General features: G+C 44.4%; 5 protein-coding genes across 8 annotated transcripts in view; 2 read left to right on the top strand and 3 right to left on the bottom strand.

Annotated features, from left to right (window-relative positions):
- Positions 1–6301, bottom strand: part of ATP5F1C (ATP synthase F1 subunit gamma) — a 7321-nt gene extending 1020 nt beyond the window's left edge. For 2 of the 3 annotated variants that reach the window (XM_059472121.1, XM_059472122.1), the window contains exons 1-8: positions 6220–6301; positions 4926–4960; positions 3905–4036; positions 3361–3565; positions 2811–2954; positions 2374–2438; positions 1621–1776; positions 524–620 (exon numbers count right to left, since the gene is read on the bottom strand). In XM_059472121.1, coding sequence (XP_059328104.1) covers positions 524–620; positions 1621–1776; positions 2374–2438; positions 2811–2954; positions 3361–3565; positions 3905–4036; positions 4926–4960; positions 6220–6263 — 878 coding nt within the window. In that variant the 5' untranslated portion in view covers positions 6264–6301. Of the gene's footprint in view, positions 1–519; positions 621–1620; positions 1777–2373; positions 2439–2810; positions 2955–3360; positions 3566–3904; positions 4037–4925; positions 4961–6219 lie in introns of those variants that run through there. The other variant, XM_059472123.1, reaches the window with a different exon arrangement.
- Positions 6302–6389: 88 nt separating this feature from the next.
- On the top strand, positions 6390–16685 carry KIN (Kin17 DNA and RNA binding protein). 2 transcript variants are annotated; one of them, XM_059472302.1, is made up of 13 exons: positions 6390–6549; positions 7100–7194; positions 8013–8056; positions 8203–8325; positions 9359–9540; positions 10439–10487; positions 10848–10905; positions 12841–12961; positions 13440–13490; positions 13865–13933; positions 14433–14532; positions 14789–14889; positions 15749–16685. In XM_059472302.1, exons 1-13 carry the CDS (start codon positions 6436–6438, stop codon positions 15809–15811), a joined length of 1170 nt encoding a protein of 389 aa, XP_059328285.1. In that variant the 5' UTR covers positions 6390–6435; the 3' UTR covers positions 15812–16685. The 2 variants fall into 2 exon arrangements, with proteins under 2 accessions (XP_059328285.1, XP_059328284.1); XM_059472301.1 differs by having other exon boundaries at positions 12838–12961.
- Positions 16686–18216: 1531 nt separating this feature from the next.
- On the bottom strand, positions 18217–45175 carry ITIH2 (inter-alpha-trypsin inhibitor heavy chain 2). Its single transcript, XM_059472408.1, has 21 exons — positions 44936–45175; positions 43280–43354; positions 37734–37769; positions 36834–37006; positions 35213–35317; positions 34733–34895; positions 34131–34238; positions 33181–33309; positions 32408–32524; positions 31052–31220; positions 29317–29442; positions 28168–28349; positions 26674–26859; positions 25582–25721; positions 25196–25368; positions 24017–24151; positions 22225–22338; positions 20993–21191; positions 20395–20567; positions 19425–19536; positions 18217–18556 (listed from the first exon to the last, which is right to left on the bottom strand). Exons 1-21 carry the CDS (start codon positions 45017–45019, stop codon positions 18409–18411), a joined length of 2847 nt encoding a protein of 948 aa, XP_059328391.1. The 5' UTR covers positions 45020–45175; the 3' UTR covers positions 18217–18408.
- Positions 45176–51565: 6390 nt separating this feature from the next.
- On the top strand, positions 51566–101064 carry ITIH5 (inter-alpha-trypsin inhibitor heavy chain 5). The gene is made up of 14 exons (XM_059472725.1): positions 51566–51757; positions 55143–55187; positions 60334–60497; positions 61830–61937; positions 62721–62971; positions 70364–70533; positions 71142–71258; positions 87743–87914; positions 90414–90723; positions 93447–94000; positions 94368–94418; positions 95461–95577; positions 96887–97264; positions 98277–101064. Exons 1-14 carry the CDS (start codon positions 51638–51640, stop codon positions 98573–98575), a joined length of 2856 nt encoding a protein of 951 aa, XP_059328708.1. The 5' UTR covers positions 51566–51637; the 3' UTR covers positions 98576–101064.
- A 2067-nt stretch (positions 101065–103131) lies between these two features.
- LOC132073428 (store-operated calcium entry regulator STIMATE-like) lies at positions 103132–140650 on the bottom strand. Its single transcript, XM_059472498.1, has 8 exons — positions 140470–140650; positions 124814–124862; positions 124496–124591; positions 122607–122728; positions 112276–112388; positions 111113–111196; positions 110009–110125; positions 103132–103780 (listed from the first exon to the last, which is right to left on the bottom strand). The coding sequence occupies exons 1-8, from the start codon at positions 140576–140578 to the stop codon at positions 103667–103669; spliced, it is 804 nt and encodes a 267-aa protein (XP_059328481.1). The 5' UTR covers positions 140579–140650; the 3' UTR covers positions 103132–103666.
- Positions 140651–142426: the final 1776 nt, after the last annotated feature.

Below are 142426 nucleotides of genomic sequence, written 5' to 3'. Positions count from 1 at the left end.
CAGCACACACACCTGCACAAAACCTCATCCTCAGGCAGACAAGCAAAATGCTCAACTTCAAGTAAAATACATATTCCATATGAAAATATAAAATATTGTGGAAATTCCCTCTTTGCAAACCCAGCCCCAAACTCTCAGCTTCTGAACACCTGATTTATCCAAAAGCATTTCAGTCACACCATTTGCTCTCCCTCACTCAACACTACTGGGCTATTTGACCAGGCAAAGTAGGAAATGTCCAGGTAAAAGGGAGGAGAGGGTAAATCCACCAAAGGCCAGGAGGAAAACCCTCACCTCTCCAGCAAGGATGCATGGTGAGGCTGAAGATCTGTTTCACCAGCTTTTAAACTGCATTTGATCAGAAAAAACTGCCAAACTTCTCTCTGGTTAGTAGAACTGCACAAGCTGAAAAGCTTGGGAGCCATGCCAGGTTTTAGGGAATCTCAAAATCTGCCTGTTCCCCTGGCACACAAGCAGCACATGACTGCAAGAGCTCTGAGGGCACCTTCCCACCAATACTCACAGAGCAGCAGCACCAGAGATGATCTCAATGAGCTCCTTGGTGATGACGGCCTGACGGGTGCGGTTGAAGGTCAAGGTCAGCTTGTCAATCATCTCAGCTGCAGCAAGGCAAGGTTGGAGTTTAAACACAAAATCAGTGTAGAAATGTCTATAAATGCACACACAGAGAGGCTGGATGGGCACAATATCCAAGAGGCTTGTAAACTACTGCAATACCAAGTAGCAATACAAGGCTTAGTGCCTCTTGGCATTTGCAAGTGTCAAATAGTGCCAAATACCAGAGTGCTCCTGACATTTTTTCCCTACAGGTAATATCACCAGTAAACAATCTGAGAATTCAGCTTGTCACTTAAACATCTGCAGAACAGCTGGCAGACTTGTAAATACCAGGCATGACATAGCTTATTGTAACACAAGACAAGCAGGCATCATTTGTTTTGAAATTAGATTTCACTGTCAATTAACTGCATTGTTCTTTCCTTCAAGTTGTGGCAAATGGAGACAGATTTTTCTCAATATTTCTTCTCAATTATTTCTAAACACAGCAGTATCACCTCTTTCTCTCAAGTTAGTCATCAGAGCCATGCCTACCACTGCAGGCAGCCCAACTGCACATCACATCAGCTTCACACAATCACCAGTATCCCTCCAAAGCATATCTACATATTCTCTACTTGCTCCATGACAGATGATTTTTTAACTATTGTTTGTTTTCCCACCTTTAAATTGCACTGCACTAATTGTATTTGCCGAACGAGTAAGTACAGATTTATAAAAATTCAGGAAATCCTCAGAGCAGCCACATGAAAGGAGCATAGAGAATATTTAGCCATTACAAGACTAGTTTAGTATTTCATATGCCTTTTAAAATAATCTGTTATTGCATTTCCAGTCCTAGGCCCGTTTCTTGGCAGCAATCCCTCTGTCTAGGGACTAAATACAGTTTGAAACAAAATCTGTTTAACTGGCTCGAAAAAATAACTCAAAATGGAATTAAGATAGCAAACAGCTGATATTTGAAGTGAAGTATCACACAAAGGGAGGTCAGCACTTTCCTGCTGAACAACTGAAGTCCTGGAGAAGCAGGGAGGAGCTTACAGGCATTCTTGCTGGCGTTGTCCATGGCAGTCATCCTGGCGCTCTGCTCGCTGGTGGTGGATTCCTTCAGGGAGTAGTACAGAATGTTTGCTAGCGTGAACTCCTGGTAGTTCCTCAGCACATCAGCATCAATGTCATCATAGATACTCAGGCTTTCTGCAAAACATGCAGCAGCAGGCTTACACACAGCCAGGATTTACTACTTCCAGCAAAATGCAATGACATGGAGAAGTTTCCTTGGCTGGGCTGTTTCAGTACTTAAGGCAGAACAGAGGGATTTTCTGAACATATTATGTGTACCTTCAGAATCTCTATGCTAGTTATAATTCTTTTAGCGATTTCAATTCAATATTAGAAAGTCAGACCAAAGCAAAATACATTATTGCCATATTATGTTTAACCTTCCCACACAATGCTGCATTTGGGGGTATTTTTAGTGAGCAGTGAAAAGTCACTCACTACTCAGACTATTCAGTGCTGAAAATTTTGGAACTGACAGAATTTACATATGCACAAATCTTGCTTGAGACAGAATCTCAAACCAGAATTAGTATCACCTTTCCTTTTAAACTCCTTGCCCCGCAGCACCTTTGTGAGCCAGCCTTGGACTGATTTAGACCAAGACAAAACCATCTGTTAAACTATGATACAAGCACCATAATAAGATGCTTTAATATCATATTCCCATTTTAAGAGTGCTTTTCTTGTGATTTATCACTGCATGTAACTGGTGGTTTCTAGCTCCCTACTTACCAGAGCCAGCCACAGTTTCAAAGGAGAAGATTGGTTTTTCATCAGTCTTGTAAGAGATGACAGACCTGCATAAAAAGAGCAAAACAGGCTCTTCAGTTCAACTGAACTGACTCTAAACTGAATGGTTCAAATCAAATTAGAATAGACAAATTCTGGCTTTCCAATGCCACAAAGTTTTGTGATAACCCTGATGAAAAGATCTTGGATACCATGTGGATATAATAATGTGTTGACTGTAAATATAACAGCTATACACAAGTTAAAAGGGAGTTCCAACCACAGAAAAAAAACAGCCCAGTTCTTGACAAACAACAAAATCAAGAAGTAAAGTGAATATGCCAAATGACAGTCAGTTTTCATACAACTTCATTGGGCCAATATACTCTCTGAGGCATTCTGCCAGCTATTTTCCCAGTGAAGTTTCAGTTCCACCTTACCTGAAGCGATTGTAGATGACAGAGCCTTCATCAAACTCATACCCAGAGTTTAACAGCTCCAAAGCAATGGCTGAAGCGTCCCCAAAGCTCGGAGGTCTCCGTCCCACCTCTTTGAATGTCAGCAGGAAATAGTTGCCATGTGTCCTGCAGCAACAACAAACCTGTGTTAGAGCCAAGTGGATGCTCTAAAGTACAAGAGCAGCAAGACTTACTAGAAGTAACTGTAACTTAGGAGTGTTTAGAATGAAACAATTTACTGAAGTAGAGTCAGAAAGAAACTTTGCCTTTAGTTAAATTACCACAGCTTCACAATACACACATGTAACAGCACCAGTTGCCAGCTTTCAGACTTTTATTTCAAGAATATAACAGTGCTGTGTAACAGTTTCCCAAATTGTGTATCAAAACCACCTTCTGAGTATTTGCAGATTTTTTTTGCAGGAATTTGAATTTAACACAGTTCCCTTAAATGCAATTTCCTGCCAGTCTTGAAATTTCTACCACAGAAAACAAAACTCCAAACTGCACTTTTGGGCCCCATCCTTTTTACCTTTGAAGCAGGCCTCTGATCTTGTCACCTACTCCAACCACCATAACCTCTTTCCCTGCATTTGAGAGGCTGGTAATCTCATTCTTCAGGGTTTTAGCAATGGATGTGTGGATAGCACCACACAGGCCTCGGTCAGAGGACACACCAATGAGGAGATGCTTCTTCTTGTCCTCAGGTGCCTTTATTTCTGCTTTCTCATAAAGAGCTGAAAAAAAAAAAAAAATTACATTTTTCAAGGGTGGCAAAAAAAAAGAAAGTAAGTAATAAAAAATGCTCTGAATTATTCTAACTAAAACCAATACCAAAGAGGCTCCAGATCTCAGCTAGATTAATTTTATTTCCTTTGCAATTGTTCCAAGCTTGCACATGGTCAGACCAGATGTGAGCAAGAAACATTTCAAAGCCAGTCACAGCTCTGATCACATCAGTGAAGTTCACTGTGCAAACAGACTACTGGAAGGTTAAAAAGCCTTGGCATTTTATCACCAGTATGAAAACCTCCTCCTCTGCTCCCCCATCATGAAGTGCAAGATGTTTCTCTCACACAGAGCTCCTGTTCCATAGACCCTGGCAGGCTTCAGCTCCCTCTCAGCTCTTGCATATTTGGCTGCAGACACCATCTTCATGGACTTGGTGATCTTCTGGATGTTCTTGATGGACTTCAAACGCCTGGTGACTGCAGGGTTAAGGGTTCAAGGTCAGAGACTGTACTGGGCATAACAACTCAAACCCCAACAACAATCTGCCAGCAAGAGCCATCCAGAAAGATTTTGCCACGTTCCTCAAAGAAGAGGAAATAAATAAACAAACAGCACACAAATAAACCTCATAAGAGACGTTGATGTAAGAACATAGCTGACACAAGTTCATCTTTACAATACAGACATTATTTTTTTCAGACATGACATTCATTTAATGTTTATCCCACCATGAAGTCTATTTGCCATTCTCTTTACTTCCAAATCTACCTGTTTCACAAATATATTATTTGAGGTATAATGTCTTCTTTCACAGATGACAAGCAGAGAAAATAAAAAGTCCCCACAGTATGAAGACAGAACAAACTTCCTTCTCTATTTAGACTGTGGTAAAATGACATTTATAAAAACACTAATGGAAAAAGAAACCAAAACAGGTATCCCATTGACAAGCACAATTCCAAGGCAATATCCCTGTTTAAGAACTATGAGGGATGACTTAAGGAAGCATTCTCACACTAAAACCATTCAGTCAATCCCTTTTCCCCCCAAATGCTTCATAAAAGCACAAGGAAAGAAACAAAAGAGAAATTAAGGTAACTCTTAGAGGTAAGCAGAAATCTGGTTTAGCACATATGATAAAAATATTTTTTAAAATCTATTTGAGTAAAACTATAAAAAGACATCTAAATTACTGCTAAAACCTCTTCTGAAGGACACTTGTTTAATGTAATTAGCACTGCAGGCCTGTATATCATTATGTATCACAATCATTTTACCCAACAGAGGATAAAGAGAATTATATTTTAACATGTGGTTTTCCTGCAACATTTTCCCCTCTCAAGAGCAGACAAAACCTTTACTTACTGTCTTTTAGCGTTGCCATATTCCTGACTTGGCCCCTGCAAAGGAATGCAGGAGAAATTAGGATAATTCACTAGGTCTCCACAAACCAACACCTCCCAAGGGCAAGTCCCTTTCAGAGTGATGGAAATTCAAAGATTTGCTGCAGCCACTCTGACCTGTGGCTTGCATGCACACCTTCATCCTTCCCTATCTGTATAATTTCACAGAATCAATGAGGTTGGAAAAGGCCTCTGAGATCATCAAGTCCAACCTATGACCAAACACCCCCTTATCAACTAAACCACCGAGTGCCACATCCAGTCTTCCTCCAGACACCTCCAGGGACGGTGACTCCTCAACCTCCCTGGGCAGCCCATTCCAATGCCTAATTACACTTTCTGTGAAGAAATTGCTCCTAATGTACAACCTAGACCTGTGTTAATCATGTCCTGCCGCTGGCTGCCTGGCAGAAAAGGCCAACTCCCACCTGACTGCACTTTGCTGTCAGGGAGTTATAGAGTGATAAGGTCACCACAAGCCTTCTTTTCTCCAGGCTGAGCTCCCCCAGCTGCTCTCCAGAGGACCTGAGCCCCTTCCCCAGTCCCACTGCCCTTCTCCAGCCCCTTCTCCAGTGCCACTGCCCTTCTCCGGACCCTTCCCCAGTGCCACTGCCCTTCTCCGGACCCTTCCCCAGTGCCACTGCCCTTCTCCGGACCCTTCCCCAGTGCCACTGCCCTTCTCCGGACCCTTCTCCAGCCCCTTCTCCAACCCCACTGCCCTTCTCCGGACTCGCTCCAGCACCTCAATGTCCTCCCTGAACTGAGGGGCCAGAACTGGCCCAGGACACAGAACGCTTTAACGCGTTACCCACCGCCTTGGTTAATGACACGGGGCAAACGAGGGCATTAGAAGGGCAAATTAGAAATAAAAAAATAATTTTAAACAAAGCTTCGTGCAGTGCAATTCGTTTCTAAATTCTATTAAAATGAAGCATAGGAAGCCGCACCATTTCCTGGCCAGAGCAGGGTCTCCTGCCAAATCTGTCCTTCAACCCTTGCCTGTCCCATTCACCCACCCCCACCAAGGACGGACCCTCCATCCCTGCGGGTCCCCGCTGCCCTCATCTCCCGGTCCCGGCTCCGCCACCACTCCTCAGAGCCCGCAGCCCCTCAGGGCCGCCTGCGGCCGCGACCCCGCCGCCCCCAGGCGCCGCACGGCCGAGGGAAGCCATCCCCCCCTCACCCCGCAGGGCCACCCCGGCCATCGGGACGCGCTCCCCCGTGCCCACAGCGCCCGTCCCAGCCCGTGGCGGTACCATTGCGGCTGGACCAGCACGACCGCGGCGCCCCGGGCGAACATGGCGGCGCCTCCACCACAGCCCCGCTGAAGGTCAGCGCGCCCGCACCGCGCCTGCGCCGCCCCGCCGGGATCCGCTTCCAGGGCGCCGCCGCCATTTCCGGAGGGGGCGGGATCGGGACCGGGAGCGGCGCCGGGTCGGGAGCAGGATCAGGATCGGGACGGGACCGGCATCATGGGCAAGTCGGATTTCCTCAGCCCCAAGGCCATCGCCAACCGCATCAAGTCCAAGGGGCTGCAGAAGCTGCGCTGGTACTGCCAGATGTGCCAGAAGCAGTGCCGCGATGAGGTAAATGGGGGCGCGCTGGGGTCCCCGGTCCTGCGGGCGGCTCCGATCTCCGTCTGAGGACGTCCAGTCCCGGTTCTCCCAGGGTCAGGGCCCCTTGGTTCAGGTCAGCTCGTGTGACAGCTCCTATCTCATGGGATCACAGGATGGTTTGGGTTGGGAGGACCTTAAAGATCATCTGCTTCCAACCTCTGCCATGGGCGGGGACACCTTCCACTGTCCCAGGTTGCTCCAAGCCTGTCCAGCCTGGCCTTGGACACTGCCAGGGATCCAGGGACAGCCACAGCTTCTCTGGGCAACCTGAGAAGCCTCAGGGCCTCCCCACCCTCACAGGGAATTATTTCTTCCCAATATCTTATCTGACTCTGCTCTCTATCAGTTTAAAGTCATTGTCCCTTGTCCCACCAATTTCTTTCCCAGTATTGAAGGGAACAAAGTGGGAGCTGCGATCACACCTGTAGGAGTTTACTTGTAGGATTTTAGTACTCTCTTCATTCTATGAGTGTTGCAAATTGAGACAAAGACAAGCCAAGTATTTATTTCTGCTTTACAGAATGGCTTCAAGTGTCACTGCATGTCTGAGTCCCACCAGAGGCAGTTGCTGCTGGCTTCTGAAAATCCTCAGCAATTCATGGATTATTTCTCTGAGTAAGTTTTCTGTGTATTCTTACCCAGATCTTTATCCCCATTTCAGGTCTGCACAGCCACACCCCTAAGGCCCAATAACATCCTATTGAAGACGGTTGTGATACATGTTAGTGTCACCTTTTCTTGTAATTGAAAATTTAGGCATTGCCACCTTTAAACTTTAGGTAGGAGATTTCAAGAAGCCATGATTTTAGTAAAAATTGACAGTTTTGTCTCGTGTTTTAATCCTGTTTAAAGTTGCTGCGTTACCAATACATCACCTTTCTGTCCCCACTGAGTGACTGCCACACACACATGAGCTAAAAGAGCCATAACAGAGAGAGAACAAGTCAGGGGAGGGACTGACATCCCCCAGCTTCTCCCAGGCCTTTGTCCAGCTGACCTGCATGACAGCTGGGATGACTGGAGCTGTCCTCAGCACGAGTTTGAAGTGAGGCTTTATGCTGCAGCCCTGGAATTAGCAGGGAGATGAGTGATCCATCTGCCCCATCCACTCCTCTGCCCTTTGTCCTGCCCTGTGCTCTGTGTCAGTCAGCCTGGGAAGACACCTGGTAACCAAATGCCAGCAATTAGTGGGAAGTGTTGAGATTCCTCTGCTCCATTTTATCCCTCTGAGAGGCTGTTACTCTCTTGGATATTTAAGGTGTGTGCATGTATCATGTTGTGTTTCATCCTGTATTTAATCCTGGTCTACTGAAACAGGGAAATGTGTCAATAATCAGATTTATACTCCAGATGTTTATTTGTTAATGACAACAGAAAATTGCTTCTTAGTTGTTAAAGTTTTACTAAAAATACCTTTTTTTTTATTTCCTAAGGGAATTCCGAAATGATTTCCTAGAATTGCTCAGGAGGAGATTTGGTAAATATTTTCCTGTTTGTTTGTTTGTTTGTTTTAGTGTCTTGTTGGTTCAGTGCAAGCCACATAATAATAATAATAATAATAATAATAATAATAATAATAATAATAATAATAATAATAATAATAATAATACTTCTTTGCTTTAGGAACAAAGAGAGTGCACAATAATATTGTGTACAATGAATACATCAGCCATCGAGAGCACATCCACATGAATGCCACACAGTGGGAGACACTGACTGATTTTACAAAATGGCTGGGGAGAGAAGGTGAGTGCACCTGCTCAGGGTTGGGAAATCTTAAAATTATTTGGTAATTAAATTCCTGATAATTGATCAGTAAATATTTGTGCTAATTCTTTTTCTTTCTTCCCCTCCCCTCCTGTATATAACATGAAAAGATTTCCAGACATATTTCTGTGCTAACCATTAGGAGTTTGCTTGTGGAAAATGTTAGAAGTCTGGGATAAGTACATCAGTTGTGAGCCTTTCCTTGTTCCATCTGCTGGTCTGGATTTACTGGATACATTGCTAAATTCTAAATCAGCTTCTAACAGTTGCCATTTAAAAATTACAGATTCTTTCCACATCTGACAAGAGGCAAGCAGTTATTTTCATTCCTGGCCTAGTGGAAGGGTTAAAGCTGGAGATCTGCAGTTCTGTGTTTGGTGGGAGGAAGAGAGATTAAATGGCACTGTGGTGTGACAGAAAGTTTACTTTGGCTCTGTTCTGCAGGATACATCCAGCAGTTACAGAGTGTTTGGAAAGTCACTCTAGCCAGGCTCAGTAACAATAGCACAGTGCTGCAGTATTTCCTTTAGTATGACACTGTGAGTGTGTATCATTTATACATGTTAGATTTCTGTCTTCTTCCTTGTTAAAACAGTGGGAAGGAAACATTTTCTTCAATAAGGAAAGGGTTGTAAAACACTTCATGCACTTTGTGATGTACACTGGAATGTGTCCAAACATATCTGAGGGCAGAAACACATGGTACAGATAATTCAAAGTCAGTTTTAGTAGCCCAGTAAGGACTGTGTTGTCTCTGGTGAAGTATCCACATTGCTACAGCGAACAAATTACACAGTTTTATTTGTCCTTACTTTCTACATCTCATATCACTTTTCTGCTGACAAATCTTATGGCTACTGCTTAGCTCTAATTGCAGTTCTGCTGTTCCTAAGGCCTGCCTTTTGCAGCTTTCCCAAAACCCTCTGATTTTAAGGATTCCCACAAACTTGGACTGAAAATGATCTTGATATTGTTAACACTAATCTGACTTTGTTTTGCCTTGACTTTTTAGGTCTTTGCAAGGTTGATGAGACCCCTAAGGGCTGGTACATTCAGTACATCGACAGGGACCCAGAGACCATTCGCAGGCAGCAAGAGCAAGAGAGGAAAAAGAAACAGGACCTTGATGATGAGGAAAAAACTGCCAAATTCATTGAGCAGCAAGTTAGAAGAGGTTTGGAGGGGAAAGAACTGGTGAGAAAAATTGCACTGTGTGTGAACCTTCAGCTCAAAGCTCCTTGTGGTTAAGTCAGTGGGGAATTTGATGCTGCTGGAATCCTTGACTGGTATTTCCTTTGCTTCCTAACTTGGAGTTACATTGTACCTAGCTTGCAGTAGTAATAAGGAAGTAATAATTACTGCTCTTCCAGTGATTAGTGATTTAAAAATCACTCTTGAATTTAGGAAGGGGCAGCAAACAATCCATTAAGCTGCATCATGTCTTCATTTATGGAATTTCACAACTAATAGGGCTGCAGATAACAAGTACCTGGTGCATGGAGAAGGCTGAGATAAATAACCAGGGGGCTCTGGCATAATCAAGTTCACAAAGTGAAAAGTTCTGTTTTGGTGGTGCTGGTGTGGTTATTTGGGATCTGTTTACTGGGCATCATGCCATGACCCCATACATGTTGCCTGGGGCTAAAATCTCCCATTTGATCCTGGGTATTGATGGGTACATTTAAATCCTGTTGTAAACAATTACCTGCTTCTTAATTTAAAACTAATTGAAATTTAAATGGCCTGAGCCTTTGGTGCTTAAAAATTGGAAAGATACCAGAATTTCCTTCTTTGAGTTAGCAGTCTGTCCAGAAACCAGTCACATCATGCTGGTTCAGGTAGAGAAAACTGCTGCAGCAAGGCCACTTGCCTTTTATGCTGGAATTGAGCAAGTTTAGGCAGCATCTCTGTTAACTGGAGAGTTTTGCACAGGAGCCTGTAATGAGATGATGTTTTCAAGTTTGATCTTTTATAAATCAAACCAGCTTGAATATTATAGTTACTGTCTGTAATACTGAGCTAATCAATGATTATGATATCTTGACTCAGTTTTCTGTTTGATTCTTTAAATGTGCTTTGTGTTTTTTGGCAGGAAATGCCAGTCTATACTGAACTGAACAGAGAAAACGAAGAAGAAAAAGGTAACTAGATTTTGATGGATGTAATTTTCTGGAATCTACTGGAGCTGATTCTGTGAAATCAGTAAAAATGAGAAAATTTTGTGAGATTTTGGAACTGATTCAAATGAAATGAGCATTGAAGCCTGCTTGGTTCTTCATAAAATGCTTTGAGATCAGTCATAAAAAGCACTAGAAAATGGAAATACAGAGTATTCTGTATTACAAAATTTAATTTACTTTAAAAGCTAAACCAAAATATAGATTAGTAAATATTTTCAAATTTGTGCTTCTTTTCTATTTGCGGATTTTAAAAATTGTTAACATCCTTCAATGCAGTTATTCGTAAAGATAGAAATAGAGTAACGTCTCTTTATTTTTTAGTTACATTTAATTTAAACAAAGGAGCAAGTTCTTCAGTCGCAGCATCTTCTAAAACAAGGTGAGAAAAGAATTTAAGGCCAATCCTTAAAGAACTTCTATGACAGTGATATTTGTGTGAACAGGAAGGTTTGTCTTGTCCTGAAATATTTGGAGTCTAATCTGTCATCCTCTGTTGGTATTCACAAGGGTGACTGAGTGACTTCATGGTTGGTTTTGTATTTGAAATGATGAGTGGGTGTATCTTAAATGGAGCTGTGAGGAGCCTTGTTGAATTCAGATGCCCATAAAATAATAGTTAGTTACAGCTTCCTCCATGGAGGGTGGGAAAGGGATCCAGCCAAAGCATTTGCAGTGATGCCATCCAGCCCCAGCTGCCTTCTATGAATGGATATTCCTGACTGGTTAATTTTGGTTCCTAAAAGGTTTCATTGCCTTGTCTAATTGGAGACAATACTTTCTTTGGTCATCGTTTAAGCAGCTAAATCTGCCTGAAATAAATCTTCCCAGAGCTCTGGAATTTAATTGTCACTGTGTAACCACAAGCAATGCAGGACAAAAGGGATCAATAATGCAAATAATACTGACTTACAGCAGCCTGGGGAACTGTTTGATGAGTAGTACATCTTCTCATGTAAGGCAATATTGTAATTAAATGTATTCCAGGTAAAAGAAAGCTTTTCCCTCATCTCACTCAGCTCTTAGATAAGGTATCTGATGGGATATATGCCAGGCAGAAAATGAGACAGTAAAGCAGCTCTTTGCAATAATAGAGACAGATTGCAGGCTTTAAGGAAAACTTGTAAATTATCCCTAAGCATTGAGTTGTGCTTAAGATGGTTCTGAAACTTAATCCAGACTCTCACTTGAATAGTTTCAGTGAGGAATACTGCAGGTCCTTGCTAAAATTTGGCCAAATGTGAAATCCTATATCAAGTAGTCTAATTTCTTCACAGCATATACAAAATACTTATCTGTAAACTTTGAAATGGTAGTAAGTTCACAGCTAGATATGTTTATCTTCTTAAATATGGACACTGCAGTTATGTTTTAATTGTATATTGCCCCTTTATGAGATTTTTTTAAGTACTTGCTATTTGATTTGTGATTTAATGTGCAATTTTGATTATTCAGATTTTCTCTGAAATATAGTTTTTCTCTTAAAGTTACTTGTACTGCAATTCCTGTCTCTTCATTCCTGTGGGGTATCTTCCCTGTGGGTGTATATCCAACATCCTCACCACAGGCAGAGCATGCAATTTGTCCTAAGGCCATATTATTTATTGCATCACTGTTCACCTCAGAGCAGCTGCCTTCATCTTTTGAGTTGACACAATATCTAAATTTTTTTACTGTGTTCAAATGCCTGTTATAAAAATGGCTGAACTGAAGCTGCCCATGGGCAGTTCTCACTTTACCTAGATGTTCCCTGATCCCTGAGATGTAACTTTTTCTGCTGATTGCTCTTTATTTTGCACAGTTAGGCTGTTTGCCCGTTTTGAATATGGTTATGAAGGTGACATTTGGTTGCTGAGTGTGGAGCTCTTTTCTACAGATTCCAGGGTGTTTTCTCCCATTGCCAGATAAGCTCAATATCTCTGTCTGGAAGGAGTTCTAGATATCTGCCCGGTCTGAGAGTTCCTCTGTCCAGATGGCTTCTCTAAAGTTTGTGCTTTCAAATTTGAAAACCTTACTTGCAGACCAGCTTTTGTCTTCTTTGCTGAACTCAAGACCTTGATCAACTTTTTGTTTGTGCAGTGGTGACCTGGTCATGGGGCTGTGTCCATTCTGCTGCACTGCCAGCAGTGACCCTCAGTGGACATGGGGTTTGCACCCCAAGGAGATCAGTTCTAGAGGAGGAGCTGTGTAGGGTCTGCAAGGGGACTGGGACAACTGAAATCAAGCAGAGCAGCACAACCAGCTCTTCAAATGCATCTTGGGAGAGGGGAAAAAATGTTAGGTCTGCTGTGAAAACACCATCTTACTTTTCCAGCAGTGTCCTTGGACAGAATGCACTGAAGATGGTGGAGGGGGCAGTTAAAAGAAAAGAAGTAGCTCATAGCTCTGGTCAGTCCAAAGAGAAAAAGAAGAAATCTGCACTGGATGAGATCATGGAGGTAATAATCATGCAGGATCTGTTTCTGTGGCCCTGTGACAATGTCCACTTCACCTTTGAAGTGACCTCAGACCTTCAGTTCACATGGAATTCCAACTTTCACATCTTACCAGGCAAAATAATTTCATTTCCCCATAAAACTGGTTTCATTTCTTCATAAAACTGGCTGCTCAACTCTGCCTATTCCCCAGATGACTAAGGTGTTGGGAAGTAAAGGAATACAGATTTTGCAAGAGAAGAAAATACCTAGAAACACTTGCAAAAAACAAAATACAAATCACCATCATTTTGTCATGAGTTCCTGGATTCATCCAATGGATTTATGAGGCAAGACTATACTGACTTACCCTAATTTAGGGTTTGGGGATTGTTTTTGTTCCCCACATGACATGGGGCTGGAGAATTGGTTCAGAGCTGATCAAAGGCATGGGACAGCAGTGGAAGGAAGAAGTAAATGGTGATTATTTGTTGTTCTTTAGCTTGAAGAGGAGAAGAAAAGAACATCTCGAAGAGACTACTGGTTACAGCCTGTAAGTGACTTTAAAATTGTTATACCAAATCCAGCCAATTCTGCATTTCTAAAGCCATTTTTTATTAGTGTAAAGATCCAAAAGCAGATTACAAACTAAATTCACACTTATTTGCCCTTTCCTGCTCTTGACCCATTGAGGGCTGTCACATTAGATTGTGAATTCAAGTATAACTGTATGTGTCAAAGAAACCCAAGAAAGTCTTGAGGGATGCTACTTTGAGCCAGTAATTTGACAATATACACAAATTCCTGAAAGCCACATCTTCACTATTGTTGCTTCCTGCACTCTGCTGTACTGTTAATTTAGATTGTAGAATTGTTTGCATGTTTTGGCACTTTATTTTATTTTTTCTCTCCTTTCAAATCTCCCAGGAAATTATTGTAAAAATTGTAACAAAAAAGCTTGGAGAGAAATACCACAAGAAGAAGGCAATTGTTAAGGTAAGGTGGGCTATGGGGAACACTGGTTTGGATTTTCTGGAATTAGATAATTTAGGGAGATTTGTTTCTTTGTGCTGATTGTTCAGCCTTAAGACAACACTGTTGAGGACTGAAATGTCACCTCACCTGTATTGGGACTTATTCTGGACAGGCTGTGAGCCTCTGAATTGGTTTAAGGGCATCTATTCAGTGATCTTTTCTTAAGCACAGTTTTGTCCTGTGTAGTTTGTCCCTATTAACACGTCCATAATAATAATCCCTGTATCCATGGGATGTGACAACAGCAGTGCAGTTGAATTTTAACCCAAGACTAGTCAGTTCTGCACTGATATTTCAAGCTGCAGGATCTCATTTGCACATAAAATCTCCAGGCTGAAGCCCTTGCATTTTCCTGGTTTTGAAAATGCAGAATTGCAGAGTCACAATGCCAAAGTTTTTTAACTTTGAAATGTAAATTTAGAGAAAAATGTTTGGTATTTCTGTTTGCCTTTCAAAACAGGAAGTGATTGACAAATACACAGCAGTTGTGAAGGTGATTGACTCTGGGGACAAGCTGAAGCTTGATCAGACACATCTAGAAACTGTAATACCAGCACCAGGTACAGCTGTTTCCTTCTGTTTTCAGTTTCTGCCACTGCAAAACTTATATTTAATTTCTTTTATACTATAATTCATCCACTTGAAGGTACCATAACCTCTCCTGAGAAGACAGGCTGAGAGAGTTGGGGTTTTTCAGCCTGTGAAGACCTTAAAGCACCTTCAAATACTTACAGGGGGTTTATAAGAAAGATGGGGAAAAACTTTCCAGCAGAAGTTTGGAACCCTGTTTTGTAATTTTTCCTATTTCTATTTCAGGCAAGAAAGTGATGGTATTAAATGGTGGCTACAGGGGAAATGAAGGCATTTTGGAGTCTATCAATGAGAAGAGGTTTTCAGTGACAATAACAATTGACTCAGTAAGTACCAGACATTGCAAGCTCTTGTTTACAGAGAGTTTTCCATCTGTACATGGAGAGCTTTCAGAAAGAACCATGTTATCCTTAATCTTGCCTTACAGGTGGGATTTGTGGTGTGCAGAGTTCTGTGGACAGCCCCCACCTATCAACAGCCACATATTCCCACCTGTCACAGGCTTATTCTTTGCTGTTTGCTAAGAATCTTCAAAAAGATGCTAGGGTGCTGAACTTAGCAAGTTTTGAACTTGCAAGAGATTTGGAAAATATTTTGTGTGTTTATTTTGAACATGGCTGTCGTGGTACTGTTTTGTGGGAAGGTAAAAAATGCAAAATATGCAAGGATGTGAATTTACTCCTGCCTTTTCCAGATTGATATGGGGCTTTATGTGCTCATTTTTTGTCTGGTTTATGGTTAACAGTTATGGTTAACAGTCAGTCCATGCCACCATGTCTGTGTGGCTCTTTCTTTATTCTGCTCTGCAAAACCAATCTTTAAACTGATTGATAAAGCACAGATGACACTGGCTCACTGTCAATCTTCTTAAACACAGCTTGCAATTCAAAGAAGGGCTGCACAAACTCAGCCCAGGTTGGATTCTGGAGGATTTGGGAAGAGACTGTGCAGATGCCCTGATGAGAGGGAGGAACTTTGGCACTAAAAGCAAACTGAAAGTGAAAGAGTTTCTGGCATGGTGTTGAGGCCTGGTCACATTCTGTGGTCAGGCTGAAAATTATTAATCAAAGAACATTGTATCATGAACAAATCCTCTTTACTTCTCCTACTATAATCTCCCTGTTGAGAATTCAAGAAACAATTTTATGTTATGATGTTTGGTTTTTTTTTTTTGTCATTCTCCAGGGACCTTTAAAAGGGCGCAGAGTTGAAGATATCCAGTATGAAGATGTTTCCAAACTTGCCTGAGGTGCTAAATCATACATCCGAGAAGATTTTGGTTCTCAAAGCCTTCTTTGTGACATCTTTCAGGCAGACACAAGACTCTACCATGTCAGGGTTTTAATTGTGTGTGTATGTATTTATAATGTATATAGACATTCAAAAACAGCAAACTTGATTTATTTAAAGATAGCAATTGATTTTTTGTTACATAAAATGTTTATGGAAATACTATCAGTGGAAATTTTCATCTAATTTTATATCAAAGTTATAATATTTCCTTCAATTTCCTTTTGTAAAATGTAGCAGAGAGCTGCAAACTGGAGTATGTGGGCAGGTCCTAAAGAGAGAATTACCTACAGGGAGGCAGAGTGTGTTGGAGCCAGAGGAGTTAACACACTTTGCAATTTAGAGTCAAAATGGACTTCAGAGTGCATGAAGAAGCCATGGGATTGAGGGGATAGCAGGAAGATTCCAGTGCTGCAAGGGGTTATTTCCTGGATGCTGTAAGAATGCTCTGGTTTATTATGTGCAGTCACCAGTTTGTTTTTGGTCAGCACAGCAGTGACAGTAGAATGCAAGTCATTACTCCTCCAGCAGGTTTGTCAGGGCTCCTGAAAATACTGATATGGAATTTATCTTCATAGGGACTCCATATGGAGCTGCTCATGGATGTTACTTGTGGAGTGTTTTGGGATGCCAGGTGAAGCTTGGCCAGATATGAATTGGGGGTTGCTTCTTTGGTTTTCCAAAGCCTTTTCCTTTCTTCCATTGTTGCTCTGCTACATGAGTAATGTTACTTGTGCTAAATGATGTAGCATTACTTATTTTATTTTTTTAAAAGTGTCCCATTTTGTACAATGTTTAATTTCTAAGGCACTTCAGGAATAAACAGAAACCTTTCTTAGGCCAGTGTGTTTCTTACCAACCTTTCCAATGCTGTTGATTTAAGTCCACCAAAGAGCACAGTGAAGTGCTGGGTTGGTGCACCACATTATTTGGGTAAAAAAAACCATGTGGGTGGTCCTGGGGAAACTAAACTCAACTGAAGGTTGTGTGTCTCTGGAATCTATTTCCTTTCATTGCCTCAAATGGTTGATTTGTGGTTTCCAGGGGAAACCTGCACAGAACTGGGGGTCTGCAGAGGTTTAATGAAACAGCTGCTGTCTGAGGTAGCCTGGAACAGCCTCACACAGGACATCAGCTGTCTTCTCAAGCATAAAGAGTGCAGAGACTTATGAGAACTGGAGGCACAGAACACTTGTCTGTAAATTCAGGCTCTTTGTGCAGCCTGGGCTGTGTTAACAGCACTGCCCTCTCCCAGAGAACAGGCAGTGAGAGAGAGGAGGTTTGTGGGGGGTAACGAGGGCAAGTGACAGAACAGAGCAGCTTCTGTATCACTGAAAATAATCACACATGACATTCTGCAACCTGATGAATTAGAGTAAATATGTAGACAAATGGTATGGAGAAGACCAGAGAATGGTATCTCACTGAAGTGGCTGTTGCAGGATGTTGTGGAGGTCAGAAATGATGGGTGAGTTGAAAGAAGCAATAAATAATTTGTAGGAAGTTGCTGACACTTCAAGAGGAACTTTGAAAAGACATTTCAAAACCTCACTGATCCTGACACAGCTGCAAGAAAGATCCTGTACCAGCTTTTAGTGCCCAAGTGAAGGAAACCAAAGTTGGGAAGGGCAAGGAGACTACTTGAGTTCCTTTCCTAAATTAGGGCTGATTGAAAAGGATAAGGCCAATGTGTTTTAGTAAGGTGTTCCAAAAGCAGAGTTTTAAATCCAGCTTCTGGTACACACACAGGTATACTTGTTTCACTACTGATCTCATTCATTGCTGAATGCTCCTGAAAAGTAAGAGATCTTTTGGGAGCTAAGCTCTCTGGATGAGAAACTTTTAATGCTGATTATTTCTATATAGTGTCAATATTTCCCACTTTCAAAGATTTGTATATCTGTGTGAAGCCCCATTCTGATGTTGAATTTTTACAAAAGGGCTGGAGGCTGTCTGAGACTCATCTACCTAATTCCTGGCTAATATAGCAGCAACAATTATTGCAAGGACCCTCCTTATCACTGGTTAATCCATCTTTAAATACTGGAAACTACTCATAACACCCATTCCAGACCCATGTTCCTTCCCTGTTAAATTTCCTTTACTTATTGCACATCCTTCTTTTTGCCCAGTCCAACATTGTATGAACTTGTATTTTCTCCAGCAGTCTGGAAACAAAGGTGTAAGTATTAAATACATATTAAATGTTATATTAATACAAAATAAATCTGGTCATTTGTGTTACCCACACTGCAGGAGCCACAACACTGTTACACCTCTACTATGAAATGGAGATTAGAAAACAGTAGAAATTTTTAATGGAGTTGACAGCCCATTAAATCAGACACAGCAAGAGGAAGACACCTCCTCCAACCCTTTATTACAGATTGAATTTCTCAGCAGAAAAGGGAGTTTACATGTCTTTGAAACCTCAATAAAACAAAACAAACAGTGGTGGGGTCACCTCCAGTCACCCTGGTGTGACAGCTGCTGCTTGGAGGAGTTGTTTGGGCATGAAGGAGCAGATGGGAACGTTTTGTACTAAACTGGAGCATTCAGGGTTTCTTCATGAAGCTGTAGAGGTGGGGGACCAGGTAATCCCTGTAGTGGCCATCTATGAAGCCTTTGCCACTGTTGTGCACAAACCAGCACAGCACGTCCGTCCCCAGCACACGGTCTGTCCTGTAGTCCTTCTGCACACCCCTGCAGGGACAGGACACCCAAAGGAGGGTCAAACATGGCAAAGAGACACGGAGAGATCCTGCTCTGTCAGAACCCAGGACATCCCTCTGGCTGTCCTGGATGGCTCGAGACCCTGGCAAGGGGGCTCAGAGACCTTGGCACAGAGCCCAAGGCACCTTTTCCATGGTCTTGACCCATGGAAAAAATTACCAACCTTATATGAGGATCGGCAAGCCACAAAAGTTTAAGTAGAATGATAGTGAATTTATCACCAGGTGAAAATGTAGAATTTTGGGGTTTTTAAAATGGGGGTCCAGGAGGCAAGATGGAGGAATCTGGGCATGTCCAGTCTTTCTCCTTCTTCTTCTTGGCCTACATCTTCTGCTGTGATGTTGGCACTTTTGGATTGGTTTAGAGTAGAGACAGACTCTCTACATAGGTGATAGGTATTGGGAAATTATTGTAAATAACATACACATAGTTTTTAGTATAAAAAGATAACACCACCCCGAGGGTGGCCAGAGTGCCTCTGTCTGTCCTGCTGAGCAGACCTCGGCAGGCCAGAGAAGGAATATTACAGATAAGAAATAATAAAAACCTTGAGAATGAGAATAGAAGAATCCTGACTCTTTCTTTGACTGCTGGGCTGGGTAAAAGAGACTTTCTAACACATCTTGGGGTCTCTCTGACCAGCAGAAATTCTGTGACTGCTCAATATTGCTACTGTGGGGAGAGGTGTCTTCCACCAGCAGGAAGTGGAAATAACCACAAAATGCAATTAATTTTACAGTTCTGTGAGCTCATGGGCCTATTCTGGAGGGTTCCAGGCTGGGCAGCTCCAAGGACAGAACTGATTTAGAAAGAGAGCAATAAAGCACATGAATCCTACCTGGTAACAGTGAGCTTGTTGCCCTTCACTTCCATGATGGCTTGTGGTTTCTCTGGAGCTTGCCCAGGTGTTTGGTGGTGGATTGACACTTCTGGTTCAGACACAAACTGACCTGGTCAGGGAGAGTTTAAAGCTGTTTGTGTGCCCCGACCTTTGAAGCTCCATGTCAGCTGCTGCCAGGCACTTTTGGAACATCAAACCAGCTCCAGTAGGCAAACCAATCCTGCATGGACCATGGGGTACCGTCTCTAGATAATCAGGAAAACAACCTCTGCTCCTCAAAAGGAGTTCTGCATGGGTCCAGGACTCAGAAGGTACATTTGTCTTGTAAACTGAGGCTTTGTTTTATACCACTCCCAGAAAAGGCTGTCATTTAGGGAAGAGCTGATTACAGATGTTTGCACAGAAATCTCCTCAGAAAGTTTTGAGGAGTTTGTTTCGGTCTTTTTATTTTCAACATGCAGCAGTTTAGCCAGGCAGGGAAGGTCCTGTCTCAGAGACACCAAATCTAGTCAGGTTTGTTTTGAAAACACCCTCTCCAGCTGGAATAAGGAATAATCTCCTGGTCCCTGATGTTCCACTATGTCCTTGGGCCTTCCAGGACACTACAGGAATTGCCCTACTCTCTTTTTGAATGATCTCCACAGCTTTTCCATCAGGACACAGTCACCAACAAATTGACAGCATGAAGGTGTGCCAGGAGATGTTTAGGCTGGATATTGGGAAAAGGTTCTTCACTCAGGGGGTGGAAGAGGCTCCCCAGGAAGTGATCACTGCACTAAATGAGAGTTAAGGAGCATTTGGAAAATGCTGTCAGGTAGAGGATGGGATTCTTGGGAGCTGGACTCCTTGTGGGTCCCTTCCAACTCAGGATATTTTATGCCTGTGACTCTGTAAAATTCCCTCCAAGATGTAGCAAAACCCCTTCCTAGTGCTCCACCATTCCCACTGCCTGACTCCCAGCCCTTACCTATTAGCCCGTGGGCTGCAGGAGAGAACTGGTTTTCTGGGGGAATGTAGATCCCCAGGAAATCAACATTCACGGGGTGTTTCTTCCACACACGGTGCAGCAAAACCATGAAGGACATCTCCTTCCCCACAGTGATGGTAACGTTGCTTTCTCTCTTCACAGATATGACGAGTCTGGAAGAGAGGGACCAAAAGGTCAGGGTCAGTTCATCTGCCCACACAACAGCTCCCAACCCTTGAGATTCACCCATGCAGAACAATCCCACAGGGATGGCAGGTATGTCAGAGGATCCATTAAAAGCCCTGAGCCTTGGGAGTGGTACCCAGAGTTCTGGCAGGACAGTGCCTAATAAACAAACACTTCACCCCCATGTTGGGGCAACCTAATTTCCCCTACAAATTTAAGCTCTTTCTGCAGTGAATACAGATTTTGGATGTGGTGCTGTTGCCTAAACAGTGCTCTAGGGTGTCCAGCATGGCTGAGAGCTGTTAACCTGCAGGGAAAACTCTCCTGGATGACGTGAGTCAAGGCATGGCAGGAACCCTGAGCATATCTCAAACAGAATTAGGTGGGAGCAGGTGAAAAATGCTCGACTCACTGTTTGCGGATGACGTGCCCCGTGTCAGCCCAGCTCAGTGTGATGGCATATGAGCCATCCTTCAGCGTGATCTTTTCCGTGCTTATCTCCACTTTCAGGCCTTTCTTTTGGAAATAAAACCCAATCTTGCCAAAGTATGTGTTGAGTTTCTTATTCTCTGCTTTCTTGGCCCCGACGAGCTGCCCATTGACCACAACTCCTGTGAAGAGCAGAGAAGGAAACGTTGCATCAGTCTTGGAGCACTGCCTGGAGATTTGGAGTTCTGATCTCAACAGGGAGCACCATGAGATCAACAGAAACAGGAATCCCTCTGACCCCGTTTTTCTCATTTTTCCAGCCAAGAGAAGAGATAATTTATTAAATTGCCTCCTGATGCTACTGTTCACCCCTTAGCACAATAATTTGGTGGGAATTGCTGTTAGATCTTGCTGGGATGGGAGCAAAACCCCTTCAGGTGTAGTGTAAGGGGTGCATAGGACAAGAGGAAGTGGCCTCAGGTTGTGCCATAGGAGGTTTAGATTGGATGTTAGGGAAAGTTTCTTCACTAAAAGGCTGGTCATTGGAACAGGCTGCCCAGGGAAATGGTGGTCACCATCCCTGAAAATGTTCAAAAATCCTGTGGATGTGATGCTTGGGGGACACATTTTCCTGGTGGGGTTGGCAGTGCTGGGTTAAAACTTGGACTTGATCATCTTTATGGTCTTTGCCAACTCCAATTGTCCTGTTATTCCATGATCTTGGCTCCTTTCCCTGTGTTTGGCCACCCTCACAGTGAAAGGGTTTTCCCCAGTAGCTCACTTCTACTCTGAGTTTCACCTTGTTTCTGCAGCCTCTTGTCCCTTAGCTGTGCACCTTGGAGATGTGCAAGGTTTCACTTCACCTGCTGATCACATGGTTAAGAGCACCAACCATGGATCCACCACTTCTTTTCTTAAGCTTGACCAAACCCAGCTGCCTCAGCCTCTCTGTCCTCTGCTCCAGCCCCAAATTCATCTTGATGGCCACCACTGAATTCAACCCAGTTTTTCAACATCTCTCTTGTACTGGCAAGATCCAAACTGGACACGATAGTCCAGATGTGGAGGGAAACAACCATTTTCCTCAGCTTGCTGCTCACACTCCTGCCAGCACACAGTCCCCCCTGTGGGCAATTCCCCTGGTGCTTCCAAACACCTTTCAGAACCAAAAGAAAAAGGTTGTGCCATAAAATAAGCCATGTTTTACTCCCTTACCAGTGCCAGGGTCAGAAACCAAGTTTAGGATCTTCCCAGGCTCCGAGTTGATGTTGAAGCAGATGTTCTTTTGGCTCTTGGGCAGGTGTATGGTGAAATGTGGGTCATTGTCCACTGAAACACACAAACAAACAATTGTGAGAAGCAGGTCAGCACCTGCACTGGAGGGGAGAGACACAAAAGCTTTTCAAAAGGATTTTGAAGCACTTTTTGGGGTTCCTCATAGTAAATTGAGGTCTCTTTCCACCCTAAGTTCTCAGATGCTCCTCACAACAGGCTCTCAGACATTTCCCCCTCATACAATTCCCTGGTTTAAGGGAAGGAAGCGACATTCCTGGTTTGAGGGCTGCCACATGCAGTGATGCCAGGTTAAAACACATCCTGCCTACTAATCCCACTGAGGAATACAATCCAGGACAGCTTCTCACAGTATATTTAACAACCTGTAAAAAATCACTTGTTTTTAAAATTTTAAAAGTTTAATAGTAATAAAATGGTTATAAAAATAGTAATACAATTAGAGTAATAATAATTTGGACAATTTGGATTAGGATAATATGAGACAATAGAGACAGAAAGTTACAGATGTCCGGGTACCTTTTCCGGCAAAATAAGCCCAAAAAAGGACCCACGTTAACAGAGGATTAACCCTTAAGAGCAATAACCTGTTGCATATTCACACACTTCATACATGATGCATAAATTCCATTCAAACACAGGATTCTGTCTGGTCAGTGTCAGCTTCTTCCTCTGAATCCCAACAGAGCCTTTGAGGCAGTAAGAAGTTCATTTCTCCTGATAATGGGGCAATAATTTTTTTTTTCTCTGAAAGATTCAGGTGTCCTGTGGCTGCTGTCTCACTGCGAGTCCTTTCTTTAAAAAAAGTATCCTACATAGCACAGTTTCTATTTTAACATTTTTTATAACCTAAAACTATATTTAACAGACTACTTAAGAGATGTAATACAGCATTACTTTCTAACACAACACATAGAATATTCATTTGAATATTTGCGAAAAGCCAACCATAAAATACATGCATTTTTCACACAACCTGATAGGATTGGGCCCCTCAGAAATTCATATACCCCAGCTCCTGCTGGGTTGGTGGTGTCTGGCATTTCCCTGTGCTGAGAAGGAGTTTGAGAGCTCTTTGTGAAATCACTACATAAATACACACATCTCACAGAGAGTTATTGTAGCAACACTGTGTTTATGGGCAGTGGTTCTCACAGCTGGCTTGCTCAAATAAACTGCCACTAAACTGGGGCAAAGGCCCAAGAGTTAACAGGAGCCATCAGTCACCAGTGCACTCAGAGATTTTTATCTGCCACAGAACATTTATCTGCCATTTACAACAGCAGTAACTCCACAATAGCTTTCATCTGTCATTTACAATGGAGGCAACTTTGCTACTGCAGAGAAGCTGAAGTTAAGCTCAGCAAACAGCCCCAGCCTCTGGGAAGCACACATGAGGAGCTTATGAGGTCACTTTAGATCCTATTAGCATCCAAAATAGTTTCATCCTTGTAGCTTACAGCATATTTTTACAGGTTCATCTATTCTAAACCAAAATTACTCCATGATTTATAAAGAAAAAGCTTGGGTTGGAAGAACCTTAAAGAGTATCTTGTTCCAAGCCCCTTGCCAGGGACAGGGACACCTTCCATTAGACCAGGCTGCTCAAATCCCATCCAGCCCAGCCTGAAACACTTCAGGGATGGTGGTGAGTGATTAGGGGATGAGTGTTGATGTGTCTGGTGCTCCTGGTAGAGAAATGCTGTGGTTTTACCTCTGTTGATTGTCAGAGAGGACGTAGGTGAGCCCCTTTGCTCAGGCATGAAGCTGACTGGCACAGCTGTGACATTGGCCCAGGGTGGGATCCCTTTGTTGTTATTGGGTGCATTTGGAGTTAATCCCAGGGTTCCTGTTAGAAAACAGTCACAATTAGGGTTCTGTTACTGCTGACATGTTTAACAGTGTAAGTTTTAGAACATCTGCAGTAGATCAAAGGTTGATGTTGTTATACCAATATAAAGCAGGTGCAACACCATTTACAATGAATTTGTGTAATGTCGTAAAGTTGGATTTGCTCCAGAGTCTTCACCAATGAAATATGACTTAAGAGGGTAGATAGCTCACCATAAGTTAGCAGTGACAAAATGGAGTCTGGCTTTTTATCTCTCATTCATGAGAGCAGCTCCCACTTTAGCAAAGCCTCCAATGTAAGGCTTGAAGTGTTTCGCCAATAAAAAAAGCTGACTTTTAAAAACTTGGCACATGGTAAAATCTGACTTGGGTCCTGAATTTGAGGTGCCTGAAAAAAGACAGGACTCTTTCTGCATGCTCTGGGATGACCCATGTGAATAAAGATTTCAGAGAAGTGCAATAATTTAATATCTGTGACCATGTTCTTCCTTCCATGATGGAGACAAAGTAACATGATGGGCAAAGTAACTAGTCCTGTCTCTCTCCCATTCAGTTCATAAAGCAACATGATCTTAAACAATCCATGAAACTTGGTTTGTTTGATGTGCTGGGCTGACACTCACATCTGCTGACCCTGCTGTGAAGAGGAGTAAGAGGAAAGAGGAGTTATCATATTATTGCAAAGCTCCCATACCTTCTCAGTGATTTCTGATGGGCACCTCCTCACAGCACAGCCAACAAACTCCAAGTCACTCCTCACCCAGCTAACCCAGTCTTTTATAGCACTTATCCTTATTGGACACCGTTGTGGCCTGTTAAGGGCAGGACTGTTCCCAGTCTTTGGTGATTCTACAGCTGCAACTCCTCAGGAGTGACATTACCTTCTGCACTGTCTTTATTTGCTTACATTCTATCCCCCCACAGAGCTGGGGGATTGCACAGGTTACATCTCTGCTAGCATCTTTTCCTTGTGTCCCTAATTCAGACCAGAGGCTGTTTCACACAACATGAGAGACAGTCATGGTCAGAGTGAGACACTGACCTGGGCAGCAGCCCTTCCTGGGGTCTTTGGGCTGGTCTGCCAGCATTATCTCATCCTTCTCAGCATTCTCTATCAGCATGGCCGTGAAGGGGGTGACGATGTGATGGTCCAGAGACATCTGCAGGATGGATTTGGTGATGTTCCTCTTCAAAGCTGCAGTGGGGGCTGAGTTTCTGGGAGGAAACAGAAGCAGAACTCCTGGTCAGCAGGTCTACAGGGCAGCTGCCATGGCAGTGGCATGGAAGGGTCACAGAGCCAAGAGGAAAGGCTGAGGGGATTAATCCTGAGCTGTTCCATGGCTCTCACTCAGGCTCCATAAGGTGAATCTCCACCATTTCATTCCCTCAGCCCCACATCCAGGCCTGTTTGAGCACATTGCTCCTCACCTCTCTGCCATCATCTGGTTGACAGTCAGATAGGCCCACAGCTTCCTGGTGAAGTCAGGATCTGCATATTTGTCCTTCTTCATGAATCCATCCAGCTCTTCAACATCTCTCAGGGTTTCCAAGACGAGCTCTGCGTTTGCCTGTGCAAAGAGAGAAAAAGATAAAGGATGGGAGCCAGGAGAATGGGGTGCCTGGAATTCCCCTCTTGGTTGGGGTTAAGGACCCACTCTGGCCCTGCCTGTGGTCAGTTCCAGATCAGAAAGTCCCAGCACTGTTGGCCTGACTGCAATGGAGAGGGAAGGTGTAGCAGGAGATCCTTCTGCTAAAGGCACTTCTGTGGTAGTGGATTAAAGTAGTTCAAGGAGCCCAAGAGGTGCTACCTCATGCCAGAAGAGATTCTTGACAGAGCTCTGTAATCCTCTCCTCAGGCTTTTTCACATCCAGTTCCACTGAAGAACACCAACCACACTCTACTTTCTCACACAGGCCCTTGGACTGCACTGTGCTTTGGCAGGAAAAATACTGAATATGTTTGAGTTTTTTCCAACAGCTGACAAATGATAACTCCTAAGCTCTGTAAGAGTGCAGATAATTCTGTTCCTCCTCAGAAAGAAGGGTCTCAATGTAATATTCCCATCCCACCCCACTCCACCTGGAAAAGCAGACCTGAAAACATAGGGAAAGGCTCATCACACATAATATACACACATCAAAGGGCAGTGCTAGGACTTGATATGCTGTAGATCCACCACCTTGAACTCCCTGATGGTGGAAAGTTCAGTCATGAAAGGAGTTATTTTAGGGGATCACTCCTGCATCTCCACAAAGCATGAAGGAAAATCCATACTTTTGTCTGGATTTAATCTTTTTGGTACATTTATCAGCAACAAGTTCCTCTGGCAAGCTGCAGGCTGCAGGAAGTGGCTGTGCTCGAAGCTATTGTGAAACACTGTCGGAAAAACCTCCCCATCCAGACGCCAAGAGGACAAAACCCTCGACTGGGCATTAACCTTCAGCAGAGACACTGCCCACAGGAGGGAATGGAGCAGCCCAAACGCCCTGGGCAGGTGTCCCAGGGACACCTTCACTCACTGCAGTCGCGGTGACGATGCTCTCCAGGTGCTGCAGGTTCTCTGTGTCCACCTTCCCGGCCACCACGATCTCTGAGCCACCAAAGTAGTTGTGGAAGCTGCTCTGGGTGACGTCTGACACTGACTCCTGGGGGTAGTTGAACTGAATCTTCCTCAGGAGCGGGGTGGAGACCTGGTTGTAGAAATTCTGAGGGGGAAGGAGGCAGAGAAGTGAGTTTGAAGTGATTCTCTTGCAAGGCCACTCTTACTGAAAGGACAGCAGGTGACAAAACCTGGAGCCCTAATGAGCAAGAGGGAATTTCTGTCACCATCATATTTTCTGAAAAATCCTCTTTGCCCAGGATTCTCCTCCTGGGAAGCTGTGAAGCCTCAGAGAAAAAGGAAAACAATATTATCTCATTTGCTTCTCCTGGTTGGAGATTGTTTATCCAACATGTGAATTGTTTTTACTTAATGACCAATCATGATCAGGCTATGTCAGGACTCTGGAAGAGAAAGTCATGAGTTTTGACTCTCATTCTTTGTGGACTTCTGTCTTCTGCCTGTATCCTTTCTCTATTCTTTAGTATAGTTTTAGTATAGCATAATATAATATAATATAATATAATATAATATAATATAATATAATATAATATAATATAATATAATATAATATAATATAATATAATATAATATAATATAATATAATATAATATAATATGTAATATAATATAATGTAATATAATTACATAAAATAATAAATTAGCCTTCTAAGAACATGGAGTCAGATTCATCATTTCCTCCTTCATCCTGGGGACCCAGCAAATACCACAAATTTCCTCATCTCATTGAATGCAGACTTCTTCATACTTGGCACACTTTTAAGGGGGTACAGCAAGAATATCTGGTCCAAGTCTTGTGAAAGTCAAAGGATGGTCAGAAGTCCATGGGTTAAGTTGTTCTCAGACCTAAAAGTCTTGAGCACAGATGTGTGTGGGCCTGAATCCCTCCTCAAGATGGTCAGCTTTGGGCTATTGCATAAAACACACAGCTACTCTTCCACCTAATTTTTGTATAGATGGTGAAATCAGGGAACAGTAACAGTATAAGGGTGTCAGAGTTTGATCAGCAGCAATTCCTGTTCACTGATTTGGAGCCAGAGGTAGAGTTGACTTTTTCTTGCACTGGCTAAGTCTGGATTATCATTGAGCATTTATATGTAGGGTTTTTGTTAGGGATGAAATGGCCTAAAGTAATATCCAGGCCTTAATTTTAATTCAGAAAGTATTTTTTTTATAGTCAAGGCTGTTTTATAGAATATTAATCCCACACAGGGAAGTAAAGTATGTGTTATAGATATTACTAAAACTGTATCTAGGACCACTTGAGCTGAAATATGATTGATACCTTGCAGGACTCTCCAGAAAAAATGATGGGTTTTGAGAACTTCTTGCTAGTGGAGCTACAGCTGTGAACAGAACAGGAGAGTTTCAGAGGCAATGAGGCAGAAACTCACCTTCATTTGGAGAGAAGTCTCCTGATTTCCAAAAATCCTGTGGGCCATGCCGCGGTTGTCGGTTGCGATCCTCTGCAGGAAATCGTAATCCACATCAAACCCAATCCCGAGGCAGAAGAGAGAGAACTCATCCTTGATGCTCTGCTTCACATTCTTCTGGATGGTTGTCAGCTTCAGCTCACCTTGGAGACACAGAAAGGGTGACATTCACCTGAGCAACAGCAAAGTCTCCATCAAGGTGAGCGCGTTCCTGCTCTCCCTGTGTCTCTGGTTCTCTCTGGATATCAGGGAAATCCAAGCTCAGTGCCAGATTTCCATTGCCTACAGCAACATTTGAGCTTCTCCTGGATAGAGATTAACAAAGTGTTTGCACTGAAGACAATCCTTTTTGACACTTTTTAAAAATATGATGGTTTTTTCATTGTACATCCAGGGCTCTTAGTCTCTTTCAGTCCTAGAGGGATTTGAAATTTTAGAACATCTGGAGTTCTCCCAAAATTAGTGATTCAAGATCTCTCCAAATTGAGCCATCGCCATGAAGACTTTATTGTGTTTCTCATACTTAAGATGTTTAAAACATTTAGACTTATTTTAAATGGCAGGATTTTTGGACCTGACATCTTCAAGTCAGCAATTGCTTTGACCTGTACCAAATCCAATTCAAATTAATTTGCTTTCTTCTCTCTTTTCCTGCTTTTGATGTTATGCTTGTGACTGCATAGATCTGTGTGGGCTAAGCTCATAGGAAGTGGAAATTGTTGTACAATGACAGGATCATAGAATGGCTTGTGTTGAAAAGAACTTCAAAGCTCATCCAGTTCCAACCCCCCTGCTATAGGCAGGGACACTTTCCACTAGTCCAGGTTGCTCAAAACCCCAATTTCTCTGAGGTTGTTTTGATCACCTATCCTACAGGACTTGTGCACTTCTGTAAATTGCAAAAAAATCAACCTGCCTAACAAGCTGCTCATCTTTTGAAACCTTCTGTGCAAAGCCCCATGGCACTTCTAGCACTTGGCAAATGGGCAGCAGAAGGCATTGGAAGAAAGATGAATGGAATTTTTTAAACTTACTGCCAAATTGTCTACTTGTTGCTTTTCTCAGGCTTACCCCACCAGCCTTTCTTCTCACCCAAAGCAGGATCCTTACCTACTGTTGGGTCTCCATCAGATACCAGTACAATCATGGAAACTGAGTTTGGGTCCAGCATGCCTAAACTTTTGGCTTCGTTCAGGATGAAAGTGGCTCGGAGAAGAGCTTCATTGATATTTGTGCCTGTCAAAGACACAATGAAGAAAACAAGTTTTTTATTCTCGTTGAATCCAGATCAGTTCTAAGATTCTAGCGGAGTTAAGAGTCAGTTAAGTTAAAAAACCCTCCTTTCTGATGTTTAGGTACACCTTTCTGCACTCTGGTTCCCTTTTTCATCCCAGGCTGTCACCTTCATGAGGATCCCCCACTCCCCCTCACTAATTCCAGTGTGACCATTTGTGGCGTTGGGAACTCCTTGGTGTGGGAAGAATTACTGGGTTTGCAGGGAGGTGATTGAATGAGAGCATGGAAAAACTTCCTGTTCTGGCCATCAGCCCATTCCTTGGACAAGAAGAGCTGTATGTTTGCTGAGCTTATCTAAGGTTTGATTTGTGACACAGAAGGAGCAGAGTAAGAAATCAGGATGAGAGGAACAGAAATCTGAAGGCTGAGCAGTCAGAAAATAGGTAATTTTTTTTGTCAAGAAAGAAATAAGTCAGCAGCTCCAGAGACAAGATAATAAAATGCTGCATTTAAAGTGGCTTTGCTGGATGGGAGCTGATCTCTAAGCTTATCTGTCAATTCTTTTGGGGTAACAGTCACTCATATAAAGAGCTTGGTTTCCTATTTCCAACACAGTGATGATTTTGGACAAGTCCCTAACTTCATGTTCATTGTAGTGAAAACTTCTGGAGATGAAGGTGCCACAGCACCAGAAGCCTCTGATTTTTGGGAAAATCTCTCCACACTACTGATGCACAAATAACTGAATAACAAATCCAGAACTGCACTTCAGAGAGTGGCAGATTAAAATCATCGTAAACTCATTCCAAAGACCTGTGCAGATGAAAAAGGCATCTGTCCTTGTTTATCAGACAGGGAATGAAGGCACAAAGAGGATAAACAGTTTGCACACAGGGCATTTAGTAGCTCATTGAATCTTTAAGGTTGGAAATGACCTCTCAGATAGAGCCCAACCATTAACCCCAGTCCACCACTAAACCACGTCCTTAAATTCCTGCAGCTGTTTCTTGTAGGATTTGTGGTCCAGCCCTTTCCCCAGCTTTGTTTCCTTCTCTGACATGCTCCAGCCCCTCAATGTCCTTCCTGCTGAGCGGGGCCCAAAACTGAGCATGGGACAGGTGTGGGCTCACCATGCCCAGCACAGGGAGGGTCACCAGCTGGTCCTGCTGGCCACACAAGTGCTGATCCCTGCCAGGACACCATTGGCTTTCCTGGCCACTGGGCACACTGCTGGCTCATGTTCAGCTGGCTGCCAGCCCAGGAAAAATTATTGTGGTTCCCTGCTTAGGGAATATTTCATCTGCCTGTTCATCCAGGCCTATGAGATGGACTTCATCTTTCAGTGGTGTTTGGGATCTCTGAGGTGGGAGGTAAGATAGATTAAGGCAGCTGTTCTGTGGTCTGTGTTCTATCTGCCACAGAAGGAAATGCCATCCCATCCCCTAATACAATAAACTGCAATTCTTCTGCTCTTCTTTTAAGCATGCTTTTTCTCTTTTAGGAATCAGACACTTTTTTTAGGAATACTCTGACAGCCTGAAGGCTGTCTGAGCCACCCATTCCTGTGACATACAACTTCTGTGAGCACCCTGCAACCAAAACCTCATACCCCCGTTGGGATGGATTGCCTGGATGTACTTCTTGGCATCTTCCACCTGTGCTGGGGTGGCTGAGACCAGATTGTCCCTCCAGCAGCGGACGTTGTGGTTGAAGTCGATCAGGGAGAACTGGTCAGCAGCACGGAGCTCACTCAGGATTGCTTTCATGGCCTCAATGGTCTGGGAGAAGTTTAAGAGAAGACAGGTTATGCTTCCTGCTTATGAAAGCCTCTTCTTAACTTGTGACCACAGGAAAATATAAACCTGTGAGCAATAAGCACATGAGCACTGAAATCCGAGTTAGAATCTGCTATCCAAATCTCTCTTTTAAATTCTTTTTTGCACTTCTTGCATAATGTCGAAATTTTCACCGAAGAAACGCAGAATAATTGCAATTAGGAAGGATAAATTCATGGCTCAACTTTCTTTACTCCTGCTAACACAAGGTGAAGTGAAAGGAAGAAACATTTGGGGTTCAGGAGAGAGGAACTGCTGGGCTCAGCTCAGGAGACTTAGCTCTGTCTGCAAGGCAGTCGTTTCAGGCTGGCTAACATCTCTTTGAAGATGTGTGATTTAAACAAGTGACAATTAACCTGAATCCCAGTCTTGCAGCACTGATTTCCCCAAGGAAGCAATCTGCCAAGCCTTACTATTGTGCTCTGAAGGAAATTCAAATACACCTGGATGATCCCCAGCTAATGTTTGTCCATTCAGTCCTTAAAACCCTTCAGTGACACACGATATACAATTTCCCAAACTCACTCAGACCTACAGGGTTTTCCCTAATATCTGAGATAAACTTCTCCTGCTGCAAATCCATCTGATTCCATCTTATTCTACCCTGTCTGGGCATGAAAGTCAGTTGATGAGTTTCCCCTTCAGAAAAATTGTTTGCATATTTGGAGGCTGATTATCTTTCTTGAAGCATTTTCTCTTGCAGACTAAAATATCTTATTTTAACATTTTTTCCCTTTTATGGGTTATGTTGTCTAAACAATCCTTAGTGGTCTTCAGAGGGCTGTCAACAATTCATCCATGTTTGGAAAGCAGGGATGGAGTATCCCCATTGAGACTTTCCCAGGATTCAGTATGGAGCATTAGAGAAAAAGGGGGTCAGAGCCTTTGCAAAATATCTCGTGATCTGTCCTTTAAAATTTAAATTTAGAGTTAAAATCTGGCACCACCTCTTCCTTAAAACATGGAAAAAGCATTATAAATAATGGGGTAAAATCATGGAGTCCCTGGTTCCAAATAGTCTCAAAATTAAACTGCTAATTTTACATGCCAGTGTGGTACAGAAGTGCATGGTAAAGCACATGGGGAAAGTTGGCAGGACATTCATTTTGCAACAGAGGTCAAACACTTACCTGTTTCATTTTTAGTCCCCACATGGAGCCACTGACATCTATAACAAATAAAATGTTTTTGGGCAGTGGATCAAGATTTTCCGGAGCAAAGAAGTGAATAAAATAGCCATTAAAAATCTGTAAAATAAAATAAAAAAAATCACTATAGAAATGAGCTATAGCAAAGATTTCAGAAAACTCAAGACAGTGACAGAGCATAAAATTCTTATTTTTCTCACTGAGTTAATTATTTTTCCCTTTTGTCTCTTTCTCTTCTTTATTGGCCAGTTCTAACTTTCATCTCTGCATGTCTCTGCAGCCTTACACAATTTTTACTAAATAAAGGCAGAGCCTGGTTCTCAAACAACTTCTATACCCTAGCACAGGGAGGAATGAAAAAAAGCTTTGAAAAAGACTGTTCTGCCTGTAATAATTCAACCTCATAACTCAGCTTCATGTTAACATAAAAATAGTGATGTTCTGGTCGTCTCCTTGTGATGTATTGGTACAACATCCAATGACTCCATCCTCTGATTCTACATTAAATCACCAGAGTGCTGCCAGGTATAAAGACACTGGCTTTTGGACATGACAGGAATCTTCTCCTGCTGTATGTAAGCCCATGTCTTAGTCATAAATTAAATAAATCCATTCTGCCCACTTAAAATCCCTCTGTTCTTTCAATTGGATACAGAGCTTGTCCTCATGCTTATTTCCCTGAAGGATGAAGTTTAGCACAGTTTGCGAAGGACAGCAATTCCTTTATTCACAGCTCTCTGAGCAGCCACACTTACTTCCAGCTCTCCCCCCGTGGTCTCTCTGTTCACATCGTACTGCACCACAAAATTTCCATCCACGGCCGTGGACGAGCACTTGGGGCATTTTCTCTGCTGATCCATTGTTGGCTTGAAGGAAACGTGAGCCTTGGGATGAGGAGAGACCATCAGTCACGGAGGTGCTGTGGGAGAGGGGGTGCTTGGCACAAAGAGGCTCCACATCTTCATGAATTGTCTGATTTTCACTGATTTCATGCTTTCATTATTTGTGGAAAATGGACTTTGTCACTTCAGAAGAAAAACAGCACTGAGGTTTGCCTGGATTTGTTGATTCAGTTGTAGCAAATGTGACACAAATCACACGACCCATCTACAGCACCAAGAATTTCAACTAGAGCTGGGCAAACCATTTCTATTAAGCAACACACTGGGTTTTATTAACATTTTCCTAGTTGAAACTATCCACAATTTTATCAACATTTTTAATAGGTTTCTAATTGACTTCCCCCCCCCCAGACAAAGAGGATTGCCATTTGTCTGTGAATTGAGTAGTAGGAAATATTTTCATTAGTCATGTGACTGATTATGCAGACTTTATGGCATTTTTTTCTGTTTTAACTGGATAACTTGAAATTACCTGAGAAGACAAGACTTAATATAGACACATAGTACCTCTGAAATAATTTGCTAAACAAGAAATGGAGGTGAATTTGAATGTCAGGAAACAATACTGCCTGGCATATTACTGTGGAATTAAAGACAGATTTTGGCACATTTTTGCAGGTACAAAAAATTGCCAGGACTGTGCAGAGTAAGCATGAAAACTGAAGATTCTGTGTTTTTTTCCAGTCTGTGACTGGTTACCTTTTTATCTCCCTTGAAGATTTTGTGTTTTTTCCAGTCTGTGACTGGTTACCTTTTTCTCTCCCTTGAAGATTTTGTGTTTTTTCCAGTCTGTGACTGGTTACCTTTTTCTCTCCCTTGGAGATGGTGGTGATTCCATTGAAGTGATCTCCAAGTGAATTAGGAACGTGCACATAGCGCAGTCCCTGTGGCTCAATGATGCGGACATCCACCTAAGGGCAGGAAGGGAGGACATTTATTTTGGAGAGCTTTCCCATCCCTGGAAGTGCTCAAGGCCAAGTTGGACCAGGTTTTGGAGCAGCCTGGTCTAGTGAGGAACAAATGTGTCCTGTCCCCAGTTGTAAATACAGCTGAGAGTCTCCTGAATCGTGACTGGCTCACGTCAGGACTAAACAAGCTTTGACATTTTTATACTCTTGTGTAAACTGGACTGAAGGAAAACAAACAGTACTTGCTGTTTATTTGGAACAGCGCTTTTCACAAAAACCCCAACTTCACGAGGTAGTGTCCTGTGAGAGCTGATGATCTCTCCAGAGCCAAGATTTGTCTTAGAATCACAGAATGGTTCGGGATGGAAGGGATCCTAAAGTTCATCCAGTTCCAAGCCCCCTGCCATGGACAGGAACACCTCCCTGAAAACTGTGGGTGCTTTCTCAGCAAGAATTCACCTGTGGGGCTCTTCCCACACACCCCAGCTCTGCCTCACCTCCAAGTGCTTGGCCAGGCGTCCTGGCTTCACAGAGATGACGTGCTCGTAGGAGCTCAGCTTCCTTCGGATCATTTCGTGGTAGTGAAGCTGGAACTGGATCCTCATTCCTGGGGGCACATTCACTTCGGTTTGGAAGTTTTCCATGTCCAAGGCATTGCTCCTGAAAAATCAGCTGTGGGGTTATTTTGAGGAAATACAAGGAGAAGGAAAAGCTTCTTTGAGCTTTGGTTTAGATTGAGGGTTTTGATTCTAACTGTGGCCTCTGTCAGGGAGCAGCATGTGGCTGCTAGCATGGGACGTTTTAGCAAGCTGAAAGCTGAAACACAGTAAAATCCATGACAATTAAATAGCAGAGCTGCTGTAAGTAAGCATTTTCCTTTGCAGGATTCCCCCTCATCTATCCCCTCCTGGGATGGGTCATCTCACCTCTCCTGTGAGTAAATTCAGTACAAAACCCATATACCAGAGTGTTTATACCTGACTATTCCAGCAGCTTTGCCTTTGGCTTTTGCTTGAGCATACATTTTTCTGGCTTCAGATTTTTCCCGAATATGGCTGGTAAATGTGATACCATTGATATCCCTAGGAGAGAGAAACACAGTCAGCTTGCAAAAGAAACAACTTTACAATCGAGGACTGTTTCTTCAGTTTACATCAGTGAAATCTAAGCTGGTGGGAAATGAAATAACAAGGTTCTTACTTAACCCCAAAGTAATGAATTCTGATTTTCACTAGAGCTCTATCTTTTTCCCTACCTGATTTTTATTTCAAGTAGCCAGCACCATTGTGCTCTGAGGAGGAGGATCTGCTCTCCTCCAGCTCCTCCACACTTTCCCCATGCTTTGGGCAGGGAAGGCAGCTCCTGATGCCATGGATTGTTTGGGACATGGATCAGGACATCTCCTGACCAGCAACCTGTCTGCTGCCTCTCTGAATGGAAACTGAACCAGGCCAGTTTCTGCTCAGTGAGGGCTCTGATTTGGGTCTCTCTCCTTTGATTTGGCAAGGCTTAGTCTGTTTGAGACTTTTGTCCATTTTTGTTGATATTGACCAATGGCTCAATAATTACTGGGGAGGAGGACCTGGACAGACAGGCAGACTGATGCATGAACCTCCTGAGAAAGTCTGTAAAATTTACACTGAACCTGGAAAATAAGGACAGCTTTTTTGGTTTACAAATACTTCCTTCCCAGCCCATTGAATGCTTCCAGAAGATGAGGCTGATACCTTAATTTTAATTGGGCCTTGGGACTTCAAAGAGACATGAGTAGTTATGTATTGTTATAAAGCTGTTTGCTGTATGAATATGACACTATGACAATTAGTTTCAAAGGTGAAGAGTTTAAGATATTAAAGTCTGTGTTAAAGTATTAAAGTCTGTATTAAAAACTTTCTGGTACAGAGTTCTAAGGTTCTGTGCAGGAACAGTGGCAGTAGTGGTAATAGTTGTTCTCTGGTGTAGAGTCTGATGTTTTTAGTAGTAGTAGGAACTATTGTTTTTTTCTTTTTCTTTCTTCTCTATTTCTTCTTGTTGCTCTTTTTTCTAATACAGGGGGATTTTTATACATAAAACAACTAATTAGCTAAAAGTACGATTCTAAAATATTCTTTCTAAACTAATCTAAATTAATTTTAATGTGTGAAAGTAGTGTTACTTTTTACTTTAAAATTTATGTATATAATATTATTTATTTATGTAATTATATTATTTGTTTTCTTAGTTAAAATTTAACTTGATGAGTTTATTTATTTATGTGAATAGTTCTATTTATATATGCATATAGTTCTATCTATCTTAGAGATGTAAGTAAAGCTCTGTTATGTTTTTGTTATGTTTGGAGTTAAGTTATTGAACTTAAAACTTAGCCTTAGGGCCTTTACTAGTTAACACAGTTTTTAAAGGTACTTAAAATGTATTTCTACTTATTTAAAATTATAACTTATATTTCTATTTACTTAAAAATTAAACTTATACTTTTAATTCATATTTATGGGGTTTAATAAATCTTTTTTTTTTAAAGGTTTTAATTAACTCTTGTGTTCATCTCTCTCTCTGAGGAACCCAGAGAGGCTTGTACCCCTCCTGACCCCTACTTACATGGTAAAGTTGTCAATGAAGGCTCCTTTGGGCACTTGCACGTCAAACACGATGGGCTGGGGCCTCCTGGCGTTGTTCACCATCTTGGCCTGGATCATGGTGTTGGCCAGCCTGGATGTGATGGTGGATTGCACCTTGTAGCTGTACAGACCTACCTTGTCGTCATCCTCCACCTGCATTTGACAAAACCGCTCCGTAAATTCAGGGCATGACTGGAAAAAATGCCCTAGAGGAAAATATCAACCGTTTTTGTAGTCTCAGTGCTACTTTTTAATTGCTGCTCCTTACAACATGGCAGCTGGAGGGGGTATGGGCGCAAGTTCAGGACATCTCCATGTTTTACCTGGAAATCGTGGCAGGATATTCACATGAATATAGTTCATTATAACATTTCAGCTGAAAGAAGGTATTTTTTAAACTGCAAGGTTTTCCTTGCTTTTTACCATGCAACCAGTCCTTGGAATGACTCTAAGAGTGCAATCCAGCATGGTCAGCTACACAGTAATCCTGAACATCATACGATGATGAGGAGAGAGCTCACATTTTCCATAGAAGTCCCAAATAGAGGAGACTTGAAGCACTGGTTACTGACTTAGTGTTGTAAATTGTTAAACCACAGCAGGGGGATAACAGTATTTAAGTGTTTTATTAAGACATTGTCTTTTTCTAATCTGTTTTGATGCTTATTTCTTCACCTTTATCATACCCTTTTCCTTCCAAGAGCAGATGCATCAATAGTGTTGTGCAAACAGCACCCTGTTTAAAGAAAATAGGTTAATACCCAACCAGCAGTAAAAACAAGGAACTGAACAAACAGAGGGATTGATTTCCAAAAAAAATGGTTAACCAGAAAAACACTTTGTTCAGTAATATTTACCATAGAGGGATAAAAATACTCACCAGATCTCCATCATACCCCCAGTCAGACGTGCTCCGCTGGAAAAGAGAAACATGGAGGGGACATTTCAGCAAAGCTAAAGCACTGACTGGCTGTTTCAAGGCAGGGATCAGTGTCTAAAAGTTGTTTTCTAAGATTATGAATCATAAAACAAGGAATTACAGAACTATTTGGTTTGGGAAAGACATCGAAGATCAAGTCCAACCATTAACCCAACACTGCCACAAAACATTTACATGCTTTTTTGAATGCTTCCATCAATAGTGACTCCAACACCTCCATGGGAAACCTGTTCCAATTTTTGACAACCTTTTCATTGAGGAACTGCTCCCTAATATCCAACCTAAACCTCTCCTGGCACAACCTGAGGCCATTCCCTCTTGTCCTGTCCCCGTTCCTGGGAGCAGAGCCTGATCCCCCCTGGCTGTCCCCTCCTGTCAGGGGCTGTGCAGAGCCACAGGGGCCCCCTGAGCCTCCTTTGCTCCAGGCTGAGCCCCTTCCCAGCTCCATCAGCTGCTCCTCCTCAGACTTGTGCTCCAAACCCTTTCCCAGTTCCACTGCCCTTCTCTGGACATGAACGAGAATTAATTTGAACTCCCAAAGTGTGAATATTCCTTTTGTCTCATTTCATGTATTTCTACGTGGGATGTTGGAGCATGTGATTTCCCAGCTGTGCCTCAGAACCTATCATAAACAGGACAGCTTTCTTCCTCTGCCTTTTATTTTATTTTTAAAGAAAACATTCTCTTTTAGAAAAACATTCTTCCTGAAAGCAAATCATGCTGGCAGAAAGTCATCCTCAGACACCCTTGTTTTTAACAGAAAAGTTCTCTTTGTTTTTCTATGAAAAGTGAAAAAAACCTCAAACCCCAGACTTATTTAGCTCACTTTGTAGCCAGTTACATTAGAAAATATTTATGTATTATATGCAATATGTATAAATTAAAAAACCCATTGTGTAATCAATATTACATTTACATGCTTGTGCCTATGGAAATTTGTTATGCATGGATTACTTAGAAGAAATTGCTCATTAATGGTTGTGGTTTTCCCCCTGCCCTATGATTTGCTCCGTTTGGAAATTTCTATGTCTATGCTGACATCTTGTGGCCATTCAAATAATTCTCTTTAATTCCCAAAAATCTCCCCCACATAATGGATGTTTCTATTAATACCCTGAAAGGGAACTTGGCTCACCTAGATGCAACTTTTTAATGCACAGATCTGCTTTTGAGTTATCATCACACCTAGGCCAGCTCAGCTCTCCAGGGTCAAGAGGACCCAAAACCACAGAAGATGCTCATGAAAACATCATTTAATCCCATGGTGCACTGGAAGATTGCTCTGCAGTTGTTAAATTCACTTGAAGCTATTAATTAATTTTGAATTATTTTCACTTGAATTAATTTTCTGTTCTAGAGAAATGTTGTGCTGTATAAGAGATGATGATGTCATAGCAAGTTCCTGTTAAAGATGATTTTAAGGACCCTTTAAAGGCAGATGGAGAGGATTTCTCCCTGCCTGATAACAAATGCAGGTTTTCATTTTCTGGCTCTAAAGGCTCTACCTGAACCATTCAGAGTGGGATTTCAGGATATGGAAGTTTATGGCTCTCTAGAGACCCTCTGCAGACTGATCCTGTCACACCCCACAAAATTCATGCACAGTGAATTGGATTTCCACACCTGATAAAGGACCAGGCCATGAAGAGTGATTTTTGGCCCCACACATACCCTTGGCACAGGGAACATCATCGGCTTGAATACAAATTAAGATTAAACCAACATTAACTGAAACAAATTTAATTTTGGAAAGATGAAGACCAAGACCTTAGAACACAGGGGTTTTGTTTTATTGGGGTACTTTTCTGGTTCTCAGCTTAGGGCTCCTGACCCACTTTAGGAATGGTGGTTAAAGCTTTCAGGATGCCCAGCTTTTCCTCCTGATAGTTTTTGGTGGTGAAGAAGGGGTATCTGAAGGAGAGGGAGCTTATCAGTGCACATGTAGTGACTGCCAGGGATGTTGTTAGAGATCAGACGTGGCCTGGGCCAGCCATACCCCTGGGAACCCAGAGGCTGCGGAGGCCAGGAGGACAGAGCTGTACCTTCATCTTCAGGCACCTCAGCCCCAGAATCATGGAAACACAGAATCACAGAATGGTTTGAGTTGGAAGGAACCCTAAAGATCCTTTAGTTCCACCTCCCTTGCCATGGCCAGGGACAGTTTCCACAAAATCAGGTTACTCCAAGCGCCATGCAATCTGGCCTTGAAGATCCTGCTTCAGGTCTGAGGATCTGCCGATGCGATTATTGAGATCAGGGACTTCTGTGGGACCTGAGACAATTTCCAGCATGAGGACTCATGGCTGATCCTGGCTTTTAAACCACATCCAGACCTGCTGATCACTGCACAAAAACAGGATCTTGAGCCACATCTCATGCATGCCAAATTGCTAATCTGAATGAAGACAATGTGTGCCTCAGGAACTGTTTGAAGGACAGATGCTGGGCTCTGTCTTCATGTACTGAGATGCATCTTCTCCTGAAACCTGTGCAGGACATGGATATTCAACCCTTCACAGTGATCTTTGTTCACATCATTATGCATGGATATTGCAGCTATTTAGTAAAATAAGGAGAGCACAATCACAGATGTTCTGCACTTGACAGAAATTGCTTTTCTACTGGGGCATGAAAAATGTTGAAAAGCAGATGCCCCACAGGAGAAACCGGAAAGAAGAAGTGATCTGCAAGTGCCCAAGGCCAGGTTGGACAGGGCTTAGAGCAGCCTGGGACACTGGAAGGTGTCCCTGCCCATGGGAGGAGAATGGAATTAGATGATCTTTCAGCTCCCTTCCAACCCAAACCACTCCATGTTTCTCTGATTTAATGATCTACCTGGAATGCCCTTCCAGTTCTTTGAGGTGCTGTTCCCTCATAATTCAGCTATTTTCCTGTAATTCCCTAAGCAGTTTTTAACACTCTCCAAATCCATTGCAGCCTCTTCACACTCCTTTCAGGGGATCCTCACTGTGAGGTGCAAGAAGAGAAATTCCAGACCTAAGGCAGATTGTCTTCACAGTGCTGCAGATGGATCCTTGTCTGTTTGGTTCCATTTACACCCTGGCAGCTGGAAGAGTCTCCAACCAGCTGATTTAGGGGAAATTCTTCAGTGTGAGGGTGGTGAGGTCCTGGAAGAAGATATCCAGAGAAGCTGTGGCTGCCCCATCCCTGGAAGTGTTCCATGTTGGGTGGGGTGTGACAGTGGTCACAGGGGTCTTTGGATGAGGGAAGAGACGAGGATTTGACTCTATATTTCAGAAGGCTGATTTATTATTTTGTGATATTTATATTACATTATAACTATAGTAAAAAGAATAGAAAGAAAGGTTTCCTCTCAGAAAGCTAGCTAAGAATAGAATAGAAAAGAATGATAACAAAAGGCAGCTCTCTCAGACTCTGTCTGAGATAGCTCGGCCTTGATTGGCCATTAATTATGAACATCTAAGATGTGCCAATCAAAAATCTACCTGATGCATTCTACAGCAGCAGATAACCATTGTTTACATTTTGTTTCTGAAGCCTCAGCTTCTCAGAAGAGAAAAAGAAAAACCTAAGAAAAGATTCTCACTAAAAGATGTCTACGACAGTGGGGCCTGGAGCACCCTGGGATAGTAGAAGGTGTGGAAGGTGTGGGAGGTGTTCCTGCCCATGGCAGGGAGGTTGGAATAAGATGAGCTTTAAAATCCCTTCCAACCCAAACCATGCTGTGATTCTATCATTCCATCCTATCTCTTTCCATAAATCTTTCCTGTGCTGCTTCTCTTGGAGGGGACAGCAGGCAGGCAGAAAAGGAAAAAGGTGAGATCTCACCCACCCCTGGACAGGCAGAGACCAGGACCCAGGCCTGGGCAATGTGCTGCAGAACATCCCAGCTCACAGGGTGCCTCACAGGTCTGGACACTTTATCTATCTCCCAAACAGAGATAAGAGCTGTGCACCGCCATATAGATGTTCACAAGGTCAGCTGCATTCCAGCCCATGGAAAATTCTGCTGCTGTGGTCACGAGGACCATGGACCCACCTGAGGCACAGCATTTCAGGAATTACTCAGGGGCAAAATAGCAGAATACCTTATCTGTTTCCAGGAAACCATCCTCTGTGTTTGGAGCCAATCAATAGGGTCTGCAGGGAGCTCTGTTCCCTCATTGCCAATGGGCTGGTGAGCTCTTTGCAGGAAAGCATGGTGCTGAAAAAATAATTTGGGAGACAGCCTTCCTGTGGTGATGAACAGGAAATAACTGTGTGCCTGCTGCTGTCTCAAGATGACTTGCACAGTTCAGTTTAATCTAATTTATTATATTTTATTGCGGCTCAACTAATACAAGAGTATTTGAGATCTTAGTTTCACTGGTTTGCAAAGATTTATTTGATAGGTAAAGGATAGCAAATAATTTATGGGATTAAAAGTAGTAACTGGTATAATGAAACCAGTGGTACAATTGTAAATTACTGCATGCATATGTCTGTGCCTCTGTCTACCCAGAAATTTTGGGAACAGAGGCAACACAATACATATGGCACTGATAGAGACATATTGGAAAGAAATGATACCTTGAAGAAGTGCAGCTAGGAAGGATTTCTGTTTGGATCATGATTCAACTATTTAAATACTGGACTGGCAAGTGTGACAGGGCTTGATTCATACTCATGCTAAAATCTGCCTTTCCTTCCACTGCTATGCAGGCTTTAGGTATCAAAAAGTTCCATCCAAAGCCTTAGGATAAAGGAAAATCAGGTTTGTCTCTGTGTGATTTCAAAGACTGGGAAATCCAACATTACTCAAGAGGATCTTTCTTTTTCACTCATTGAACAAGCTCAAGAAAAGCAGCACCAGAGCTTGGTGGAGGACAAGGTCCACTCTGATCCTCATTTCTTTCATGCAGTGTAATGAAAAATTTAATACATTCAAACAACTGATTTCATGAGTATTATCATTAATTGCTACCAAGTAAAACACAGAAAAACTCTTGCAATACTGCTCTAAATGTTTCTGTCTCCCAAGCCAACAGACTAAAATAATCTGCAACCCATCAGTGTGCTGCAAACAAATTTTCTTCCCAGGTCTCAGATGCCCCCAGCTCATCACTGAGTGTCACTCTTTGACCAGAGTTAAATATGAATACATGGACTGAATGTTCACAGCCTGCACTTGCCAGTGCCTGAAGTCCTTTTCCATGTTCTCATGGAAAAACCTCACCTGTTTCAATGGGATGGGATTTTCCCCAGACATGAAGTTAGACAAGTATGTCCATTTTTTATCACCTCAGGAGCACAGAGACAGGGCAAAGCCTTGCTGTGCTTAAGGGAGAGCAGCAGTTCTTGTCCCAACCAGAGATATGGAAGTCTCAGTGCCAGATAAATGCCTAAAAAAACATCTGGTCCCACATGATTTCACTCTCACAGCCCTGGAGATGGGAAAAGACACCTGGAGAAAGCCCCCAGGCATTCTGGCCTCTCTCCTCTTTGAAGCATTTCTGGTACTGTACCTGGTACCTGCCGTTTCTGGCCCTGGGGCTCGAGGGAAACCCATCCATTTCCAGATCAATCAGGTTTTCCACTTCCTAGAGGAGGCAGAAGAAGAAAGAGTTGCTGCTGCCTTACTGTTTGATTTATCACTTGATTTATTATTGATTAGCACTTTACAGGAGAGTTCCAAAGGGAATTTACCTCCCCTGGATGCTAATGGGGAGCACAAACCATCTCAGACCAAAACCCTCGCACATTCAGTTTCCCTCAGTGGCCAACCAGCTCTGTGAACTCCTGTAAAATCACGACCTTTACCATCCCTTCACAGCCTTTCCTTCTGAAACAAGGAGTAATATTTAACATAAAGTGACCACAAAGAGCAAGAGGCAGATGATTATCATCAGGATGGGTCTAACCATGGAAATTACAGCATTTCAGACACTGATATCACTCAAATAGTGAGATGGGAATCTCACTCACTCAGAAGTTCAGAGAATTTCTGCTCAAACCAGTAGAAATTGTCTCTGGTTTTACACCAATACACCTGAGAACTAAATTTCCCCCAATGACAGCAGAAGAACATCAGGTCTTTTCCAAGTGCAAAGCTGCACTGATTCATTTACAAGTGTGGGTCACACCACAGCAACAGTCTTAATTAAATTTTGTTATGAGTTTAATTTATAGAAGAAGTTTAAGTGCATGAGTTCCTTTCCAGCTTATGTGATAGCATAGCCAGAAAGGTTTGCACAAAATTAATTTAAATTGTTTAAGCATACTGATGTTAAATTGATAAGGCATCTACAATGAGAAAGAAACACAGGTCTGGAATATTTTTCCTGGGAATTACAAACCCAGTTTTAAAATCTCATTGAGTCAAGAAAAAAGCCATAAAAATAAAGAAAAATAGGATATCCAGCTCAGTGAAGACTTTTATTGATCCTGCAAAGGAAAAGAAAGCCTCACGACTTCCCTGCTGACTTCACGGAAATATTTCAAAACTACAACGTGGAAATGGGTGTAGACACCAAATCTAAGTTCACCTGAGCCTGGGGGTTTAAATTTAGACTCAGTTTCAGAGTCAAAGCCATAACTATACTTCTTCTCATCATTGTATTATCCTAATAACTGATGGTCTCTTTCATAAATTCTCTCATCCCTCTGCTGAGGAATGTAAAGTCATTAGGATATTCACTCTATATTTGAATTCCTGTTAACAAAAACCCAATTCCATACAAAGCTTTGCTGAAGTTCACAGACGTTCCATTTACAAAGTTGTCTAGGTGCCCTGTTTCTGCTTATTCCAGGGAAACAGGGTGTAAAATATGCTGAAGATCTGAGTACAGAAGCCCACTTAAATGCTTAAAGGTTAAAACCACACCAGAGAAGGCAACACTGAAGTAAGAATATGAAACTGCTTGGACTGAAATTTGGACTTATGCTCTCACTCTCCATTTAATAATATTAAATAGTAATAATAATAAGATTTAATAATATTAAATAAAACATTACAAATGACAAATGAAGACCAATTATCAGAAATATTTACAGCTGAAAGTAGAAGTACAGCTAAAAGTAGAAGAGAATTGTGAAGCAGTGACCCAGTTCTGCTCCCATTGCTGCTTCTATCCAGAGTTCAGCAGGGAAGGGAGAGCTGGGCCCTGCCCCCAAATACTCACATCTGGGATGTCCCCAATCACCAGCTCAAAGCTCCTGACTCCAGAAACGAGGAACAAAACCAAGAAGCTGCTCAGATTCTTCATTTTCTTCCCTCTTGTTTCCTCCTGAGAGCAGCTCACTCAGGTACAGGCGCAAGTTCTTCCTTTCTCTGAGACAAGTTCAAGGAAACTGCCCAGGTTTGTGCAGCATTTTGAGCAAAGTTCTGAAATGCTGACTTTGTTTAGGCCGTGGGTAAATATTAGCCTTGCAACACAAGCCTGAGCTGTGGTGCCTGAGCAAGGGTTATCCAAACAGAGTCCTCGCTCGATAACAGCCCTGCCTTGGATAGGCTCCCTCCTTGCTTTTGTGATGTTTGACTAATTTCCCGCTAGGCACAGAGCTTGCAGTGTCCAAAAACTTCAAAAGGTCTCAGCAAGAGCTCCAGCCCTGCCTGTTTATAGCAGAGGAGGTGAAGTTTGGCTCTCAGTGTGAAGGAGGCAGCAGAGCTGGGCTCTCCCACCCAGCCAACACACAGGGGCTGCTGAGACCCTGGGGCTGCAGCCTGACCCACACAAACCCCTTTGCTCCATTCTGCTGGGGAAAAAAATCACAGCTGATGGTGTGATAGCTCCAATTTTCCAAAATCAGCCACATGAGAACATCTGATGGTATTTGCAGGTGCACATTTCTCCTGGGAAATTTTGAAATAGGTTTTTTTTGCCTCCCTGGTTATTTGGGTGCTTAAAGTGATGAGATAATGAGAGCAAAGAAAAAGGGGAAAAGAAGGGAGGAAGATGCCTTTTGGGAAAAGTTGTTGGGGTATCCCTCCCACTCTTCCACAAGGAAAGGATTGTTGGAAACACCTGAGCAGCTTCAAAGCAAGTGACAGAATTACTGTCTGAACTCTGGGATAAAACAGCAGCCAAATATATATGATTGATATGATATGATATGATATGATATGATATGATATGATATGATTGATATTATATGATACTTATGTTGTTGTGGTGTGTTGCTATTATATGATATGATATGATATGATATTATATTACAATATAACATAACATGACATATGATATAATGTAATGTGACAATATAATATAATATAATATAATATAATATAATAGTTGATATGATATGATATGATATGACATGATATGATATGATATAATATAATATAATAGTTGATATTATATTATATTATATTATATTATATTATATTATATTATATTATATTATATTATATTATATTATATTATATTATATTATATTATATTATATTATATTATATTATTATATTATATTATATTATATTATATTATATTATATTATATTATATTATATTATATTTAGTAGAAATTAATATAATATTATATTATATTTCCCATGTCTGAGCTAGGCAAGATATGTGGGAGTTGAAACTAACTGAAAACATGAAAAATAACATAACATAATGCAATATAATATGATTTATTATATGGTACTATATCATATATCATATATCATAATCTAATATTTATTAGATTATATCACATTATATAATATTATTTTATATTATATTGCATTCTATGACAGTACATTAAATTATCTTGTATACTATATTGTGTTACATGATATTCACTAATATCATATCATATATATCATATGATATAATATGATATCATATAATATCATATAATATCATATATATATAATCTCATCATATCTCATAATTAAATAATATAATATTAAAATTCCTTTAAAGCAAAGCTTACTTTAAAAAAACAATTTTTTTGCAACCCCTTATTTCAGTCATCTCACGACCACTAAATGTGTTTTAATTTTTTTAAAATTTTTTTGGTTAAAGTCTCGATTGGGAAATTAGTTTGACCACTAGGTGGCACAAACTGCTCAAATATACTGCCCAAAAGAGCCCAAAAAGCTGAAACCTCCCAAACTACAGACAGTATACTGAGAAACAAGTGCTGAGGGTGCTCAGAGCCCTCCCATCAGTTTAGGTGAACGTCCTGAGGATTTAGTGATGAGGACAGGATCTCAGTAGGATGTTTTGTGCTAGGTGTCCACTGGGCTGTTCCATGAGCTGTCCTCTCATGGAAGGAATTCCTCTGGAATGAGGTTTTAATGCACTGTCTGCCCTGAACCACCTGAATTAGTGCTTTGCAGAGCCTGCCCCTCAAAATAATTTAATTTTGCTAGCTTGGCTTGCACCAAATTGGGAGAAATGTCACAATTCCTGTCTCTGATAAGGTAGCCAGCATCCTCTTCTCATATTGCACTTCATATCTGGAAATTTCCAGTGATCCAGGTAAGATCAGGGTGTACCTGCAAAGAACAGATTTGGTGTGACTGCCCTGACATTAATCCCATCACACTCCAGCCATTCTGGAAAATTACATATATGGATGTACAGCAGTGCCTCAGACACAGTCAGACACCCCCAGAATCAAGGCCCTTTGGGAGAAAATTTGGATAACTTTCATCAGAATAATACCAGGTTTTCATAAGAATAATACCAGATTTGGAAGCTTTGAAATGCTCTGCTGGCCCATGGTGCACACAGCTAATGGCAGCAGGGAGACCAGCAGGCACTGGCACCCCAGAAAACTCCTTCCTACCCTTCTCTGTCCTCATGGAACCCTGCCTGGAGGGATTCACCCAGGTTTAGAGCCTTCAAGAGGACAAAAAAGTGTTGGAGTGGGTCCAGAGGAGGCCACAAAGATGCTCTAGGGGCTGGAGAACCTCTGCTATGGAAACAGGCTGGGAGAGCTGGGGGTGCTCAGCCTGGAGAAGAAAAGGCTCTGGAGACACCTTATTGCAGCCTTTCAGTGCTTACAGGGAGCTTACAAAAACCAGGGAGACAGACTTTTTACCTGGGCATTTAGTGACAGGACAAGGGGTAGCAGTTTTAAACTAAAAGAGGAGATGTTTAGGTTAGATATTAGAAAGAAATTATTTTTGCAGACGATGGTGAGGCACTGGAAGAGGCTGCCCAGAGAAGATGTGGGTGCCCCATCCCTGGAAGTGTGAAAGTCCAGGTTGGAGCAAGCTGGTGGCATTCCTGCTTAGGCCAGAGTGGTTGGAACTAGATGATCTTTATGCTCCCTTCCAACCCAAACCATTCTGTGATTCTTTCAGGAACACAGGCACCTCTCAATAGTGCCAGAATTGGAGAGTAGCAGATCACATCCAGATGCTTCAGAGGAGATTGCTTAGATTAAGACCTGCAGGAAAACATGGAATGCAATTCCCTGAACTTCATGGAAATCAATTTTACCTCTGGACATTTCTCTATGCCCACACCTGCGTAACCCTTTGGGACTCTTGCCAATTTCTTGATCCATTTGCTGCCTTTGAGTGCCACTAAAAGTGGTACAGTTTGTTGGTGATTTGTGTACATTTAGTTGCTGTTTCAGACACTTTTGGTTGGGCATTTAACCCTGCTTGAGGTCACCAAGGTGCTCGTGTTTGTGTGTTAACACAGAGAGAGTTCCTTGATATAAAATGATCTTTTCCAGGTGAAATGTGTGTGAGAGCTCAGCTGTTGGATCATGCCCCTCTCTCTGCTGGCTCTGCTCATTAGGAAATTTAATTTGCTGAGCCCCCATCCAAGTAACAGCTGCTCATCTTGCTAAGTCTGCAAAAGTCAGCACTGAACATGCCTGATGTGAGCACACCTGAGTGAGTGCTTTTCCTGGACTGCAGCAGCATCCCTGAACAGTGCCTGCCACGTTCACACCCACACCAGGAGAATGGATTCCTAGGAGGAGAAAGAGGGGATAATGTGAACAATCAAGACCCCAGGCTCAATGTTCACTCAGCAAGCCTAACTGCATCTGAACCACATGAAAACACACCTTGGTCTCACCCACGGTGTGCTGTGTCCTCACCTGCCCTTGCTGAGGGGAGCATAAGCGGAGCTGGCTGTTCCTAATCCCTTTAGGAAGGGCAGTGCTTTTCCCAGCCCACTCTCTCATGCCTGTTGGTTATCCTGTACCTGCTGGAGGATCCTGTTGTGGCTTGAACACCCTCCTTTCACCAGGTGTGCTTAGGCTCAGCTTTACTGCAGCATCTCTGCAGAGTCTCAGTGTTGTGACACACCTGGCCCTCAGATCCCTACCTGGGCAGTGGGAGATGCAGAGAGGCCAAATGCTGCAGCTGGTGAGATTTGGATGGCATTCCAAATGCCTCCTGACTGTGCAATGGTCATTTCAGACTGGAAAACATCTCCCCTTCCTGCCCAGAAACTACTGTTACCCCTTGGGTTAGCAGGCTGCTTTTGCCTTGCTTTTACAGAGGGGTCTTGATTCCCTTTAGGTTTTCCAGAAAAGGAGGAAAATCATGCTATTTGTACTGGTTTGGATGCCTGTTTTCAGCATTTCTAAACATTCACTGTAGGACTTTTACACATCTGTGTCCCCAGGGTAGTGAAACAGAGCAGGTTGATACTATTCTAATGTCAGTAGTGAGGGCACAGGAGGCTGCAGTCCTATTTCCCACACTGCTCCCATGTCTGAGCTAGGCAAGACATGTGGGAATAACTGGAAACAGATGAAAAATACTTAAAACCATCCTGTTGGTGTATTCTTAAGCCAGGTCTCAGTCTGAACCATGGCAGTGTCTTCACTGATTCCCAAATGGATGGTAGAGACCTCTTCCACCACACTTTGAAATGGTAAGGAGCTGAAGAAAATGCTTCAACTTCTTCTGGCAGGGATCAAATCAGTACAGAAACCACTTGGGCTGTCTCTGGGGGCCTGAGCATCCTGTCCCAGCCTCCCTCCAGCTTTCTGCCAGCATCTTCTCTTCCCATCCACGCCAGCCTTCCATCACTCCCTGCAGTGCTGCCCAGTCTTGCAGCTCCCATTGATGGTGTGGCCACCACAGCAGCCTTTGCAGCTGCCAGTGGTCCCAGTGGGAAGAGGACTGGACAGGTTTTGATTTCTTCCTCCTGTTGGCAATGCCAGAGGGCCTTGTGTGTGAGCATAGTGTCACCTCAGCCTCAGTTTGAGCCATTGATTTGCTGATAAGGAGTTTCAAAGATGCTGACCATGACCTTCCCTGTGCTCCATCTCCAGCTGCCCTCTTCCCTTCTGAAAGGAGAGCATCTGGAAAATGCTTGTGAGATTTGGAGGACACAAAGCTTCAGAAAGGCCAGAGAGATATTGAGCATTGGAGAGGAGAGGAGAGGAGAGGAGAGGAGAGGAGAGGAGAGGAGAGGAGAGGAGAGGAGAGGAGAGGAGAGGAGAGGAGAGGAGAGGAGAGGAGAGGAGAGGAGAGGAGAGGAGAGGAGAGGAGAGGAGAGGAGAGGAACAAAACAAAAAACCCCCAACCAGATAAAAAATCCCGAAACAAAGCAAAAAGAGGAAGTTTGTGCCAGCTAGTTTGAGAAGTTACTGCTGTTATAGAAAAACAAAGTAGCAAACACGCCTGATTTGGGGCGAGGTGAGCGCCCGGAGGTGAGTGGCGCTGCCGGGTCGGTGCCAGCTGGCAGAGCCCTGCCCCAGGAGTGTCCCTGGCAGCTGCCAGGCAGAGCCCAGCCTGTCCCACCACAGTCCACCTTCACCCGGGCTGGTCTGGCAGGAGGGGGCTCTGCCTTTGGGAAATGGAGGGAAAGGCAGGAGGTCACCCCAGCTCTGTCCGGCTGAGAAGCACAGTCTGGATGGCAAGAGGGAGGTGGAATTTGGGGCCTTGGCCACCTTTGCACTCGGTGGCTGCCAAGGTGAGAGGTGGAGGGAACCCTGCCCTGCCCTGTGGGCAGTTTTCCTAAACCAGCCAGGGCTCCCCAGATGGCAAGCAAGAGAAGCTTTCCCTTCCCAGAGGATGGAACCAGAGGGTTTTACCAAGAAGAACTTGGAGCTTTGCTACCTGGGACATGAGCTGATGGCATCTTCCCATTGTCATAACCATGTAATGGGAGTGATGCTGGAAAATAAAAGAGCTCAAGGCATATTCCACAGCAGCCCTGTCCTGTTTGTAATTTGTACATAGCCCCCAGCCAGTGATAGGTTTTACCAGCCCTGAGGAAAGCCCCAGCCTTGAAGCATCTCCCGGGCTTGTGCTCCCCAAGGGAGCGTGAGTAGGAGACACTGGCAGTGGGGCACCCTTCCTCGGCACCCAGCCAGCTGCAGGAACTGTCCCCTCAGCATCCCCCTCGCTCAGAGGGGCTGTAGGTGCCAAAATGACAAATGGCACCCCCAGCACCGCCCCTGTCCTGCAGGGGACAAGAGGGGGCAGAGGGATGCGGGACCCGGCTGAGAGATGCGGGCATGGCTGACGGATGCAGGCACGGCTGAGGGATGCGGGACCCGGCTGAGGGATGCGGGATCCCTCTAAGGGATGCGGGACTCGGCTGAGGGATGCGGGAAGGGCTGAGGGATGCGGGACTCGGCTCAGCTGAGGGGTGCGGGAAGGGCTGAGGGATGCGGGAAGGGCTGAGGGATGTGAGACCCCCCTGAGAAATGCGGGACCCGGCTGAGGGATGCGGGACCCGGCCGAGGGATGCGGGATCCGGCCGAGGGATGCGGGACCCGGCCGAGGGATGCCAGCCCTGCAGGGATCCCCTGCAGCACAGGAGGCCGCCCTGCGCGCAAAAGGGGCCGGTCCCGAGCCGGGGAGGAGGAGGAGGAGGAGGAGGCGAGGCTGGGTCGCTCTCTCTGTCTCCTGTCAGGCTCGCAGGCTGTGCGCTCACGGCGGGGCAGGAGCCCGGCGCTCCGGGCACCATGATCCTGTGGCTGTGCCTCTGCTGGGGCTTCTCCCCCTCGGCCGGACAGCCCGACTCGGAGCTCATGGCCAGGTACCTGGAGGAGCAGCTGCTGGCCGACTACAGCATCGTGGAGCAGGTAGGTTTGGAGGCGGAGGTGGATCGGGAGCAGCAGCATTGACAAGCGGGGCAGGCTGGTAAAAATGCGATTATTCCACCTGTCCCTGCGGCCGGGCTCCGTGCGAGGTGCTGCAGCCAGCACGGGGCTGTGCTGGATGTGCTAAACCAGGAGATCACCCAGGACATCACCCCGGACATCACCCAGGACATCACCCTGGTGATCACCCTGCCCTGCTGGTGCTGCTGTCCCGGCACGGCTCGGTCCGACCCCCGTCCATCCCCACGCTGTGCTAACGAGGCTTTTCACAGGCACAGGGGAGCTAAAGCCGTGTCCTGGCCACGCTCCAGTCTGAGTAATCCCGAGTATTTCAAGCTCCGGGGACAGTTTTTCTTTCTGCCCATGGTGTTACTGTACTTGATTTTTAACTCGTGCGTTTTTAACTCGCGCAGTTTTAACTCGCAACATTTTTAATTCATGAAACAAAGCACATGAATTTCAGCTTCTAAAAGGCTTCTTGACAATGAAAGGGAAAAAAGTTCTACAAGTGAGGGAGGGCTATTATGTTGTGTTGTTGTGTGGCTTATATTTTCTAAGGAAATGGGGTTGAAAGAGCAATGAACTTTTTGCAAGAGTTTGGGTGGTGGTTTGGGAGGCTGTGATCTATTTCAAGTGGAAAGTGTCCCTGCCCATGGCAGAGGGGCTGGAATTAGATAATCTTTAATGTTTCTTCCAATCCAAACCACTTGGATTCTATAAAAGAGGGCTTCGGGTCTGCGCTCACATCTTTCAGGACCATACGTTTCCATGTGTGACTTTGGGTCACTTAGGGCATCAGTGACTTAAATTTGATCAGGTCTGAGAGGCTCTGTGGCACCCGAGGCACCCATGTGGGGCTGAGATACAATGCAGGAACTGTGGAATACCTGTGCCTGGCTGGAGGTCAGGTGGGATACTCCAGTTTGTTTAAAATGTCAGTATTTGTCTGTATTTGCCATCTTCTGCCATGCAGCAGGTGGGAAGGGTGAGACTCTTCACATATATCTGTATCTATCCCTCCTAGAATAGAAAGAATCTCTCTCCAGAAGCATTGACATCTCTGCCCTATGGGGTCACTACTAGCAATTATCCGGCTTCAATGAGGGTGTTGGAAAGCTTTAAAGCTAAAAGTTTGGTAATTTGGAAATTTGGTTCCATTAGATTACGCCAGTGAAGCTACCAATGGACTGGTAACAAACCCTGCAGCAGTATTTTGGTAGTAGTCAAGAAGTCCTAGAAAACAAGATGCTGCTATATGGGGATCCTTAACTCATCACTGATGATCCCCAGACTTTGGAAGGTGGTTCTTGAAGTCACACAGAACCTTCTTATGCAATTCAGCAAGCAAACAAGGCGGGTTTTGGTGGGGAAAGATAGGAACCTAAAAATAAAGATAGGTTCCTAAAAATAGGAACCAAGTTTCCAGTTTCACTGATTAGTCTTCAAAAACTCCTGTGACCAGAACAACAGGTGGATTTCTTCCAAAAGGTAAATTTTCAGTAAAAAAATACTGAGGGCTACTGATCTCTCATCCCTGACTCTGCTCTAAGCAGGGCAAACTTCACAGACATTTATCTGTCTTGTTCTGAAGAACTTGCAGTGATGGAGAATCTGCAGCCTCTCACAGCAGGCTCCTGAGGGGCTTTATTTGTCTGAGATAACAGACCCAGACAGAAAGTTTCTTCCAAAACTTAACATGCAAATGATTCCTCTCCTCTCCTCTCCTCTCCTCTCCTCTCCTCTCCTCTCCTCTCCTCTCCTCTCCTCTCCTCTCCTCTCCTCTCCTCTCCTCTCCTCTCCTCTCCTCTCCTCTCCTCTCCTCTCCTCTCCTCTCCTCTCCTCTCCTCTCCTCTCCTCTCCTCTCCTCTCCTCTCCTCTCCTCTCCTCTCCTCTCCTCTCCTTTCCCAAGGGAGCTGTTTTCCCTTGGTTCTAATTTCACAAGATGTTGGCTAAAACGATGCAGAAGGAAATAGTAAAGATTCTCGTGGATGAAACTTTAATTTCCCCGTTGGGCATTCCTGAGCTTTTCAATGCACAATATAAACATGCATAAAATCATCTCTTTGGCAAGGGCTGCTGCTATTTCAGAGTAAATAAACTGAAAGGGCAAACCAGGTAAAACATATTGTTGCATTCTTCTTCTCTCTGGGGTTCCACTGACAGTTTAAGATGGCACTTGGCTTCCCTCATTGACAAAAGCCTTGCTTTGGGGAGGGGCTTCATTTGGAGATGTTGTTGAGCAGCCATGTGAGAAGTCAGAGGAGTTGATGACAAGGGTGAGACAGGGAGCACAATTGCACTGTCATAGGTGAAGCACTTTGTTTCATAACAAGGTCTGTGGCTGAATTTCAATATCTTTATTCGTGTTTTGCACATAACCAGTGCTTTTCTGTCACTGCACAATAAATACACAGTAGCTGTGGAGAGTATTTAGGCAACAGATCTGCTCTTGAGATAATATTCATACAGCTGAAGCTGTAGCACTAATTTAAACAAGTTATAGAACCATAGAATGATTTGGGTTGGAGGGAACTTTAAAGAGCATCCAGTCCCCAAACCTTTGCCTTGAGCAGGGACATCTTCCACTAGAACAGGCTGCTCAAAACCCCATCCAGCCTGGCCTTCAGTATTCCAGGGATGTTCTTAGCATCCAGGGCCAGGGCTAAAGTCTGACCTTCCTGCCATCATGTGGCATTCATATTTTCTGGAAAAATCCTTTTACCCAGGATTTTTGCCCTGGGAAGCGGGGAAGTCTCAGAGAAAAAGGAAAACAACAATTATCTCATTTGCTTCTCCTGTGTTTTGCTCACATGGAATGTGTTTGGAAATTGTTCACCAACAGGTGATTGTTTTATTGGTTTCTGCTGGGGGTTGCTTTGACTCTTTGGCCAATCAGTGCCAAGCTGTGTCAGGACTCTGGAAGAGTCACAAGTTTTCATTATTATCTTTCTAGCCTTCTGTAAGTATCCTTTCTGTATTCTTTAGTATAGTTTAGTATAGCATTCTTTAATATAATATAGTATGATAAAATAATAAATTAGACTTCTGAGAACATGGAGTCAGATTCATCATTCCTTCCTCCATCTGGGGAACCCTTCAAGTACAACAGCCATCATACAGAGGGTCTCTTGCCAAACACCACTGCCCAAACACCAGCACCTCCTTGCCCAAGACAGCCACATTCCACTGCTGAGCTTTGATCAGTGGCTCTGTTAATACAGAAGAGACCCAGGTTTTAATTTTAACCAGAGGAGCATTTGAACCTGGCCATGGGTGATCAGTCACACAGCCTCGTGTCTGGGATTGAACAAGTGACATGTCTGCTGTAGGCTGAACTGACCCCACTCACTCCCTGAACTCTTTGCAGGTTGCTCGGCGCGTCCCAAGACAGGCCAAATTCCTGCAGAGGCTGGTATGTATCACACCCTGTCTTTGTTTTACCTCATGGGAGCTACATTTTCCCTGGATATGTGTCTGTGTGTGTGTGCATCCCTGCTGGGGCACCAGTTGTGGGTTTCTCTGGGTCTGGATTGAAGGCCCTTGAGATGGCAGTTCATGTTCACACTCAGGTGTTTATTATTTCTTGTTAGTAAAACAGTCTCACTACTGTGAGTTCAGCAGCTTTTCATTAGAAGGCACAAAATGGCCAACAATCTCTTGTTACAAGGGCTTTTAAGACTAAACTATCCAATTAAGAGCTGACACCTGGATTATTTTCCCTTTTAACCCAATAACTGATCCCAAAGAGCTGCAATGGGGACTTTTCTGCCCAATTACAAAATGCCACCAAACCCAAGAAGAAGCATGAAGAAGAAGCCCAGGGTGACACCCTGTGCCCTCCATCTTGCTTCCATCCACAACACACTAAAAGTCCCAAAACCTCAATTTCTCACCAAGTGATACACCTACACTGCTCTCTATAATCTGTTTCACACTTTAGTGGCTTCCAGTCTATCTTGAAGGCTGGGAAACTTTCTCCATGGATGAGGGTCACAGTCAGAGCTCCCCTGGGGGTCAGGGCACCCCAGAGCAGACACAGGAATATTCCCTGTGCCCTGGGTTTCCATACATCCCTGTGCCCAGGGATGAACTATTTGATGGTACAGTGAGATTCTGAAAAAAGAAATCTTCATTTTGATCAATGCAGCAGGTACAAATTCTTCTAATATTTCCCAATCCATCTTCTCAAGCCCAGATTTTCAGGAAGAACATCTAATGTTACCAACCTTAACAACACAGTGAATATTAGCCTGATGAAATCTCACTGAGTTTGAAGAGAAGGGGGGTTTGCCTTGGAATTTGAAGACCTCTGTAGTTTTCAGCCAAAATTTCCTGGAGAAAGGAAGAAAACAAGGAAGCCAATATCCTTCTTCCAGCACATAAATCTAAAATTTAGATGCAGAGGGGCAGCCAGTAGAATTGCTGCTCATGGCCAGTTATTTTTCTGGCTTTTCTGGGGAATTCCCAGTTCATTTCACACATTGAGCAGCCATCACCTTAACAGCTTCTGGTCCCCTTCATCTTTGACAAACTGCAATCAGCAGCATAGAGAGAAACTCCCAGGCTTATTACCAGTTTATTACTTCTAATTTGAGAGACAGTCAATTTGTTTTGATGAAAGTAACTGATAAAGGCAAAAATACTGAATGGATTTCATATATTCAGCTCTTTTTCTGTTCTTCCAAATATTTCATGTAAATGAGCATAAAATAATTTGCTTGGTGAGAAAATCTCAGCTGCCAGTTCATCATCATGACCAGGACACCTCCACAAAGCATCCAGCCAACATGCCTAATGGCAGTGTGCTAATCTGCTGCCTTGGCATTCCCTCACTTAATTTCTAATAGGGATGACAAGTCATGGTAATAACAACATTAAACACATTGTTTGTTTTGCTTTTTTTTTCCCCTTTGAGCTGCCTCTTATCTTCTGAAGGCTGTCTTGGTTTGGAAAGCCAGGTGTCTGCTAAGGAAATGGAAAATGTAAACCCCCTCTCTATGAATTATTATAATTTTGAAATTAAGGGGCTCTCAGGCAAAGATGTGGGAATAGGAATAATAGTTCTTTAATGGGAAAATTAAAAAATACAAATGCAATGGTACAAAAAAAGAAAACAGCACTGCCAGAGTGAGAGCAGGCCCTGCCCCCTGTGTGTCAGGGGGTGTCCCAGCCCCATGCCATGGGGGCTCAGCCCTCCTGCAGTGCCAGCTGTGGCTCTGCTGCAGCAGGGATCCTGCACAAGGGGGGAGTTTTCCTCTGCAGCTCCAGGGCTGCTGCAGATGGGCCTGGGCTCCCTCTGGCCATGCAGGGCAGCAGAAAGCTGCTCCTCTGGCAGTGCAGGGGGCAAAGGCTGCTGTGCTGTGCCAGGCTCAGATTGGATCCAGGCAGGAATGCTTGGCTCCTCCCCTGGGCGGAGCATCTCCCCATGGGATGCTGGGATTGGATCAGCCCTGCAGGGACACTCAGTGGCCATGGACAGCAGAGATCTCCTGGAGGGAGGGTTGGCTGGGGGAGAGATAAAGAAACCTGCCCCATGGACAGAGACAACTGCCCCACCTCTGACAGATGGGGATAGAATTCACACCCCCCTTTCCAACCTCAGACAAAGCCTCAGTAAAAAGTGCAGAAAGCAAACATGCATTTGTGCAGCTGTAAGTCAGAGCACCAGGCACTGATGGATTGTGCAGGAGCTCCAGGGAATGCAGCACAGGAATCACAGAGTGGAACTTGGGCTGCCTGCCCAGCCTGACTGAGCAACCTGTTTGGAAATGGCCTGTGCCCCCACCATTTATATTTTCTATATACAGGGAATAGCAGGTCCCTTCCAGGGATGGGAAGGTGAACCAATTCTTTCATTCTCAGCTCTATGTGATGCCCTTATTCAGGTGTTTGGTTTTCCCAACTCACACCCACCAGGAAGAGGGAGGGATGTTGAGTGTCTTTTTTTGTTGTGTTTTTTTGCCACTCCTCAGATTGTAAGGCTATCAGAGCCGGAGCTTGTTCAGTGGGATAGAGATATTTTCCCCATCCCTGGAAGTGTCCAAGGCCAAGTTGGACAAGGCTTGGAGCAACCTGGTTTAGTGGAAAGTAATCCTGCCCATGTCAAGGGTTAGAACTGGATGGGCTTTAAGGTCTCTTCCAGCCCAATCCATTCTGTGATTCTATAACAGAGATCAGCTGAAGCCAGCAAAGGGTGTTTTTAGCAAAAAGACCCCTAAGTGACTTTTTTTTTGCATATAAAATACCACTGAGCTGTGGAACTTGCAGCAGGATGTTGTGGATGCTAAAAGTTTACATGGATTCAAAAAGCAGCTGTGTAAAGTAATAGAAGAGAAATCCAGAGAATAGAAATATACCACGAAAATACCACCCTTGACCCCAGAGTTCCTTCAGCCACAAATTACTGAAAACTGAGAGAATATTTCAGGGTAGTATCAGTGCAGGTTGGACTGTACACTGATTTTACACTTTCCTCTAAGCATGTGCTGTTGGTCTCTGCCAGTGACAGGCTACAGGGTTGAAGCTGTTTTTTTTCTCACCCAACACAACCATTCTCCTGTTGTTGTCACAACAAAGGCAAGTTCATGCTCTCTGTCACATTTGAAAGACTTCCTGAGCTCCTGTGAATCCATCAGTGCATTCTCAGTGTCAGACAGGTCACTGCAGAGCCACTTGTATCTCAAGTGAAAGGCAAAGGGCTTGATCCTCTTTTGCTGATCATCTGTCAGCTACATATAAACCTACAGATTTTTATGAGCTGCAGCACATGGGGGTGAATGCAGAAGGTCTGACACCAAAGAATTTGCTGTAGTTTCCAATTCTTTCTATAACTTGTGTTATTAAATCCTCTGTGTACCTTGCTATGCCACGGGCAATTAGTGGTATGGAAGACTGAATGAATCTGAATGAATTTCATTATATCTGAAAACATTCCTACAACCCTGTTTCAATCAAAACTCCCCATCTTCTCCACCTTCAGGATAATGAGACTGGGAAGCCATGCCCATGTATCAGAGAAGGCCCTGAGAACAGCAGGATCTAGTTCTAATTAACAGCATTAATTAAGCAGTGGTCTAAGGGTGGGGCATTAGATCTGTGCAGGGGTGTTCTTGCCTAGATCCACAGATCCATTGCTCTGATCTGCCTAAAATTAAAGATATTTATCATGACTAGGTTCATCTGAGACACATGATCAGCCTTTCCAAGCCTTGCAAGTGTAGGCAGGCAGGGCTTTAGGCCAAGTCTGTTGGCAGATCTTGTTAGATCCTGCAGTGGATCCTCGTTCTTCCATTTGCCTGGAATCCACAAGCCCAGCAGCTTGGTTAGTTGGATGCTCAGTTACTCCTGATGCCACCAGCTACTGCAGAAATGTTCTTGTTTCATACTCAGACAAACACTTGCTCCCTTTCTTCAGCTGTTTGCCAAAATTATTTTTGTTCTGAAAGAAAGCCTGGACATGCAGCTGAAGAGCCTGTTCCTGTCCTCACAACTCTTACGTGACTGTGAGCTTTCACCAACCTCAATAGGAAGAGTCTCACTGTATTTGGCTCAGTGGGGTTGCTCTGTATTTAAAGTGCATTTTACCCTTTATCTCCCTTCTGCTTTTGAGGGCTTGGTCTTTGATTGTGTAAGTCAATGCACAGATTTTCCTTTTTCAAGGGCTGCTTACAGTTAAGTATACTGAAGTATTCCAGGAAGAAAACATTTGAGCTCCATGGAGATGTTGCTGTCAAAAAACACATTAGTCTGGAGAAATGCTCCAACTCAGGACTTGTGCACGAAAACACATTCCCAAGAAGCAGAAATTGGCTTTCAGCTTCCATTGCTACATCGTGTGTCATTCACTGCTGTCTCTGCTGCTTCTCTGCTGGAAGGAGTCCAGTGTGGGCTTAAAAAGCTTAAAATATTTTGCTTGAGATGTCACAGTGTCAATGTTTTTTATTAAGTCTCTTCATCCATTGGCGCAGAATTCCAGGATGGATTCTCAGCAGAGGAGGACTCAGTTGACTCCATTGACAGCAGTTTCTCTGTTTACATAACTCAGGGATCTGACTGGATGAATTTGAAGGTGCTTCTTCAATAAATGTCAGTCTTTCAAGAAGTCTTCCATCTGCTCTTGTGCACAGTGCACAGAGCAAGGTCTGACACAGTTCTGGACCCCATGGGGACATATTTTGGGCTTCTCTTCCCAGGCCACAAGGGAATAATGCTGATCCTCTCACACAGTCAGAGTTGAAGGCTTCAGTTCGGGACACAGATGGATTTTGTCAGGGTGTTTCACAACTTAAAGGCTGGCATAAGCACAGCTCTCAGACCTTTCCCAAGCACTGGACAATGTCTGTGGCCTCTGTGAATGAACAAAGGGAGTACCACATTCCTCATTTACTGTTTGCAGCTCACCTGAAACTTTGAGGACAAGCCCACCTTGCCTGTTGCTGTCAGGAGATCTAATACCCATTGCATGGGAGCTTGTAGTCCACACTAAATCTTAAACCCATTGAAACACTGAAGGGGTGAGTTTGCTGCCTGTTTAGGGGTGACCTTTCTGATTCCCACAGGAAACCAGGCCTCGGATGTCCGAGTTCCACGTGAGGTCCACGATCATCTCCCGCTACGCCTTCACCACCGTGTCCTGCACCATGGTCAACAGTGGCTCCGAGGCACGGGAAGCTGTGTTTGAGATGCAGATCCCAGCTGCAGCTTTCATCTCCAACTTTACCATGTAAGTAAGTGTCAGTACCCAGGAAATCCCTCTGGCTGCCCTGGATGGCTCGGGACCCTGCTAAAGGGCTCAGAGACCCTGGCACAGAGCCCAAGACCCCTGTGACTTTGATTATGACCCATGGAAAAAATTACCAACCTTATGTGAGGATCTGCAAGCCATGAAAGTTTAAGTAGAGTAATAGTTAATTTGTCACGGGGTGAAAAATAGATTTTTGAGGTTTTTAGAATGGGGGCTCGGGGTCCCAAGATGGAGGAATTTGGGCATGCCCCATCCTTCTTCTTTCTCCTTCCTAGCCTCCATGTTCTGGGTGATGTTGGCACTTTAGGATTGGTTTAAGGCAGAAACTCACTGTCTAACATAGGTGATAGGTATTGGGAAGTTATGGTAAATAAGGTAGTTTTTAGTATAAAAACCAGTATGCCACAACCCGACCTGCCAGACAGACCTGTGGAGGATTGGAGAAAGAATGTTATAGATAAGAAATAATAAACAACCTTGAGAACAAGAACAAAAGAATCCTGACTCCTTCTTTGAGTGCTGGGCTGGGAAAAAGAGACTTGTACATATCTCAGAGTCACTGTGACCAGCAGAAGTCCCGAGAAGTAAGTAATGCACAGACCAGGTCTATGGATGCCATGATACTAAATCCTCGGTGTAAACAGGGAGGGAAACTATTCTAAACTATTCTACTTCCCCTCTGAGTGTCTTTTAACCACTTCCTTTTCCTCCACTCTCTGATTTGAATGAGAAAACTCTCTTGAAGACCTTAAAAACCTTTCCAGACAAAGTTTCAGCAACACTGGCAGATATATTTATCTCACCTGACTGAATGTAATGCCTAAGAATTTTCTTGTTATTTCATGTCAACAGCAGAAGTCAACTCCAGCCAGCAGATAGGTTCAATGGCTGCTGGAGGTGTGAATGATTAATCAAATAGAGAGAAATCTCATAGTGAAATGACCAAGAAATTAAACTCTTGGTCTCAAACATATTTGGTTTGATCACGCTCAGATCCCTTCTACAGATAGATACTGGGGCCACAGCTTCAGACTTGACCAAAGGGGATAGGGGACCCACTCTTTAAGAAATACTTCCATTTAGAGTCAATAGGAAGAATAAGAGACTTTTGCTTTTGTACTGGGCTGATATTTCCAGCCAGGGAACTTCTGAGTTGGGTTTTGTCCCAGAGGCTTGGGTGGACTCAGGAGAGTGACACCAGCAGCACTCTGAGATCTGACATCCAAGTCTGTGAATGCACGTGCAGCAAATGTCCACCTGTCACTGTACTTGGGTGCAGGGTGACCATGCTGACACCTCTGATCTCTCCAGGAGCATTGGCAACAAGACTTACTATGGAGAGGTCACGGGGAAAGAAAAGAAAAACAGCACGGATGACAAAGAAAGGCACAAGAAACCTCCAAGCCCCACAGAAGGAAGGTGAGTGTTGTGAATTTGGCTGTGCTGTGGGAGGTGATGCCCTCTCCTGCCATCTTCATCTTGGCTGCCTTGGCATGCTTATCCATGGATTTATAGGAAGGAGCAGCTAAACTGAATGTTATCTGCACTGCTCGGTGTCATTCCTATACTCCAAGCCATGAAAAATTGTGTGTGGCCTTCTCTAACCCTGTCACACAACTTTTTAAATTCCAAGATGCTCCAGGATATACTACTGGGGGAAAGAATTCTTGTTACTTCCTGAATAACAGAAAGGAAACTTGGGGTGCTGTCATGAGCAGAGTCATCTACTTCCCTCAAGAGGGAAGCAAGAATATACTTTATTAATATCTTATTCATAAAAAGTAATATTTTATTTATAATAATAAAATTATAAATAAATAAAAAATGGGTAAATAATTATAATATTTATATTTCATTTATTTATGATAATTTTAAATATTACTATTTTATTTATATTTATTTATAATAATATTATAAATAAATAAAAATTGGCAGATAATGATATTTTTATATTTATTTAAGTTTATAATCTTTATTATAAATAATAATATTTTATTTATAGTATTAATGTATTCTATTTCTATTTTACATAAATCAGCAAAGTTCAATGGTAAATGCAACAGGTGTTCAACAAGATTCAATGGAGTGTTCAGTTGATTATTTACAGGGAACAAGGTCAGGCAAAACTATCAGGGGGGAGGTGAAGGGGGCAATTGTGTGATGTGTATGGGATGTGAAGCTCTCTTTGGATTTTCCTTCCAGGGAGAATGGCTATGAGACCTTCAAGGCCTCTGTCTTCATCCCGCGCAAGATGCAGGCCAGGTTCACGCTGCATTACGAGGAGCTGCTGCAGAGGAGGCTGGGGAAATACGAGTACACCGTCAGCATCCGGCCCCAGCAGCTGGTGGGGAGGCTGAGGGTGGAGGTGAACATCCTGGAGAACTCAGGAATTGTGTCCCTGGAGGTGCCTCCCCTCAGGAACAGCAGGCAGAAAGGCAATGGGAAAGCTGAAGGTGAGTGTGGAAACAAACCCAGGGCACAGGGAATATTCCTCTGTCTGCTCTGGGGTGCCCTGACCCGCAGGGCAGCTCTGACTTTGACCCTCATCCATGGAGAAAGTTTCCCAGGCTTCAAGATAGACTGGAATCCACAAAAGTGTGAAATAGAAGATAGAGAGTAGTGTAGCTGCTATAGAACTATTTAGGTTTTGGGATTTTTAGTACGTTGTGGATGGAAGCAAGATGGAGGGCACAGGGTGTTGTCCTGGGTTTCTTCTTCATGCTTCTTTTCCCTCCTTCTCCATGGGTTTGGGTGGCATTTTGTAATTGGGCAGGAAAGTCCCCATTGCAGCTTTTTGCGATCAATTATTGGGTTAAAAGAGAGAATAATCTAGGTGTCAGTTCTTAATTGAACAGTTTAGTCTTAAAAGACCTTGGAACAAGAGATTGTTGGCCATTTTGTGCCTTCTAATGAAAAGCTGCTGAACTCACAGTAGTGAGACTGTTTTACTCATAAATAATAAACAGAGTGTGAACATGAACTGCCATCTCAAGTGCCTTCAATCCAGAGAAACCCACAGCTGGGACCCCACAGGTAAGGAGAGATTTTATGACCTATGGTTCTCATGGTTATTTGTGGGGTCTGGCAGTGCTGGATCTATTTTCTCTGTATGGCTGTGTCTGTGTGGTATCTGTGCCTCAGCCTGTGAGGACTTTGAAGCTTAATGAATACAGGGCTGATCCCATTCATCTCAATAGTTTTTGTTCTTCTTTGCTATTGTCTTGAAGAGCTTTGAACTAAGCCTTTAGGCCTTGTGCTCAGCACTGGAGCAGGCTCTTCCCCGGCCTCTGCATCTCCTGGGAACTGTTTATTTTAAGTGAATTGTTTTTTCCATCCATCCATGCCAAGGAAGATAGGAAATCCTGCACTTCAGAACATGGGAAATTCCAAGAGGAAAATCCATATTTTGCCAAACGCTAAGTGCTATCTGAGCATCAGCTCTTACCCCTAACCATCCTTGCTCACTGTTCAGACAGTGTAAATATAACTCTTTCTGGTGTAAACCAACAGCTCAGGATGCTGTGATTGCTGCATGTTGGCAAAAAACACCAAAAAAAAGTATGGCAGGAGGATGCAGAGTCTTTTGGGACTTGACCCTCAATACTCCAAGTGACTCAATGCCAGCAAAATCAGTGGAGCTGCACTGAAAGATCCTAATGCATGTGAAATGGAGTTAAACTGATTGCTCAGTGGGATCCTACTGATTTAATCCAAATCACGTGAAACCAAGGCTCTCAGTGACTTGGGCTCTCTTCAGGTCAAGCCTCATTAGTCTCACTGTCCTGCATCCACGTGCCAAGTGATAAATGTGCTCTGCTCCTCATCAGGAGAGGCAGGAAGCCTTTTTCACCTATCAGGGAATTGTTGGCATGTGGTTTCCTGCAGGACATCTGGCATTGATCAAGGGTAGAGACAGACTGAGCAGAGCAGACACACTGCTGGTCCAGCACAGGATGGAAATTCCTATACGTAAATGACATACAGGGAAAACTCGTGTAAGTCACTATGCAAATGGCAATCTGGGAGCACTGACATTCTTGGCATCATGCTTCAGATTTCAAAGAGCTCATATAAAAATGGGCCTGAGCTGTTGGATTCTGTAATCCTCCCTAGCCAGTAAAATGTATATAAAATTCGTGTTCCATTGCAGGAGGGGTAATGCAACTGAAGCTCAGATTCTTAGTGTTTTATCTGTGTTCAGAATTCAATTTCACACCCTTTCTGTCTGGAATCATCCCATGTGGTTGTTCACTATATTCCAGCTGACTGTCACCTCTCAAGATGGATCCAAAACCGAACCATTAGAGCCATTATTTGCTCCCTGTGAAGCCTTCTTGCTCATATGACACCCAAAAAGTGGGTGCACATTCAGTGAGACCTCCAGAAGAAGTAAACAGAGCAGGAAAAAGCATTTCCCAGATGAAACTGTCATCCTCACAAGAGTTAAACCTAAATTATTTTGGATTCTGGCAGATTCAGGATTAGAGCTCAAATGCAAACCAGAAAAAAGTATCTGCTCTCTCTTGGATTCCCACGGCTTAAAACCCTTCAGTACCACTTGGTTGGACATTGGAACACTGGAAAATTGTACTGCCTGACTGGTTTGAAGTTGAATATGTCATTAAAGCTCTCTTCCTCTATTTCTTATGTCTAAACTATCTCACAGTTAATTATAAAATATGAGATTTTGATAAGTATTAATAAATTATCTCGAGAGTAGTGGAAGAAAAATGTATTGTGCCATCAGATTGTTACAACCCATCCCAAAAGGTGAGGGCAACCCAAGTTCTGGAAACAACACTGATTCATCAGTGTTTATAAATACACATATTTAGGTTTGTTTTATTTATTTTAGAACAACCTGGTTGCACAGGAAAACAGATATGTTTTGGTTCTTATTGTCTAGAATGATATTGTCTACAATATTACAATTGTAATTGTAGACAATTGTAATATTGTAGACAATATCATTCTAGACAATAAGAACCAAATTGTCTTGGTTCTTTTTGCCTACAATAAGAACATAATTACAATTGGCTTTGATTCTTATTATCTACAAAATAATATTATCTACAGTATATATACATATTATCTACAGTAATATAACAATATAAAACCATAAATATATCACTTAAGAAAATGTGTAAGAGTAGAAAGATCTCACCACCTGAAAGACTTGTGATGAGACTTGGCTGTTGCAATTTCACTGTCCATTGGTCAAAGTGCTGATCACAGGCTAGATCCATCATGTGGTGAGGAAAATCCTATAGGGAAACCCACAGAATGCACAATCTATTGGGTTTATATTCACTCAGGTTCAGGTGGGAATGCCCAGGGGTGGGGAGCTTGTAATGGCTGTTGAAATGCTGTGGATCAAGGACGCCTGAGTGATGGAATATTGTGGATCATGGGACACTCGGGGAGTCTTTTACACCTTCTCACAAGATACAGCTGCCTGATAAATTAGTGCTGTTGTCAGTTATGTCCCATCATGGCCCATCACAGCTGAGTTCACTTGATAAGGACAAAGTTCCCACCTCCCAGGATTCACCTCTTTCCTTATCTGGTCCCACACCAGCTGCAGCCTGAGCTGGGCTGAGCTGCCCCTGGCACCTGGGTGGGTGTTTTGCCCATGGGCAGCTTCCCCTGAGTGTTTGAGCATCCCAGTGTCTCTCCCAGCCTCACTTATGGATGTGTCCTTTTCTTGTCTCTCAGGAAGTCCTGTGTCCATCCTCTCTGAACAGGGAGCAGACAATGTGATGACAGATCTTTCTAGGATATTTCCTGGTGCAGTAACTCCTGCGCACATGGCTCCATCTGGGAGTTGTATTTTTCCCAAAGGAAGGCATTAGGCATGGGAGTTTTGGAAAATGATATTTTGGCATGTGCAGGTGTTGTCTGTCCCATACAAACCCCAAAACAGGAGGCATTGAGGCCAGTGATCCTGACCTTCTCTGGTGACCTCACAATGGAGCCACTTTCTGAATGATGCCCTGGATGTTGCCCTAATTTTGTTCCTGCAGTGTAGCTGTGTGAGAACTAGCCATGGGCTTGGGCAGAAGACTCTAGGCTGCTCGAGGATGAGTGTTTCTTTCTGAAGTCAAAGGTCTCAGAAAGCTTTTTATTTCTTATAACAGCTGTCTGGAAGTTTCCACATGTTAGCAGAGGACAAACTTTGCATTTGGTCTCTAAGCCTGAATCTGCCGGACTCCAAAATAATTTAGGTTTAACTGTTCCTCCTGTGAGGATGAAAGTTTCATCTGGAAAATGCTTTTTCCTGCTCTGTTTACTTCTTCAGCTGAATTTAGTGGAAAGTTTGTCTGAAGGCTCTACTAGCTCTCTCAGTGTGAGCACAAACCAGCCCAAGCATTTGGAGCTCATCCATGCTCTGGACTCTGAAATATCTCACAGATTTTTCTCTCTCTGCCACTTGTTTAAAAAGAACAAGGCCAATAAACAAAGGAGACTAATTGTGATCCAGATATCAAGTGCTGCCTAAAAAAGAAACCTGGGGAAAGACATAGGAACTGTGTTTTAGAATATAAAAAGCTGCTGCAAGAAGGAAAAGGATACTGTGGCTTCTGTGTCAATAAGTGAAAAAACAAGAAGTCATGGGTTTATAATCCACAAGGAAAAATGTAATTTGGCCATTGAAAATGTTCAAGAGTGAAAAAAGTGAAGCTCTGGGAAGGACTGGCAAGTGCAGGCACTGAGTTTCCATTACTGGAGGTCTGGAGTGTTTCCTGATTGTATCAAAAAACTAAGTAGGAAGGGATTCAGTCTGAGAACATGGGATGAATTAGATAAGTTACCTTCCAGACCTGATTTTTGTTATTCCAGAGAAAAAAAAGTTCTCTTGGACCCTTTCTATCAGAACAGTTTTTGGCTCTTAACTTCTGCCCCTGGGATGGAGATGAAGAGGATGGGAGAGATTCCTCAGCAATCCTTGTCACTTAAAATGGCTGTGTGAGACAGCCTTGGAAACTTCCTCTGCAGAGATCCCTAAAGCACTGCCTGGGTTAGAAATGATGACATTTATCACCTCCAGAGAGTGTTCTGAGGAGCAGTAGAGGGAGGCAATGTGATCCACTTAGACTCCACATTGTTTTAAAAAATGGGTTTCGTGTGATTATGCTCATTTAACAGGTGGGGAAACTGAGGCAGGGGGTTGCTGCCTAAATCAGCTGATTTCCAATGGTCCAGAGAAATGTTAAATGGACATGGATGTGCAGAAGGAATAAGGAGGGAGCTTCTGACTGATTCTCACTGACCCTGGCAGCCTAACCCTCAGCAGGCCTTCCCTTTAGCAGTTGAGGAGAAGTAATGTGAAACCTCCAGATCAGAAATTACAAATGGACTTTAAAGCCATTTCTATGTATTTTAGGCTTTTCCCACACTGGCAGTTAAATGGGATTTCTGGAAGCAATAGAAGACAGATGGAAAATTCAAGAAGGCAGATACAAGCAAATCTGATACATTTTGTATTAAAAACATATTGTGTCAGTTGATTCATCAGATCAAAGGGCAGCTATAAAAATAAAAACAGATAAAAATAAAGACTGAGGTACAATCTTACAGCAATGTTGATTTATAACTTTTCTTTGCCAGAAGAAATCTGAACTGTACATGGATTTTAGAAAAAATATCAAAGCTCTGGATAATCATTTTATGAGCTCCCTCTAAGATACAAAACTAGTGTCCTTATGTGGTTTCAGTGTATTGGCTGGGACATCCCTCTCTGTTTCCATCAGGATGAATGGATAGGAGTTCTCACAGAGATTCTGTGATGCAGAGTCAGTTCTTGATTTTACTGAAATTGAGTGATCTCTGTCATTCAGTCTCCTTGGGCAAGGCTTTTGCTGAGGAGTTTGCTTCAAAGTCCAGGTGTTCTAGCTATAATTTGCTTCTGTAAAATCGGGCCTGTGATAAAACCCTTCCCTATATCAGTAGAACAGTCTTGTGCCTCGTCTTTTCAAATGCACTCACAGGACAGCTGTGAAAATACAGCAAAATCGTCCTGACAGTAACATCCTAGAGTGCTATTGATTTATGAATCTTATTCTCATTCCTTTGCCTAGAGGAACCTAGATTGTACATGGCACTTCAGAGTAAAAGTTACAGATTTTGGTAATCATTTCATAAACCCACAAGGACCCCAATCCTGGCATTTCTATGGACTTCCACCTGTGGGAAGTCAGATAAGTTAGGTAACCACTCCATGCTTCCATTTTCCTACTTGTTAAATGGACATAATCACATCTTTCTGGTTTTGTAAATCACAGTGGGGTCTGGATATGAGGTTGTGTTCATTGTTGCTCACAGATGTCACATTGCCTTTCCCTAATGCTGCTCAAAGCCCTTTACAAAGGTGAAATGCCTCTGCTCATTACATAAACAGAGTTTTGTGACCCCCTGGAATGGAGCTTTCCCAGACTGCCTGCACCTTGTCATTTGGATCACTATTGTTAATTCATTGTTAATTAAAATTACCCTAAAGCAGATGTCTGTCTGGACAGATGTATCATACCCTAATCTCTGACTCTCTTGACCTGACCTCCATTTGCATAGTGGAGCCTAGAAAATAAACTTATATGTAGATATTTGCATTGTGTACACCAAAACTGAAACTGAACCTCTCCCATCCCTAATTTCCCTGTCATACCACAGATTTTTTGGTGCATGTTTGGAAAAGATTTGAGATTTCCCCTCACAGTATAATTAAGCAGCTGATTCCTACCAATTCTAACCAGCCCAGGAGCAAACATAATAGAACTTCTGTGCCTCAGAGGATTGTTGGAATAATCCCTGTGAGAGCTAAAGCACCCAAGAACAACTTCAGCTGACAATATATATTTTGTGTTTTCAAAAGCCAGTTAGGAAAAAGGTGAAATCCCTCAAAATCTGGAGAAGTTCAGGGGCCAAATCCATGTCATGTAAGGATGGAGTTAAGAGGGAAACAGCTGGCAAACCAAAAGAGGGTAAGGTGGAATTTGTTTACATAGAGAGGCAACAGGGAACTTCCACATCCCTCAGCTTTTAGAGAATGAGCACAGATAACAATACAAGGAGAGTTTCCTGCAGGGTGACTCAGACCTAAATAATTGTCTTTATCAGAGGTGCCCTCTGCCAGGCACATCCCTCTTTGTTGATTGAGGAAGGAATTTCAGAGTTTAGGATGAGTTACATCTCAGGGATGCAATTTGTGTGACTGCACTGGCAGTGCTGGATTTTGTCTGAATTAGACTGAAATTGCAGTGACTACAATGATAACTTTTGCTGAACATAAAGGCAGCTAAGAGGAATTGTTGAAAGGTAGACGTTACACATAAGACACGTGTCAGATCCAAAGATCAGTCACTCAGATCAATCCCACCCACATGCCTGAACATGCCACCTCAAGAATTCCTAATAATCAATAAGGAAAAATCTATAGTGTGATTAATCTAATCCTGGAATAAATGTTTAAGCAGGTCAGAGCAATCATACCTGCATTGACTGTCGGGATCTCAGGTGTAGGATCTGCGTCCTGGATGTCTGGAGCTGGCTGGAATGAACAGCATCAGCATGTCTGAGGTTGTGTGTTTGGCCAAACAGAACTGAAAACAGGAATTTCCTACAAACATTCTTATCCTTGAGGGCAGTGTAAGATGGGTTTCAGTTTAAAGTTTGAGGAGATGGGTTATTTTTTTTTTTTTAATCTCTCTTTTTTTTTTATCACTGAATCTTCAATCCCAGTAAATCACTCTGCTGGCTGGCTTGGCTCCATGGCCACACCACCTGTGCTGTGCTTTGACATCTGTAAGGCAATGGGAAAAACCTGTGATATTGTGGTTTTATCTCAACAGGTGATGTGTCTCCTCCCCCCTCTACTGTCATTGGGCACACCAAAACCTTAGCTAAGGTTACATTCAACCCCAGTGTTGTTGAGCAAACCAGGATTGCCCGAAATGGAATTTTGGGAGACTTCATAATCAGATATGATGTCAGCAGGGAGCTGAGTGTTGGGGATGTTCAGGTACTGTACACATGATTCATCTTTTATGTTTTATTAACTGTACCTGAGATGGTTTAATTGTTTTGCCTGCTCCAAATTCCTAGAAAATGATTTCCAAGTGAAAGCTACTCCTCCATCTTGTAAGAACTACCAAAAATAAAACCAGTCAGTTAGCAGCCACAAGATGGACTTAAATCCCAACTTCACTGAGCTTCTTTTTTGTGTCTGCTTTTCAGTTTCTCAGTATACTGGTTATAGATATCTGGATACAAGGCCAGTTTTTCAAGGGAATGATGTGGTTCTGATCTGTGGGCACATGTGTTACATCCTTGCTGCATTTGGAAGGAAAATCATTTGGATGACTCAAACTGCATTTGGATGTCAACCATGGAAGGAGATCTCCATGGATCTCTCCATGGAGAGCTCCAGTTAGCTCATCCAGTTGAATTAAGGGGGGAACCCAAGGGTATCTGGGAACAGAATTAAAAGGGATTCCAAGGAGCATTCACACCCTCCAGTGTAGACACAGCTACTGAAAGCACCCAAATATCCAGATATCCCATAATGATGTGTGTAAAATATTGCACCACGACCTACCTTTGATTCCTTACTGCCTTGCTCTTCCCCAGATCCTCAATGGATATTTTGTGCACTACTTCGCCCCCACAGACCTCCCTCCCCTGCCCAAGAACGTGGTGTTCGTGCTGGACAGCAGCGCCTCCATGGTGGGCACCAAACTGAAGCAGGTGAGCTCCTCCTCCTCGTGTCTGCTCTGGGCTGCTCAGCCCTGGGGTGGCAAAGCTTGGCTCAGATCTCTCTCACCACTTCTCCTCTGCAAAGTGTTTGGTGTGTCTGAGGTGAGAGGTGGCTCTGGAGACACCTCGAGGTGAGGTGATCTGCCTGCAATGAGAAATGGTTGTGTCAGTGGAAATGGGATGGGAGTGAGGAATGTAGAAGGATTCACCACTCTGTAAATGTCAGTGCTGTCAAAATTGAGCATAGGATTGTCCAGGGTGGTTCTGTTCTGAGTGGTTTGAGAAGGGGTAGATTAGGCAGAATTCCCAGCAAAGTGCATTCAGCAGACTCTGTATCCAGTCTAGCAGCACAGAGAAGACACTGCTGCCTTTAAATTACCTTGGCAAAATGTCATAATGTTAATTTATGTGAACATGTCCTTCTAGAAATGCTGCAACTCTGTAATTGAAAGAAAAAGGTGGAATTGTAGGGGGATACAGTATGGGTAAATGAAGGTGGTATAGAATGTAATCTTATCCCCTAAAGAGTTGCAGCTGAACCAATTACTAAAGATTAGGAGGAGGCCTGATGTTAACAGGCCACACCTGTAGCCAATAATAAGAGTGTTATAAAAGAGTGGATTGGTGGAAACTGGAGTCAGTTGGTTACTGCAAGGACAAGGACCAGTCCGTGCTAGAGGAGCTGCCTACAAGAAACATCAAGGAGGTATGAAACTCTAGCAATATGGAACCCTTGCAATGTAATGATAGTAGAACATCTTGTGCAGTAATGACAACAGCAAAACACTCAGTGAAATATAACTCAAGAGGTTCTGCTGAAAGAAAAGTTATTTTTTCCTTTTTGGGAATCTGAGTCTTTCAGAACAAATCTCAGACATTTCTACATGACACAGACCTTAATGTGAGCCACCATAGCAAGCTGAAGGGGACATCAAATATAAATGGAATATGGATTCTGTGGATCCAAATTATCTTCCCCAGTGACTGGGGAAAAAGATGACTCATCAAAAGAGTTGTTAGCAAGCAATCCTAGTCCTGTCCTGAATGAGATCTCAAATCAAGATGCTTCTGAATCTGTAAAAAGCCCTGTGGACAGAGCCTGGCCCCTAGCTTTCAGTATCCTCCTGCTGAAAAATAACCACTGTGCCTCTTAGAATAAACAGTTCTGGCACAAACACCCCCAGTCCTGCAGGCTGGAAGCAGACACCCAGTGACCACGTGCTGAACCAGGGAGATTAAAACTCCAAAGGGCTTTGGTGCTTCTGTGAGCTGCACAAGTAGCCAGCAGATTAACCTTGCACTATGAAAGCTTTTATTCTCCTCCCAAGTATCAGAGTTTCTTTTCATTACACCTACTAAAAACCACACAGCCATTAACCCCTAAAGGTTAAATTCATACCCTGGGCAGTTTGTGCTGCTAAACATGGATCTCAGGCAAATCAGCTATAGAGAGGTTCCTCCTGAGCCCAGAACCTTTGTTGAGGCTGTGCCCAACTGTTGGAACCCTGGATGCTGAGAATTTTAACCTTTCTGTGCTGAAAGGCACAGACTCACAAGAGAGGACTACATTTAACCTGAGGCTGTAGAGAAGACTTCCAAAATTTATTAATAGCCCTAAAATTACAAGAATATAGTTAGTTAGAAGTGTACAATATCACAGGGTAGAAAACTTAAAGTTTAGAGTTATAGTAATAAATATAAACCAAGATGAACGTTTTAGAGCAGAGGCAAATTATTCTTCACCTTCTTGTTCCTTCTTCATGAGTTTAAGTAGTATTTTCTAATTAAGGAGAAAATTCTGCATTACAAGCTTTGAAGAATCAGTTATTAAATAAAAAAAATAAAGTATCATTTCTTAATTAGAAAGGTTACTCTTAAAAGACCTTGTAACAAAACATAGTTAGCCATTTTGTGCCTTACTAATAAAAGACTACAAAGCTCATAGTTGTCAAGCTATTACACTAATAAAAAATAATAAACACCTAAGTCTGAACATGAAATACTATCTCAAGTACCTTCAATCTCAACCTCAACAAAAATAAAAATACAACCAAAAAATCCACACCCAACTTTTTGTCTGTTATCTCAGTATATGTTTTTTATGGAGAACCACTGGAGTTGGTACATTATGGAGGAGTGCTAAGCACTTATCTTCCTTTGGTTCCAGCTGCTCCAAAAAATAGAACTTTATGGAGTTAAGATCAAAATCATAAAGCCCCCCCAAAGATTAATCAAGAAAAGACCAAAATCCAGGACTGGCTGAAAAAGAAACCTCTCTTGGTTCTCTAGGAAAATGTGATCAGTTACAGCCACGTCTGCTCATTGTCCTTTTTACCAGTTGCTGATGTCATTGAGATGCTTATTAAATTACAAACAGATTCCCTGGTGGCAGGATACATCTGAGCAGAGGAAATGTCTCCTTTTTGTCCTTTCTCTTGGACTCTCACAGCTGTGGTGATCTCTGGTGGTGTGTACAGAGCTGGGGAATCCCATGGGACTGTCTTTCCTCATTTCTCTCCACTGAGTCACGTGCAAGGTCAGCTAAAAATACAGCCAGCAATTGTAAAGGGTGCTCCTGTGGGTCAGCTGCAGTGACTGTGGCAAAGGACAGTTTCTAGGATTGTGTAAGCCAGGATGGGAAACATTAGCTGTGCACCTTTTTCTGTAGAAACTGGAGGAGATTTTGGACTCTTCAGTCACCTGCCTTCACAAAGCAAATGGCAAAGTGACTCAGGTGGGGTCAGGATTTCATCCTGCAGTTCCCACAACCCAATTGTGAGTCATTTATATTTTCCTCTCCCAAGGTTTTCCTTTTCCAACATGAATTTTCATCTGTTTTGCCATCCCTTTTTTCCTGTATCTCAGGCTTTGAAGCAACAAATGTCCAGCTGCAAACACACAGAGTGAGTGAGACTGGTTAATCAACTTCAATCAGATCATTGGAGGTGTTCTAAAAGCATGTCTGTGACTGTGTTCACAGGGGTCCCAGGATGAGGGAAGAGACGAGGATCTGACTCCATGTTTCAGAAGGCTGATTTATTATTTTATGATTTATATTATATTATATTATATTATATTATATTATATTATATTATATTATATTATATTATATTATATTATATTATATTATATCTATACTGAAAGAAAGGATTTCATCAGAAGGCTGGCTAAGAATAGAAAAAGAAAGAATGATAACAAAAGCTTGTGGCTCAGACCGTCTGAGCCAGCTGACTGTGATTGGCCATTAATTAGAAACAACCACATGAGACCAATCACAGATGCACCTGTTGCATCCCACAGCAGCAGATAATCATTGTTTACATTTTGTTCCTGAGGCCTCTCAGATTCTCAGGAGGAAAAATCCTAAGGAAAGGATTTTTCATAAAATATGTCTGTGACACCTGTGGATGTGGCACTTGGAGACGTGGTTTAGTGGTGAACACAGGGGTGCTGTGTTAATAATTGGACTTGATGATCTTAGAAGTCTTTTCCAGCTTTAACAGCTCTTTGGTTCTGTGATCAGGACCCTTGAAGCATTCCCCTCACATCACTAAGAGATGAATCAGCTTTGAGGGGAAGATATTTCTCCTGTTTTCACAGCCTCTGAGCTCTGGTGATGTCCAGCAGACTCAGATGTGTTGCAGCAGTCAAACCCCTCTGAGAATCTGAGCCTTTGCTGCAATCTCCTTTTAGCACTGGCAGGGAGATGGAGTTCATGAATAGAAAATTCTTGAGCACGATGAGGAAAAAATATTAATGTGCTCAAGGCTTTGCACATCATTACTGCTGTCCCACTGGCAAGGAAAATCCTCATGAACTTTGTTCCTTCCTTTGCAAAGAGACAGCAAGTTCTGTGTGGAATAGTTGCTTTTAACAGCCAGGAGGGCCTGGGGAAGAGCTTCTATCTGCAGGGTTTACTGGGAAGCAAAACGGTTTGCAAAAACGACAAAAATTTGCAAAAATGAAGCAAAATGACTGCTTTTGAACAATCTACCCTGCTGATTTTATGGTGCCTTTGGCTAGGTGGAAGGGGATACAGCAGCTTTACATTGGTATAACCAGGAGAAAAAAGAACCAGTTATAAGTTCAGCACCTTGTGATTACCATCATTGTACCCAGCTTCACTGAACCTGGTGAGAAAAGAGAGCAAGAACGTTCCAAGCTGTGAATATGTCCACAAGGGGATGAGTTTGCAGGTATTTTGCAGCTGTAAAATAGAGTTGTTCCAACCACAGATTGGTTTCACCTTACCTTTCCCACCGGCAATAAATGCCACACACTCAGTTCAGCACTTGGCTTCACCACAAGCCTGGCAGCCTGTCAGTGGTGCCGTGCCAGACTGTAATTTTCTCTGAGGTTAATTGCTCCAGGAGGAACCCAGCTGAAACTGGGACCTGCTGGGCATTTGCAAGGGCTCCAGTTCATTTGCCTGTGCCTGTCCAAGGGGCACTGTTGATATTTTTGAGTCACCCACAGCGCTGGAGCCCCATCTGAGGGCTCTGTGTGCCCAACCTCACCCTCTGAGCATCAACACCCTGAGGAGTTTCAGGGTGGTGAAGGAGCAGAAAGCACCTGAGCACTCAATGTTCTCCTTGCAAACTCCTCTGATTGCTGCTGGTTGGTGCAGAACTGGCTGTGAGCCTGATGCCTGTTAGTCCAAGTAACAGCTGCTGCCCAGGAGAACAACCTTAAATCACCAGGGAGCTTTGGAAAAAATGCTAATTCTAATTACAGCCTCCAGAGCATTAAAAGCTACTGTGACAAGGAAAGTTTTGTCAGGTTTTCCATTTCTGCTGGAAAGAAACAAGCCCAGAGAGCACAGAAGAGCTGCCTGCAGCACCAAGAGCCCCATGCAGCTGCCTCCTGCTCAGGAGCACAACACAGCAGTGTCATCTCAGTCCTCTCTGGAGGGGTGAATTTGGGATATAGGAAATACCACAGTAAATAACACATCAGACCTATGTAGACTTTATTTGCTCAAAGAAAATAAAATTTCTCTTCCAAGAGAAATGCAAGTACTTGTCACAAAGCAAAATAGTCTAAATGTACTAAAATGTCTAACAAGATAGTCTAAAAGTACTAAAAGTACTAAAATGTCTACAAAATAGTCTAAAAGTACTAAAATAATAGTCTAAAAGTACTAAACTGTCTACAAAATAGTCTAAAAGTACTAAAATAATAAAATTTCTCTTCCAAGAGAAATGCAAGTACTTGTCACAAAGCAAAATAGTCTGCCTAACCCTAAAACTACTAAATAATGATGGGGTCATACAGAGAAACAGCCTTCAGAGCAAGATGCTCTCAAGTATCCAGGACACAGAGCATCTGCTTTGAAGCCAATTTTGCTTCATTCTGAGGCAGTAAAAGCAGAGACAAAATTTCCCAGGAAGGTCCCAGGCCACCTATAAAGTGCAAGTCCTTTAATTGAGTTTGGAGAAAATAGGAGGCAAAGGTGAGGGCAGAGCTTGCATGGGAATGGTGCTGGGGCTTGAACTGAAAACTCATGAAGATGCTGAGAGCTCTCCCAGATGTTTCAATGGGACCATCACTGAGTTCATCAAAGGATGGACTGGAAACAGGTGCCAGACACAGCCCAGTGACCCCCAGACAGGGCTGCAGTGAAATGGAAGTGGCTAAATCCAGCTGGGAAGTCTTTCCAAGGATTGGGGTCATTGAGGTTTATGGAGCAGAGCTGCAGACAGCACAGCTCTTGGTCCGGGACTGGGATGAGGGCCCAGGCTGGTGCTTAAATGGGCAGGAGAGAGGGTGGAGGCCCCAGCTGGGGCTGGGCAGAGCCTTTGAAGCCTCTTGGTATCCTCAAGGCTCTGGCAAATGCATGAAAGTCAGTGAAGTGAAAGATCTTTCCTTAGTAGTCCTTTCCAAGCTGGAATTAAAGGGGTTTTTTCCAGCTGCTGGAGCAACACCTGGAAGCCAGACCTGGCTTCTGCCTGTGTTTTCATCATGGGTCTGTTATGTGCATTTAGGCAGGTTATTTTCCTTGCCTGTGCTTGTCTCTTTGCAGAGTCTTGCCTCTTTAGCTGGCAAACCCCTGTCTGGCTTATGGCTGCACAAAGGTCCCCCAAGCCTAAAAGACACCAGCAGACCTTTGTCAGGACTGAGGTTATTAGATTAGCACTGTTTGCAGCAACAACACTGCTGTTTCCAGGCAAATACCCCTTGCCCCCAAAGCAGGGTGTGTCCCACACGTTGCTCAACTGGGACCGGTTGTTTCTGGCTCTGGACAGCAGCTGGAGCTCAGAAGTGCTTGTGGCACCTCTGGTGGAATCCTGCTGGAGTCAGCCCCTCCAGGCTGTGTTGCTGTCATCAGACAGTGCTCACAGGCAGCTCTGAGGTTCCACATGATGTCATTTGAGGTCCCTTAGGAGTGAGGGATGTGAGGCTGTGTCATGAGGGGGGAGGTTTTGCTTGGATAGTTACCCCTGATGCTGTGGCATAATCTCCTCCAAAACATCTGCAGAGTTTTGGGTGAAGTATTTGGTGCCTGAGGCAGCGGCTTGGGATGGAAGTGGGTAGGGGAAAGGCTGGAGGCAGAAATGTTCAGAAGGGAGTGGGGATCCTGCAGCTGGAGATGCTGACGGGGTTTGGAAATGGTGAAAATTGGAGGGGGGCAGGTGTTGGAGGGCTATGAGGGCCCTGTGGCCACTCTTAGTGGGAAAACTGGCAACTTTGCTTTTTTAAAGGAACCATTTAGTGCTCTTGCATTGCTTAAAGCTAACCCTGAGCAAAAGTGCTGGGTCTTTGCTTCAACCAACAAACCACTGCCACCATCCCTCACTCACTGGACATCGGAGAATCCCAGAATGGTGTGAATTGGAAAGAACCTTAAAGAACATCCAGTTCCAACCACCTGCCATGGGCAGGGACATCTTCCACTAGATCAGGTTGCTCCAAGCCCTGTCCAACCTGGCCTTGGACACTTCCAGGGGCAGCCACAGCTTCTCTGGGCACCCCGTGCCAGGCTTCACCACCCTCACAGAGAATTTCTCCCCAATATCCAACCTAAATCTGTCCTCTTTTAGCTTAAAGCCACTCCCTTTTGTCCTATCAATAGCATCCTCTTGTAAGGTCCCTACTGCACATCCTGTGAAAAGAAATGAAATGGGGAGGCCCCAGGGGAGGAACAGCACATCTCTCCCAGCAGGTCACACCCATGTGTGATGGTGTTCACAGGGTTCTTGGATGAGGGAAGAGATGAGGATCTGACTCCATGTTTCAGAAGGCTTGATTTGTTATTTTGTGATATATATTACATTAAAACTATACTAAAAGAATAGAAGAAAAGGTTTCATCAGAAGGCTAGCTAAGACTAGAATAGGAAAGAAAATGATAACAAAAGCTTCTGTCTCTTGGACAGAGAGTCTGAGCCAGGGGACTGTGATTGGCCATTAACTAGAAACAGCTCTGTGAGTAGTTCAATCCCAGATGCACCTGTTGCATTCCACAGCAGCAGATAACCATTGTTTACATTTTGTTCCTGAGGCCTCCCAGCTTCTCAGGAGGAAAAATCCTAAGGAAAGGATTTTTCCTAAAAGATGTCTGTGACACCCATGGATGGGATGTTCTGAGTGGGGGCTACAAAGCTCCAAACCTGTCAGGCTTCTGTGTGCTGGGACACCCACTCTGTGAGAGTGGCTGCAGATGAAGGATGGATGGTTGTCATCAGTATGAAGAGCATGCTGAGCCATGCCTCAGCTCAATTCCTGCTCTGTAACACAGCAGTTGATTGCTGGAATTGAGGGGATGTGTTGTGGGCAGCTTTTGAGTGTGCCAGCTCTTCCCAGCATTGTGCTGGGGCTGATCTTTGTGACAGAAAATGACAGTATCCAGTTATTGGAACAGTTCCTGTGCCCTGGGATGAACTCCATCTTCTGAGGATGGGCAGAGGGAGAGATGTCAAGCTCTGCATGGAGGGCATGGGGCATTTTCCCCTTGGTGCTGACCTTTGTGCTGCTATCTCCATGGAAATGTTTCATCACGTTGGCAGGGTGGGAGTTTCACTGTCTGATGGGCATGTTATGGGATCTGATTGCACTTAAAATGAGCTAAGCACAAGAGAAGAATGAAGAAGAATGAAGAAATGAGCTAAGGGAAGAATGTGGCCTTCAGACATTGCTGTGTCAGTCTGGCTGTGGGCCCATGCAGCCCCGTTGTTTCCAGTGGGGTTATTTGGGGTTATTTCAATGTAACACTGTGGGACAGCCCTTGAGCTTTTCCCTTTGCCTTATTTACTGTACAGAATTGTTCACCGCTCCAGCTGTAATCCATTCTGCACTGGGCTTCAAGTAACAATGCTTGGTGCTGATTAGAACTTGCCTCCTTAAATTTTCACACTGGCATTTATTCACATCCTCAGTGCTGCAGTGAGATTGCAAAGACTCAGCATCTACTCTGCCCTGTGGACCCATGGAACTCCAGCTCCTGAGAAATCAGATCAGCTTTTGATCTTCAGATTAGTTTTTCATGTATTTATCCTCACCATGTTTACTAGACAAGTGAGTTACCCCAACTGATCACATCCTTGAAGAGAGTTTTATTATCTACTGAGCAAAAATTCAGTGCTTAAGTGTCCTGGATGGATGTGGAGCTAAGTGTTTCACTCAATATTAAGTGGAAAACCTTTTTCAGAAAAGACAATAGGAACAAACATTTGCTCTAAAAGATTGTTGTTTTTCAGCCTGGGAAACAGCAAAGCAACATTTTTTAAGGCCATGTAGGGAGTCAGCAATGTTCAAGTGACCAGCAAAGGATCTGGGATGCTCAGGAGGAAGAGACTGGACCATGGACTGGAGACAGACCTTTATTGTCTAGAACTCCACATTCAAACTGCCTCCCATGACAGGCCTGTGTCAGTATTGAACAAAATGCTTCTTGTGCAGGATTGCGAAGGAGTTTTCCCTGGTTACGCCGTTCTTGCCTGCCAGGAAGAAAAACACAAAGATACATTGACAGGGAGAGGGGCATTGCAGTTCCTCAGCTGCAGGACATTCCCTGTGGAGGCAGAAAGGGCCAATTGTCCTCTCTGAGAGTGGGATGCAGGAAGGTGAAACAATCCAGGGATACACTTTGGGGTTAACCCTGGGTTTTGGTGCAGAAGTCCCTGTTGCTGGCATGTCACAGACATCTGTTATGAAAAATCCTTTCCTTAGGATTTTTCCTCTTGAGAAAGGGGGAAAGAGGCCTCAGGAACAAAATGTAAACAATGATTATCCACTGCTGTGGAATGCAACAGGTGGATCTGTGATTGGCCCATGTTGGTTGTTTCTAATTAATGGCCAATCACAGTGAGCGGGTTTGGACAGAGAGTCCAAGACACAAGCCTTTGTTTTTCATTCTTTCTTTATCTATTCTTAGCCAGCCTTCTGATGAAATCCTTTCTTCTATTCTTTCAGTATAGTTTTAATGTAATATATATAATAAGATAATAAATCAGCCTTCTGAAACATGGAGTCAGATCCTCGTCTCTTCCCTCATCCTGGGACCCTGTGAACACTGTCACACTGGCAGGTGATGTGTGAGCAGCATTATGTGGGCAGAAAGGACACTGGGACACAGAGGAAAGCAAAACTCACATGATGTGGCTTCCAACCTCAGCAGAACAGCACTGCCCAAACCTTTGCTCTGCCTGCTCCCTGTAATGTGGCTGTGGTGCTCCCACTGCATTCCCCTGGCTCTGGACCCAAACCAAACCTAGGGCAGCCTTGTCTGGCCATGTTTGCACCATTTCAGGTGTGACTGTGATGGCAGCCTTTCCTTAAGTCACAGCACTAATTAATCCTTCTGACAGACCATGGGGACATTGATGAGCTTTGGTTGTTGCTGTTTGAAACCCAGCTCAGGACCTTTTAATCAGCTGCCTCTGCATGTTTGGAAAGGGAAAGAGGATATTGAAGGAAGAAGAAGGAGCTCTTTTGGTTTTTCTCCCTGTATTGCCTTGCAATCTTTTGACAAACCATATCTTCACTTGTACTTTTCTCCTTTTTGCTGTAGGAGATCTCATTTCTGAGCCCTTCCCTGCGCTGTTGCACTCTCAGACTCATTCCTGGACAGAGCTATGGCTTCCTAATTCCCTCTGAGCTTACATCTTGTGCCTTAGCTCCTTTCTTGGCAAATTTGCTTTCTCACAAGGGATCTGAAAGGACAAAAGGTGGTAAATTTTGTCTTTAGTTGTGAGCTCTTTTAGCACATGGATGCAGTTGGCCTCAGGTCTGCTCTCTATAGGCTGCTCTCTGCAGGCTGTTCTTGTGCATCTCCTCCTGTCAGTGGGTCCTGTTTTCCAAAGGCAGTGTTTGGGAATGCTTTCCTCTCTGCTAGCAGTGCTCTCAGACTGGCTGATCCCAAGCCCAGGCAGTTCCCTGGTGCTGGCTGAGCTGGGAGAGGCTGTGCCACTGGTGATGGAGTCCTGCTGCCCAGCTGCTGCGAGAGTGGCTGGATGAAACACTTAGAAGTGCTCCTAAGGCAATGGAAAGTGTGAATACGTGGGCATGGGATATGCATTTTAATGAGGTGCTTGAATTCTCCCCTTGCTGGCCAGCAGGGCCAGTGTCTGGCAGTGCCACAGCTCCTAACAACCACACATTGTGTCCCTGTGAGCTGCACAGCTCCCGGGGTAGCCAAGGCCTCACCCTCGCCCTGCTCCCCAGACAAACAAGGGACTGTGAAAGAAATGTCAGATTCCTCCTCAAAGGTGCCCAGATGGTCTGACATCATCCCAGATGTCTCTGAGGCACATCTTTGACCCCCAAAAAAGCTGAAAACTCTCAGCTTTCATATAAGTGTGTGTATCTTCCCACTGCTCCACCAGTGTTTAAGCAAGATGAGGTCTGTCAGAGCTAACTCCAAGGGCTGAGTACAAGGGTGACAAATCACAGCCAAACTCAAGTGTAGCTGAGGGATTCTGCTCTTTCTGCTGGGGCTGGTACAGCTCTGAATCACCTTGGCTGTGATGCAGGGCCTGCAGCAAGGCAAGAACCAGGCAGGCAGCAGCTGTGTTGCAATGTGGCATTCACATTCTCTGAAAAATCCCTTTGCCCAGGATTTTTCTCCTGTGAAGCCGAGAAGCCTCAGATAAAAAGGAAAACAATTCTTATCTCATTTGCTTCTCCTGTGTTGTGCTCATGTGGAATGTGTTTGGAAATTGTTTACCTACAGGTGATTATTCCATTGGATTTCTGGTGTGAGTAGTTTTCACTCTTTGGCCAATCAGGGCCAAGCTGTGTCAGGACTCTGGAAAGAGTCACGAGTTTTCATTATTAGCTTTTTAGCCTCTTGTAAGTATCCCTTCTGTATAGTTTGGTTTAGTATTCTTTAATATAATAGAGTTTCATAAAATAATAAATTAGCCTTCTGAGAACATGGAGTCAGATTCATCATTGGGGCACCCCAAAAATACAATATTGGATGTCCAGATGTCAGTGCAGAAGTGACAAGGAAGGTCAGAGTGGTGGCTGGGAGCTGGCTTGTCTCTGGCCTTGTAGGCTTGAGCAGACATTGTTTGCACATCAATAATTTAGGCAGTGTGAGCTCCTCTTCTCCCTCCTCTCATCATTCACAAAGCACAGACATGAGCTGTGCTCACTCCCTGGCAGTCATGGTCACATCACCTGTCCCCAGCTGTAGACCAGGGCTGTGCTGCTCCAGGTTTGGGGGTGAAATTTCCTAGCCCTGGAGGTGGCTGGTTCAGTCCCAGCTGTGTTGGCAGCTCATTCAGCAGCACAATTCTACATCTCAAATGCAGTGGCAATTCAGTCTCCATCTCTCACCTCAGTTTAATCCATGATAATTTGAGGGAAATGGAGGAATCTCCCCCCACCAAGTTATCCTGTTTTAAACACTCATTTAAAACCTGACTCTGACATGTACAAACTATTCCCAAACGGCAACAAAGGACTTTTATTCAGCTGTTCTGTGTTGTTACTTCTTGCCATCCTCTGCTTTAATCCTTGCTCCAAATGCATCTCCCCAGGCAAACATGTTGGGAAAAATATTTCACCTTGCAGCACCTGGCACAGAGGCACTGGACCCCTAAACTCTTTTTCCTCAGTGTGAGTGGGTCCAGCTTATCTCCAAAATGAACCAGTGTCATGTGCACAGCAGGGTAGAAATGGGTCATTTTCTGCTCTTAGGCAGCAGTTTCAGTGGAATGACTCAGTGGGGCCAGGTGGGAGTGGGACTGCAAGGACCCCATTGGCAGCAGAGCAGTTTGGGAATCCCATGGCAGCCACAGCCTTTGGCTCCTTGGAGCCAGGAGAAATTCCAGCTGTGGCCTTGCAAGGACAGGATCAGAAACCTGAATCCCAGCTGAAGCTGCAGCCACAAGAGTTTTGCAGAGCCTTGCCTGGGCTCTGGTGGAGATGGGAGGAGAGGGCTGGGCACCAACTGCACTTGTCCATGGCTGAGTCCTACAGGATTTCAACCAGTGCACTTTTACCAAGATATTCTCCTTATTAAAAGCTGTTTTTGCCTGCCAGCTGCTGAATCATATCCAGCACTCTGGGGGAAGGCACATCTCTCTCATGAACCATTAGAGGGTGAGGAAGGCTGGTAGGTTTCAAAGCATGTTGCTCCACCCCATCAGGAGTGCGGTCTTTAGGACACACCTGGAAGAGAGATGGAAATAGGAAGAGGCAGGGGATTCAGAGCACTCTGGGAGAGCTGGAGAGACAGTTCAGCTCCTTTTGGCTCCAGCAAGAGTCAGAATGCTCAGGATGGGACAGGATTAGCTGTTGAGGTGAGTCCCACCTTCTCTGCTTGTCTGGAGACAGGCACTTCCAGACAGTGACTCAGCCCATCCTAAAACCTGTCCAAAACAGATGGGATGGATTATTCCCTGGAGGTGGCTTCCCCTGCCCTGAGCAGGATTAGATGTGATGCCCAGCTTTCTGATGACTGAGTTGGCAAAGCTGAATCCCACCCTTTATTTTTTGTGCTGACGATGGAGTAGAAGCTGCAGGAGAATGAACTACATGGCCTCCCTCATTCTGTTTGCTTTGGAGCAAACCCATGTGCACACACGCACACTTGTACATATGTTTGTGTGCATGTCACATAAATTCAAAGGTTTTCATTTAAGCTGCAGAGGCAAGCACAGGATACAGATGCCAGAATCCAGGCTGTCAGTGCATATCCATTAAAATATGGCAGAAGTTTTTTTCCTGGGAAAAATTGACTCAAACTGCACGGAGTGACGAAAATGAGACAAAAAGCAAAGAGGAAATGAAAGAAGGGGAGAGAGAGATGGTCCCAGCCCCACATTTGGCCCCTGTTTGAGGGTGTGGGGAAGTGCTGGGTTTCCTGGGAATGTGTGTTTCAGTTCCCTCCTGATCCTCTCTGCAATTCTAGCTTGGATGCTGTGTACACCCAGCTACTTCTGCTCTGTGTTGTTTTACTTTTTCCTTTCCTTTTCTTTTGGCTGAACACAGGCAAGAACGTCAAAAGGAATTTGTGAGCACAAGGGAAGTGAGATGCAGCCTCTCTGCAAGTAGGCCAAAGCAAGATTATTTCTCCTCCTGCCTTGTTCTCAGAAACAGCAGAGCTTATTTGGGCCCAATAAATCCCTCTGAGAAAAGTGCAGTTTCACAGAATTGGAAAAAAACCTAAAGAGAGGGGTTTTGTAATGGGAGAGGTCAAGCAGTGTTAATTATAATCAGAGCTGTAATGTAGATAATGAGATTTGGGGAGTTTTTCTTGAAATCATTGCCTCTAGGAACCTCTTTTCCTCTCCTTTGTGGGGTGGAGGGGGGATGTGTATGTAGGGAGTTGTTGTGGTCTCATTGCTCCTTGCTCTAACACCCTGCCTAAAGTTCCCTCAGCAGAGCTTGGCACTGAGGCCTGCTCACACACAGGATAGAAGGGTCTCCATTTTCACTTTCTGCTTATTTTGATCCATTTTTTGAGGGACAAATACTTGGGCCAGCCTTGTTATAATGGAATAAATCCAAGGGTCCTTTTCTCTACTGTGTGATTGCTGCCTGTGCATGTGGGATGGTTTGGCTGACTGAACTGAGGACTGGGAACCCCAGGTTTTGGGAACCTCTCACTTTCTGACCTTGACATAATTAGAAAAGCAGCCTGGTTTTCCTCTCTGTAAAATGGGATATTGATGGATAGTGTCTCTGAAGGATGATGTCATGCATTATCTGAAGCATTTTTACTATAAAAATGGTGGTGTAAAAGAGCAGATGAGAGAGGGTAAAACCTCCCCTTCTTCTTCAAATAGCTGATTATTTTGCCCAACTTTTCCATTTTCTGTGGACTGTTAGACTGGAGGCAGCCTCCATGTTTGGTGCAGGAATTCACCTTTGTGCAGGTTTATTTGGTGCACATCATGACATGAACCTGATGGGAATCTCCTCTTCTCTTTGAAAGAATCTCTTCCACCAGCACTTGCTTTAATATTCTTGTCTCTGAAACAATGATGGGACATGGAGGAATGTTCCAGCTAAGCAAGTGGAGGGATTAAGCCTGAGATCCCTGCAGAGCAAAAATTATTTGTACAGAGGACAGAAACAGGCAGGGAGAGTCTCCAGACCTGGCTCCAGAATGTTTGAAGCTATGGGAAATATTCCCCTTAATTCCAGGTGGACTGGGAGCCAAGGCACCAGCTGTGAGGATTAGGTTTGTTTGCATCATTGCATCATCATCATCTGCCATGCAGAATCCAGGGGGATATGTTGATGACACAGCTTGATCAGTCCTTTGAGCCCTTTTCCAAACTGTCTTTGCATAGCAACATCAGGCCTAGGCTGATGTGGTTTCCAGCACTGCTGATTACTCCTGCATTTCTTCTGGACAAGCCCTTCATGTATTTTCCTGACAGGCATGAGAGGAAACTTTAAATGCTGGTGAGCCCACAATATTATTTCTTGCATAGCTTTCCTTGGAATTTGAAGGCTGAATGGAGGCCAAGAAGGGGCTGAGCTGAGAATCTGCTGATTCCTCTGCCCAGATATTGCCTCATATTCCTCCCATGTGTTTTGCATCCAAATATAGGGTATGTTTGCATGGACAGAGGCTGCTTTTGGGTAACTTCTCTTGAGTCTTACTCAGCTGAAGTCTGTCTCCATGTGAACACAGCTGCATGGCTGCTAAATCCAAGCTGGTCTCACTGAGGGGAGCTGGACACCTCTGCAGTCTTCCTCTTGCCTTTTCCTCAGTGGTCTGGCTTTCCCAGAACCCAGGATCCTTAACTTCCTTTGCTAAGAACTCATCTTGTGACCAGCTTTCCTCACCCTGGTTGCCTGTGTTTACAGAGGATGATGAACAGTTGGCATATTGATTAAAAACAATGTGCCTGGGACAAAACTGACTGGCAGGGAGAATCTGCAGTGACTAGGCAGGACTTTTTTTGAATATATTAACCTAAACATTTATTAATTGCTGAAACTATTCATTAGAGTGTAAATGTAGCAAATAGTATCCTAATTATGAGCAGAGAATGTGCATCCTTTGACATGTTTGCTGGTTTTTTTAACTTATAAGTAACCTGTTTTAAGTATATGACACTTGCAGCTTACTGCCAGGCTAGAGGGTGTTAGACACACTCTATGAGGTTTTTGTTATTAGTCATTATTATTCACTATCCCTTAATTCAGAACATGGTTCTCCCAGTCATTGAGAGCTTTTATCCCAATTGTGGTGCCTGATTTTTAAGCTTAGTTAGGTCTAGATGTGCCTCACAAGACCTTTTGGGCAAGAGTTGTTTTTCATCTCACATTTGCCCAGCCCCTGGCACCACAGAGATCAGGCCTTGAGATAGGGAAGGACATCCCAATATTCTTCATCAGCCAAAATGGCAGTGTAGAAATATCTAAAAGATCAGTAAACATCTTGAAACTAAATTCTTGCCCCCTAAAACACTGACAGCTCTGTCTGCTGCTTGTGGAAACCCAGGGCACTGGGAATATTTCTGTGTCTGCTCTGGGGTGCCCTGACCCTCAGGGGAGCACTGACTGTGACCCTCATCCATGGAGAAAGTTTCCTAGACTTCAAGATGGACTGGAATCCACAAAAGTGTGAAATAGATTATAGAGAGTAGTGTGGGTTTATCACTTGGTAAGAAATTTAGGTTTTGGTATTTTTAGTATGTTGGAGATGGAAGGGCACAGGGTGTCATCCTGGGTTTCTTCTTCATGCTTCTTCTTCCTTCTTCTCCATGGGTTTGGTGGCATTTTGTAATTGGGCAGAAGAGTTGCAGCTCTTTGGGATCAGTTGTTGAGTTAAAAAGGAAAATAATCCAGGTGTCAGTTCTTAATTGGATAGTTTAGTCTTGAAAGCCCTTGTAACAAGAGATTGTTGCCATTTTGTGCCTTCTAATAAAAAGCTGCAGAACTCACAGCAGCGAGACTGTTTTACTGATAAGAAATAATAAACATTTGAGTCTGAACATGAACTGCCATCTCAAGTGCCTTCAACCCAGACCCAGAGAAACCAATAGCTGCTCTCTTTTCTCTTTCTAGACCAAAGAAGCTCTCTTCACAATTCTCCAGGACCTAAGGCCTGAAGACCACTTCAATATCATTGGCTTTTCCAACCGAATCAAGGTCTGGCAGCAGGACAGGCTGGTGCCAGTTACTCCAAATAACATCAGGGATGCCAAAAAGTACATCCATAACATGTCACCCACTGGAGGTATGATCAGAGATACAGATGGGATTAACTGTGCCATCCAATTAACTACAACAGAACAAAGAGTGGGGAATGTGGTCCTGGAGCATATGGAATACAAAGACATTGGGATTTAGGTCGTGGGACAAGGGGGTCCCTTCATCTCCACTCAGGGTTATGTGTTCTTTATTAACACACATTGTGGGAAGGTTTCCTCAGACCCTGCCCATTGCAGGGGGTTTGGACAAGTTGGACTTTAAATGTTCTTTCCAACCAAAATTAGTCTGTGATTCCATACACTCATTAAACCAAATTTGATTCCATTCTCTCGCTTATCTGGCGACACCCTCAGAATGGGAAAGCCTCCAAGGTTATTTCTTGAGGACACAGATGAAAATATACCCTGGCAAAAGACACACAGTGCCAGTATTGTGCAGTTTCTGAAAGGCTCTGTGAAAGCAGGCTCATGGTTTTGTCTGGGCTGGAAATCCCAGGGATGGAGCACACACTGTGGGATGTGGGATTACATTCTGCAGGATTTAGCTTCTCACCCAGTACTGTCCTCTTGTCTCTACCAAAATCATATTTTAAGAATTTCTCAGCCCTTTTTGCTTGTGCCTTGTTGCCTGGAGGGAGGTGGGCAGAGAAAACCCCAGAGCAGTGGCAGAGTGCAAGTGTGAGTTTTAATTTGATTCATAGGTCTCCTGTGAGGCTATGGACAGTAGTATAAAAAAATCTCCAACTACAGTGAGGTTTGCAATCAAACATATTCCAGCATCTGTGCCCAGAGAGCTGCAGAATGACCTTTTCAAACCCTTCCCCATGGAAGTGGTCACAGCTGGCTGAAGGTCAGGGAGGGCCTTCCCATGGCTGCCCCTGAGCAGGGACCACTCCTAGCAGAGGAAACCTCTGATGGAAAAACACAGCAAACAGGATGGTTGGCTGTGCTGCTTGTGCTGTGAGAGGAATTGCTTAGGAAGTGGTGAAGGGACCTGCCCAGTTAAACAATTACCAATAGTAATTGGGACAAAACTCAGAGAACAAAGCTTTTTACTCCTGAAGTGCCAGGAGAGGTGTGCAGGAACCAGCTGGGTTTGCCATGAACCTGCCAGAGAACAAAAGTAAAAGGAAATTATTGACTGTGATTCTCCACAGTGATTCTCCACCACAGGTACTTCAGGTCTTTTTCAGGCTTGGCTAACTCTGTTTTCCCTATAAAGGTGCTATTCCTTGAGTATCTCCCACTGAACATGAACACACACAAAGAACATGGTGTGGTTACACCCCTGTGTTGTACTTACAGACCAAAGAAACGGGAGAAAAATCCTGCTGCTAATTACCTGAGCATGTGGCAAAAGGCAGTTTTCAGTGCTTGGTAGTTCTATGATACAACTGAGTATAAATTAAACACTCTGCTACATGACATGGTTTTCCTCTGGTTTTGGGGAAAAAGTACTTCCTGAAATTTTGGATCTGCTTGGGGACTGAGAGAGTTAGAATATTTGGGTGTATGTTTTTTGGTTGAGAACCATTTTGCAGAAGACAGTCAGGATTTTGAGGACTTTTCAGAATCCTTTGCTGCTTTCCTGTTCCTTGTCTTGCTGCCACACACTGGAGGTGTGCACACTGAGTTTCTAGGTTTGTGCTGACTTTCCATCACATCCTGTTGATAACCTTCCTAGATCTCCCTTTCCAGACCCCCAGAGTCAGCTGTGTATGGCTCTTAACCCATTTCACCTGCTTTGTTTCCCAAGAGCTGTTTTTAACCCCAATGTGCTGATTTTGCCAAGGTCCCGCAGCCAATCCCTCTGTGCTTTGACTAGAAATACATGGAGAAAGGGAATACTTGTACTCATTTTCCTGTTTTCCTTTTTTTTTTTTTTTTAACACACAGTGGGCTTGGATCCTTTTAATGCCTATTCCAATGTGCATCTGTTCTCTCATTTACTTTGTTTTCTCCCTCCCATACCACTTCAGGCAGTTTTATTCTTCGCTACCCAGTTGTTCTGTGCAAACACACTCCTCAGCTAACCAAGCTCTTCCCTTTAAACTTTTTATCCCCTGGGGTGTGAAGAAGGAGCCTATCCACTTGTTTTCCAATTTGAAGGTTTTTTTCCTGACTCCAAGTGTGGTGCCCTTCAGAAAAAAAATTAGCAGAACATTTCCTAGTTCAGATATAATCTGGGAGAGTCCTGTAATTAAGTTTAACAATTTTTGTTTGTACCAGCCAGACATAGTATGACTGTTTACCAGGCTGATTGTTGTACATTGAGACATTCAACAGCAATTCCACATGACAAAGTGAAATTCATAATTCAATTCATAAGACCATAAACAGCTGTGCCAAACTCATTCTGAGTAAAAGAGCTGAACTGAATTCAAAGGCTAGAGCAACTTCATGTGGAGAAAAGGGACATCCTGATGTCCAGAGAAGCTGTCACCTCACTGAAGGGAGCTCAGGGAAATGATTCACACCACTCTTAGCAGGAGAAATGATCTTTAATCATTCTGGTACCTTCCCAGGGACTAATATCAATGGGGCTCTGCAGACTGGGGCAAAGCTGCTGAATGATTACATTGCTCAGAACGACATCGACGCCAGGAGCGTGTCCCTGATCATCTTCCTCACGGATGGGAGGCCGACTGTGGGGGAAACTCAGTCCTCCAAAATCCTCAGCAACACCAAGGAGGCCATCAGGGATAAATTCTGCCTCTTCACCATCGGCATTGGCAACGACGTGGACCACAAGCTGCTGGAGAGGATGGCACTGGAGAACTGCGGCATGACGAGGCTTTTCCAGGAGGATGAGGATGCAGCCAGCCACCTCAAGGGGTTCGTTCTGCTTTTTTTGTTCTTTGGGTTCTCTGGGAAAGCATTTTGGGATGGAAAATCCTCTAATGAGATATGGTGAGAAATTGGAGTTTCCCTGAGACTCAGCTCTGGCTGGGAGAGCCAGAGTACGATCAGATATTCTGAATGGCTACCCAAAAATTCCCTTTCTCTTATCAGATCCCCTGAGATGTACTGGAGCTCCCAGCCCCTCAGAACAAGGCATTTGTTTCCCTAATTCAGATCATTGTTTAGGACATGTAAACCCACTGAGCTGGGGGGGCACAGCTGAGGTCCCAACTCCTCACAGGGAGATGGTAGGAGGAGAGGATGCATTTCATACATCAAATCAACAACATAAACAGCATGGAGGGGATCAGGAATGAAGATTCCAATTTGGAGCAAAAAAAATTATTTCTTTATTTTTTGAAAATTATAACATTTTGCCCGAGATCTGAAATATTTGACTTAGAATAACACACTAAGATCATTCCTGGGATAACCATTATAGTCATTAATTTCCTCATTCTTTGTGACCATTCATTTCCATTATTTTTTGTGACCCAAACTCCTCATAAATTTCCTGAAATCCTCATGCTTCAGTAGGACCAGAGATTGTGTTCCTCTTCTGTGATAAGGGAGCTGTAGTCCAAGGGTAAGTATCAGTTCCTGGTAAGGAACAGCAGAAAGATGTGTGACCACATCTCTGACCAAAATGTTTAGCAATGTGTCAATGTTTCCAAATAAAAATTCTTGGCTTTCACTCCCAAAATGTTAGTGTTTTAACCACAGAAACCAAAAAAAGACAGTTATTGAGTTACCTCTCTCCTGGCTCATGCCTAACTCCTCTGGAGCAATAAATCCAAGCACTTTCCACCAGGGCTTTGCCTTCTGTGGCAAACCAGTAAAACATGGACAAGAATTCCTTTGAAACGAAATTCTATAGATCCATCTGTCACTCCACACATGTAATTTCCTCCCCAGGACATGTATTTTGGATAGCAAGTGGCATTCCCTGGCAGAGAGAGGATGTTCTGATGGATTGGGCTGCAGGAGCCCAGTGCTGCAAGTGCTTGTTCAAACGCCTCTCTCTGATGAACAGCTCCCTGTTTATCAAGCTCAGTCATGGCAAACCCATTTGGCACCTGGTGCCAAATTTATACAGAAAAGCACAATCACTGCTGGAGGCCAATTCAAACCTCAGTTGAAGGGAAAACCTAAATGGGTGCCAATTTAATTTTTTTTTTTAATGCTCAGTGGGTTATATTTTTATACAGATACTTCCTTGAATTGTACTCTAAGACAGGTTGTGTATCTCCACCATTTGTTACAGCTCAGAAGTTATTTTAGAGAGTGCTCAAGTTTAATTTAGTCGTGTTTTTAAATCTGGTGAGGTCTCTGCATGAAAGACAATGAGTGCTCAGACAGACTTTAAAAGAAAGTCAACCAATTCAGGCTTTGGGTTCCCTTGGAGGGAGAATAAAGCAGAAACTGTGACTTTAGCTTCCAGACAGTCTGTTTAACCAGATGTGTCAAATAAATGCAGCTTGAACTAGAAAAAGGGCTGAGGCCAATTCTTTGTTTATTTACCAAATTAAACTCAAATGGCTTGCCAAGAGATGAGCAGTTTGGCATCTGAATGGGAAATGTGGTATTCTTGGAGCAGCTTGGGAGGAACCTTCAAAAGCACATTGCTGTAGGGAAAACACAGTGCTGTAAACTTGGGCTTTGAGCCTTGGGAAGGTTTTCTTGGCTGTCTGGTGCAAGGTGTTCTCACGAGTGTGGTTGGTCACGTTAACAAGGTATTAAAGGGTTAACCTCCCTGGTTTCAGGAAAGCCATGCCTTGCTCCAACAGAAAATCAGCCATGAGGAAGTGAGCTGTCTTGTGCCAGGGTGCCTGTACATAGCAGCTAGAATTCCTCCATTCCTTGGAAATGTCATTTATGTCATTCCTTGGAATCATTTATGGGGGCCATGGTGAGATTCCTTCTTGATTTTCTTTCTCTGTTGGCCCTCATAAAACTGTATTCCTGCCTGTCCTACACTGACCAACCCAATCTAGGGGTCCTTCAGAGATTCAGGAGCTCTGGTTTGGAATCTCTTCAGCTTTGGTGGACTTAAGATTTTGGCCTTACAGTTTCTGGCTCTGGAATACCATGTGTAACACCACTAGAGACCTGTGGGTTACAGCATCTTGTCTAAGTACATTTTTAAATAACTGGAGTGCTTTCTGTGAATCTTGGAAGCCAATAATTCACTTTTAAGTGGTCACAAATATCTCCTTGCAGAGATCTGGAACCACAGTGGAAGGGAGGTGCCTGCCAGGCCATGCTGGGATGGTTCTGAACATAATTAAGAGATTCTGTTTAGGTACCTAAGGAACAGTGAACACTAAAATGAGGCAGAAATATTTTTGGTTGACAGAGACCTCTGGAGATTGTGTAGTTCAGCCTTCCTGTTCTGAGAAGAGCTAACTTCAAATTTAGGTGAGGACTTTAAGGGCTTTGTCCACTCAGATTTTGAAAAGCCCTAAAGGCAGAGACCCTCCCACCCTGTTTTTCTAGGCCAAGTTAGAGTGGACATGGTAGTTAAATTTGGTTTCTGATGGCTCAAACTGCCCTGAATGACTTAGGAGCCATTTTAGATAACCTGTGTCCTTGTCGCTGTACCAGTACAAGAGTGTGTTCACACAGTGCCAACAGTGAAAAATGTGTCTTGCTTTAAGGTTCTATGATGAAATAGGAACTCCCCTTCTCTCTGACATCCGTGTTGATTACCCTGAAGATGATGTGGAGCAGGTCACCCAGAACTTCTTCCCCAACTACTTCAATGGCTCTGAAATTATCATTGCCGGCAAACTCATCAACCGCACCTCGGATAAGCTCCATGTGGAGGTGACTGCCAGCAATTCCAAGAAGTACATCGTGCTCAAAACAGATGTGGCTATTGACCTGCCCAGCAGAAATGACATCAGGGGTGTCCCCGGCCTGGAGGATGGCAAAGCTGACAATAATTACATTGAGAGGGCCTGGAGTTACCTCACCATCAAGGAACTGCTCAACTTGCGGCTGAAGAGTGATGACATTCAGGAGAAGGACAAATTGATGGAGAAAGCCAAGTCCATGGCCCTGGCTTACAATTTTGTTACCCCCTTCACTGTTCTGAAGATGAAAGAGGCTGGACTCCACTCGGAGCCACCTCAGGAGGAGTTTATCAGCCCTTCCACTGACGGCATCGGGGAAAAGGTGCAGAGCCTGCAGGGGCACAAGGCCCCACCAGGTATGAGACCAGAATCACCTTGTTCTGGTAAAAAAATCTTCATTCTGGGCAATGCCTCATGGCTGACTTTGGCACAGGGGTGATCCAGACAGTGAATTGAGGGGTAAAGCTGAGATTTTCATACTAATTTTGCTAATTGTGGGCTGGGTAACCTTTAGCAAAACTTTTAGGCCCCTCACCCTTTTAAAGCACTTACTGTTTTGCAGAAACTATTGGAGAAAAATTGGTGTTCTACATGAAACTTAAAGTGGCTGCAGGAATATATATCCCATCATCTCTCTGAATAATATTTGGGGAACATTTTTAAAATATGTCTCTTTCTGCTGCTCAGTAAGTAATTGTAACAGCCTTCCTTCCCCTCTTCTAGGTATACGCAGAGGGAAAGATAAACAGAGGATTAAAATCTCCAAAACTTCAGGTCAGTGCCTGCTTTCATGCCTCTCATAATGCAAAATAATGGTGACTGATTTATGGAAACCTCAGATGCATATCACTGTGGTATAATCATCCAAATGGTTACAAAGTTCTGTTTGTCAGAACTACAAGAGCAGAGAGGAAAATGAAAACAAATCCAAAATACAGAAAGGATCAGTAGTGAGAAGGCAGATGATCTACAACAGTTAATCCTCATATTTGAGACTTCTGCAGGTTAGGGGAGAACAGAAACACATTCTCTCTGTACTAGAAATATTGGAAAACCCTTTTAAAAATAATAATGCTGAAATATAAAAAAGTTGTTGACAATAGAAAAAGGAGAAAGTTCTGTAGTATTTTACAATTTTCCTGTTTGTCCTGCACCTTTACTTAACTTTTCATACATTAAACACTGAAGAATAAGTCCAGATCAAGAACTCTGACTTGAATTTCTCTTGATAGGGTCAATTTTACTTTAGAAGATAGCATTTTTGGCGAGCCTTATTAATGGCAGCTGTCTGATAGTTGATGGTAGGTCAAGGATTGTTGAAAAATTAGGATTATGGGATCAACAGCTGTTGTTGACTGCTCCAATATGATACTGAGGGCCAGGAGGGGTCACTGTGAGGTGGAGCCATGCAGCAGCCCTTGGTCAGAAAGTGCATTTCTATGTGGGGATGTAGCTTGCCAAAAAAGAATGTAGAAGAGTTCAAAACATCTACATGATAATTCCCATAAATCACCAAAATATATTATATTCCAGAAAGAAAATATCCTGATTTTCATCTAGAACTGTTTTGGGTTTTGAGTTGTCATTGAAAACTCAACCTCATCTGTGAGAAAAACAAAACAATCTTTGTGAAAAACAAAGCAAAACTTGGCATTTCCTGGCAAACTCCATCTGACCCTCTAAAAACAACAAATCAGGAGGACTTAGAAAAAAACAGGGACAAACACACTTTAAACAGCAGCTTTGTTGCAATCTGTTAGACACTGGAGTTTTGTGTGGGCTTCTCACATTTGTCTCTTTTTCCATGTCTTCTCAGCGGATGGGGACCCTCACTTCGTCATTGATTTTCCCTCCAGCAAGTTCTCTGTCTGCTTCAATATTGATGGAGAACCAGGGGACATTCTCAGGCTGGTCTCTGATCACAAGGAATCTGGTGAGCAGCCAAGTCAAGCAGTTTCTTGTGGAGGAAAATCAAACTGTAAGGCCAAGCCTTGCAGCAGACCAAGCACCAAGGTGCCTCAGGCAAGAAAATGATAGGAAATTAGAAAAAGTTTCTTCTATGGTTCAACTTCACCATTTACAAAGTCACAGCTTGCAAATAAAAGGTTTGGACTTGCCAAAATTGCTCTGCTGTGGGAAATTCCCTCTTTACTCACAGTACTGTTTGGTTTAGGACAGAGCAAAGTACCCAAGCACCACTGTTCCTTTAGTAAAGAAATCACCAAACTGGCTGGAGAGTCATGACAGTCTTGAGAAAACCCACATGATTCAGGATCTGTTTTACCCAAGCCAATCTGAGCCAAAGCATGGTCTGATCCCATCTGGAATTCTAAGCAGGGCAGCTAATAAGCAGATTATGTCCTGGGAGAGAAAGGGGTGTCAAAACCAGAGACAATTCACAGGCTTGTTTTACAACCCCACAATAAATTTGTATGATTCTGTTCTGTGTGGCAGTGGTCTAACCCCCATATTTCTGTGTTCATGTGTGCCTTAAAAATACAAAGTACAGCTCCAGACAATATTTCCCTTCAACTTCTTTCACAGACTGTTTGTGCCACTGCTTGAATGATTTTGTGGCTCAAGTGCAGAATGAGCTTGAGGAAAATAGACTCTGTAGCACTAGAACCTTGAATCTTTGAAGACAGAAATGAGATCCCATCAGGAATAATGGGATATGGAGACATTTAATTTCAGTGTTAATGGCTTGGGTTTAGCCTTGGTTAGCAACAAGCCTCCTCCTTAATTGTCAGTGTTCAGAGGCTTGTGGGAAGTGAGTCACTGTCTTATGGACAATAGGTCGCAACAAATATTAAAATGACTGGGAAACTTGCTTTTAGGCTTTAATTGACTCATTGTGGACTTTTAGGCTTTAATTGACTCATTAGGATCTGCACCTTGGAATACTCAAAAGTGCTTTTTTTGTGGCACTGTGTACACTGTGATTAATGGGACTGGGGGCACCTGCCTGCAGAGAAGGCCAGTATTTCTGAGCTTGGGTAAATTTATGTGCTCTGTATGAGGTCACAATTCCATAACAGACTGACTATACTCGTTTGAAGGCTGGTAAGTGAAATAATTGAGCACGAGGTGGCGAGCCTGCATGTCCTCAGTCCCAAGGCTTGTGTCATTGAGACAATAGACCTGTTCCTGCTGGGCCCCTTCCAGCTCAGACTGTTCTGTGGCCCTGTGATCCTGGGTTCCAGCTTTCACTTAAAACGATTTTTTGATTGTTTTCCTGCAAGGTGTAACTGTGAACGGACAGTTAATCGGAGCTCCTGCACCGCCCAACGGCCACAAGAAGCATCGGACTTACTTCAGCACCATCACCATCCTCAGCAACAAGCCAGAGAGGTCTTACCTGGAGATCACACCCAAGAGGGTCATCCTGGACGATGGGGAGAGGCTTGTCCTGTCCTGTGGCCGGAGTGCTGTGGTGCGGAGCAGGAGCCTGGAGGTGTCCATCTCTGCCTTCTCCAACATCACCGTGACCATCCGGGACTCCATCAGCTTCGTCATCCTCATCCACCACTACAAGAAGCCAGCCCCGTACCAGAGGAATCACCTGGGGTTCTACATCTCCAACAGTAAAGGCCTCTCTTCTGACTCCCACGGGCTACTGGGTAGGTGGCAGGTTCTCAGGTTCAGAGCTGTAAATCAGACAAAAATGGTGTTTCTGAGGGGAGACAGGAGGGAAGGAGCAAGGCAGGTGGGGATTAAGTTCCCAGGTGAGACTTTCACATCCTCTCTCAAACAACTTCTCTCTTTCTAGTACCTCCAACTCCTCTCCTGCCTTACCCTGTAGGAGCTTTCTCTCCCTATCCCAGCTGTGCCTGGTTTTCACATTTCCACTCTTTTAATGATTGTTCAGTACAGTTCCTATTAGAATACACGTGCTTGATGCTCCCAAGTACAGACAGAAACCAAATCTTCCCCAAGAAATTTTTGTGGCCCCTTTTTTTCAAATGTGAAATGAAAGAAGAGCCACCTTTACCTTTTGAAGGAATTAGGCTGTAGGTAGGCTCAGCTAATGGCCAGATGGTTGTGTTCTTTCAGCCAATGAGAAGTATTGATGGTTTTGGTCATGTACATGTGCAGAACTCTAAAGCTTCTACCATAGTTTCTTTGCCACTCAGCCACCCCCAGGTGAAGGAGAAAGTAATCCCTTAGGAATGGAGTTTTGGACTCAGGCCATTCTCACAAATCCCTAAATCCACACTTAGGTCTGGCCTAGAAGAAATTTCTCCCAAGAAAGCAAGGGAACAGAATTTGAATCTTCAGGCCTAGAACTTTTTGGTTGCTGTTGGACATTGTGTGGGTTATTAACCTCCAGTAACCATGTCCCACAGAAGGGAGCTTACTACTGACAGCTAAAAAAACACTTTAGCTCTTTAGTGACCCATGAAAAAAAAATAAATAGGGTTTTATTCTAACCTCTGTGTTTGTGGGATTTAGAAATGAATCACAGGAACAAGACTCATCCTGCTCTTTTCAGAGAAGATCCATAGGCTGAGAATCCTCAAATGCATCCTACAAAAAAAAACCCCAAAAAACAAACAAACCACCAAGCCACAACAATTTATAAACAGGCACAAATCAGCCAGTCATGGACTCTTATTTCATCTTGCCTTGCAGGTCAGTTCTTGAGCCATGAAGTTAAACTTCTCCAGGAATCCCTGAACACAAGTCATCGGGAGGTCGGGCAGAACCAAACAGAGGCGTTGAAGGCAAACCCTACAAACACCCTGAAGGTGAAGGGGAGGCTGGTTCCTGTGGTGTGGAAGCAGAGGAGGATCTACAATGGGCAGCAGGAGGTCGAGTGCTGGTTTGCCAAAAACAACGCGGACAAACTGATCGATGGGAGCTACCAGGACTATTTGGCTTCTCATCCCTTCGACACGGGGACCAGCTTTGGGACAATCAACAGCTTTTAAAACTGGTCACAGCAATGCATTGCAGCAGCATGTGGGATATAAGGTCCCTCCTGAAGCCTGTTCTAGGCAGCTTATGAGTGTTTCCTTATCTTTTGGTGCCAAAGAAACCAAGGATTTTGTCCTTGGAAATCAGCTGTCTCTCTTTCATGCCAAATGAATGCTCATCAGATTCCTGAAGAAAAAGAAGGCTGGGGGAAAGGACGTGGTTAAAGGCATGATTGATGCTCTCTCAGTGGGAAGGGGGGGAGGAATGACCCAGTGAACAGTGCAGAGGCTGCTGGCCTTAAAATAAACCCATGTAGGGATCTGTGCAGTACCCCCTGGGGCTGGTGAGTCACCCCACGAAAGGCAGATCATACAGAACAGTGCCTGTTGAGGTGATGGGCTTTGCAAAGAAGTGACTTGGAGCACCTGCTCCAACCTTGGTCCATGGGGAAAGGAGAAAAAGAAAAAAAGAGAGAGGAGAGGTGGGTGGATATTCATCTGCAATGACCCATTAGCATCAAACAAAATCAAAACCTTAAATCAACAGGCCACAGGAGGGTATTGCTTTCCTGGTTATTGGGATGAGGTCTGGATTTGCCACTAAACATGACCTTCCCTGAATCACTACAAACCCTTAAAACAGTGGTGAAAACCTTGATGGGGTTTTTTGCTGTCTTGGTGCACAGGCTGTGTGCTTAAAAAGCACCTCTGGTCCTCAGCAACAGCAGTGGTGCAGGCTCCCATTCTGTGGATCAGTTAATTCAGCATAATTCAATTTAAACAACATTGCAGGTTGGTGATTTCTTGAGTCTTGACTCCCTCAGGAGGAAACAAAGTTCCACTGTGATCTGCCATGTCCTTAAGCATCACACTCCTCCTGCTCAGCAAATACTAAAACTTCCTAAGGGATGACAACCCAGTACCCATAACAGCTTGTGAGCCTACAAAGCAGCCTCTGAATTTCTACTAGATGACTCTAGCTGCTTTTGTAATCAGGGAGGAAGTCTTTATTTATTCCAAATTGTCAGAAAATTTTCATCCCGATTTCCCCTGGCTTCTTCTCCTTCCTTACCCTGCAGGAATTTGTGCGCAGCAGGAATTTGGCAGCAGGAGGTTACAGAAGGGTCTGCCAGCCACCCCCACTGCAGGTGGTGCTCCAAACCCAAAACTGCAAGGCTGTGCTGTGTTTTAAAGTGAGGCATCACTGAGCAATGCTGCAGATCAGCCACGGGGGAGTTTTAGCAAAGAGCTTGTCCAAAGGGGACTTGACAACCACAAAGACATTTTCATGGCAAGGCCAAACTGAGCTCATGAACACTCTGCCTTTCCAGAACTGAAAAGGAGGGAGGCTGGGTGTGGAAGCATCTCCAGGAATTAAATGACATCCATGTGTTAGGAGAAAACAGTTGCCAGGGACCCACAGAAATAGGTTCAATCTTGACTGATTTTTATTTTTTTTTCCATATTTAACAATTAAATCATATTGTTGCTGTTGGAGCTCCAGCTGCTGGGGGTGGGGTGGTGATTTTCCAGTTGCCTGATCAGCTCGTTAGTGCTGCAAGCACCGTGGAGCAGAGCAGGTGGCAAGCATGGTTTCTTGACTCACACCATGTGCTGCCTGCAAACAGCCAAAAGCAACCAGAAAGATTGAACTGCACTCTGGAAGATCCTTACAGAGAGCTCAGTTAGCACAAAACTCGTGCCAAGGCTCGTACTTTGGAACAGAACATAAAGAAGAAACTACTGCTTTGGGCCCTGCTATCTTGAGAAATAGCTCTCCTGCGAGGGAGAGCTGAAGGCAAGACCTTCAGCACAGTCCTGAGGGTGGAATAATAACACTAAATAATAGTAATAATAAGGTTTAATGCTCTGCAGTTTGCTTGTGGGCCAGGAAGAGATGAGGAAGAACAGCTGTGAAGTTGACTCCTCTGCCCAAGAAGAGAGGAGGAAATCACCCAGGCCCACACCCAAACAACCTCCCCTTTCACTGGCAAGGAGCACACAGGAAAGTGGCAGGGTTTGGACACCCCAGGGTTTGGCAGGTGTCTCCATGCTGTCCTTACTGAAGCCTCCCCTCTCCTCCCACATTGTGCTGTCCACGTGTATTGCTAAGGGGAGGGATGGCTCAGGCTCTCCCTCCTCTCCTCTGTATATAGATATGTATATAATATATATAAACACACACCTACTGCTGATAATTCATCATTGCTCCTCTTTCTCCTCCTCCAGCCAAGGAAACACATTTCTTTCAGGGCCTGAAGGTAACAAGGATCAAGCCCAATGAAGCACCTGGAGCAATATACTCAAGGTCTCCTGAAGGCTCCAGTTATCCATTTCACAATAAATATTTTACAGTGAACACTGCAGTGAAGCTTTCATTTGGCAAAGATAAAAAACAAGCTTTGAAGCTAAGGCTGTGTGTGTTTTATGCTGCTGGACAGGCTCACAATACCAGGTGACTGAAAGAGCCACTCACCAGTTAACAATAAATTGGGAATAAGTAATTTCAGTGGAAAGTTAAAGGTCACTGATGTTCTTTAGTCTCTATACACTTGTTAGGAGGCAAGAACAGACCCTAGGCTTCTACCCCCACACTGAAATGAGAGTTTAACAACAGACTTTAAATACAGTAGAACAGGGCATGGGAAAACAGTTTGTGCTCCTGCTGCCCCAAGAGCAAAGACTATGGACTGTAAATTCCAATTTTTCTCAGCTCTGAAGTGAGCATCACGACACTTCCCTCTCTCATATGGGGAGGAATATGAGAATATTGAGAATATGAGGGGGAATATGTTCAGGCTTGGTCCTCACAGCCCTTGATGCTGTCCCAGAGAGCTCCCAGACCTCTGTGCAGTCATTGCAGTGAAGTTGCATTTGCTCCCATCTCCAAGAGTGTCACAGAGCACTTGGATTCACAGGGATGTGCCCAGTGATTGCACATTGCTCAGACAGCTCAGGAATGAGGCTGAGCACTCACTCTGGAGTGCAATGGAAACAATTGCATGGATTGCATGGCACCATTCCAGAGATGGGAACAGGGCTGCTGGGACAGCACTGGCTTCACAAGGATTGGGGGGGAGAACCTTCCCCCACATTTTACTTGTCCTGCTATTGCTGATTGTGAACCTTCTCAGCCTCAATTAAGAGCTAAAATGAAGATCATATCACTCACAGTTTAGGACAAGGACATTGCTTTGGCCAAATTTGCACTCTCCACCCACTGCAGCATTGCACTGTGCAGCCCCATAGCAAAAGCAAAACTCCAAAATACCAGTGTTGCTCAAAACAGGGAGCAAGTGTCCAATAGGGAAGCTGTTTCCATCTATTTCCAGTCAAAACCTTGTACAGCACAGGACTTATTCCACCCTTACCAGTGCAGAACCCCCCAGACAAGCAGAAGTTGTGCTCTGAAACCAACTGCACTGAGCAATATAAATAATCCATTCAGAGAGCTGTGTGCCATGTGTTCCAAAAGCCTTTTGATGTGCCAGCAGAAGTAGGATTTTGACCCTTCATTAAGGAAGAAAAACAAAAAAAAAAAAGGACTTAATTTCCAGAAAAACACTCTAAAGCTGCACAGCTGCAAGTGTAGCCAAGCGTGTCTCGCTCACTGAGGGGCATCCCAGACTTTGATTTGCATCTAAGGCTTCAAACCACTTTGAAGTCAGGAGAAAAACAACAAACCAAACCCCAAAAAAAACCCCTACCAAATATCTTCTCATGCTCCGAACTCAGCCTTCACATCTAAATCCATCCAAGTTAGAAAATCCAAATCCTTTAATTTTCACTCCTTAACGAGGGCTGTTTTCTTGGGGAAAAATACAAGGGAGAAAGGAAAAATAAAAGAACATTCCCACCCATCACTTAAGGGGAGTTGTCTTGCAAAGGCTGTCTAAGGCTCCATGAGGGATCCTGGATCCCTGCTCCAAGGACTGTCCTCCCATTTGGGCTCTGGCTGCACAGCTGTGTCTCTGCATCCAGCCTGGGAGTGGGCTGGTGCAGCTGCTCTGTGCTCACCCTCTCCCCAGGACAGCTGCAAAGTGTTTTGCATTTTTGTGTTTATGGACAAATACAGAGGAAAGCAAACAGGGCAAGGCCCTGCACTTCACACTTGGAGCAGAAAGTGCCAGTCCTGGGGTGAGCCAGGGTCTCCTCCATCAGCTGCACCACCCCAGGTCCTTCCTCACCCCAAAACAGGGCTGGCTAATGGGGCTGCAGACACAGCTTGAATCAGACCCTGCAGACATTCCAGCTGTTTATTTTAAACTGAGTGAAAGGGGAGCTGTCAGCTTCCAGTAAACACTCCCTTGTAAGGTGCTGACTGGGATCCATCTGAGTCTGCTCTGGAGCCCAGCACAGGCTGAGGCTGCAGCATCAGGGTTTGCACTGAAGCAGCTCCTGCAACCCAAACCAACCTCTGTGGCTCAAGCTCTTCATCTTTAGGTTTACCAGACCAGCCCTGCTGCAGAAACACAATCTCACCCGTCAGAAAAGATCTCAATAGCTCCCTTTCTCCCCTTCCTCCCTTTCACAGCACTGGGGTTGTGCAGAACATTAAGCACATGAAGGCATTTAATCTATGAAGCAATTTTAGCTCAAAGATTTATTGGATTCCTTATAAAACAGTAAAAAGAATCAGATCCACTGGGACAAGCTTCCCAATTCAAGACATTTAAATACATATTGCAAACCAATTCTTTTGAGCATTGTGCATATAAAAGTGTCACAGTTCAGGTACTACAGAATAGAGCCTTTTTTTTCTTTCTTTCTTTTTCTATTAAAAAAACAGACAATATTTTCATTTCAGTCTCTAGCCCTGACAAAAGGAAAAAAAGTCACACCCAGTTGTCCAGCCAGGGAAAATCCATCCCTGTATCCCCAACCTCAACGTGCCTGCGTGTGGGGGAAACAGGTAAAGCAGATACTGCTCAAGCCTGTCCAGGATGCACAGACAGCATCCACAATTGCAGGATAAATCCAAGATGAGGCAGGCAAAAGGATCTCTGCAAATCCACAAGGGACACCCATTTTTCCCCACCCTGCCCTTCCTTGGCCAGCTCAAGGATCACAGTGCTGCTCCTTCCTCCACTCCTTGTCCTGCTGCTGTCAGATGACCACTTGGTAGCTGGGCTGCTTCATCTTCTGGCTGGCTCCCCAGAGCCCTGGAATGTCCTGGTCGCTTTCAGACTGATCAAAATCCATGTCTGGAGAGAGCAATACCTGGAAAGGAGAACAGACAGATGGAATCAAAGGCCTCAGAGCTTCTCAATTCTGCTTGCTGAATGAGTCAAGCAATCCTACAGAGGGGTCTGCTGCCAGATCCAATCCTCTCTGGTGTGGTGGTGTTTGCAGGGGTCCCAGGATGAGGGAAGAGATGAGGATCTGACTCCATATTTCAGAAGGCTGATTTATTATTTTATGATATATATTACATTAAAACTATACTAAAAGAATAGAAGAAAGGATTTCATCAGAAGGCTAGCTAAGAATAGAAAAAGAATGAATGATAACAAAAGCTTGTGGCTCAGACAGAGTCTGAGCCACTCACTGTGATTGGCCATTAATTAGAAACAACCCCATGAGACCAATCCCAAATGCACCTGTTGCATTCCACAGCAGCAGATAATCAATGTTTACATTTTGTTCCTTGGGCCTCTCAGCTTCTCAGGAAGAAAAATCCTAAGGAAAGGATTTTTCAGAAAATATCATGGCTACACTCTGGCAGATGGGTAAGGCCTCAAGTTCATCTAGACCATCTCTCCAACAGCAGCCAAGGAGATTTGGGCACCACAACCATCTGGTGTCCCAGCGCCTTCCTTGAGAGCAGAACAGGCAGCTGAAGGCTCTGATCCCCATGGGACACAACTCACACATGGATGCCCAGGCCTGGCTGAGGCCTCAGTGGAGATGCACAAAAACGAGGCCACACATTTTGGGAACAGCTGTACCACACGTAGACCATTTCCCAGGCCCCCAGCTGCTTGTCACCTGCACAGCTCAGCCACAAGGGCAAGCAGGGCTGCAGGCTCAGCCTCAGCCATGGAGTCAGCTCAGGAGGGGTGTCCTGGCCTGGCAGCACCTCATTTCCACCTGGCACAGCAGCTCCTGGGAGCCAAAGCACAGCACTGACACCTCTCACTGGTGTTTGAGGTAAAAAAAAACACTTTTTTTTTTTGCTGGAGGACCCAAAGGAACCCCTACACCCTCAGTAGTTAACTCCACACCTGAGGCTACCATGGGCTGCTCTGAACTGGCTGCCACCAGCCTGGAGCATTTGCAAGATGCCTACGGAGCCACGTGTGGGCAGCCACATCCTCTGTTAGAGGAAAAAGGCTGGATTTTATCAAGGAGATGGCTGGCATTGGGTTTCAGCAGAAGAGGTGAAACACAATTCTAGCCAGCCAGCAATGTGCACGGATAATATTCATGGCTGGACAGGTTGGAATCATTGAATCCTCAAGGTTGGAAAAGACCTCCAGGCTGAGTCCCACCATTAACCCAGCACTGCCAGGCTCACCAGTAAACCTGAATGTCCCTAAGCACCACATCTACATGTTTCTTCAACACTTCTATGGGATGGTGATTCCACCATTTCTCTGGGCAGCCTGTGCCAGTGCCTATCCACACTTTCAGTAAATAAATTTTCTTTAATATCCAGTCTAAACCTCCTTGGTGCAACTTGGGGCTGTTCCCTTCAGTTCTCGTTACCTGGGAGAAGAGACCTGGCTACAACCTCCTTTCAGGGAGTTTTAGAGAGGAATAAGGTCACCCCTGAGCCTCCTTTTCTCCTGCATGCCCTCAGCTGCTCCCCATCAGACCAGGCTGTTTGCTGAACCCCATCCCACCCCCATCTCCTCAAACACCCTCATTTGAGCAAGAGAAGCTGCACTGTCACCATGAAATCTCCCTGTGCCTGACTCAGCAGCCTTCCAGCTCCAAGACCCAAGTCAAAGGATGGATTTTCATGTACTTTCATCCCAGTGCTCACCCACAGACCATTCCCAACAGAGCTCAGGATCCCTTGGGCAAAACCAGGAGCAGGGGGAATCACACCTGTCTGTATCTCCACACACAGCTGTGAATTAACAAGCCCTCCACTTGTCAGCCACAGGGCCAGTCTCCACAGCAACAAAAGCACCAAACAGGAAAAACAAAACTAACACAACTCCAGTGAGTCAGTGAGACTTCAAAGCAGCAGCAGAGCCGCAGGGGAAGATTTCCTGCTCCCCACCCTCACACACACCCCAGCCCCTCCATCATCCTCCTCACTGCCAGACACCCAAAGAACAGCAGCAGAGTGGATTAAGCTCTCTTGTTGTCCCCCTCATTGGTCTCAAGGAATTTTTTTTGTGGTTCAGGACACACACTGGCAAGTTTCCATCTTTCTCACGTGAAGATTTCCTCTGTTTATCACATTAATATTGTGATGCTGTTGGACCTGAAGAAATGTGTGTGTAATTACTCACAGGCAGCACTGTGAACTCACTGAGCTCTGACAGGTTGGTTGTGGGGCCTGCTGAACTGGTGATTTGGGTGGATTTCAGCTAAAAATGCAAATCCCCTTGCAGCCAAGCAGGGATCTGTGCATCCAGACCCATCCAGGCTGCCACCTGCCCACCACACACTGCACAGAATTCACAGAAGAGACCTGCAAGATCATCAAGTCCAAGCCATGCCCCAACACCTCAATTACAGGAAACTACACCAGCAACAGTCCCCCAGAGCCTTTCCACAATTCCCCAGGAAGCAGCACCATGAGAGAGCCCCTCATTGACATGACAGACACAGGACACACCCTTAGGTATCATCTGCAAGCCCAGCTCCAGTTTGGGAGTTTTCAGAACAGCTTGGACAAGGCTCTTTCACTACAGGTGCATCCAGGTCAGGATCACACAGGGTTGGTGGCACAGCTGGGACCTGTGGCCATTCCTCAAGGCCCAGTGCCAAGAAAGAGCTGGAAAACAAGTCAGCCACTTCTGTATTTCTTCATAAACTTCCTTCTCTGCCCGTGGTTTTCCATCCTGGGACAATGTGCTGCTGTCTCACTCAGCAGTCCTCAAACACCTCACATTCCACAGAGGGATTTGCCACCAGTCAGGAGGGCTGTGAGGTGGGACAGTTTCCTTCCAGAAGTATTTCCATGTCCACCTTCATTTATCTTCCTGGCACCTGAGTTCACCACGAGTTTGAACTAATTAAAATTTTTAAAAAAATTTAAAAATAAAAAAATAAAATTGTTTCTCAACAAATCCAACTTGCTCTTGGACTTTCTAAATGTTTCAATGTAAGTAAGCAGCACTGTATTGGTGTCTATCAGCATCTTCATCTAATGAGTGCCAAAATACAGAGTTCACCTGCCAAAATACAGAGTTCCTTATGAAGGGAATTAGGGCAGGTGCTGAACTCTATCCTGACCAAAGGCAGGCCCTCATGCAGTATATTAACTTTCCTTCCAGCCTCTGATTTCACCTTAATTTTTCTCACAAGTACCACTGTTAGTGGACTTTTGCTTTAAGGGCTATCTCTAAAAATGTAATCCTTCAGGAAAGGAACAGAAACTCATCCACCTCCCTGGGGGAAAAAAAAAACACAACTGAAAAAAGATCAAATAAAACATTATTAAAACTGACTTGTTTTCCTGAGTGGAGGAAACAAAGAAATCACTGATAAGATCTAAAGTTCATGGGAGTTACAAGGGCAAGGGAAAAGAGCCTCAGGTCAAGGGCAGGACACATACAAAGCAAAAATAAGGGCCTTGCAGATGAAATAATTTCCCCAGGCTGAACAGCACTGGATGCAAACTGGCATTCAAGAGATCCTTTTCTATCCCACAAAAGGGGGAAAAAAATTACTCCATGAAAATTTGCAAGGCAGGGCAGGGGACTGAAACAACCCAAAGCTTAAGACTGAGTGGAAGGAAAGAAGGATGAAATTCTTCCAACCATAAGAGGGAGTTTGTCCCTTTCAGGGATTCAGCGTAAAAGAAGCAGCAAAAGCTCATCCTCTGGTTCACCAAAGGATGAGCCAGTGCCTGTGCCAGTGCCTGACCACCCTTTCATTAAATAAATTTTCTTTAATATCCAATCTAAACCTCCTCTGATGCAACTTGGGGCCGTTCCCTTTAGTTCTCCTGGGAGAAGAGACTGATCCCCACCTGGCTACAGCCTTCTCCAGGAGGCACAATCCTCCTCCAGGATTGCTGCTGCTGGGTTTCTTCTTGCTGCTCCACCAAGGAGCCAAGGACAGAGCTGAGCTTTCCTGCTGCCCCTGGGGAAAGCACAGAGCGTGGGCTTCTAACAGGTTAACTCAGCCCGCTCTATCTCTGCCCCTCCTTCTCCAAGCACAAACTGCTGCTTCATGTGACAATACTGACACTGCCTTGGTGAGATAGGCAGAGGTTTGAAATTGAAGCCAGCAGTGAGTGGGAGCTGGTGGCGCCTGCAGCGAGACGGCCCCGATGAGCCCTGATAAACCTGGGGGACACATCAGCTCTGCCCAGCCCCCCTTCCCCCTGCCCTGGGCTGAAATTCCCCCACTTGAACAGGTGATTTAGCAGCAACAAGCCCAGCAAATGCTCATTTGCTGCTTCTGAGCCTAAATTCCAGTCAATACAGCTGCAGGGCTCAGGCAGTCAAACATGATCTGTAGTTCACAGCTCAAGAGGCTGACACCTGAAGCAGGAGCTTAAGGCTATTCCTCAAGGCCCAGTGCCAAGAAAGAGTTGGAAAACAGGTCACCCACTTCTGTATTTCTTCATAAACTTCCTTCTCTGCCCAAAATATTTGTTGGCCAGAGGCACAGGAACGTGTCTGAGCCTGAAGGAGGCAATCCCTGCAGACTGCTCCAAGGAAAAACCAGTCCCTTGGTGCTGCAGGGATGGATCAGAGGGTTCAGGATGAACAGGTGAGCTGCCCATTGTTGAATTCTTGCTGAAGTCTTCAGAGAAAAGCAGTCAGGTCCTTGGAAGGTGAGAGAAACCTTTGACAGAAAGTGGCAGGTTGTGGGAATTGCTTCCACAGCCTGTTGAGCTGCCAGAAGAGGATTTCTCAGCATCTGGAAATTAGCAGGTATTGTTCCTTCCAGTTATCCATTTCACAATAAATATTGTACAGTGAACACTGCAGTGAAGCTTTCATTTGGCAAAGATAAAAAACAAGCTTTGAAGCTAAGGCTGTGTGTGTTTTATGCTGCTGGACAGGCTCACAATACCAGAGGACTGAAAGAGCCACTCACCAGTTAACAATAAATTGGGAATAAGTAATTTCAGTTGAAAGTTAAAGGTCACTGGTGTTCTTTAGTCTCTATACACTTGGTAGGAGGCAAGAACAGACCCTAGGCTTCTACCCCCACCCTGAAATGAGAGTTTAACCACAGACTTTAAATACAGTAGAACAGGGCATGGGAAAACAGTTTGTGCTCCTGCTGCCCCAAGAGCAAAGGCCGGTCATGGGCTATAAATTCAAATTTTTTACAGCTCTGAAGTGGGCATCACAACACTTCCCTCTCTCACAAAGGGGAATATGCTCAGGATTAATCCTCACAGCCACTCATGCTGTCCCAGAGAGCTCCCAGACACCTGCAGTGTTCCAGTGGAGAGCACAAGAGCTGAGTTACTCCTTAGGAAAGAACTCAGAGAGCAAGAGCTATTTCTGTTCACCCTGAATTCCCCAGCAGGAGCTCCAGCAGTAGCCAGGTTGGGATTGCCAGAAATTATCTTTTCTTGGTGAGTCTCACCAGTGAGCTGGAGGATATCAGCAGATACACACAGAACACACTGGAACCAGGCCTGGGTGCCAGGAGAAAGGAAGGAATTCCTCCCAGGGACCAGGAGTGTGGACTCTGCCCAGAGGTCAGTGAGAAGTAGACACCACCTACCCTACAAACCACACATGAATAAGAAGAACAAAGTCATCTCAAAGTCTGCTGGAACTGCAGCATTTCCTCCCCCACCAGAACTTTCAAACTGTCAGGCTCAGACTAAACAAAACACAGCCTCCTCCAGCTAAGGGACAATAATCTGGTTGAAAAAATACCAAAAATACAAAATACCAAATACCAAAATAGGATTCCCAGCTAAGCCCTGTCCTCTAAAAGGGATGCTAACAATTACAGAGAGGGAAGTAAACTCTTCCCAGCCAAAATTAATTACAATTAAACACAGCAAAGCTCAGAGGGGCAGTTTTAGCCTGCACACACAGATCAGTGCAGAAGCCAGCTCATCCCCCCATCATTGTCATCATCCAGGGCAGTATTGCAGCAGCATCTCCTGGACTGTCATATTGCTCATGGTTAGAGAGAGTTTGCCTTGGCAGGGTGATTCACATCCATGAAGCACCACCCCAGGCCCAGGCAATGTGATGTCCTGTTACAGGTTTGTGGTAAAACACACAGACCAGCCCACAAATCTGCATCTTGGTCTGAAACACAAGGTTGCATCCCTGGTCTCACCTGAGATTCCTCAGTCCTCCTGGCCCGAGGGGTTTCTGTGGATCCATTGATGTCTAGGGCATCCTTCTGCTTGTATTTCCTCATGATCAAGCTGTCCACAACCCAGAACATAATGGCCTTGGGGGGAAAGAAGTTACATCAGCAGATTGCAGAGACCAAAATGCAGAGTAAATCAATCACAGATATCTCTTCTCCTCTTGGGTTCTCCATACATCCAGCCTTGATCAAGCTGACATCCAAACCAGCCCTGCATCAATTGCGTCCATGGGGATTGGATGAGTCCAATTCCTTAAGTCCCTTCTTACACAAGTCCTATTGTTTCCAGATTAAATAAAACCACAATAGGCTGAGTTTCCACCAGAACATAACCCCTGAACCAAGCTCCACCCAAAGCTCATCTGCCTGAACCAGTAACCCCTGGTCAGGTCTCTGAGGACCAGAATTTTCTTTCCAATGTGGAAATGCAGCTTGGGATGGTGGAGAGAGGCAGATCAATCCAGCTTTGCCAGTGCTGCATCCATTGAAATGTGCCTGGGATGAGCTGAAAGCTCAACGCTCAACTCCCTGCTTGTCCAGGGAGCATCTGAGTGTTAACACCTTGTTCCCACTGCCCACCTTAGCAGGAACTGGGCAGCAGCTCAAGGATTACCCAGAACCAGGGGAAGCAGGAAAGAGCTAAGCTTTCAAGAGGGTTTTGTCAAACTAGTTTTGAGAAGAACAGTTCTGGGTAACCTTGAGCACCTTGTCTTGCTGTAATACAATCTGACATCCAGCCAAATTACTGGATTGTCAGGGTCACAAGCCATCCTATAGGACATTAAAGTGTTTTGGGCATCCCCATGCTGTTGAGATGAGCCCTCACCTAAGGAGACCCAGCTTTATTCCAAAAGGTGAAGAGTCAACCCCACAGCAGCTCAGAGAAAGGGAAGGGAACTGGGCACAGACTGTGGCAGTGACAGATTTGTGACACACAGATTTCTTGGCACACCCCTGCACCCTGTCCCAGCACTTTGAGGCTGTCCCCAGCCACTCCCTGTGCACATTCCCATGAGGATGCACTGAAATCTCCAAACCACCCCCCAGCACTGCAGAGGCACCACTTACATTGACTATGAAAGGCACAACAAACATCACCAGGACGAGCTCCAGCTGAGGGCTTGGGATGTAACCCAGGAGGATCTGCTGAAGCTGCAGAGGAGAAAACATTTAGAACACTTTAACATTATTTATAACATTACTTAGAACACTTCATCATTGTTTGAACAGCTCTGTTGCAAGTTCTTTGATGAAAACTGCTTGTCTTCTCACATGAGCAGCCAGAGCCCTGCAGCCTGTGCTTCAGCCCAGCTCTTAAAGGATGACACAGAATATTCCCTCAGCCCAGCTGCCAAACACATGATTTTGTACAGAAACGAGACTTTCAGTGTAACTATCCATGACAACAACTGGTGGGACTTCCCTTGGCTCCCTGGAGCTCATCTGCAGAACAAGGACACCGGCCATGAGCAGTAATCATGGAGAGGAGTCCAGCAGCTTCTCTGGATCTGGATTGGTGCTGCTGGACAAATTCACATCCCAGTGTGAGCACTGTGGGCTACTGGGTTTGAAGGACAACCCTTGAAGAGATGAGTGCTCCCAGATTGCTGGAGACAACTCCTCAGTGAAGTTACACACAGTGCTTGGCACCTCAGAGCCTGCTGGAAGAGGACTCCAACCTCTCAGAATTAAGTTTTTACACCCATCACATCTACCTGCCAACAGGTTAGTGGCTAAAAACCCCACAGGTTATTATTTTTTTTTATTTTCTTAAAGATAAACTTCTGATCAGCACAATTAACATTGCTGGCATACAGAAGCAGCTGAGCAGGAAAAGACAACACGCTACTCATGTAGCACTTCTCACATTAATCTCTAATCCCCCCGTTTAAGCACAGGATCACAAAACACCAACATGGACTGACTTGACAGAATAACATAGAAATCCTCTGGCAGAACTGAAGGAGCTCAGCTGCCAGCCCAGCCCTTTTTAGCCTTCCAAGAATGGGAAAGAAAATTAAAACATTATTCCATTAGCTTTTGACTAGCAAGATAATGCACCAGAAGCCAAACGATTATGAAAGTAATGTTTCCCAAAATTTAAGTAATATCTAATGATTACAGAGTGCTGTCAATAAGTGTGAGGATTAAAGGCCTTCAATAATGGGAACCATGAATCAGGCAAAGCAAAAAGAAACCACAACAGCTACAGCTAGAAAAACACTGCTTACCTTTGTCCAACCAGGGATAAGCAGGACAAGGCTAATCACAGTCTTCTCAAAAACCATTATCAGCAAGTAGAGGATACACTGGCCAATCCAGGCAGCAGCTTGTGGAGGGTCACCTGGAAAAGCAGAATATTAAATCTGGGACAGAGGACAGGAGGAGACAGAAAAGTTGCCTCATGCTTGACACTGACCCTCTTCTCTATAAGGACCAGTCAGTACCTGCACACTCTTCTATAAAATAAAATAAACACAAATAAATCATTAAAATATAATCTGCAAAGTGCTCCCTGCCAAGCCTTAGCCACACAGTTACCAGAAACAGTTTGAAAATTTCAAGTCACCATTTTCACTACAAGCAGCATAACTTGTCAGTGCTGAACAGAATTATTTCATTGTGCTGATGAAGTGAAGGGCTGGTTATGTGATACTGTCTGAGCAAGAAACAGGGGCTCCATCACCCCAGCTTTTAAAGCAATTCACTCAAAAAGAATCAATGCTAATTAAATATGAATGTTTCCAACGGGGCACTCACCAAGAAATAAGGAAAAGCATATTTGTATTGCTAACAACAATAATGGTTCTGTATCTATTACATGTGCTTGCTTCAGCCCCTGCCAGCTGGTTATCACCTCCCCTGGCTCACCAGAATATCTCAGCTCTGCAAAACTGAGCTACTCTATCTGGCTCAGGAAAGCTGCAGCATTTCCTCTTACCACTTACAGACAAAGATAACCCCTGGCAGCACTTGTTCCAGCATAATCTGCCCAGAATTTGGGATTCCATCCATGCAAGGGGAGCCTGTGCAGTTGGCACTGAGATGCCAACACTTGATGTGGTTAGATGTCAGCAGGCTGAGAGACTTTTGCCCATTTTTCCCCACTTTTCAGCACAATTCTGAGATGTGGCAGGGGAAAACAACACCGGCAGCCTGCAAAGGCACATTGATCCACACCAATAAAAACCTCTGGCCACAAAACCCAGCAGCACGTGCTGGGATTTGGTAAGAGCTGGTGCCCAACCAGCCCCAGCCCTGTGGGGATCAGCTTCCCAGCAAGTGCAAAATGGGGTTTCAAGTACATTTGTCCTTATTCTGTCATTTGTTAGCAACATACCAAAACACCTGTGTCGCAGACATCTTTTAGGAAAAATCTTTTCCTTAAGATTTTTCCTCCTGAGAAGCTGAGAGGCCCAAGGAACAAAATGTAAACAATGGTTATCTGCTGCTGTGGAATGCAACAGGTGCATCTGTGATTGGCCCATGTTAAATGTTTGTAATTAATGGTCAATCACAGCCCAGCTGGCTCGGACAGAGAGCTGAGCCACAAACCTTTGTTATCATTCTTTGCTATTCTGTTCTTAGCTAGCCTTCTGATGAAACCTTTTCTTCTATTCTTTTAGTATAGTTTTAATGTAATATATATCATAAAATAATGAATCAGCCTTCTGAAACATGGAGTCAGATCCTCATCTCTTCCCTCAACCTGAGACCCCTGTGAACACCATCACACACCTGCCTTGTTGCAAAGCTACAGCTACAAAGCGGAGGCATCCTGGTAGTGTCCAAGGATCCCCTTGTGCCCCAAATTCTTAATTGCTCAAGCCATGAGAAGGAAGCAAACAAAAGGAGAGGGAAGGAGGGAAGCTGAGGGTGCAGGGGTGAGGAGAGCAAGCACAGAGAGCCAAAGCAGCAGGAACTGCATGGAGGGAAGGCAGGAACAGGGAGCCAGGAAGGTTATGTGGAAGCACTCCCAGCAGAGCCTGTGGAGGTTTTGGAGACAGGAATCTCTGTTCTCTGGCAGGCAGCAGCACAATGGGTGGTCTTGGAGGAGATGGGAGCAGTGTTGGAGCAGCACAGGCTGGTGTCAGAGAGGCTCTGATCCTCCTAAAAGCCTCTCCCAATAGATTGGGGTGCCTGGCTGCCTTTGGCACACACTCTGGGTCCAGTGAACCTTTTTACCCCAAAACAAACCAATTCTCCCAGGATCCCCCACATTATCAGCACCCATCAGAGCTCCGAGCACAAACAAAACAGGAAAACAAACACATCTGTTGTGTCCTTCCTGCTTTTGAACTCTTTCCCCTCTGCCGTGTGTTGTCAGCTGTGCTCTGTCCCCCGCGGAGGGACAGGGCTGAAGCCACAGCAGCCTTTGTGAGCTGGCTCTCTGTGACAGTGACAGCACTTCCCTCCGTCCTCTCAGCTTGCCCAAAAAGCAGCAGCAGGACTGAGATCTGTCCCAAACACCTTCCCCCTTGCAGGGACAGGTCACTGCCATTCCCCACCACAGCCATGGCTCTTTGCATTCTCTGCACAGCTCGGGGCAGGTTTGGGCTCTCCAGGCCAAAGAAGAGAAAGGAGAAATTAATGTTCTCCTTCACTCCTGTGAAAAATGCATGTGTTTTATGAGTGGCTTTTCACAAATATTAAAATGAGTATTATATGTGTTGTGTTAGAAAGTTATGCTATATTAATTCTCTTGAGTAGTGTGTTAAATATAGTTTTAGGTTATAAAAATATTAAAATAGAAACTATGCTATGTAGGATACTTTTTCTAAAGAAAGGACTGGAAGTGAGATAGCAGCCACAGGACACCTGAATCTTTCAGAGAAAGAGAATTTATTGCCCCATTATCAGAAGAAATGAACTTCTTTCTGCCTTGAAGGTGCTGTTGGGATTCAGAGGAAGAAGCTGACATTGACCAGACAGAATCCTGTGTTTGAATGGAATTTATGCACCATGTATGAGGTGTATGAAAATGCAACAGGTTATTTTTTTAAGGGTTAATCCTTTGTTAATGTGGGTCCTTTTTCAGGCTTGTGCTGTCCAGAAAAGGTACCCAGACCATCTGTAACTCTTTGTTTCTATTGTTCCATTTTGTCCTAATTCAAATTATCTAAATTATTATTACTTTAATTGTATTACTATTTTTAACCCATTTTATTAAACTTTTAAAATTTTAAAAACAAGTGATTGGCGTATTTCACAGCTCCAAAGGATGCACCCACTGAATTCTGACTGCTCTCCTCCAGCAGCATTCCCAGTGCTCCCTGCACCAGCAAAACTTCCTTGGAGCAGCCCAAGAACCCCTGGAGTCCCTCACAGAAAAGTGTCCCAAACCCCAGTGGTGCTGGGGAGCAGAGCAGCAGTGCCTGAGGAATTGGAGCTGTTAGCACACAACAGGATTAGCCTCAATCCAGGCTGCCGAATGCACCAAGCTGTCAGCACAGCCCAAGTGTTGCTGCCAGACAGCTTTATTTACACTCTTCTGGGGACTGGTGTGCACAGAGCAGGTAGGAAAAAGGCTCAGTCACACCCAAAGTGGAGGGTTCAGGGGGTTTGAGGAGAGGAAAGTGTTTGAAAGCAGTGGAAGCTGTACTGGGTGACAGGCTGGGGGTAGGAAAAGTCAATAAAAACTTCTTAGGAGACACACAAATGGTACCACCAAAACCAAGGGAATTATCAGTGCCAAGTACAAAGGGCAGTGTCACAGACATATTTTCATGAAAAATCTTTTCTTTAGGATTTTTCCTCCTGAGAGGCCTCAGAAACAAAATGTGAACAATGCTTATCTGCTGCTGTGGAATGCAACAGGTGCATCTGTGATTGGTCTCATAAGAGTTGTTTCTAATTAATGGCCAATCACAGTCAGCTGGCTCAGACTCTCTGTCTGAGCCACAAACCTTTGTTATCATTCCTTTCTATTCTTAGCTTAGCTACTCTTCTGATGAAACCTTTTCTTCTATTCTTTTAGTACAGTTTTAATGTAGTATATATCATAAAATAATAAATCAAGCCTTCTGAAACACGGAGTCAGATCCTTGTCTCTTCCCCAATTCAAGAACCCCTGTGAACACAGTCACACGGTAGGAAACAGCAGTGAACTCTGAACTGTGTGAAATGTTCACTTGCAGGGCAAACCCAGGTTTTTAGAGATGGGAATGTGATGAATCAGAGCAGCCAGGTGGGTCCAGTGAACACCCCAGGCCCTCTCTGGCATTTTCTGCACCTGAACTAAAATGATTGAACCATAGAATGGTGTGGGTTGGTGTCAGAACCCAGGAAATTCCTCTGGCTGCCCTGGAGGACTCGAGCCCCTGCCCAGGGGGCTCAGAGAGCCTGGCACAGAGCCCAAGACCCCTGTGCCTTTGATTTAGCCCTTGGAAAAAACAATTACCGACCTTATATGAAGAATTACAAGCCACAAATGGTTAAATAGCGTGATAGTGAATTTATCACAGGGTGAAAAATTTATTTTTGGGGTTTTTAGAATGGGGGTTCAGGGGCCAAGATGGAGGAATCTGGGCATGTCCAGCCTTTCTCCTTCTTCTTCTTCTTGGCATCCATCTTCTCCTGTGATGTTGGCACTCACAGATTGGTTTAGAGTAGAAGCTCACTGGCTAACATCGGTGATAGGTATTGGGAAGTAATTATAAATATTGTACATGTAGTTTTTAGTATAAAAAGATAACACTGCCCTGAGGGTGGCCAGTGTGCCTTTGTCTGTCTTGCTGAGCAGACCTTGGCAGGACAAGAGAAAGAATTTTATAGATAAGATACAATAAACAACCTTGAGACTGAGAGCTGAAGAGTTCTGACTCCTTCTTTGACTGCTGGGCTGGGAAAAGAGACTTTCTAACACATCTCAGGGTCACCGTGACCAGCAAGAGACCTGAAAGGTTGGAAGGGATCCTGTGAGCAGGGACATCTCCCACTAGACCAGGCTGTTCAAAACCCATCCAACCTGGCCTTGAACACTTCCAGGGATGGGGCATTCCCAGCTTCCCTGGACACCCTGTCACTGGTCATTGCTGAAGCAGAGAAAAGTGAGTGCCCAGTTGGAATCTGTCCCCAGGGTGCCGTGTCACCACCCCTGCTCTGGATCTTTGGTCCTTGTGGATATTCAAACTGCAGGGAGCAGAGTTGCTGTCATCCAAATTCAGAGCAGAAGATGGAGGCCAAGAAGAAGAAGGAGAAAGGTTGGACACACTTAGATTCTTCTGTCTTGCTCCTTGAACCCCCATTCTAAAAACCCCAAAAATCAATTTTTCATCCTGTGATAAATTCACTATCACGCTACTTAAACTTTCGTGGCTTGTAATTCTTCATATAAGGTCGGTAATTGTTTTTTCCAAGGGCTAAATCAAAGGCACAGGGGTCTTGGGCTCTGTGCCAGGCTCTCTGAGCCCCCTGGGCAGGGGCTCGAGTCCTCCAGGGCAGCCAGAGGAATTTCCTGGGTTCTGACACCAACCCACACCATTCTATGGTTCAATCATTTTAGTTCAGGTGCAGAAAATGCCAGAGAGGGCCTGGGGTGTTCACTGGACCCACCTGGCTGCTCTGATTCATCACATTCCCATCTCTAAAAACCTGGGTTTGCCCTGCAAGTGAACATTTCACACAATTCAGAGTTCACTGCTGTTTCCTACCGTGTGACTGTGTTCACAGGGGTTCTTGAATTGGGGAAGAGACAAGGATCTGACTCCGTGTTTCAGAAGGCTTGATTTATTATTTTATGATATATACTACATTAAAACTGTACTAAAAGAATAGAAGAAAAGGTTTCATCAGAAGAGTAGCTAAGCTAAGAATAGAAAGGAATGATAACAAAGGTTTGTGGCTCGGACAGAGAGTCGGAGCCAGCTGACTGTGATTGGCCATTAATTAGAAACAACCACATGAGACCAATCCCAGATGCACCTGTTGCATTCCACAGCAGCAGATAAGCATTGTTTACATTTTGTTTCTGAGGCCTCTCAGCTTCTCAGGAGGAAAAATCCTAAAGAAAAGATTTTTCATGAAAATATGTCTGTGACACTGCCCTTTGTACTTGGCACCGATAATTGGATCCCTTGGTTTTGGTGGTACCATTTGTGTGTCTCCTAAGAAGTTTTTATTGACTTTTCCTACCCCCAGCCTGTCACCCAGTACAGCTTCCACTGCTTTCAAACACTTTCCTCTCCTCAAACCCCTGCTCAGAGCAAGAGACCCAACCACACACTCAGTCCCTGAGCAGGACCCTCAGCCCTCTCCTCACTTTTCCCCCTTGGCCCTAGGACGGAAAAGCCCAGCAGGCTGAGGACAGGCAGCCCCTCAGGTTAGAGCTATTTCCATTTCCAGCAGTATTTCCTCAGGCATTAGCAGCCAGCTCCCTTGGCTGCTCCAGGACGTGGGAATATTTGTTATGGAAATTTTGCACAGCATCACCACGGGGCCAGATTCAGCCTACACAGGTCCTCAGTTAAACTCAGCAGCTGGCACAGAGCACGTTCTCCTAGAACTAAATTTGACCAGAAGAGTTCAACAGGCCACTAAACAGACTTTGAAGGCCTCCAAGCAGGATGCCTTTCCATTTCCAGACACTGAACAAAGCATCAGGCTTAGCTAGCCAGTGACCACAGCCACAAGTCAACATCCAGATGGGCATCCAGAGGGATATTTTCCACTGAGAACACTTTTCCTCCCCCTCATTTCTTAATGCTCCTCTAGAAAAATTGACTTGCACACTGCAGGAATCTGACTCTCAATGCAAATTCATTGCATTTGCTTATTTAAAACAAATACTGGGGTATTTCTAAAGTTATGCTGGAGAATTACTGAACACAATTAAAATGTCAGGGCACTGCAGCCATACAAAGGTGTTCTCTAGGGAGCTGCTCATTGCCATGGGGAGGGAGAAGAGAGCTGGACCAGCTTGGAGATGAGGCACAAAGCTCAGTCAGGCTTGATCTGCACACCCTGACTGGAGCCAGCACGTCCCCTGCTCAGTCTGTCCCACCCAACAGCACCTCCAAGAACTTGGGCATCCATCTCCCACATCTTTAGAAGCTTTAACTCTGCTTTGTTCTCCTCCCTGTGATGGTTCCCTACAGGAACAGCTCCTATAACCTGCTACAGCAATGGTGTATTTGTGGAATTTCACAGAATCATCACAGAATGGTTTGGGTTGGAATGGACATTAAAAATATCACCTAGCTCCAAACACCCTGCTGTCACAGACATCTTTTAGGAAAAATCTTTTCCTTAAGATTTTTCCTCTTGAGAAGCTGAGAGGCCTCAGGAACAAAATGTAAACAATGGTTATCTGCTGCTGTGGAATGTAACAGGTAAATTTGTGATTGGCCCATGTTGGTTGTTTTTAATTAGTGGCCAATCACAGTCAGCTGGCTCAGACTCTGTGTCCGAGCCACAAACCTTTGTTATCATTCTTTCTTTTTCTATTCTTAGCTAGCCTTCTGATGAAATCCTTTCTTCTATTCTTTTAGTATAGCTCTAATGTAATATATATCATAAAATAATAAATCAGCCTTCTGAAACATGGAGTCAAATCCTCATCTCTTCCCTCAGCCTGAGACCCCTGTGAACACCATCACACCCTGCCATGGGAGTTTCTCAGGGTCCCATCCAACCTGGCCTCCAACACCTCCAGGGGTAGGAGTTTGTTAGCTCTGAGTAGGTGTAAGGCAACCCTCACTGCCCAAAGCCCACCTGTGCCAAGAACACACTGCCCAATCTTTGATCCTGAGGCATCCTAAGAAGAGACAGCACTTTCCAAAATGCAGTTTCCTGTGCTTAGAGGCAGTTCAGAGAGTAATCAGGAGCTTTTGGGCAAAAGATGGATTAACATGAGCAAACAGGAGCCTTTGATTCCTCACTAGCTGTAAAACAGGTCATTCCTGGCTGCAGCAGTGTTTGGCCAGGAGCTCAGGCACAAGAGAGGCTCATCTCAGAATGCCTGTTCCTGGCTTTTTGGAAATATGGAAATAATTGATTTTTCTAAACAATTCTGGACAGCTGGATGCTTAAAATAGCAGCATAGATTTAGGTGCTTCCCCTCCCCTTTACTTTACTTTACTTCCCCATTAATGCAGCTCTTGCAGCTGCACAGGGGGAGCCAGCCAGGGCTGTGGAGGCAGGAGAAGCAACCAGAGAGCAGCAGGAACTGCTGCAGCCCACACCAAAGGACAGCTGCAGTGCTTTGCATCAGCTGCAGGGCTGCTGGAAGGACACAGCTGTGACAGATTTATTTTTTTTCCCCCTCCAGGTTGATGCAGGAAGATGGGTATTGGACAAAATCACAACCCTTCTGTTCTGATGGCTGCAGCAGTGGCACTGACTGCTGTTTGCAACATGGATTTTGTGCTCCCCTGGCTTTCTCCTCTGCAGGACTTATGTTGCTTCCCTCAATTCTCCTGAGGAGCAGAAGTCTGGTACAGCAATTAGCCCAGCAAATGAATCATGTTCCTGGAGCCTGCATCAAACCGTACAAAGTTTACAAGCGTCTTCCCAACTGTTTTGGAAGTTACTTAACAGCAGAGATGAGGGCAGGAGTGTTTTCCTTCCCCAGCCCTGCCACAGGATTGCCTTGGACATGTCACTTGTCTCCCCACCTGTATTTTCCACTGGGGCCACTCTGGCCAGAGACCTGCCCCAAAAACTGTACTTGATGGATGAGATATTTAACCCCCAATCCAAGATCCAAATTCAAGCAACAGCACAAACTTGTTTTTCACTAATGAAAGCAAGATTTTCTCAAAGGACTGAGCTGTTTCTGTGGTCTGAGCCAGCCCTAATGAGGGGCCAGCTACAGCTCAACAGAAGTTCATCCCTGCTCTGCCAAGACACTTTTCATGTTTTTTGCTTCTGCTCAACTGCAGACGTGGCACACAAAGCTGAAGCTGTGTCCTGAGGTGCTTGGGCTTCCAGTCCTTGTTGCTCCAAAGGGGAAAAACTCCAGTTCCTGAACTAAGAATATCTGGATAATATATAATATATAGTATATAATATATAGTATATAGTATATTATATATACATATTATATATTATGTATATATATATAGTATATATATATATATATATATATATATATATATATATATATATGTATATCACATATGTCACATATTATATCACATATTATATCAATCATAATTTATGATTTATTATATTATATTTATTGTATTATATTTATTATATTTATTGTATTATATTCTTCTGTCTCATCCAAGTTTAGGGATCCATTATAAAGGAGGAGCTAAAAGGGAAAATACAGAAGGTATTGCCCCCACCCAGTGCCTGCTGTCAGGATGCTCAAACTGCTCTGGAGATCAGCCTGGAAAGCCCCTCTCAGGCTTGAGGAGAGCCAGCCCTGCCCACATCATCTCATTCCCAGTCTGTAGCTGCTTTTGCTGCCTCACAAACCCAGCCAGGCCCTTCACCCTCTGCCATGACCCATCTGCAGAGCCTGAGGAAATTCACAGGGCACTGGGGTCCCCAAACTGATCCCAGCTGGGTCCAAGTTTCACCAGCTCAAATACCAGACCAGCTACTTAAAACACAAAAAAAAAAAACCCAGACTAACTTCAGAACAGACTTCATGATTAACATCTTAATGGCAAGACTGCAATTTTTATGAATAAGATGTATTTTCTGAAATAGGACAGAATTCATCTGTGCATCAGATGTAATGTAAAATAGGCTGAGCATTAATTTTTCCCTTTTCCTGCAGCTTCTCCAGCAATCTGGCTCTGCTCTTTTGGAAGGGAACTGCTACCCTCTAGTGGGGCTGGCTGAGAGCAGCTTTTTGGAAGTTTTTTCTCCATCTCAAGGCAGGAATTTAAAGAGAAAGAGGCAACACTTGAAAACTCAGCTTTTAGGGTCAGACTGTGCCTGGCTGATCCCCACAACAGCTCAAGGCAAATGCAAGAAAAACTCCATATTCTCAATGGAGATGGGAGGTAAAAACCCACAGAAGTCCAGAAAGAACTTTACACACCTTAATTTACCACAAAGATGCCCTGGGGTATATTTTACACCCAAGGAAATGTTCAGCTTCCTGAACATGGTTTTCCTCACCCCCCTGCTTCACTCCAGGGTGGTTTTAGCATTTAACTCACCCTCAGGAGCTCCCTGAGGAAGGGATAACACTGCTCCCATTTCCAGGATGGTTTTGGCATTTAACTCACCCTCAGGGGCTCCCTGAAGAAGGGATAACACTGCTCCCATTCCATCTCCCATTTTCAGGATGGTTTTAGCATTTAACTCACCCTCAGGGGCTCCCTGAGGAAGGGATAACACTGCTCCCATTCCATCTCCCATTTCCAGGGTGGTTTTGGCATTTAACTCACCCTCAGGAGCCCCCTGAGGAAGGGATAACACTGCTCCCATTCCAGCTCCCATTTCCAGGGTGGTTCCAGCATTTAACTCACCCTCAGGGGCTCCCTGAGGAAGGGATAACACTGCTCCCATTCCAGCCCCAGACTGCAGCTCCTGCCATTCCTGCTCCCATTCCCAGGTGTGAGCACACCAAGCCCCTGTGGGCAGAGCAGGTGACACCTACCATACTCCCCAAAGACCAGGTATGTGTATTTCTTGTGCTGAACAATCCAGGAGACAACTTTCACACCCAGCCAGATCAGCAGCATCCCCAGCGTGGCATCCAGGATGAAATTAATAAGGTAGCTAAGAGCAGAGAAAAATTCAGGTTTCAGCTTCAGTGTGCTTAAGTATTATTCAAAAATCTTTAATTTCATAATGGAAATTAATTTTAAAACTCCAAGATTTTAAATAAGCCTGCTTAACAATCCAAATTCGCTTCCTTTCTCTTTTATTGCATTTTTCTGAGCCTTACCAGCAATTTCTTAGTTTAAAAGCTTGTGCAGAAGAGAAGGGACAGGCTCCACCAACTCTCTGGCACTGCTTATTTATTCATATAGCAATAAATACTTCTTAAAAGTTACCCCCTGCAAAAAGGAGATTTTCCACTTGCAGCGTATTTTTTTTAATTAAAAAAAAAAAAAAGGAATCTCAAGTTTCAGAGGAAACAGAACCAAACTGTCCCCAGAATTTCACACAAGAAAATGGCAGCTTTTTGGGCACCACAGCTACTCTACAAACTGGCAGCAGAAGAGGCAAAAAGTCCATTTTTCTGAGCAGCTGCAAGAGGCTCCCAAAAGCAGAGACACAGACTGAGAGGCAGGTTTTGGGAGAGGTGATGGGCCCTGGCTCAGCAGCAAGAGCCCTGAGGTCCCAAACACCTCAAGTTCAGGTCCCACTGCAGATCCAGGAGCTGAACCCATCCCTGCCAGGAGATTTTGGCTCAATGGGTTTGAGTTCTGCAGCTCTGGATGCTGAAGGGTCCCTGGGCAGAGTGCCAGAGGCAGGAGAGCTGCAGGGACCTTCTGGGGATTGCAGGGTCCAAGCTCCAATCCAGGGCTTGGTAATTTAATGAACTCCAAAAAGAAAAAAAAAAAAAAAAAAAATCACATAGACTAATGTGGTTTTTTATGCAGTTTTCCATTATTGCAATATTTTCTGCCAGATTTCTACAGGATGAAGAAAATGCCAAGCACAGGGCTACAGCAGTGAACATTTCCTTTTCCAGAACTCTGCCTCTGAACCAAGAAATTGCAAACAGCAATCTGCTTTTGATATCCACTTTGAATGCATAACATTAAGTTTTTCTACATCCAAAAGCTCAAGACTGGCTTTTTACAGCTTCCAGCTGCTGGAAAATCAGAGCATTCCATGCAGACATGGAGCTCTGGTGGTTTATTCTGGGCAGGACACAGGGACAGGGCTGGAGGGTTTTGAGCTGCTTCAGGATGACAAGTCAGGCAGTGCAGGGAAACATAAAACACACATGAAAAATAAACAACACACCCAAAGGGCACAGCATAAGCATGAGAGGGTTTATTTTAAAACACTGTCTGTTTAAAAAAAAAACAACAATACATTATTTGAGAGGTTATGTGCAGCCCTAGCCAAGCTTGTGTCTGCTTAAAGAAACATATCAAGGTGCAGATTATATATTAAAAAAAAATTATAAATGTAATATTTTTAATATAAAAAGGAGATGGGCCAGAAGGTTTTAAGGAGCATTTTGAAACCTAAAAGAGTTTCTCAAAATGAGATGAGGTTAATGCTGAAACTAAATTTTTATCTGCAAAGGTCTGAAGTAAATGTAGAAGTCCCACCTTTACTTCAGACACTTTGCAGATAAAAATTTAGTTTCAGCATTTTAGAAAATTTTAGTTTCTGGAGTTTGGTTTAGAAATCTCCCAAACAGGACCAGCAAAGAAGGCAACAGAGAGCACAAAAACAAGCTCAGCAGGGTTTATCCCCATGCAGTGCTTCAGATGGATCCATTTCCACTGCTCATCACCATTCCCAACACAATTCTCCCCTTGACAGGCGTAGGGCATGAAGGCAAGTGCCTTGTGTACTTACAGAGAGCAAGGGTCCTCCTCAGTGAGATCAGACAGAAAAACATTGGCAAAGTGGATGAAGAGGGCACCTATGGCTTGCTTGGAGGTATCATAGAACCTGGAGGAAAAACCAAGATTTTCTGAGGGAGTCAAGCAGGAAATTTTATTTCTAAGGAGCACCAGCTACTTTATGGAAGTTTCCTTGGGAAAGCAGCAGCACATTTCATTCAACAATTAAATGTCATACAGGATACCCAGGGGGCATAGAAGATTGTTAGTATAAGAGAAAAAAAATATTAGAAACACAGTTTTTTCAAGTTTCAAATTAAAAAAATCTCACCATATCCTCCAGGGACGCCGCTCTGCCTTTGGCTCCTTAAATCGTTTCACTGCAAAGAGAATCAGAGAGGTTCCATTACCCAGGTGAACCCTCCAGGTGTGCAGCCTGCACCCCCCTGCACTGCAAAAGCAGCCCAAAAACCCTGCAGGACTGTGGCATTTTCTGGGGTTCTTTGTGGCAGGAAGGAATGAATCTGACTCCATGTTCTTAGAAGGTATATATTATATTATATTATATTATATTATATTATATTATATTATATTATATTATATTATATTATATTATATTTCTATAATATTATAGCATTATATTATATTATTATATTACATTATTACATTACAATATTACATTACATTATTACATTACATTATAATATTATATCGTTATCATATCATATTATACAGAAAGGATATTTTCAGAAGGCTAAAAGATACTAATGAAAACTTGTGATTCCTTCCAGAGTCCTGACACAGCTTGGCACTGATTGGTTATTAAATCAAAACAATTCACATGAAACCAATCAAACAACCACCTGTTGGATAAACAATTTCCAACCACTTTCCAAAGCAGCAAAACACAGGAGAAGCAAATCAGATAATATTGTTTTCCTTTTTCTCTGAGGCTTCTCAGCTTCCCAAGAGACGAATCCTGGGCAAAGAGGATTTTTCAGAAAATATGACAGTGACACAGGATCCTGAGCATTTGTAAATTTAAAGCTGAACAAAGCCAAGGGACCTTCCCAGGGCAGTGGTGGCATTGCTGTCCCTGGAAGTGTCCAGAAGACACAGATGTTGTGTTTAGGGGTGGGCTTGGCACTGCTGAGTTAATGGTTGGACTTGATGATCCTGGATGGCTTTTCCAGCCAGAATGATTCCATGATTTTGTTCTCTGGCCTGGAGCAAAGCAACCAGCGTTGTCACAGTCATATTTTCTGGAAAATCCCTTTGCCAGGATTTCGTCTCCTGGGAAGATGCGAAGCCTCAGGAAAAAAGTGAAAACAATTCTTATCTCATTTGCTTCTCCTGTGTCTTGCTCATGTGGAATGTGTTCGGAGATTGTTTACCCACAGGTGATTGTTTCATTGGATTCTGCTGTGAGTTGTTTTCACTCTTTGGCCAATCAGGGCCAAGCTGTGTCAGGACTGTGGAAAGAGTCACGAGTTTTCATTATTATCTTTTTAGCCTTCTGTAAGTATCCCTTCTGTATTCTTTAGTACAGCATTCTTTAATATAATATAGCATCATAAAATAATAAATTAGCCTTCTGAGGCATGGAGTCAGATCCATCATTCCTTCCTGCCATGAGGGTCCCCACAAATATAATAACCCCGAAGGCAGCCTGGGCTCCTTCCCCTGGGAAATGCCTTCCTGATCCAGCATGGAAGGATGCAGGGACTTCCCTGACAGGAGCCTTGACATTTCAGAAGTGCAGCTTTGTCCTGGTTTTACTGGCAAGGTGACAGAGCCATAGATGAAAATACAAGGGTGAAACGACAATGAGGAACTTTGTACAACTAAAAGAAGAGATATTTAGGTGGGAGATTGGGGAGAAATTCTTTATTGTGAGGATGGGGAAGCATTGAAAAGGTAGCGCAGAAAAGCTATGGCTGCTCCACCTCTGGAAGTGTCCAAGGCCAAGTTGGATGGTGTGACAGTGTTCACAGTGGTCTTAGGATGAGGGAAGAGATGAGGATCTGACTCCATGTTTCAGAAGGGTGATTTATTATTTTATGATATATATTACATTAAAACTATACTAAAAAATAGAAGAAAGGATTTCATCAGAAGGCTAGCTAAGAATTGAAAACTAAGGAATGATAACAAAGGCTTGTGTATTGGACAGTCTGAGCCAGCTGGGCTGTGATTGGCCAATAATTAGAAACAACCACCTGACACAAATCACAGATGCACCTGTTGCATTCCACAGCAGCAGATAACCATTGTTTACATTTTGTTCCTGAGGCCTCTCAGCTTCTCAGGAGGAAAAATCCTAAGAAAGGATTCTTCATAAAAGATGTCTGCAACAGGACGGGGTTTGGAGCCACCTGGGACAGTGGGAGTTGTCCCTGCCCATGGCAGGGGGTGGAACAAGACAGTCTCTAAGGTGTCCCTTCCACCCCAAACCATTCCCCAGTCCTGTGATCTCCCCTAATCCTAGGATTTAGTCAGGCACATGCAGGGATTTGGTGCCAGTCTCAAATCCACAGAAAACCAGCACTGTTAAAACCTGATCCGTTATTGCCAGTGATGAGTAACAAGGCACCAGTCAAGTCCCACCAGACCCTGCTGCAGCAGCTTGTCCTACCCCTGTCCAGAAAAAACCCACCAGTTTCCCTCACCCAGCGGAATCCCACCATGAGCCATTCCTGCAGCAATGACTGCCATCAGCTCAGACAAGATCCATCACCACTGATGCCCTTCAAAAGCCAATTTTCATTTCACCTACCCACAAGCATCAGAGCCATGGACCAAAGGGGCCAGAATTGTTTAAAGCAACCCTCAGCTGATGGGGGCAAAGAGCACAATGCTGAAAAAAAGCTTTTGGAGGAGTCTTCAGGCCAGCCAGCTGACCACTAGCCCAACCACAGGAGCACCAGGGGTGATTTTCATGATTTTCTTAATGAGAAGTGACGTGTTATGTATCCACAGCCACTCAGGCTAGAAACACAGTAATTCAGTGTGATAAAATGACAAGTAAGAGGTAAGAAGTTAATGGTGTGGTGCCTTGTTGAACACAGCTTGTCATGCCTCATTAGATTTAAGAGAGTTATCTGAGACTGTGTAATTATCAGAGACAGTAAAACTGTTGTATTAAAGATAAAAGCTGGTATTATAGAGAAATAATTAACTGCTTAATAGGGCATTTACTGTGCAGAGCTGCAGCAGGCTGGCTCCAAATTAAACCAGAAATCCAGCCAAGATTACCAGAGCTTAAACAGGGAGCAGAGTTGTTTGGTAGCTGTGGCCCGGGGTTAGGGGGGATGTTAAATCCACAGGAGCAGCACCACATCTCTGGAGACTCCAGGAGATGATGGAGCCCTCCATGAAGCAGCACTTTGTGCTCAGTGAGCACAGCAGGGCTCTGGAGAATGAGCAGCAACAGCAAAGCTTCCCTCCCCTCTTCCAAATGCTGCAGAGAGACAAGCCATGGCATGCACAGGCACAGGCTCAGCTGGATCAGCTGGAGAAAGGCTGAAATCTCCTCTGTTCTTCTCAAAATGTGTTTCCAATCACTCAGTTTTCCACCAGCTGCAGGTGGGTTTGCTACCCTGGCTCAGAGAGACCAGTCCATCCTTAATATTTACTTTAAGGGAAATAATCTCTGCATCAAAAAAAAAAAAAAAGGTGATATTTGAGTTCTAGCACCTATAACCAAATCAAACTCCATAAAAACACCTGAAACAAATTTAAAATGTAGTTTGCTGCACGCAGAGTTGCACAAAATGGAAGAGAACCTAAATTTAATTAGATTGAACATGAGACTGGAAAGCAGCTGCTCTAGATCAGAAGGCATCAGGAATTTGTGTCCCCAACCACAGTACTGAATATTTTAATGCTGCTTCCCTTCTAAGCTGTGTCCATGTGCAAGGAAGCAATGTTATTGCACATCTTGGGAAGAAATTCTTCCCTGTGAGGGTGGTGAGGCCCTGGATCCCTGGAAGTGCCCAAGGCCAGGCAGGACGGGGCTTGGAACAACCTGGGACAGTGGGAGGTGTCCCTGCCCATGGCAGGAGGTGGCACTGGATCCAATCTGTGCTCACCATTCTGTGACTGCGTGGAGGGGGATAGAATATAAGTAAATAAAGGTAGTATAGAAAGTAATCTTACCCCTAAGGAGTTGCAGCTGGGCTAATTATTAAAGATTAGGAGCAGGCCTGACTTTAACAGGCCACAGCTGTAGCCAATGAGAAGAAGAGTGCTATAAAAGATTGGATGGGTTGGTTGAGAGGAATTGGAGTCAGTTGGCTGCTGGGAGAAGAAGGAAGAGTCAGTGCTTGGACAAGCTGTCTATGAGAAACATCAAGGAGGTATGAAACTCTTGCACTAAGGAGACACCAATATGGAACCTTTGCAATGTAATGGCAGCAATTGAGATTCTGTAGGATCCAGGAGAAGGGGAGCCAGGTCTGTCCCATTAAACATGAGCAGAGCGCCTCTGGGATGAGGCCTTCAGCAGGCTCTGCCCTCACAAGCCCCCACTCCACCCCTGCAGACAAAAAGCTGTGAGGCTGAACCAGAAGGGAAAGAAGATGAGGGACAATCTGAGAGATCCCTTGACCACAGCACAGAGAGGGGAGGGCAGGAAATAAAACACTTCCCAGCCCTTCCTCTTCAGCCAAGGACGATAAAGATTGTACATGTTTGAAATCCCCTCAGAACCACCAGGCTGGGTGGAAGCTGACAACTGAATGAGAACCTTGTGAAAAGTTAAAAGAAAAAAAAATTTGCTGGAGTCTTTCAAGATAGATCTGGGAATAGTCAGAAAGATAAAAGCACACTGACAGCTGTCCTCACTCTTTTTCCAGAGTAATACAGAGGTTAATATTCATAATGGTGTTTGTTCTCTTGATGCAGCAGAAAGGGGACAGACAGCTTTCCTGCCCTACACAAAGACAAATGCTGTGAAATTACCAGAGCTTGTCATAGTCAATGTCCCACAGCCTACTTCTGCTTTTAAACAAATTCTCTGATTCTAAAAATTTATTAAGACAAGGACAGTAGCAACAGCAGCTCTTTCCCTCATGCTGTTCTTCCCTGCATCCCCATTGACCCCACACTGCATTCAGGCAGATCTGCTGCAGAGTTGTGCAGCATCACAGGTATAAATTCCCTAATTTAATCAGAATTAGCTGCAGCATCAACCAGCTGCTGATCAGCAAAACAGGCTACCAAGTCAGGTTTCTGTGGGGGTCCCAGTTGTGGGTTTTTCTGGGTCTGGATTGAAGGCACTTGAGATGGCAGTTCATGTTCAGACTCAAATGTTTATTATTTCTTATCAGTAAAACAGTCTCACTGCTGTGAGTTGGGCACCTTTTCATTAGAAGGCACAAAATGGCCAAGAATCTCTTGTTACAAGGGCTTTTAAGACTCAACTGTCCAATTAAGAACTGACACCTGGATTATTTTCCCTTTTAACCCAATAACTGATCCCACAGAGCTGCAATGTAGACTTTCCTGCCCAATTACAAAATATCACCCAAACCCATGGAGAAGGAGGAACAAGCAGCATGAAGGAGAAACCCAGGGTGACACCCTGTGCCCTCCATCTTGCTTCCATCCACAACACACTAAAAATCCCAAAACCTCAATTTCTCACCAAGTGATACACCTACACTGCTCTCTATAATCTGTTGCACACTTTTGTGGATTCTGGTCTATCTTGAAGTCTGGAAAACTTTCTCCATGAATGGGGGTCAGAGTCAGAGCTGCCCTGCAGGTCAGGGCACCCCAGAGCAGACAGAGGAATATTCCCTGTGCCCTGGATTTCCCCAAAATTATAGGGGGAAACTTATCTTCCTGGGATATGGTTAGACATGCTTGGCTGAGAGCCAGACCACCTCTCTGACAGATCTCACTGCAACCAACCACAGGAGTCTGAAGCTGAGGTTTCGGAAGGAGGCGTTGACACAACTGACAGAACTTTTGGGATTTGATTTACAGGGATCCAAGCCAGACCCCACTGAGCAGAGCAGCAGGCCTGGGGTGGGGTGGATACTGAAAATGAACCTGATATAAAAGCACTTTTAGATGCATTAATACACCTAAACTGGGAAAGGTCCATCAAAAATAAAGTCAGAGATGCCCCAAACTGGTGATACTGCCACCTGCATTTAAGAGGGGACTAAACTGACTGCCATAAACCCCATATCCAGGGCCACATCCCATTAGCAAGAGGGTCAGGACTTTATTTCTGGCCTGTGCCAGAGAGGACTTGGAGCTACTGTACCAGGGAGGAAACAGCAGCTCTTCCCCTGTGTTATTTTCAGCAGTACAGTCTCCAATAACACATCTCAACCTATTTTGCAGGACACACCCTTTCCCAGGCTCTTTCCAAGCCCCAGGCAGGAAAGAAGCCAACATTCAGGATACAGAGCCAAAACCCTGGGGTCTGCACTATTCTTAGCCTGAGCATGCAGCCACTCAGACAGTTCGACCCCAGACACAATGGGAGGAAGCAGCAGCAGCCACTGTTTGCAGAGAGCAGCCAGAAAAGTGTGAAATTATATCCCCCATCAGTTCAGGGAGCAGCCAAAGTCCTGGTTTTCCTCCTCAAAGCAGCTGTCAGTGGTTTGAGGGCACGGACTGCTGCTGACCTCCATCCTCAGGTCTGCACTGGGTGTTTTCTGTATTCCCTCCCAAAGAGCCTGGTACCTGTGAGGAGGATGAAAGCACCTCCAGCAAAACTGGCAGAGGAAGGAGCAGAAATTGAGATGGTGTTCATGGAATCACTGAGTGGTTTGATGGGAAGTGTGAAAAACGCCAGTCGCTTGTTTTTAAAATTTAAAAGTTTAATAGTAATAAAATGGTTATAAAAATAGTAATACAATTCGAGGAATAACAATTTGGACAATTTGAATTAGGACAATATGAGACAATAGAGACAGAGTTATGCACAGTCCGGGTACCTTTTCTGGGCAGCATAAGAACGAGAAAGGACCCACATTAACAAAGGATTAACCCTTAAAAGCAATACCCTGTTGTATATTCATACACCTCATACATGATGCATAAATTCCATTTAAATACAGGATTCTGCCTGGTCATCATCAACTTCTTCCTCTGAATCCCAACAGCGCCTTCAAGGCAGGAAGAAGTTCGTTTCTCCTGATAATGGAGCAATAAATTCTTTTTCTCAGAAAGATTCAGGTGTCCTGTGGCTGCTGTCTCACTGTGAGTCCTTTCTTTAAAAAAAGTATCCTACATAACTTAGTTTCTATTTTAACATTATGTTATAACCTAAAACTATATTTACCACACTACTTAAGAGAATTAATACAGCATAACTTTCTAACACAACACATATAATATTGCAAAAAACCAATCATAAAATAAATGCATTTTTCACAGGAAGGGTCTTTAAAGACATCCCGTTCCAATTCCACCAGAGCAGGCTGCTCTGGAGCCTCAGCTGGAACACTCATCCTTCTGGAGACCCCAGCTGCCCCAATGAAGGCCACAGAGGACCCTGGCATGGTTCTCAGCCTGAAGCTCTACCCTTTGTGTCTTATTTTTTCACAGATTTTTAAAGCTGTTATTTTAGCCAGGTGGTCACCAAGCAAAGCTGTGAGACAACAACCATCAGCTGTGCTTTGCACATTGAGAACAGAACACATCATTTACTGACACAGCAGGTCCTGGAGGACACCTGGACTGAGGCTGGGCTCCAAGTCAATGCAGAACATCCTGGGGAGGCAGTTGTGACTCCCCATATAAAGCATTGCAAGCCAGTCCCTTGGAAAATGGAGTTTAGACAAGGAAAGACAAAAGTAAGGCAATAAAATCCAAGATCACTAAGAGAACACCACCTGAAGAATGAAGTGGTGCACAAGCAGCTGTCATAGATTCACAGATGGTTTGGGTTGGAAAGGACCTTAACCATCATGTATTTTCTACTCCCTTTTAGCATTAAGGAACACTCATCCTTCTGGAGACCCCAGCTGCCCCAATGAAGGCCACAGAGGACCCTGGCATGGTTCTCAGCCTGAAGCTCTACCCTTTGTGTCTTATTTTTTCACAGATTTTTAAAGCTGTTATTTTAGCTGAGTGCCAGATGGTCACCAAGCAAAGCTGTGAGACACAACCACCAGTTGTGCTTTGCATGTTTTGAACAGAACTCATCATTTACTGACACAGCAGGTCCTGGAGGACACCTGGACTGAGGCTGGGCTCCAACTCAATGCAGAACATCCTGGGGAGGCAGTTGCGACTCCCCATATAAAGCATTGCAAGCCAGTCCCTTGGAAAATGGAGTTTAGACAAGGAAAGACAAAAGTAAGGCAATAAAATCCAAGATCACTAAGAGAACACCACCTGAAGAATGAAGTGGTGCACAAGCAGCTGTCATAGAATCACAGATGGTTTGGGTTGGAAGGGACCTTAACCATCATGTACTTTCTACTCCATTTTATTATTAAAGACAGCATTTTACCCCAACCCAGCTTTTATCATTAAAGCCCCTCTGCCATACAGTTTTCTTACAAATGCTGCTTAAACAAACAAGCTGTAAATTTAAGAGACTCCTTAAAGCATTGCATGCTCCACCTCATAATTATAAAATACTAATTTCCCTGTACAGATTTTTGTCTGGTTAAGTCACCCATAACATGAACTGCTCACCACACGTGGCAGAACCAACTCAGAAAGGTGCAAGGTGAAGGATCACAGGAAACTTCTCATGGAGCTCTACTCTGCCAGCTCATTTCTTATCTTCCCCAATGCTCCTGTTCTCTCAGAAACCAGGAGCTCCCTGAGACATAAACTTTAAGGAATTTAGAGATTTTAGAGGAGCTAAGATTTTAGTTAGAGTTAAGCTTTATTGGAGTTTAATTAAAATAAATAGGTAGGCCTTGATGAAGTTATGAGTTAGTAGTTAACTAATAATTGCTTGTCAGCACAATGTTTGGTTAGCTGGGTTTATAATGAAAAATATAGAAATTGATAAATAGCTTTTAGGAATATAAGACAATTGTGACCTCCTCTGTTCTGAAACCAATTGAAGATGGGGAATGGGAGTCCTACCAAGGGTTCATTTGTCAGATTTGCATTGAAAAGGTAGAAAGGTCAGAATGAAGAAGACTTCATTTACTTCTTCATTTTGGGACCCCTCCCCACAAAAGGGACCACCTACCCATTTTAAGGAACAAATGCTTAATAGCTTTTGAACTAATTACCATAGGAAGCTGGGAATGGGATGTACCAAAGTTATGATTCTGTATTTGTATTTTGGGTATTCAATACTTGTATAGATAAAAGGACTCTGTAATCACCTGTAAATTGTGGTATTTGGGAGCTATCCCACAATAAACATACACTTTCTAACTCTAAACTGTTAAGGAGTTTTTGATATTGGTACTAGATCAATATCCATATTGGGAATGGGATGTACCAAAGTGATGAATATGCATTTGTGTTCTGGATATTCAATACTTGTATAGATAAAAGGACTTTGTAATCACCTGTACAATAAACACACACTTTCTAACTCTAAACTGTTAGAGAGTTTTTGTCCATCACACCTGGATATTGGTACTAGATCAATATCCATATTTTTAAAAATAAATCATTCCCACCCCCCGCTCAGCTCGGCCGCTTGAGGGGCGACAGCCAAGGAGAGGTCAGAGCAACCAACAGCTGCAATTCTAAAGCTTTGTGGAAAGCTGTGTGCAGCTTAATGAAGCACACTGAGTGCTGCACAGACCTTCCAGCCCACAAAGTGCAACACATGTTCTCCAGCTCAGCCAGTTTTCAGATGTACTGAAGCAGAAGAGAAACGTGCTGAGAGCCCTGCCATGTGCAGCTTAACCCACAAACCTACATGTAAATCAGCAAGGACCCAGGCTCCACACTGCCAGACACAGTTAACCTCTGAGGCTTTGTTTTTCTCTAGAGGCAAAAGCATTTACAGGGGTGAAGCTGGAATTTGCATGTTCTTGTGTGTGAACAATTAAAATCACACACAGTCATGCACTTGTGTGACAGCAAGCAAAGGCAGCAGAGCCTGCCTTGGGCACGGGAAGCTGCAGTGGTTTTGTGTCTTGGGCAGATCTGTTTCAGAACAGAATGGAAGGCTGGACAGATCAAGTGCTCTAGCATTTACTACTTCTTTTTCTTGGCAGGGACTCACACTTTCACCCACACTTATGAGGGATTTTCAGTGTCAAGTCGAAACACAAATCAGAAAGCACTCAGGATACTTTTGAAGCACAGAGACAGCACTTCTCTTCAAACTATGTACAGCATCTGACAACAAACTATGGACAACAAACTACATACAAAATACCATATCTACAAAAACTATGTACAAATACCATTTCTACAGCAAACTATGTACAAATACCATTTCTACAACAAGCTATGGACAACAAATATGGACAAATACCATATCTACAACAAACTATGGACAAATACCATATCTACAACAAACTATGGACAACAAACTAAACTATGTACCACCCTGAACTTAGCACTGGGTCACAATCACAGCATGGTTTGGGTTGGAAGGAACCTTTGATGGTCACCTCATTCCAACCCCCTGCCATGGACAGGGACACCTTTCACTAGACCAGGTTGGTCAGAGCTCCATCCAATCTGACCCTGAATGTTTCCAGGGATAGGGCATCTATCATTCTGCTAAGCAACCTGTTTCAGCACCCTCATTGTAAAAAAATTCCTCTTGTATTTAGTCTAAATCTATCGTCTTTCAGTTTGAAACCAATGCCCCTTTCCCTATCACTAAAGGACCCAGTAAAAAGTCACAAAAGGTGGGTCAAGTTTGATTTATCTGGGGGAGATGAGTGCAACAGCTTCCATGACTCCCTCTCAAAGTTCAGACACTTCTCAACACAAGGATGCTCTCTCCCACTTCACCATCCAGGAGAAAATCAACATTGAAAGCTCAGCTGGAAAATCCACAGGGACCAGGAAAACACAGGCCACAGACCAAGGGGATACTTCTGATGCTCTCTGACAACTGTTTTCCACCACAGAGACACTGTTTCTTTTTCTGGCAAATTCCCATTCTGTGGCTCTGCCTCAGGACAAGCTACTTGGACCAATGTCTGGAACACCATCCCAGGTGCTCAAAGAGCATCTCCAGCACCAATTCCTGCCTGGGGTCAGCACCAGGGTCCCTACTGCAAACTTCTTAAGACTAAGCTCAAGGCAAGATGTGCTGGAAGAGCATGTCCAGCAGTGACATGCAACAGGAGAGAGGGACGCTGCTGTCACACGAGGCAGGATCAGGACATTTTTAAAAGTACAGCTGAAAACCAGATTTCCCACGGGGCTGTGGGAGCTCAGTCCAGACAGGCTCTCCTTGCCTGGCAGTAGGAGTGTTTTCCAAGAGCAACATCTATTTTCATGCCAACATCACAAGGGCTACTACACCTCATCCAGCAGCTCAGAGCACTGCCAAGGCAGTTTCAGAAAAAGCTGGAAGAAAAACAAAGGTTCATGCGTTTCCTCAATGTTTGTGGTAGAGTAGAAAATGAGGATACCAGCTCCAGGGAAAACTTTTTCCATTCACAACAGAGACAAAAATTCTTTAACTCCCCAAATGCGTTTCTCCTGCACTCTAGTTAATTCACAAAGAAGGCTATGGATGTAATTTGTACAAAAAATCTTCCCTCATTTCAAAGAGTTTTGCTGTCCCCTGTGCAAACCTGGACAACTTTTGCTGGTCTAGAACCCTGTAATATATGGTAGGGATAATTCATGCTATTAATGCAGGGTATAAAATATTGTGAAATCCAAACCATGTCTTTTGACCACCCTGGCTGGCAGCAGCTGTCCTATTCAGATTCAACTAGTTCCCAGACACAAGTTAAGATAATGATCAATGCCTTAAGGTAAGAATAGAAGCTTTGATGGTTGTCGGGGAGCCACCTAAGAGCAATTATCACCTTGCTGATTGCATCTGTCCAGATAACCATCCTGATATATCTGAATACATGGCTTCTCCAGAGTCGATTGACACCAATGGCACACCTGGATGGGACCTTTGTCCAGCTCTGCACATGGAAAGCAACAGCGATGCACGTGAAGAGACACAAAGAACATTTGGTCATCTTTGCCTCGGGCAGAATAAACTGTATAAAACCTCGAGTGTGAACTGGGGAGACTCTGACACTCTGGAGGTCAGATCCAGGTTCACCCGGTCTGGATCCCAGGCTCGACACTGAACTCTTTTTGGCTGTGGTGGTTTCGACGACCGAACTTTGGTCTCGCGGACAAATTAACAAATCTTTGCTAAATTTTTGATAATTTTGGCTCACGATTTAATCATTTGTAACAACCCCTTCCTCAAAAAAAAAAAAAAAAGAGAAGAGAGAGAAGAGAGAAGAGAGAAGAGAGGAGAGAGGAGAGAGGAGAGAGAAGAGCAGCAACTGCAGGGGCTCACCCAGCCCTGGCAGCTGAGGTAACTGCAAGGAGCTTTCCCCACCCAGCTGGGTGATGCTCAAGGAAAAGCACTGCAAACTGCTTCAGATGGGATTGCACAATTATCCCCACTCCTCACGGCCACGACCTCCCCAGGGGAGGGTCTTGCACAGGAATCCAGATTACCACACACACACAGCTGCTGGGCTCCTCTGCCTTCAAGTGTTTGCCATCAGTTCCAGGACTGTCCTTACAGCCAAAGAGGCTCCACAGCCACCCAGGCAGGTGGAAAGGGTGACACCTCTTTGCCATTTGACTCCCAAATGGGGCAAAGCTGCAAACAGAGCAAGCTCTGGTCATACCGGGATTAGGCTTGAATACAGCCTTGAAGACCTTGCTGGAAAAGCAAAGAGTGTTTGTAGGCTAAAATGAACTGTTCCCACTATTGCTCATGGTAGTTGACATAATAATAAAACCCCATTAAACAGCTGTCTTGACTCCCTGCCAAGGCCAGGCATCATTTACTTCTGGGTCCTGTGTTCACCACTCAAAAGGATCCATTTCACAAAATCCACAGCAATGGGGAGCAACCACACCACTCAATCATTCAAAACTAATTTCCTCCTCCATTAGGTTTTCCTTCCAGGTTGACAGAAGAGAATCTTTCCACAACCCCAGGAAACACAAATTCAAGGATACGAATTGGTGTGATAAAAATTAAATGTATCCTCCTTGCAATGGCCATGCTTGGGACTCACATTCTGGAGGAATACTCTGATCAATCCATGCACACACACCAGCAAAACTTAGCAGAATGCCACATTATTGTTAGTCTGAGTTCCTCTACGTGTTTTCAAGAGCTCTGAACAGTTTCTGCACAATTTGGAATTTTTTTTCCCTCCAAATGCATGTGTTCCTATATCTGAGCTGGTACTTTAAAGTAGAAAAGGCATTGGTTTGGGTTTGGACAGGAATTCTGTAACATGGTTTGGGTCAAAAAGGACTTTAAAGATCATCCAGTTCCAACCCCCTGCCATGGACAGGGACACTTTCCACTATCCCAGGTTGCTCCAAGCCCCATCCACCCTGGCCTTGGACACTGCCAGGGATCCAGGGGCAGCCACAGCTTCAGTGAGCACCCTGTCCCAGGGCCTCACCACCCTCATGGATGTTGTTTCCACTTATTAACCCATGGCCTGCAACATCCTGGCAAAGAAGAAATCACAGTAATAAAACCAACAGGAACACTGAAGGAAAGAAGAAAGTATTGAAGGAAAGAAGTATCAAAGAGCTGACTCCAACAACAGCAACACCCTAAATCCTACATGATGTCATGACTCATCCTAAACTGGGATCTACCTGATGTCATTTAGTCATCCTAAACTCTACATGAGTCACCCAGCTGGGACTGCCTGGCTGTGTGAAATGAAGGTGCAACCAAAATTCCCAGGAAGTTTTTTTGTCTCAGCTCCAGAGGCCTCCACACCTCCCAGGCATTGGATCCTTCTCCTTCCCAGCTGGATGTGCCACAGAAACAACCCAAAAGCTGAAGGCTGATGCCCAACACAAAACTGTTGGTGAGCCCACAACCACCCTGGGTTAGGAGTCAGCACATAAACAGCCTCTCCAGCAGATCCAGCTGGAAATGAGTACAGGAAAGGACCAGCTGGGGTGGGTCAGGGACCACCAGCCCAGCTGCAGCCACAGGAGGTACCATGGCTGGGACCCCAGGGCTGCAAACACATCTGCCCTCGGGGTGCCGGGCTGCAGTTCCTCCTCAGCTGAGTCACAGCAAAACCACACAGGATCAGCTTTCAGTTTCTCTTCATTAACCAAGAGGCTGTTAATGTTTACAGAAATACCAGCCCCTGCACCAGCAGTTAGCCCAGAGTTGCTGATTTTCTGGCAGCCTCATCCACAGAGGTATTCCAACATGATTTACTCAAGTCCCTGATTTTATGGGACACCCCATGGCGTTTATGGGAGAATTAACCCGCATGCACACATCACTAGGGGGAACAGGAACAGAAAAAGAAATTAGCACTATTCTTACTGAAAATATTTGGTGGAACACAAGCAGTGGCATGTTGCAACTGGGCTGCTCCAGCTGGAGAAGGTATCAGCTATCCCTGGAAGAACTTGCTGCAATTTTCTCTGGCAGCTCGGCGTTAACCGCAGCGCTGGAGCCTTTGAAAGCGGTTTCCAAAAGGCAGAGGGGGCAAGAGAACCTCAAAATCTGCAGCTACCTAGCCAGAAAACTTGGAAGTTTCGGTTCACTGTCACCACAGGCTTTTAAACAAGGAAAACAGATCGAGTTCTGGCATGTTGATTCAACTTGTGCTAAACCACTTAACCCTGAGAGCAGTAACACACACACACACACATCGCTCTGAGCAAAACACAGCTGCGGCACAGAATAACAGGGAATTTTCACGGCTCCTTCAGCCTCAGCGTCCGCACCTTTTCACAGGATCACCGAGGCTGGAAAAGAATTCTAATATCATCAAATACAATCATTAACCCAGCACTGCCAAGTGCTCCACTAAACCACATCCACACGGATTTTAAATCCCTCCCGGGACGAGGCTCCAGAAAAATATTCAGCCTGTTCCAATGCCTTCCCCTTCCGGGGAAAAAGCTTTTCCAAATATTCACCCTCTCTTCCCCGTTCCCATCTCTGTCCGTCTCCATCTCAATCTCTGCCCCCTTTGCAACCTCATCTCCGACTTCTTCCACATCCCAATCTCCGCCTCTGACCCCATCCCCGTCCCCAACTCCATTCCCATCCCTACCTCCATCTTCATCCCTCTGTCTCTCTGTCCCCTTTCTATATTCTAATATCTAATTCTAATATCATCAAGTGCAATCATTAACCCAGCACTGCCAAGTGCTGCACTAAACCACATCCACACGTATTTTAAATCCCTCCCGGGACAGACGCTCCAGCCTGTTCCAATGCCTTCCCCTTCCGGGGAAAAAGCTTTCCCAAATATCCACTCTGAACTTTCTACAGCGTAACTTGGTAAGCTCTGGAAATCACACTCCGGGTGATTTTTCTCAGCTGATTTCTCTCACTGCCAGCCCTTCCCAGTAACCAGAAAAACATGTTCTCTCTCTGTAACTCCTTCCCCAGTCGCTCAAGCCCTAAAACCTTAGCGAAAATTCAACAAAACAATATCGCAGCGCAATGAAATCACGCTCAGCACGCAGCGCCGTGTCGGACACCCGCCCCGTTTCTATCAGCTCCTCCCCGGCCACTCGCAGGGGTCACACCAAAAGCTTTTTTTTACCCCTCATTAAAATTTTCTAAGTGACTGAGCAATGCCTCGCACAAGCGCGGCCAATTTTAAGAGATTACAGCCTCGCTTTCCGCGGAGCTTCATTACCATCAGATTAGGGAGTTTGCAAGAAGGAGCATCTGGCGCTGCTGCTGCTGCTGCTCGGGAACATCCCCAGCGCGTCCCTTCCTCCCGAACCCAAACTTGGTGCTTTTAAAGAGAACGGGCACCCACCCCATCCCACCGAGGTGTCCCTGGTCCCCTCGGTGCCCCCGGTACTCACGCATGAGGGTGCTGAAGGCGCAGAGAGCCAGCAGCGCCTGCAGCAGCACCCCGAAGCGCCCCAGCAGCGCTCCGCTGCCGCAGCCGTGCGCCGGCCGGGGGGCGGCCATGGGGATGCCGAGGGACGGGAAAGCACGGAGAGGTGCGGGAGAGCCCGGGACGGAGCGGGAACGGGGACGGCAATGGGGACGGGACGGCCCCGAGCCGCACAAAGGCGGCCCCGAGCCGCCGCTCCCGCCCCACGGCCCGCCCTGCCCGCAGCAGCGCCCGGGGCGGGGCGGGAGGGAGGGACCGAGGAGGGGATGGGGATGGAGATGGGGACCGGGAAAAGGGACATGGAGATGGGGACCGGGAAAAGGGACATGGATGGGGATGGGAGAGGGACAGGGAAAAGGGACACGGAGATGGGGACAGGGACAGGGAAAAGGGACGTGGATGGAGATGGGGAGAGGGACATGGATGGGGACAGAGGTGGCGATGGAGAGAGGGACAGGGAAAAGGGACATTGATGGGGATGGAGATGGGGATGGGGACAGGGAAAAGGGATGTGGATGCGATGGGAACAGAGATGGGGAGAGGGACCGGGAAAAGGGACATGGATGGGGACGGAGCAGAGGATGTGGGAGAAGTTGGAGATGAGGTTACAAAGGGGACAGAGAGACAGGGATGGGGATGGAGCTGAGTTAGGGACAGGGATGAGGATCAGCACAGGGATGGGGAAGGGGAAAAGGATGGGGACAGACATGGAGATTGAGATATGGAAGAAGTTGGAGATGAGGATATAAAGGGGACAGAGAGACAGAGGGATGGGGATGGAGGCAGGAATGGGAATGGAGTTGGGGACAGGGATGAGGATCAGGACAGGGATGGGGAAGGGGACACAGGCAGAGATTGGGAAAAAGTTGGAGATGAGGATACAAAGGGGATAGAGAGATAAAAATGGAGACAGACAGAGATGGAGATGAATGGGAATAAGAATGGAAATGGAGTTGAGTTGGGGATGGGAACAGGGACAAAGACAGATAGAAGGAGGTGGAAGGGGTTGGAGATGGGGATGCAGTGGACACAGACATTGAGACAGAGGCAGCCATGGGAATGGCTGTGGTGATGGGGACAGGGATGGAAATGGGAATGGAGATGGGGATGAGTGTGGTGATAGGGAAGGGAATAAGGATGGGGACAGAGATGGAGATGGGAATGTGGAAGAGGTTGGAGATGGGGATGCAGTGGGAACAGGCAGACAGAGGCATGGAGTTGAGGATGGAAATTAAGATGGAGGGGTGGATGTGGAGGGGTAGGAGGTGGGGATGCAATGGAGATGAAGATGGAAATGGGTGGGGATGACGATGGGACAGAGATGGAGATGACAATGTGAATGTAGATGAGGCTGGAGATAGACTGGAGATGGGGATGGGGAAGGAGATGGAGATGAAGAGGGAAATCCAGATGGAGATGCAGGCAGAGACAGTGATGGGGACAGGAGTTATGGACATGGGTGAGGACAGAGGTAAAGGTGGGGATGATGATGGAGATGAGGATGTGAGGTCCAGGGGGGAACGGGGGTGCTGGAAATTGTGTTGAGGTTTGGAGAGCTGGGTTGGGGAGTCCTGGTGGGACAGGGGTGCTGGGCTGGGGAGGGAGGATAGGGGTCCTGTTGGGATCCCCCTGTTGGGATTTGAGATGCTGTTCTGAGGGAGTCCCAGCAGCGTTTCAGGTGTCAGGATGTGCAGATCCCAGCAGGGTTTGGGTTGTCCTGGCTGGAGAGGTCCTCACAAAGTTTGAGATGCTTGACTGGGGAGGGTTGGTAGGGATCCTGGTCAAGATTGGGGTGCCAGATTGGGGGATTCCAGCAGGGATGGCGGTGCTGGGTTTGGGAGCTCACAGCAGGGTTTGGGGTACCAGGCTGGAGAGGATCCCAGCAGGTTTAGAGTGCTGGGGTTCTGTTCTCAAACTTCAGC

Source organism: Ammospiza nelsoni, chromosome 5, assembly GCF_027579445.1.
Source record: "Ammospiza nelsoni isolate bAmmNel1 chromosome 5, bAmmNel1.pri, whole genome shotgun sequence".
Classification (NCBI taxonomy): domain Eukaryota; kingdom Metazoa; phylum Chordata; class Aves; order Passeriformes; family Passerellidae; genus Ammospiza; species Ammospiza nelsoni.
The sequence above is the reverse complement of the archived record's forward strand: the minus strand, read 5'-3'. Positions and strand labels throughout refer to the sequence as shown.

Excerpts from the sequence above, each read along its gene's own strand:
- KIN (XM_059472301.1), top strand. The coding sequence starts at position 6,436 with ATGGGCAAGTCGGATTTCCTCAGCCCCAAGGCCATCGCCAACCGCATC. Across the intron at positions 8,326-9,358 it reads AAAATGGCTGGGGAGAGAAG|GTCTTTGCAAGGTTGATGAG; the intron begins GTGAGTGCACCT and ends TTGACTTTTTAG. Across the intron at positions 14,890-15,748 it reads TGACAATAACAATTGACTCA|GGACCTTTAAAAGGGCGCAG; the intron begins GTAAGTACCAGA and ends GTCATTCTCCAG.
- ITIH2 (XM_059472408.1), bottom strand. The coding sequence starts at position 45,019 with ATGAAGAATCTGAGCAGCTTCTTGGTTTTGTTCCTCGTTTCTGGAGTC. Across the intron at positions 21,192-22,224 it reads GGTTTCTGACCCTGGCACTG|GAGTTGTGGTCAATGGGCAG; the intron begins GTAAGGGAGTAA and ends TGCTCTTCACAG. Across the intron at positions 18,557-19,424 it reads AACAAGCTCACTGTTACCAG|GGGTGTGCAGAAGGACTACA; the intron begins GTAGGATTCATG and ends CTGTCCCTGCAG.
- ITIH5 (XM_059472725.1), top strand. The coding sequence starts at position 51,638 with ATGATCCTGTGGCTGTGCCTCTGCTGGGGCTTCTCCCCCTCGGCCGGA. Across the intron at positions 70,534-71,141 it reads TGAGTGTTGGGGATGTTCAG|ATCCTCAATGGATATTTTGT; the intron begins GTACTGTACACA and ends GCTCTTCCCCAG. Across the intron at positions 87,915-90,413 it reads TAACATGTCACCCACTGGAG|GGACTAATATCAATGGGGCT; the intron begins GTATGATCAGAG and ends GTACCTTCCCAG.
- LOC132073428 (XM_059472498.1), bottom strand. The coding sequence starts at position 140,578 with ATGGCCGCCCCCCGGCCGGCGCACGGCTGCGGCAGCGGAGCGCTGCTG. Across the intron at positions 110,126-111,112 it reads TTGTGCCTTTCATAGTCAAT|GCCATTATGTTCTGGGTTGT; the intron begins GTAAGTGGTGCC and ends TTTCCCCCCAAG. Across the intron at positions 103,781-110,008 it reads GGAGGACTGAGGAATCTCAG|GTATTGCTCTCTCCAGACAT; the intron begins GTGAGACCAGGG and ends TCTCCTTTCCAG.